The sequence below is a fragment of the Scyliorhinus canicula genome, chromosome 2 (assembly GCF_902713615.1).
Source record: "Scyliorhinus canicula chromosome 2, sScyCan1.1, whole genome shotgun sequence".
Taxonomy (NCBI): Eukaryota; Metazoa; Chordata; class Chondrichthyes; order Carcharhiniformes; family Scyliorhinidae; genus Scyliorhinus; species Scyliorhinus canicula.
Genome location: NC_052147.1, coordinates 275,039,134 through 275,183,312, shown reverse-complemented (window position 1 = coordinate 275,183,312; position 144,179 = coordinate 275,039,134). Strand labels below are relative to the sequence as shown.

General features: G+C 47.7%; 1 protein-coding gene across 1 annotated transcript; it reads right to left on the bottom strand.

Annotated features, from left to right (window-relative positions):
* Positions 1–26,691: 26,691 nt before the first annotated feature.
* On the bottom strand, positions 26,692–109,866 carry slc49a4 (solute carrier family 49 member 4). The gene is made up of 9 exons (XM_038790079.1): positions 109,456–109,866; positions 88,648–88,741; positions 82,437–82,705; positions 72,695–72,824; positions 70,303–70,411; positions 69,530–69,597; positions 56,316–56,443; positions 54,178–54,360; positions 26,692–29,031 (listed from the first exon to the last, which is right to left on the bottom strand). The coding sequence occupies exons 1-9, from the start codon at positions 109,727–109,729 to the stop codon at positions 28,916–28,918; spliced, it is 1,371 nt and encodes a 456-aa protein (XP_038646007.1). The 5' UTR covers positions 109,730–109,866; the 3' UTR covers positions 26,692–28,915.
* Between the last annotated feature and the right edge of the window lie 34,313 nt (positions 109,867–144,179).

Here is a 144,179-nt window from a genome sequence, read left to right as displayed (position 1 = left end):
GGAGCCAAGGGCGGAGCCCAGTACAAGCTCCTCACCTCCCCCTATGGGTAGGGCCGCGCAACTACACATGATCTGATACAAGGTACAGGCTCAACACATGTTGTACTATACAGTGTGGATTATTAGTGTTTATAATTCACCACAGGGACATTGTCTGTAAGGTATGATTCCGTGAGTACAACTTTGTCAGGCTAGTCTGTAAGACAGCTCTCTCAGTTGTAGCAGAAGCCCCCAGGTAATCATAAGGCCGGGTGTGGGTGGGGGGCGCTTTAGGGTTGACAGTGCTGGGTTCGCCTTTTGTCATTTCCGTTGCCTCGGTCCGGTTTCATCTCCTTTCGCTTTCTAGCGGACGGGAACAGGAGCAAAGCTTGCTACATTTAACTTTGCAAGGGTTGAGAGAATAGGGAGAAATTATGCAGTGGCCTTGAACAGCGTGTTTGTGAAGACAAAGTCGAAACTTAATAGGGAACGCAAAGTAAAGGGGGGGGGGTCCAAGTAAACTGTTCGCATTTGGCCAAGGAAATGAATTCATGAGGAAAATTGAAGATTCAAACAAAGGCGAATGGTTTTTCTCCCCACTTCTCCAAAGTCGAGCAGCTCAGAAACAAGCGAAAGGACGTGGTGAAGAGACAAGGAGGTGAAAATCAGAAGGTTGTATTAAGGTGGGATTACAAACAAATATTAAATTGGTCAGAAGTAGCAAACGCAACTGAAGATTACGTTTGGGCTCTGTGCCTCACTGAAATCACAAGTGGCAGGTCCCAGCTCGACTTAGTAATGATAAGTGACCTTGTCAACGTGCAGTAAATGGACCTCTGGATGTTACTGACCACAACCTGATTAAATTTGATGTGATTTGGGATTTGACACTCCAACATCCAGTTGCTCCAATTTAACAGAGTCAGCTATCAGGGCATGATGGAAGAGCTACATTTGATTGACTGGTGAAAATTGTTTCAAGCGCACAGTTGATGGATGATTAGAATGGGCGGCAAGGTAGCACAGTGGTTAGCACTGTTGCTTCACAGCGCCAGGATCCCGGGTTCGATTCCCGGCTTGGGTCACTGACTGTGCGGAGTCTGCACGTTCTCCCCGTGTCTGCTCCGGTTTCCTCCCACAAGTCCCGAAAGACATGTTTGTTAAGTGAATTGGACATTCTGAATTCTCCCTCCGTGTACCCGAACAGACGCTGGAATGTGGCAACTAGGGGATTTTCACAGTAACTTCATTGCAGTGTTAATGTAAGCCTACTTGTGACAATAATAAAGGTTATTATGAGAATATCTTCAAATGGTGTACTAAACAGCAGCAAGAGGACATACAATGAACGACATGGAACATACAGCAGGGAAACGTGCTTTTAGATTTTATCTTTATGGCTCCAACTCCTACAAAAATAAATTTGCAATTCAAGCTGGACATGGGCATGAAACTGGGGGAACTTGAATATTGCTGAGAGGAGAATCCTGCTGCCGAAACTTTCCCTCTTTGCACTGATCGGAACAAACACATGCGTTTGGGAAGAAAGGTACTGGTTTGTTCGGGGTCTGATGGTTGGGTGACCGTGAATGCAGCGAGGAACAATTAAATTATTCCTCCCGCTCCCCTCCGTGTTGTGTTTGGTATTCGATGTCCAGCAAGGAATCCACCTAACGACTTGAGACTTGTCCGTCCAAACCAGGATCTTTATTGAATCACTTGTGGCAAGATAACGATCTCTTACAGAGCAAGTTATCGTTGAGTTTCTTTGTACTCCTTTGAAACTACCTCTAGTGTGTCATCTTGAATGTCTTACAACTATCTGAGGATCACCGGATGTGTCCCCATTTATATCTGGGTGACTTGTCACATGACCGCTTGTCTCGAGAGCGCATGGCGGATCTGTACTGCCACCTGCTGGTTGGAGGTTGCACCATTATAATATTACTTACAGGTATCTCACACCCACCCAGGTTAGGGAAGAGCATTCGTTGCTAAATGAGGGAAAGAATGATGCAGCACAAATGGGAGGCCATTCGGCCCATCGTACCCGGAATGGCTCTTTTGGTAGAGCTGACCCATGGCCTGCGCACTTCCCTCATCGCCTTCGATTTTTTTTTTCCTCAAGCACCTACCCAATTCTCTTTTGAAATCTCCTCATTCCGGCAGATCAGAACAACTTGCCGCGTGTAAAAAAAAAAGAGAGCATTCCTCACATCACTGCTTTTGACAACCACCTTAAATCCGTCTCTTCTGGATTCCTGACCCTCATCTCACCTGTCATTAAAAAGTTGGATCCGTAAAGGCGGTACAAGTTAATCAAATGGGTATCTGGAAGTGGGCGGTGGTGTCCCACAGGGATTGGTTCTAAAGTCACTTTTGGTCACCACGCGGACGAATGGCTGGGATATCAGTCCAGGGGGAGCGGTGGCGACATTTGCAGGTTCCGAAATAAGAGGCACAGTTGATCTTGCTGGAAGATAAAAGCAAGCGGCAGAGAAATATTAATAAGATGGGGGAATTGGCTACAAAGCTGCTAATGAAATTCAATGTCAGCGAGCGCGAGGTGTTGCATTTTGCTAAAAGAAATAGCAGAATTAATCATGTTGCGAATTAAGTAGTCTTGGTGTGGATGCGAAAGAGCAAGATGGGATTCAGGGCTACGAGTTCACAGGACGCGGAAGGTAGCGCCCCAGGTTAGGCTGCGAGAAAAAAAGCTAATGGAATTTTAAATTTTATCTCAGGAAGGATAGAGTATCAAAGGCTAGCAGTAATGATGAAGCGATATGAAACTTAAATAAAACATCAGCTGGCAGACAGTGCGCTCCACAAGAAGGCACCAATTGAAGGTAATTGCCGACAGAACCAGCGGTGACGTGGGGTGGAAAGAGATTGAAAGGGAACTTTTAAAAGAGAAATGGACAGGGGAATTGGGAATGAAAACATAGAGGGCTAAGAAGGACGGGCAGGGGCAGTGGGGCAGCCCTGCAAGAGCCATGATGGGTCAAATGGCCTCCTTCGGTGTTGCAGATTTTTAAAAATTTGTTCATGGGACGTGGGCATCACAGGCTGGGCCAGCATTTACTGCCCATCCCTAATTGCCCTTTCAGGGGGCAGTTCAGAGTCAACCACATTGCTGTGGGTCTGGAGTCACATGAAAAATGAAAATCATTTATTGTCACGAGTTTGCTTCAATGAAGTTACTGTGAAAAGCCCCTAGTCGCCACATTCCGGCGCCTGTCCGGGGAGGCTGGTACGGGAATCGAACCGTGCTGCTGGCCTGCTTGGTCTGCTTTAAAAGCCAGCAATTTAGCTGAGTGAGCTAAACCAGCCCCTGTAGGCCAGACCAGGTAAGGACGGCAGATTTCCGTGACGGCCGTGAATCAGATGGGTTTTTACAACAATCGACAATGGTTTCATGGTCATCGTTAGACTTCTTAATTCTAAGATATTTTATTGAGTTTAAATTCCATCAACTGCCGTGGTGGGATTCGAACCCGTGTCCCGCAGATCATTACTGTTGCGCTAACAATTGCACACAGAAACACGAAACGGTACAAAAGAGGCTTTATTACCGTGAGATGTTATTCCCTCAAGTGGAGCTGTAAAATGGCAGCTCAGGAGACCTCATGGATATTTATACTGCTCCTGTGGGCGGAGCTAGCTGGCAGGGGCTTACCGACAAACTATGCAGGGGCTTACCGACAAACCTGTAATAGCCGGTACTATTGCACATCCCCTAGTAGGGGCACACACATATATATACAGTGGTATTACCACAATTACCCTGGATCTCTGGATTACTAGTCCAGCGTGAATACCACTACGCCACCACCTTTGAACAATAATAATTGCAGTTATATTGTCGGAAACGTGACCATCAATTTACCCATGGTGAGGCACAACCCCAAAGCACAACAATGTGATCAAGACCGGACCATCTGTTTTAAAGGCAATGAAAATGTTTCTTGGGAATCTGATTGTGCACATTGGCCCGGAGGGGGGGGGGGGGGGGGGGTGTCTCTGGGAGAACCCTCCTGTTTTTCATTTCAATAATGCCACGGGTTCAAGATGCTGGATTCACCGCCCTCTAACTGAACAGCGGGGGGCATTCTTCATCAAACCAGCAGTGATTCTAAACAACAAATTGTATTTCTCTGGTGCAGGCTTGTCCAACCATTTCAGATTTCCCCTTACACTTGGGTAGGGCTGGAGGGAGTTGGCGGGGGCCAGCATGCCGGGGGGGGGGGGACACATTTCTGAAAGATATGGTTCAACACAGTGTTAAGCATGAGTTTAAAACAAAACTGAGCTTTGAAAAAGTTGCAGAGCAGAAAAAGTCACCATAAATTGCAGCTAAAGGAAGGTAATAAAGACAAACATTATAGATTGGAGGGGCGAGAGTATTGAGGGGCAAGTCTGTGGAGGGGCCGGACTGTAGAGGGACGGGTCAGTGGAGGTGTGAGTCTGTGGATGGGAGAAGGGGCGGATGGGCCAGAGTGTGGAGGGGTGAGAGTGTGGAGGGGTCAGAGTGTGGAGGGGTCAGAATGTGGAGGGGTGAGAGTGTGGAGGGGTCAGAGTGTGGAGGGGTCAGAGTGTGGAGGGGTCAGAGTGTGGAGGGGTGAGAGTGTGGACGGGTCAGAGTGTGGAAGGTCAGAATGTGGAGGGTCAGAGTGTGGAGGGGTCGGAGTGTGGAGGGGTCAGAGCGTGGAGGGGTCAGAGTGTGGAGGGGTCAGAGTGTGGAGGGGTCAGAGTGTGGAGGGGTGAGAATCTGGAAGGGTCAGAGTGTGGAGGGGTCAGAGTGTGGAGGAGTCAGAGTGTGGAGGGGTCAGAGTGTGAAGGGGTCAGAGTGTAGAGGGGTCAGAGTGTGGAGGGGTCAGAGTGTGGAGGGCTGGAGTGTGGAGGGGCGAGAGTGTGGAGGGTCGAGAGTGTGGAGGGGTGGGAGTGTGGAGGGCTGGAGTGTGGAGGGGCGAGAGTGTGGAGGGTCGAGAGTGTGGAGGGGCCAGAGTGTGGAGGGGTCAGAGTGTGGAGGGGTGGGAGTGTGGAGGGGTCAGAGTGTGGAGGGGAGGAGTGTGGAGGGGCCAGAGTGTGGAGGGGTCAGAGTGTGGAGGGGTGGGAGTGTGGAGGGGCGAGAGTGTGGAGGGGTCAGAGTGTGGAGGGGTCAGAGTGTGGAGGGGCGAGAGTGTGGAGGGTCGAGAGTGTGGAGGGGTGGGAATGTGGAGGGGTCAGAGTGTGGAGCGGTCAGAGTGTGGAGGGTCGAGAGTGTGGAGGGGTCAGAGTGTGGAGGGGTCAGAGTGTGGAGGGGTCAGACTGTGGAGGGGTCAGAGTGTGGAGGGGTCAGAGTGTGGAGGGATCAGAGTGTGAAGGGCTGGAGTGTGGAGGGGCGAGAGTGTGGAGGGGCGGGAATGTGGAGGGGTCAGAGTGTGGAGGGGTCAGAGTGTGGAGGGTCGAGAGTGTGGAGGGGTCAGAGTGTGGAGGGGTCAGAGTGTGGAGGGGTGGGAGTGTGGAGGGGTCAGAGTGTGGAGGGGAGGAGTGTGGAGGGGCAAGAGTATGGAGGGGTCAGAGTGTGGAGGGGCGAGAGTGTGGAGGGGTCAGAGTGTGGAGGGGCGAGAGTGTGGAGGGGTCAGAGTGTGGAGGGGTCAGAGTGTGGAGGGGTGGGAGTGTGGAGGGGCGAGAGTGTGGAGGGGTCAGAGTGTGGAGGGGAGGAGTGTGGAGGGGCGAGAATATGGAGGGGTCAGAGTGTGGAGGGGCAGGTGTGTGGAGGGGTCAGAGTGTGGAGGGGTGGGAGTGTGGAGGGGTCAGAGTGTGGAGGGGTCAGAGTGTGGAGGGGTCAGAGTGTGGAGGGGTCAGAGTGGAGGGGTGAGAATGAGGAAGGGTCAGAGTGTGGAGGGGTCAGAGTGTCGAGGGGTCAGAGTGTGGAGGGCAGAGAGTGTGGAGGGGTCAGAGTGTGGAGGGGTCAGAGTGTGGAGGGGTCAGAGTGTGGAGGGGTCAGAGTGTGGAGGAGTCAGAGTGTGGAGGTGTCAGACTCTGGAGGGGTCAGAGTTTGGAGGGTCAGAGTGTGGAGGGGTCAGAGTGTGGAGGTCTGGAGTGTGGAGGGGCGAGAGTGTGGAGGGTCGAGAGTGTGGAGGGGTCAGAGTGTGGAGGGCGAGAGTGTGGAGGGGTGGGAGTGTGGAGGGGCGGGAGTGTGGAGGCGTCAAAGTGTGGAGGGGTCAGAGTGTGGAGGGGTCAGAGTGTGGAGTGGCGAGAGTGTGGAGGGCAAGAGTGTGGAGGGCGAGAGTGTGGGGTGGGAGTGTGGAGGGGTGGGAGTGTGGAGGGGTCAGAGTGTGGAGGTGTCAGAGTGTGGAGGGGCGAGAGTGTGGAGGGGCGAGAGTGTGGAGGGGTCAGAGTGTGGAGGGGTCAGAGTGTGGAGGGGTCAGAGTGTGGAGGGGTCAGACTGTGGAGGGGTCAGAGTGTGGAGGGGCCAGAGTGTGGAGGGGTCAGAATGTGGAGGGGTGGGAGTGTGGAGGGGTGGGAGTGTGGAGGGGTCAGAGTGTGGAGGGGTCAGAGTGTGGAGGGGTCAGAGTGGGGAGGGGTCAGAGTGTGGAGGGGTGGGAGTGTGGACGGGTCAGAGTGTGGAGGGGTGAGAGAGTGGAGGGGTGGGAGTGTGGAGGGCAGAGAGTGTGGAGGAGTCAGAGTGTGGAGGGGTCAGAGTGTGGAGGGGCGGGAATGTGGAGGTGTCAGAGTGTGGAGGGGTCAGAGTGTGGAGGGGCGAGTGTGTGCTGGGGTCGGAGTGTGGAGGGGTCAGAGTGTGGAGGGGTCGGAGTGTGGAGGGGTCAGAGTGTGGAGGGGTGGGAGTGTGGAGGGCAGAGAGTGTGGAGGGGTCAGAGTGTGGAGGGGTCAGAGTGTGGAGTGGTCAGAGTGTGGAGGGGTCAATGTGTGGAGGGCAAGAGTGTGGAGGGCGAGAGTGTGGAGGGGTGGGAGTGTGGAGGGGTGAGAGTGTGGAGGGGTCAGAGTGTGGAGGGGCCAGAGTGTGGAGGGGTCAGAGTGTGGAGGGGTCAGAGTGTGGAGGGCCGAGAGTGTGGAGGGGTCAGAGTGTGGAGGGGCCAGAGTGTGGAGGGGCCAGAGTGTGGAGGGGAGAAGTGTGGAGGGGCGGGAGTGTGGAGGGGTGGAGTGTGGAGGGGTGGAGTGTGGAGGTGTGGAGTGTGGAGGGCTGGAGTGTGGAGGGGTCAGAGTGTGGAGGGGTCTGAGTGTGGAGGGCTTGAGTGTGGAGGGGCGAGAGGATGAAGGGGTCAGAGTGTGGAGGGGTGAGCGGAGCCCAGAGCGAGTGTCTCCCTTCACCCCCCCAACCCAACCCAGAGCGATTGTCTCCCTTCACCCACCCAACCCAGCCCAGAGCGAGTGTCTCCCTTCACCCCCCCCAACCCAGCCCAGAGCGAGTGTCTCCCTTCACCCCCCAACCCCCCCAGCCCAGAGCGAGTGTCTCCCTTCACCCCCCAACCCAGCCCAGAGCGAGTGTCTCCCTTCACCCCCCCCAACCCAGCCCAGAGCGAGTGTCTCCCTTCGACCCCCCCCAACCCAGCCCAGAGTGAGTGTCTCCCTTCACCCCCCCCAACCCAGAGCGAGTGTCTCCCTTCGCCCCCCCAACCCAGCCCAGAGCGAGTGTCTCCCTTCACCCCCCCAACCCCCCCCAACCCAGCCCAGAGCGAGTGTCTCCCTTCACCCACCCCCCTCCCCCAACCCAGCCCAGAACGAGTTTGTCACTGCCCCACCTCGCCTGGCCCCTGAGTCCCTCCCACCCCCACACTCTTTTTCTTACTTCCCCTTGCACTTTCTCCCCAATAGCTCTCTGATTCCAGAGCCCTCTCACCAGCGTGGCAGCTCCTCCAATCACAGACTGCTTCTCTTCCACACTAGCTGCTGACAGCTTCCCTCGTGAGCCGGACATGGGCGGGCAACAGCCAATGTTGGGAGGAGCAGTTTCTTTACCACTGCACTTACTGAAGAGGTAGGTGTTTGTTGAACCCACCTCTTCACTCACCGCATGAAGGAGCTACGCTCCGAAAGCTAGTGATTCCAAACTGCACTTACTGGCATTTTGTAAAGGACCTCCGAGGGCCACACTGGGATATGGCCTATGGGCCGCAGGTTGGAGAAGCCTGCTCTCGTACCTATAATGTAATTTTTTTTTCTTTTTCTTTTAAAAAAAAATTAAATTTAGAGTACCCAATTCAGTTTTTCCAATTCAGGGGCAATTTAGCATGGCCAATCCACTTAGCTTGCACATCTTTGGGCTGTGGGGGCAAAACCCACGCAAACACGGGGAGAATGTGCGAACTCCACACGGACATTGACCCAGAGCCGGGATCGAACCTGGGACCTCGGCGCCACCGTACCCATAATGTAATAAAATGTGTTGAGGCGGTTCATAATAGCACTAAAGTTTATGTTTGACTCTAATCCACACAGGGCAAAATTAGGACTGATGACCAAAGCTTGGTAGGTTTTAAGGAGCCTCTTAGGGTAAGGGATTTTGAGGGACAGGCAGATTCAGAGGGGGAATTCGGGTTCAGGTAGCTGAAATCATGGTTGCCTTTGGTAAAGGAATGAAAGGATATTGAGGCCAGAATTCGAGGAGCAGATCAGCCACAGAGGATTGAGCGGCTGGCTCAGATTCCACACAGGGAGAGACCAGGCACGGATTTGAAAACAAGAATGAGAATTTTAAAAAGAGGAATTTTTCAACCTGGAGTTTGTATAGGTCAAGGAGGATGGGAGTGATAGGTGGAGGGGAATTGGTGCAAATCTGGACAGAGGCTGCATGGATAACCTCAAGTCAATGGAGGGTTGGTAAAAAGTAAAGTCACCATAGTCCCAGATGACCACAGACTGCGTTCCCCTGTGAGGGATTTAGCCTGAGGGTCACCACACCTCAGGCGAGGGGCAAGGTTGAGAAGGCGGAGCCTTCATGAATAACCTCAGCCGGGGAGTTGAACCCGCGCTGCTGGCCTCGCTCTGCATCACAAACCAGCTGCCTAGCCTAGAGAGCTAAACAGCCGCTGTCAGAACAGCATGTTGCAAGAGCAAAGTTCAAAGGTAACAAAGGCATGGAAAGTAGATGAACAGGGGCAGGAGCAAGGACGAGCAATGTTACAGTGTAAGATGGAATTCTTAATGCCTCATGGAAGTGTTAGATAGATAGATAGAGAAATACAGCACAGAACAGGCCCTTCGGCCCACGATGTTGTGCCGAACTTTTGTCCTAGGTTAATCATAGAATTTTGGACACTAAGGGCAATTTATCATGGCCAATCCACCCAACCTGCACATCTTTCGACTGTGGGAGGAAACCGGAGTACCCGGAGGAAACCCACGCACACACGGGGAGGATGTGCAGACTCCACACAGACAGTGACCCAAGTCAAAATCGAACTTGGGACCCTGGAGCAATTGTGTTATCGACAATGCTACCGTGCTGCCCTTAAGAACAAATTAATCTACACTCCATTATTCTACCCTAATCCATGTACCTATCCAATAGCCGCTTGAAGGTCCCTAACGTTTCCGACTCAACTACTTCCACAGGCAGTGCATTCCATGCCCCCACTACTCTCTGGGTAAAGAACCTACCTCTGACATCCCCCCTATATCTTCCACCATTTACCTTAAATTTATGTCCCCTTGTAATGGTTTGTTCCACCCGGGGAAAAAGTCTCTGACTGTCTACTCTATCTATTCCCCTGATCATCTTATAAACCTCTATCAAGTCACCCCTCATCCTTCTCCGTTCTAATGAGAAAAGGCCTAGCACCCTCAACCTTTCCTCGTAAGACCTACTCTCCATTCCAGGCAACATCCTGGTAAATCTCCTTTGCACCTTTTCCAAAGCTTCCACATCCTTCCTAAAATGAGGTGACCAGAACTGCACACAGTACTGCAAATGTGGCCTGACGAAGGTTTTGTACAGCTGCATCATCACCTCACGGCTCTTAAATTCAATCCCTCTGCTAATGAACGCTAGCACACCATAGGCCTTCTTCACAGCTCTATCCACTTGAGTGGCAACTTTCAAAGATCTATGAACATAGACCCCAAGATCTCTCTGCTCCTCCACATTGCCAAGAACCCTACCATTAACCCTGTATTCCGCATTCAGATTTGCCCTTCCAAAATGGACAACCTCACATTTGTCAGGGTTAAACTCCATCTGCCACTTCTCAGCCCAGCTCTGCATCCTATCTATGTCTCTTTGCAGCCGACAACAGCCCTCCTCACTATCCACAACTCCACCAATCTTCGTATCATCTGCAAATTTACTGACCCACCCTTCAACTCCCTCATCCAAGTCGTTAATGAAAATCACAAACAGCAGAGGACCCAGAACTGATCCCTGCGGTACGCCACTGGTAACTGGGCTCCAGGCTGAATATTTGCCATCCACCACAACTCTCTGTCTTCTATCGGTTAGCCAGTTTGTTATCCAACTGGCCAAATTTCCCACTATCCCATGCCTCCTTACTTTCTGCATAAGCCTACCATGGGGAACCTTATCAAATGCCTTACTAAAATCCATGTACACTACATCCACTGCTTTACCTTCATCCACATGCTTGGTCACCTCCTCAAAGAAGTCAATAAGACTTGTAAGGCAAGAATTACCCCTCACAAATCCGTGCTGACTATCCCTAATCAAGCAGTGTCTTTCCAGATGCTCAGAAATCCTATCCCTCAGTACCCTTTCCATTACTTTGCCTACCACCGAAGTAAGACCAACGGCTCTGCAATTTCATTTCTTGCCTCCCATAGAATCCTTGGATATATCCCGTCAGGCCCGGGGGACTTGTCTATCCTCAAGTTTTTCAAAACGGCCAACACATCTTCCTTCCTAACAAATATCTCCTCGAGCTTACCAGTCTGTTTCACACTGTCCTCTCCAACAATATGGCCCCTCTCGTTTGTAAATACTGAAGAAAAATACTTGTTCAAGACCTCTCCTATCTCTTCAGACTCAATACACAATCTCCCGCTACTGTCCTTGATCGGACCTACCCTCGCTCTATTCATTCTCATATTTCTCACATATGTGTAAAAGGCCTTGGGGTTTTCCTTGATCCTACCCACCAAAGATTTTTCATGCCCTCTCTTAGCTCTCCTAATCCCTTTCTTCAGTTCCCTCCTGGCTATCTTGTATCCCTCCAGTGCCCTGTCTGAACCTTGTTTCCTCAGCCTTACATAAGTCTCCTTCTTCCTGTTAACAAGACATTCAACCTCTCTTGTTAACCATGGTTCCCTCACTCGACAATCTCTTCCCTGCCTGACAGGGACATACATAACAAAAACACGCAGTACCTGTTCCTTGAACAAGTTCCACATTTCACTTGTGTCCTTCCCTGACGACCTATGTTCCCAACTTATGCACTTCAATTCTTGTCTGACAGCATTGTATTTACCCTTCCCCCAATTGTAAACCTTGCCCTGTTGCACGCACTTATCCCTCTCCATTACTAAAGTGAAAGTCACAGAATTATGGTCACTACCTCCAAAATGCTCCCCCACTAACAAATCTATCACCTGCCCTGGTTCATTACCAAGTACTAAATCCAATATGGCCTCCCCTCTGGTCGGACAATCTACATACGGTGTTAGAAAAGCTTCCTGGACACACTGCACAAACACTACCCCATCCAAACTATTTGATCTAAAGAGTTTCCACTCAATGTTTGGGAAGTTGAAGTCACCCATGACTACTACCCTGTGACTTCTGCACCTTTCCAAAATCTGTTTCCCAATCTGTTCCTCCACATCTCTGCTGCTATTGGGGGGCCTATAGAAAACTCCCAACAAGGTGACTGCTCCTTTCCTATTTCTGACTTCAACCCATATTACCTCAGTAGGCAGATCCTCCTCGAACTGCCTTTCTGCAGCTGTAATACTATCTCTAATTAACAATGCCACCCCCACCTCTTTTACCATCCTCCCTAATCTTGTTGAAACATCTATAACCAGGGACCTCCAACAACCATTTCTGCCCCTCTTCTATCCAAGTTTCCGTGATGGCCACCACATCATAGTCACAAGTACCGATCCATGCCTTAAGTTCACCCACCTTATTCCAGATGCTTCTTGCATTAAAGTATACACACTTCAACCCATCTCCTTGCCTGCAAGTACTCTCCTTTGTCAGTGTTACCTTCCCCACTGCATCACTACGTGCTTTGCCGTCCTGAATATCGGCTTCCTTAGTTGCTGGACTACAAATCCGGTTCCCATTCCCCTGCCAAATTAGTTTAACCCTCCCGAAGGCTACTAGAAAACCTCCCCCCCCAGGATATTGGTGCCCCTCTGGTTCAGATGCAACCCGTCCTGCTTGTACAGGTCCCACCTTCCCCAGAATGCGCTCCAATTATCCAAATACCTGAAGCCCTCCCTCCCTCCTACACCATTCCTGCAGCCACGTGTTCAACTGCACTCTCTCCCTATTCCTAGCCTCGCTATTACGTGGCACCAGCAACAAACCAGAGATGACAACTCTGTCTGTCCTGGCCAGGGCCGGCTCAAGGTACCGGCAACTCGGGCTGTCGCCCGGGGCGCCATGTGCTAGGGGGCGCTAGGAACCCTTTACAAATGTTCAGTCATTGCTGTGAATTGCTGGTACAGTGAGATTTCTTTAGTGACTTTTGATCAAGTCCTCAACGGGAAGGGAAGACGCATATTTGCTTTGATGTCCTCCGAGATAGTGAAGCAAGCATGGTTCTACATTTGGGTTCACATATGGAAGGGGGGGGGCATTGGTAAACACAACCAGCGGGCCTGCTGCTGGGGCCAGAGGGCTGCCCCGCCGCCTATAAATGTCAATAACGTCTTGTTAGAATCAAATACCTGCAGCACTCCACCACCTCTTAGATCAAAGCAAATTACTGAGGATGCCGGAGACGGAGACAATCCCCCCTCCCATCCCCCCACCCCACCCAGAACAGACAGAACAATCTCAGCAGGTCTGACAGCCTCTGTGGAGACAGAGATCTGCAGATGGGATTAGCTTTGTACTTGCAGTTCTGCTTCCCGTTCACTGGACGAAGAATGATCCAGACTCCAAACCTTAGCTCCGAGGTTCTCTCTCCACTTTGTGTGACCCCCCACCAAAAAAATTGGTTAAGAGTTCCAGTCGCCTGAATCAACAGCCTTGGCTCGGGGAAATACTAATTCTGTTGTAAGAAATCTGCAACAACAACAAACAGTCCCGCGCGCCCAGCCTAAAATGCCACGGCCATGTCCATTTCACACGAGCGGTGTTGCTGCACTTCGGGCATTTCAAGGTCCAGGGCAACGACTCCCACCAAGTGGTAACTGACCTTACCCCGGCCTTGCTGTTTGCCAATCAGCTCCCTAACTCGCAGGAGAAACCAGAGCTTCACCGGAGCGCCGGCGACGCTTCAGCTGTCTGTCCTTTGAAGTCTCAAAACTCTTGCGAAACTTTGCTCCAACTTTTTTTCCCCCCTTGACCACACGCCTGAGACCGTTTGACGGTGCAGAGGCCAACAATCACGAGTTCGCTTCAGACGTCCTTTTGCAGCCGCGAAAAGGGAAAAGTCTGACATCTGGTTAAAGTTACTGAATGTGCAGCACATGCATCTGAGGGAGAAAGTTTCGCGGATCGTCGCTCGGGTGATTCAGAAACATTTCGTTTGTTATCAATTGGACAGCGTTCGGGTCCTGTCCTAACCATCATGGTATGTTTTGAGGGGCAGACAGTTTTTGTTTTTTAAATGAGAGACAGGTTAGTTGTGTACACAGTGAATTGAAGATCGGTCCTGGACAGAATATAGAAACGAAACAATTTCTACCCATTAAAAGTTGTGAGGCTAAATGAGAACTATTTGCCAAATGGCTCTGGGGTGACTCGTGTGTCCAGCAGTGGGTCTGGGAAGCGGTTCGCGTTACTGTACAGAGTGGCTGAGCTGTGAACGCCGCCAAGTTATATTGTAACTGCTGAATTTTGAAATTCTTTATTCTACATTTTCAGTTTTTCTCCTTGTGAAAATTTTTTAAAATTATACTTGTAAGGGCACCGAAGTTCAGCTTGCCCGGGGCGCCAGCAACCCTAGGGCCGGCGCTGGTCCTGGCCTTTAACTTCCAGCCTAACTCCCTAAACTTATTTATTACTTCCACACCCCTTGTCCTACCTACGTCGTTGGTACCAATGTGCACCACGACTTCTGGCTGCTCACCCTCCCCCTTCAGGATCCTGAAGACACGATCAGAGACATCCCTGGCCCTGGCACCCGGGAGGCAACATACCTTTCGGGAGTCTCGCTCGCGACCACAGAATCTCCTATCTATTGCCCTAACCATTGAATCTCCTATTACTATTGCTTTTCTATGCTCCCCCCTTCCCTTCTGAGCCCCAGAGCCAGACTCAGTGCCAGAGACCTGGCCGCTAGGGCCTTCCCCCGGTAGGTCATCCCCCCCAACAGCATCCAAAACAGTATACTTGTTTTGAAGGGGAACGGCCACGAGGGATCCCTGCACTGTCTGCCTGTTAGTTTTCTTTCCCCTGACTGTAACCCAGCTACTCTTGTCCAGTACCTTGTGTGTGGCTACCTCCCTGTAACTCTTCTCGATAACCCCCTCTGCCTCCCGGATGATCCGAAGTTCATCCAGCTCCAGTTCCCTAACACGGTCTCTGAGGAGCTGGAGTTGGGTGCACTCCCCGCAGGTATAGTCAGCGGGGACACCATCGGTATCCCTCACCACCCACATCCTACAGGAGGAGCATGCAACTGCCCTAGCCTCCATCCCCTCTTACTTTACAGACTTGTTGTCGCAAGTTAATCTCCCAGTCAAATATGACACAGATTGCAAACAGCCCAGTTCGGCCAATTCGTCCATGCGGGTGTGGGCATCGCGGGCTGGGCCGGCATTTATTGCCCATCCCTGAGGGCATTTAAGGGCATCACGTAGTGATGCAGTGGGGAAGGTAACAGCACATTGCTGCGGATAAGGACGGCAGATTTTTCTCCCTAAAGGGCATTAGTGAACCAAATAGGTTTTTACGACAATCGAGAATGCTTACCTTTTAGACTTTTAATTGAATTAAAATTTCACCGTCTGCCGTGGTGGGATTCGAACCCGGGTCCCCAGAGCATGATTCTGGCTCGCTGCATTACTAGTCCAGTAATAATACCACTACGCCACTGCCTCCCCCTGGTTGCTAAGCTAAAACCTTGAACCTCATTGAAACATCTCAAAATGTTCCACACAATGACCTACTTCGGAAGCTCGGTAAAATTGCCAGCTGTCCCATGCCAGTAATATTGCACAAAGAGCTGCGAGAGATGAGGGGAAGTCAATCGTGTGCGTTCAGTTGAACTGGAGGAGTATAGGGCAAAAAAAAAAGGAACATCCTTTTAAAATTAAATATCTGGTTGAAGTAATGTTGTCTAAAGCTCTTAGTGACGTACCAGCGCTTTACGCTAACCACAGCAGGTCACCAGAAGCAGGTGGCTGCTGAGTATTGAATGTTCTTCAAACAATGGCTACTAGTTAACTAATCCAAGAAAAACATAAAATGCTTCCTCTGGAACGAGGCACAAAGTCAACATTTTTAAACGTATCGAATTCTGCTCCTTGGGCACATTACAGCCCGTGGAAGCACTTTGCCGGCTGAAATTCATAAAACCCCTGACTCTACGATCACAAATTAAAAAGACTTTGGCCTACAATGAAATGGAACGTCGCTTTTATTTTGCGGTTTGTCATATTCCGTTCCGATTTTGGCCAGGAACGGAACCAAAGTATTTCTGAAGCAGGCAGCAGACGGTTGATTTTGAAAATTGAACTCGAAGCAGTCAGACACTGGACAGAAGCAGATATTTTAAAACTCCTGCACACAGGGAACAGCACTCAGATCTATCATGAACTCTGATGTTGCCCATATCCGCTATTGGATACGTGAGCTACTTACGCACTGAATGATACCGGCCTGTATCCTCTGCACCTCGACCATATTGTTAAGTGGTCCAAGTGTCGCCTCTTGATAACTCTTGTCCTGTCTATCTTGGGGGACGATGGATGGGCCCAGGGTGCATTTCCCTTCTACATTGGGCATTGTCTGCTCAGGGTGTAGAAGCCAATTCATGACTGGAATCACCTCCACAGCTGACACAGATGAATAACGTTGGCCCGAGGTCGATTGATATTTTATCCTTCCGGCTTTCCCTCTTTCCCGCCATCTGGTCATTTATTTTGTCCTCTGCCATTTCCATGCCTTTCCTTCCACTTTGCCTCCAGGCACTCTGATCTGCAGCAAACACTTGCCATGCATTGACTACGATCGCGGTTAACCTCAGATGTTGCTTACAGATGTGTCACAGACGTGGGTAACCTGTTGGTCTCCTGCCTGGAGCAAGCTTGCCATTGGGTGTGTCCTTGGGGATGTGGCCATCATCCATTTGCATCACATGACCTAGCCAATGGAGTCACTGTTGACTCAAAGGGGGCAAACCTGCTGCGAACCCCTCCATGCTGGTGAACTTCCATATTCAACACTTTTCTCTGTCAGGAGATGCCCAATATTCATCTGAGCCGGCGGAGGTGGAGGCTCTTCTATTACTTTTCTTGGCCGGCATAAGTTACGTCGCGGCTGTAAAGGAGGGTGCTGAGAGCACAAGTCTGGTACACACGGAGCTTTGCATTTTCGGTTAACCTACTGTTGGTGCACACTCGAATTCTCAACGTTGACACAACAGCTGTGGTCTTGGCAATCCTGGCGCTGATTTCGGCACCAAGGGCCAGCTTGTTGGTTAATGTTGATCCGAGGTATGTGAAACTGTCAGTGACCCTAGAGTGCAGCTGTCAATGTCGATAGATGGCGGAGTCTCCGGGATGGCAGATCTCCTTCCCGAAAGGACATTAGTGAACAGATGGATTTTCACAATAATTAACGTTAGTTTCATGGCCACCATTACTGAGACGAGCACTCAATTCCAGATTTTGTTTCGTTTATTGATTTAAATTCCACCATCTGCTGTGGTGTGATTGGAACGCACATTCCCACAGCATTAGCCTGGGTCTCTGGGGTTGCCACTACACCACCATCCCCCATGCTCTTCGGTTTTTTCAGCCAGCCCACCACCCCCAGCCACAGCCACCCTTTCGGAAACACTTATCTATCTGTAAAAATGACTATCCTGCATGAAACACAATACGAAGGAGGCAAAATGTTGTTGTTGACCATATTGCAGCCAAGCAGTAGGACCCTACTCCCACTTCACTCTCCAGTCACTATATGAGCCTAAGATCAAGTGTCTGTGATATTAGCACATGATACACTGTTGTGATGTTCCTCAGTCTACTATTTGAGCAGATGCACAATTGCATTAATCCATTATGAGCCATCAGCCCTGCTAAAATGGCAGTGAGGAGCCACCATTAGTGTGTTATGCAAAGAGCACACGCAGCAACTTGGAGGATATATTCCCTGATGTTCTGCCAGCATATTAATAATAGCTATTCACAGCAATTTAGTACAAGTACTTAAAACATTTACAATGTACAACAGCATAACACGATGCTGGAAACCTAAAGTAAAAACGCAAAATGCTGGATAAACCCAGCAGGTCTGACAGCATCGGTGGGGAAAGAAACACAGCTAACATTCTGAGTCCTCATGACGGAGAGTCAGAGCTGGAGAGGTGGAAATGTGATGGGTTTTATGCTGTTAAAAGCGGGTGGGGCAGGGGGAGGAAATAGGTCAGGGATAGTTGGAGGTCAACAGAGATTCAATGATAAAGATGGTGGGTGTGTCCAGAACCAGGGATCACAGCCTGAGGATTCGGGGTAGACCATTTAGCAGCGATGAGGAGACATTACTTCACCCAAAGAGTGGTGAGCCTGTGGAATTCTGGTTTAGCACACTGGGCTAAATCGCTGGCTTTTAAAGCAGACCCAGGCAGGCCAGCAGCACGGTTCAATTCCCGTCCCAGCCTCCCCGAACAGGCGCCGGAATGCGGCGACTAGGGGCTTTTCACAGTAATTTCATTGAAGCCAACTCGTGACAATAAGCGTTTTCATTTCATTTCATTAACCCAGGAAGTAGTTGAGGCGAAGACATTGAATCCATTCAAGGGGCGGCTGGATATGGCACTTGGGGCGAATGGGATCAAAGGTTATGGGGAGAAAGCAGGATTAGGCTGTTGAGTTGGATGATCAGCCATGATCGTGATGAATGGCGGAGCAGGCTTGAAGGGCCAGTGTGCTACCGTGTCGCCCATCTGAGATTTGGTACCTCCACCAGTGCAGCACTGCTCCAATCTTTCTGTATTTCTATGAGAGCAAGATGGTCTATTGAAATGGCAAGCATCAGGAATGTCAGGGTCGTGCCACGGATTGAGTGAAGGTGTTCCGTTAAGCGGTCACACAGTCAGCCATTGTATCTGAAGACGGGCACGAAGGAAACAATCAACTGGGTCAACTCATTTGTCCTGCATTCGTGATGCCGATAGTATCATGTCAAACTGCACCCCCCCCCCCCCCCCTCACCCCCACCCCATCCCCTTGAATTCGCCAGCCACGTAATCTCCCGGCTGAGGCAGAAATGACCAATAAGGGAGAAGAAAACATCTTGAAACTTCTTCTCTGAAATATTCAGAACCAGTCCCGATTCCGTTCACGGTGTGTATGTTAACTGTTAATCCACTTACTTTAAATACGATGCCTTCTCTTCTGTGCCAGTCTGCATTTTAAACCATGATGACTAAAAGAGGTGATTATTTGTTTGCAATTTGCCTGCACTTAACTGAGCCTCATGTGTCATTCTTGATACTTGACTTCTTGAACTGGCAAACCTGACTGGAATTGTCAACAAACGTACACAGGAGCCTGCCAGCCATGAGCTGGTGAGGTGTGGCTTGATGGGTTGTGCCTCAATTGGCAGCTGTCGGTTCAGGCCCCGCTGGAGCACAAAAATCTAGACTGACCCTCAAGTGCAGGCTTGAGAGAGTGCTGCACTGGTGGAGGTACCAAATCTCAGATGGGCGGCACGGTAGCACACTGGTTAGCACTGTTGCTTCACAGCACTAGGGCCCCCGGTTCGATTCCCGCCTTGGGTCGCTGTCTGTGCGGAGTCTGCACGTTCTCCCCATGTCTGCGTGGGTTTCCTCCGGGTGCTCCGGTTTCCTCCCACAAGTCCTGAAAGACGTGCTGTTAAGTGATTTGGACATTCTGAATTCTCCCTTCGTGTAACCGAACAGGCGCCGGAATGTGGTGACTAGGGGCTTTTCACAGTAACTTCATTGCGGTGTTAATGTAAGCCTACTTGTGACGCTAATAAAGATTATTATAATGAGGCCTTAAAAGAAGGCTGTGTGTGTCCTCTCAGTTGGTTGTGAAAGATCCCTTGGCCAGTTCATGGAAAAAGTAGCAGGGCAGTTATCCTTCAATATCACAAAGGCAGTTACGTAACCTGGTCATTGTTACATTGCCCACTGTTGTGCAAAAATTAGCTGCTGCATTTCCTACAAGTGACCGCACTTCAAAAGTTTTCTATGGCCGCAGTTCATATTCTTCTTCATTCGCACCCCATGAAGGGCGGCATGCGGCGCAGTGGATAGCACCGGGACTGCGGTGCCGAGAACCAGGGTTCGAATCCCGGCCCTGGGTCACTGTCCGTGTGGAGTTTGCACATTCTCCCATATCTGCGTGGGTTTCACCCCACAACCAAAAGATATGTAGGTAAGGTGGATTGGCCATGCTAAATTGCCCCTTAATTGGGGGAAAAAAATAAAATAATTGGGTACTCTAAATTTAAAAAAAAAAGTTCACTGACAAAGCAAAACGTTCCTGTTGCCTGGAGAGCTGCCAGAATGCAGGACTATCTGCGACATGGAGCAATTGAGAGAAACAGCACAAATGTATTTAAAGGGAAATCTGACAAGGGAGAAAGGAATCGGAGGATATGTTGATGGAGAGGTGACAGGAACACCATGTGGAGCATAAACAGTGGCATTTTGGCTACAGTGGACCGTTCCTGTGCTGTAAAATCCTGTAATCCGTAGTAAAACTGAGCAGCTAGTTTAAAACAAAAGGAAATTTTAAAACACACATTCAGTTAACACCTTCAACAAGGAAAAAAAATGAACCTTTGAAAGACATCAATGCGCCACTTCAGAAAAAGCAGTAAAGCAACTTTCCCTGATTAATTAAAACTTGACCTGCTCATTTCATTAGTTGTACGCAAAAAACAAAGCGTTCACAATTGGCTCACAGCCAATTAAAAGGTCAGTACATTACAACAATTTGTATTAATGTAATAGAATGCTTCACAGAAGTTTTATCAGATACAATTTGACAACCGAGGCACGTAAGGATATAAATAGCCATTTGGTAGCACAGAAATTGAATTTTGCTGGAAAAAAGAGACATACTGTCGAAGATTTTCATCTTGCACTCATCAGACCCAATAGTTATGCGAACAACAATTTATACTGCATGGGAAGACAGTGCTGATTGGTTGTGCTATGGTCAGGAGTGGGATTAATTTAAGTAGCCCTGATTTCTCCTCATCACCAGTCTGTGACAATAATTTCTTGATTAATAAGGGGATCAGGGGTCATGAGGAGAAGGCAAGAGAATGGGGATGTGAAACATATCAGCCATGATTGAATGGCAGAGCAGACTCGATGGGCCAAGTGGCCTAATTCTGCTCCTATGTTTTATGGTCTTAACAGAAATTCCCCCTTTATAAGTGGTGGCATATCTTATCCAACCCTTACATTTGGAAGGATTCAATCTTCTATGCAGAACTTGCACAGCAAACCCGAGCAAAGATTACAAAAAAAAAGAGGGTTGGCTTATTTCAAACAGCCGTAAAATGCGGGTAAGGGTTTTCGTAACGTCTGCCCCGAGGGAGAGAAAGGGGTACAGGGCCAGACCATAATGAAAATATACAAATTACGGTTTTATGAAAGTCCAGAACCAAAGGCCTAATGGGGGTGGGGGGGTTCCTCAGAGGGTAGGTTGGTTGGTTAACTGTTGCAAGGAGGTACGCCTTTCCAGAAGTGAGACCTCCTTAAGGAAAGGAGGCAAAGCCTCGAAGGCACCGGTTCCAATGTTCCTGAAATTCACAATGCAGATGAGCGGCTGGTGGCTGTACCTGGACAGAGCCCCTTCTGCTGATATCCGTTCCATGGTAAGCAACAGGCTGTTTGCCTGAAGTTACCGTTCTCTTCAGAGGTCAAACAGAAAACTGTTTATCACTTACAGTTCAATTCTCAGTCATGTGGTAAGTGTGGTTTTGGGGCGACTAGCGAGGCCCCCTGGTCGAAACCCATTGTGTTTTGGAGCAGGTAATCATTAGGCCATTGACACCACATTGAATATTAAGGATCACAAACAGCTGCCTTTGGCCACAGCAGGCCAGGGCCCACATCTTGTCTGCTAAACCATTATGTTGACCTGGCTAGAATGCGTATGCAATGCAAGGAGTGTTGCATTCCAGGAGGTGTGAGGTGTTAGCCTTTGTTCACTTTCAAATTGCTCAGAAGCTCGCATCTGGTCAGCTGGAACCATTTTATCGGCCCAGCAATTGTCCATTAGCCAGGTTTGAGGAAGATATATATATTTTCCTTCCTGTCTCAACCAGGACAATTGACAAGCCGACTCGGATTGGCAGAGGTGTTGCAATGGAGAATACACCAGGGAACAGTTAACTGCCAAGCTTTGGTTCAAATTTCAACCAGGCAGATCCGAATTCATTTTCGTAATAAGTTCCTGGGTTTTATAGTCAGCTTTCTGTTTAACCCCTGAAGAGAACAGTAATTCCAAGCGGTTTTGAATCTAAACAAAAGCTTGGCAGTTAACTATTCCCTGCTGCATTTTCACTGGCAATATATATCTACCAGAGTCCATCTGCCAACCAATCAGCGTTCTTCTTACGTAGTATAAATTGTTCCCTTTACTATTGGTATTCTTTAAAACTCTCCTGGTGTTTGCAAAATGAAAAGCTTTAACAGCATGTCTCATATTTCAGCAATATGCAAGGATATATTAGGGCAGATGGCCAATAGCCTGGTCAGATGTTGGTTACAGAAGGGCCTCAAGAGGAGGCGAGAAGTAGAGTGGTGGAGAGATGAAGGGAGGGAGTTCCAGAGCTTAGGGCTCAGACACAGCGGTCATAGTGGAATGATTAAAACCAGGATTGCACGAAAGACCTGGGCCGGGATTCTCCTAGCCCGCGCCAGGTCAGAGACTCCCTCGGGGCGTGGGAATTCCCGCCACGCCACTCAGACGCTGGGCTGGCGATTCTCCGGCGACCAGAGAATCGGTGCCTATCGCGCCTGCAAGGTCGCCGCGGCGCCGGTCGGGGGCCGCTGAAATAGGCTGCCGTGGTGATTCTCCGTGGGCGACCGGACGAACTCCCGCCGGCATGGTTTACATCTGGTACCACCTGGCGGGAGCTCGGACCTGCGGCCGCAGACCTGGTGGGGGAAATCTGACTCCGGGGGGGGGGGGGGGGGGGGCCTTACAGTGGCCAGGCCTGCAATCGGGGGCCACCGATCGATGGGCCATCGCGATCTGGGGAGGACCTACCTTACTCCGTGATGTCGGCGGCGTCCGCGCCGAAGTGGACCACCACGCACTTGCGCGGACCCGCTTGCGGCCGCCTTGCGCATGTGCGGTCTGGACAGCAGGGCCCCGCCGGCAGCCAGAACTGTGGGACACACGCCAGGGCCCTGCTAGCCCTCTGGAAAAACGGAGAATCGCCCCGGACTTGAGTGGGCGTGGGGACTTAGTCCCCATAAGGGAGAACCACGGCCCTGATTTGGAGGTGCAGTTATGGAACTGGAGGAGGTCATAGACAGGGAGAGGCAAGGCTATTGAGGGATGTAAAAATAAGAATGTGAATTTTAATGTCAAGGCTTTGCTCAATCAGGAATCAATAAGTACAAACTGATGATTGAACTAAGCGTAACGTGGCTTAAGATACAACCAGAGCTTTGGATACCCTCAAGATTATGAAGGGTGAAAATGTAGAACTGGGCTTAGAATAGTTAAGACGAGTGATAACAATGGCTAAGGAGTTCAGCAACATGAGTGAAATGAACTGGACTCTGGCAATGTTGGAGGTGGAAACAGGTAATCTGCGTGATGTCTCAGATAGCCAAGTGGAATCTCATCCCAGGGGTCAAGTACAAGGCCATAAGTGCAACCAGTCTAGTTCAACCTCAAGAGAATTGGCAGGATGGATTTGGTGGTTCAGGAATAGATAACAGCTTTGGTTTTTCCAATATTCAGTTTGGAGAAGTTTCTGCTTGTGTAATATTGGAAGTTGAACAAGCAGCAAATTTTAAAATGTGTTTCGAGAGAGCGGGAATCATTCGCAAAGCCAACATTCGTTAACCATCCCTAATCGCCCTTGAACGGAGATCAGACTGCGAGGTCATTTCCGAGAACAGTTAAAAGTAAACCACATTGCTGCGGGTCTGGAGTCATACGCAGGCCAGGTAAGGATGGCAGATTTCCTTCCCTAAAAGACATTAGTGAACTGGATGGGGTTTCACAACAACCAATAATCATTTCATGGTCACCATATTTGAGGCTAGGCTTTCAAATTCAGATTTATTAGTTGAGTTTAACTTCCACCAGATGGAATGGTAGGACTTTTTCCAAAGCCTGGGTCTCTGGATTACTAGCACAGAGACATCACCATCGCCCACACAGGACAGGTTAGAGACAATGGGTGGAGATTTTCCGCACAACCTGCCACAAAATGGCTTGCCACTTGCTGACGGCGGGATCTCCCGCTCCTGCCATGGCCAACGGGGTTTCCCGTTGAATGCACCCCTCACTGCCAGGAAACCCATGGCGGGGATGCGTCGTCAGCAAGACCGAAAGATCCTGCCGGCGTGAATGGCTGGAGAATTCTGGCCCATAGCAGAGTTGAGCAACTTGGTGGTGAGGTAGAACTGCGTCACAGTTTACAGGTGGAATCTGATGTTGTATTTTCGAATTATGTTGCAAAGCTGTACCATGCAAATATGCAGGTGGGTCTGGGGGTCAAGGATAGATTCTTGGGGAACACCGAAGGTATGGGAGTGGAAGAACCCATTTCTAGATGAATCTATGACTGGATAGATAAATAACAGACCAGATGAGTGCAGTAGTCCTACTCAAGCGTAGTCATAGAATCCCTACAGTGTAAAAGCAGGCCATTTGACCCATTGAGTCTGCACCGACCCTTCAAATGAGCACTCTACCCATTGTTACGATTCCCTGGGCGAGTGCGTGGTCAATTCCAGCCCCACTCCCCAGAGTTACAACATAAGTGAATTTAAGGCGGCTTTTAACAAAGCCCCGTATTAAAGATTAGCATGCAAAATTAAACACATGGGATGGGGTTGGGTAGTGTATTGAGATGGACAAAAAACTGGTTGGCAGAGAGGAAACAAAGTCAGAATTAATGGGTCTTTTTCAAATTGTCAGGCAGTGAATAGTGAGGTACCACAGGGCTCGGTGCTGGGACCCCAGCTATTCACAATATATGTTAATGATTTAGATGAGGGAACCAAATGTCATATCTCTGAATTTGCAGATGACACCAAGTTGGGTGAGCTGCAAGGAGGATGCAGAGATCCTTTAGTGTGAATTGGACAAGTTGAGTGGGCAAATGAATTGTAGATGCAGTAAAATTTGGAGAAGTGCGAGATTATTCACTTTGATGGCAAAAACAAGGCAGCAGACTATTATCTGAATGGCCATAAATTAGGAGAGGGGAACGAGCAACGAGACCTGGGTGTCCTCGTATATCAGTCGCTGAAGGTAAACATACAGGTGCAGCAGGCGGTAAAGAAGGCAAATGGTATGCTGGCCTTCATGCAAGAGGATTAGAGTACATAAGCAGGGATGTCTTGCTGCAATTATACAGGGCCTTGGTGAGGCCACACCTGGAATATGGTGTGTAGTTTTGGTCTCCTTATCGCGGAAGGATGTTCTAGCTATAGAGGGAGTGCAGCAAAGATTTACCAGACTGATTCCTGGGATGGCAGGACTGATGTACAAGGAGGCACTGAATCTGTTACGATTGTATTTGCTGGAGTTCAGAAGAATGAAGGGGAATCTCACAGAAACCTATAAAATTCTAACAGGACTGGACAGGGTAGATGTCCAGTGGAATTCATTACCACAGGAAGTAGTTGAGTCCAAAACATTGTATGGGTTCAAGAAGCAGTTAGATGTAGCACCTCGGGCGAGGGGGATCAAAGGATATGGGGGAAAGCAGGATTAGGCTGTTGAGTTGGATGATCAGCCATGATAATAATGAATAGCGGAGTAGGCTTGAAAGGCCGAATAGCCTCCTCCTGCTTTCTATGTTCCTAACCAATCACTTGTGTAAAGTTCGTGGGATTGTTGTCCTACTACCTCTCCAATGATTTACAGGCACCAGATTCGTAAGTAAAACACAAAGTAAATTTATAACAAGAGTTATACATGTAATGGAGATAATAGAACAACGTTCTACACACACACAGGTAGGGAAGGATCAAAGCAATAGGGATTAAAAGGGCACGGGAGATGAGTGTCTTCACCGCTGAGGTTGCAGTCTTTGTGGTTGGTGATCTCCTCGGGACAGGAAGTATTGAACTCCACTGGTCTGATTGTAGCTTCTAGTTTGTGCCGTCAATTAGAACCCATAGGCTGAGAGTTTCCTCTGGGGAGTCACTTTCACTTTACTGACCATTATCGGATTGGCTCAGTGAGACTTGAGCCAATCTTGGAATTCTATCTTTTTTTAATTTGAGTACCCAATTCATTTTTTCCAACTATGAAATGAAATGAAAATCGCTTGTCACGAGTAGGCTTAAATGAAGCTACTGTGAAAAGCCCTTAGTTGCCACATTCCAGCGCCTGTTCGGGGAGGCTGGTACGGGAATTCAACCGTGCTGCTGGCCTGCTTTAAAAGCCAGCGATTTTGCCCAGTGAGCTAAACCAGCCCCTGTTTAGGGACAATTTAGCATGGCCGATTCACCTACCCTGCACATCTCTGGGTTGTGGGGGCGAAACCCACGCAAACACAGGGAGAATATGCAAACTCTACACGGACAGTGACCCAGAGCTGGGATCGAGCCTGGGATCTCGGCACCGTGGGGCAGCAGTGTTAACACCACCGGGCTGCCCGCAATCTTAGAATTCTCTCCCTGAGAATTTCAAAGAAAGTTTTCCATCCACTCACCTTGAACGCTTGTCTAGCCTTTGTGCAGGTTTACTGGCCGAAGGGTAGAGAGACAGGACAAGGCTTTTTCTTCCAGACCGTTAAAGGTTGCAGGAGAGCGCTACCAGCACTGTGGCTTCCTCAGTTTTTCAACCACAGTCTGGGCTTTCACAGATCTGGCTACAAGAGTCCGCTTGCAGTCTTTTCATCAGAAGTTAAACACCAGCTTAGCTGGTAGAGTCACCACATTCTCAGTGCCGTGATTAGTAAAACGGTAATATTGACGTCTACACCATCAGGTTTGGAACTGCAATTTGTACATGGGTTTCCGTGAATGAGTATCTGGGGGGGTTGAGCGAAGTACAACCACCGAAGAGGCTAATGATAAAACAAAGATATGGAGATTTTTCCCTCAACCACATGCCCTTGACAATGGGGTGCAAGGATGAAGTAGCTTAATCTGAAGCCCGGGTGACAAATCGCTAGCTTTGGATTTTATAATTAAAGCTTACACAATATCCACAAGTTTCTTCCTGTTTCCAAACATTTTATTTACATTTCTACATATATTTTGAAAACTTTTAACTATGATTTATCTACACAAACCATATACTGTAATTCGCCAAGTTCAATTAAATGTACATAACCTTGTGCAAGGGTTTAAAATTACTCATCTGTAAGTCATTTTACAAATATTACAACTTAGATGGTTCATATAAACCTGGTCAACAGTTGCTCTAAACAGCATTCCTTGGAATATTTAATGCAACTTCATTTTCACGACACAACCATAAAAACCTGCTAAAATTGTAATTTAGTAATAAATTACAAAATAGAAACATCCGCAAAGAGGAAGAACAGAAATACAAAGGTTACTTCCAGTCAAGTTTGCAAATTCGTGAACATTTGATTAGGAAAGGCTAGAATTTCGTACTTACAAATTTTTACACTTTACAATTCGGATAGTTCTCCAAAATAATGCTCTCCCCCCTCCCCCCCCGGCTGCTGTGGCACACATTTCACTCAGGGCAAAATAAAGAGTTGCGGTTACCACCATCAGATTTGATTTCTCCAGCTCACGCTAAACACCTGCATCATACTTAATACAAAGTGCTGTCTGTCGAGTTTCTTCACTCTCTAGGCTTTGTGGCCAATTTCTCAGTTTTGCAATGAGTAACCAACGTTCAGGAATACAACTCATTTTAGATCTGTCATCTTACTCTCAAGGTAGCAGCACTATTTGACATTATTTCTGAAGGATTTGCCACTAATTTGCAATACACATTCTAAACTCTAATCCGAACATCTAACTCTACATACAAAATCTTTCAACCTTCTGTCCAATATCAGTTTGGAGTTCCAGATGATGCCCTGTTGGGACTAACTTTGATAGGAAAGAGCTGCATTTTCTGGGTACACTTGAGCTTTAACTAAACAAAACATTTAAGTTAAATTTGCTTCTACCATATTGGAACAGATGGGAGTTATTTTTTAAATGGGGGGAGGGGGGTGGGTTTGGGTGATTAACAGAACACCATTATCAGGACAATACTACAAGAAACATCTACTGCAAAATGAAAACGGCAAGAGTAGAAAGGTATTTGCAGATTCCTAGACTTGGTATCAGTACTCCATTGGTGAGAATGAAGTAAGCAGCACAAGGGTGGTTATGGATCAGTTTGCTGAATGTTTTACAAACACCAAACCCTGACATGACGGTAAGCAGTCAATTCTTTTGCAAGTGAATGCAGAATCTCTATAGGTGATGCGAATGAACAAGAGTAGGCTGTCAGTCTGTGTATTAATGTGTCCCTTGGCATCAGTGCATCCAGGATGGCCTTGTGTTGAGGCAATTCTTTCCATCACAATAGTTTAAGGACATCAAACGCTTGTGATCATTCGTCAGTGACAACTACATCAGATTGTGCCAGGGAAAATTCTAATGGAAAGCACAGTTGACTGAGGAATTAAAGATCCACATTAGGTTCAGCGAGATGCACCAGCGAGGACTGGCTAGATACTTAAATACCTTGGGAGATAATCATCAGTGTAAGCAGCATACAATATCCTAACCCATTTCCATGAAAAAAAATCTTCATTTGTATTCAGCCCATGACTAACATCTGCTATTGGCAGCTTCAATGCAATCTGCAGTAACCACCTGTCTGTACTGCCTCTCTAATAAACAGGTCAAGACAATAAGCTCAGACTTGAACCTGCGTTGGCAAGTTCCCGTTGGTGATTCTGATACCCAAGCGGAAAGAGAGCAGGTGATTATCACCAATACATACTTCACTAGCCTTTCCTACTCAATCTTATCAAATCACAACTCTCACTATTAGCCTGTTCAGTTTGGACAGTGGTACTTATCACACCGAGATTGAGGGAATAAATGAGTCAGCTGTGGGTGCCACCTGGACTTTCTCAGCTTAGATTCTGTACCAAGCTTTCAAACCAAAAGCACAACCGTTCCAATGTCTTCATCGATTGCATACACAGTATCAAACAGGGGCACCTTCAAATTGCCTCTTCCATTCCGAGAATTCACAAGTCAGCTTACGCTGTTTCACAAGCATCTCCAATTTTACAATATTAATTAGCAATCCCAACTTTTGAATGTGGTAAGTTGAGAAAAAAAACACTCCCTTCTTCATTATATAAAAAATGTGCAATTCCAAGCAAGTGTGCATTGCTATTCCACAAGGGGTTCCCCAGTCTTCTCAAAATTCGCCTGTCCTCTCCGCCGATACAACATCAGACAGAGACCAACACATCGAGGTAGAGTCTATCATAAGATTCCTTGAATAGCAGAATAAGGAAAAGGCTGAACAGACACGATGCAGTCAGGCACCAATTCAACCAGGAAAGGTCTGAAAAGCAAAGAGAGAAAATGTCAGTGATAAATGTCAGGAAAAACCACCATCCGCTTCTTTGAAAAGTGCAGCTGGCTATGTAACTGAACTAAATTGTCCTGGGATGCCTGTTCTTTATTCACTTAGTGACCATTTCTATGCATCTTCCCTATTGTTGTTAGCACTACACTGTATGCTTCACCCAATATCTATGTATTTATATTGTGTATTTATCGTACATCCTAAGCTTTTTCGTGCATGGAACGATCTGCCTGGATGAAATGAAAATGAAATGAAAATTGCTTATTGTCACGAGTAGGCTTCAATGAAGTTACTGTGAAAAGCCCCTAGTCGCCACATTCCGGCGCCTGTCCGGGGAGGCTGGTACGGGAATCGAACCGTGCTGCTGGCCTGCCTTGGTCTGGTTTTCAAAGCCAGCGATTTAGCCGAGTGAGCTAAACACGCAGAACAATACTTCTCACTGTACCTCAGTACATGTGACAATAAATCTAAATCTAAAGGATCGTGAAAGCAGGGTTAGTTCCAAGGATGTATTTCTCAGCTGTGCAAACTTTGAGAATAGTCTTTTAGGTGAGATATCACAGACGTTCCAGCACAGAGAGTAGTCTTTTCGGTGAGATATCACAGACGTTCCAGCACAGAAAATCATCTTTTCGGTGAGATATCACAGACGTTCCAACACAGAAAATCATCTTTTCGGTGAGATATCACAGACGTTCCAGCACACTTGCAGCTGTACCAAAACAAAGTCACCAATTATATGAAAAAGTAAACGAGCAGAGAAAATAGAGGAAAGCTAACACTCTTATCGCCCATTGTATTATTGATGAAAGACAACCAGCTTTAAACATCAGCTCTTTTGCTCTTTCCCCAGAGACGTTGCCAGACCTGTTGAAGGACTAACGTGCCCCATCAAAAGCAGTGGTGGAAGTCGGACCCGTAACAGCTTTTTAAAAAGGAAAATGGATAAATATGTTAAAAAATAAACGCTAAGGGAAGGGGGAAAGTGACTAAATGGTAGACCTTGGGTTCAAACAGCTAGCACACAACACGAGTAGCCTCCAGTGCTTTACAATGTTAATAATGTGCATGGTTAATTTTTGATCTGGTAACAAAACAGCAGAAAAAGTGTAATAGTTGCAAACATTCAAGAATAAATTAGTGTTACAAACACAAAACCATCCAAATCCAACTCTGTCACGAACAATCGGGACAAAAGCTCAATTTACTTGAGAAATAGCCACAGTCGATATGTGACTTCCCTTTTAGCTTTTAAATGTTGCTCATTTTACATCCGATCCAAAGTACAGCACAGCAGAAACCATCTCAATTGCTCAACTGTATGATTATTATTGTTATGGAAAAGTTCAACTCTCCCCTAATTTACTCAGCAGTAAGGGTTTTGCAGAATCAAGTACTCAGCTGAGATTGTAAAAGGTGCAGGGGGAGGAAAGCTACCATGAATACCAAAATGGACTGAGACACAGATATTTAGACCAGACGTTTATATACTGGAGAATGCTTGGAAGGTTCGGAACTGCAGTGGACGATAACTGCATAAAGGATTAGGATCAAATCAAAACATTACCTCTAACCCTCTGATATCTGTCTGCTCTCCGATTAAAACCCTAATGAAGCTTACCCTGGAACACTTGCTTTCCAATTATAGTTGTTTCAGCTCAAGTCATGATAAATGCTTTTATTCAGAGAAACAGACACTCGAGGAATTGCTCAATTTACCACGACTGGTGATTTTCAAAAGGACCTATTCCTTGCAGCATTTAAACTAATAATTTTCTGCAAAGGTTTTGTTGAACCCATCATGTTCCAGCATATTATGAGCTTTCAGTTAATACTTTAGCATTTTGAATACAGACAGACCTTTAAAATGGCTGCAGCAAATCATGTGACCTCTGGCATTTTGAGCTGCAGACAGCCCCGTATTTCAAGCAAATACCTAATTAATTATGGACATACACAGCCATCCGGGGAATTCACGCATGTCTTTAAGGATGCATCATCAACAAAAGAACTATCGCATTCCAGCTAGCCCGTCTTTCTGTTTCACCATGGATATACTAAACATCAAAACTCTTGTCGTGTATGAAACAAATGTGAATGGATCCATTGTATTATGGGCAGCACAGTGGTTAGCACTGTGGCTTCACAGTACCAAGGCCCCAGGTTTGATTCCTAGCTTGGGTCACTATCTGTGCGGTCTCTGCACGTTCTCCCAGTGTCTGTGTAGGATTCCTCCGGGTGCTCCTGTTTCCTCCCACTAGTCCTGAAAGACGTGCGGTTAGGTGAGTTGGACATTCTAAATTCTCCCTCTTGTACCCAAACAGGCGCCGGAGTGTGACGACCAGGGGATTTTCATAGTAACTTCATTGCAATGTAAGCCTACTTGTGACCAGAAAGATTATTATTATATTATACTGGTCCCTCTTCCAAACTCAGCTGGGTGAATGTTAAGGTGTCAAACACTGGAGGTGTAATCAACACACCCCCCCTTTTCCGAAAAACTACTTTGAACTTGTACACATCACATGGGCGGCACGGTAGCACAGTGGTTAGCACAGTCGCTTCACAGCTCCAGGGACCCAGTTCAATTCCTGGCTTGGGTCAGTCTGTTTCGGAGCCTGCACCTTCTCCCAATATTTGTGTGGGTTTTCTCAGGGTGCTCGGGTTTCCTCCCACAGTCCAAAGATGTGCAGGTTAGGTGGATTAGCCACGCTAAACTGCCCTTAGTTTAGGTGGGGTTGCTGGGTTCGGGATAGGGTGGAGGTATGGGCTTAAGTAGGGTGCTCTTTCCAAGAGCCGGTGCAGACTTGATGGGGCGAATGGTCTCCTCCTGCACTGTAAATTCTATCATGGTGAGAAAGCCATTTTGTCGCCTGCTTTTAATCAAGAAGCTGGTCTGCAGACATCGTTCCGCCAAAAAGCCGTCAGACCAGCTGCATGTCACAGCACCCCCCCCCCCCCCAAACAACCTGCTTTAGATTCATGTTCACCCGAGAACTAACTTCCTGGAAGTTTGACGACAGGAAACCTTGCGGTTTACTGTGAAGCCTCTGTTCTATCAGGCCTTCACTTCAACTAAAACATCATTTCATTAAAAAACTACAGGCCTGCTACAAAAGAGACCGAAAAAATTATAAATTGTAACTGTATTGTTTTACCTTCGTCTGCATCTAATCTGTGAGCGAGGCAAGAGAGTGAGACAATCGCATTTCAATCTCTGCAGAAATCGTGAGATAAGTAGTAACTTTTTTTAAAAAAAGCAAACTCACAAAAAGCTGGTTGCTGGGATTATTTAAATTGGGAAAATCACTCTGAAGGTAAGAAACCCCCCACATTTTTTTTTCCATACAAACATTATGACCATGGGCAATAAAAAGTAACACAAATTCTGTCCATGTCAAACCTCAGGCAGAATTTGAGAAGCTGTTATTTTCATTCATGCTGTCCCCAACTGTAAAACCTCCCAGTCAGCCTTTATCAAGCACATGTCGGCTTCAGTTGTCCTGGCTGAATTTGCCTGGGTACAACAATGGAAATGGGGCCAGCCACTGCCACCACCACTACTGGTACTCCTGGTCAAGGCAAGATCAGAGGGCATGCTATTCCGATTTATTTGTGCACTTTAGGCACTATACAAACTGTGCATCTAACTACTCATATGTTACTGTTGTAGCTTGCAGATTGTTTGGCAGATGTGCACATTTAGGTTTTAAGATTTTATGCTCACAAAGTTGCTGGAAGCACAGGCTGGTAGCGTAGCGCTGAGTACAACAGAGGAGCCGGGACAATGACAAACAATGGGACAAATGGTAGAGATTGAAGGATTGTTAGATAAACCGATGAATTTAGAATGGGCGGCTCAACATCACTGGGACTGGTTTAGCACAGTGGGCTAAACAGCTGGCTTGTAATGCAGAACAATGCCAGCAGCACGGGTTCAATTCCTGTACTGGCCTCCCCAAACAGGTGCCGGAATGTGGCAACTAGGGGCTTTCCACAGTAACTTCATTGAAGCCTACTTGTGCGAATAAGCAATTATTATTACTATTAAACCCAGGACAGATATATATAGGGGGAGGAAGAAACAGATTAAGAGTGAAATAGAAAGTTTGGGGTGGGGAGAAAAAGAGACAAAGCAAGTACTTAAAATTTGCTACTGCTTTCTACCTACTCAAAAAATGTAAAACTTGCTCATGTGCAAGAGGAGATCTGCACGTGCTAACCTTTTTCTTATTTATTCTTTCATTTGATGTGGGGATCACTGGCAAGGCCAGCATTTATTGGCCATCCTAAATTGCCTTTGAGGGTAATTAAGAGTCAACTCATTGCTGTGGGTCTGGAGTCACATGTCAGACTAGGTAAGCTCAGCAAATTCCTGCAGCTAAAGGACATCAGAGAATCAGATGGGATTTTATGACAAATAATTATAGTTTCATGGTCACTGTTACTTAGACTAGGTTTTGTGACGCATGGAAGATTTTTGGAACATTAGGAGAATTTAAGGATTAAAAGCCTGGGGTTATAGTGCATTTGATAGTGCATCTCGTCCATTTGCAGTGGATGTGTTTTTTAAAAATATTTTGGTTTGTAATGGCCTGGGAGCATCTAGGAGCCAGAAGGTGCAATTAACCAAAGGATTTTTAAAAAAAATCTGGGCGAATGCACTGTGGTTTGACTGTGTAAAGTCCCTGGGGAGTTAATGTACTTTCAGTATGCGGAGGTCATTTCAGCTTGGGGAGATGAGTGGAGCCAAGGAATGCAGACGGGCTTATTTGGAGAAGGTTTTGGAGAGAGAAGAGGTGAATTCTGATTAGTCTGACACTGATTCCACAATTCTCTCTCAGTAGGTTAGTTATAAAGGAGCAATATTTTTTAAAGCAGAGCAGTCTTGTCTGGGGAAAAGGAAGCTGAAACACGCCAGGTGAAGCAGCTTTCTGAAGACATTCAGCCAGAGTCTGAAGGGGCTCGAACTGGAGCCAAATCTGTTTTATAAAGCAAGTGTTACTCTACACCATGCTGATTTTAAGATAGAGAGCTGTATGTTTCTTGTTTCGTTTTATGGGAAATTGAGTAGTAGCGTTTAAGGTGGCACAGTAGCACAGTGGTTAGCACTGTTGCTTCACAGCGCCAGGGTCCCAAGTTCGATTCCCGGCATGGGTCACTGTCTGTGTGGAGTCTGCATGTTTTCCCTGTGTCTGCGTGGGTTTTCTCCGGGTGCTCCGGTTTCTTCCCCCAAATCCTGAAAGACGTGCTGTTAGGTGAATGGGACATTCTGAATACTCCCTCGGTGCATCCAACCAGGTGCCGGAGTGTGGCAACTAGGGGCTTTTCACAGAATCTTCATTGCAGTGTTAATGTCAGCCTACTTGTGACAATAAAGATTATTATATGGGGTAATTGTAAGTGGCTCTTTTCAGGTGTTAAGTTAAAAAGTTTATTATAGTCATAATAAAGTTTTGTTTTAGGGCAGCATGGCGGCGCAGTGGTTAGCACTGCTGCTGCACGCCACCGAGTACCCAGGTTCGAACCCGGATCATTGTCAGTGTGGAGTTTGCACAATCTCCCCCTGTCTCCGAGGGTCTCACCCTCACAATCCAATAAGACGTGCAGGTCGGGTGGCTTGGCCAGGCTAAAATTACCCCTTAATTGGTAAAAAAAGAATTGGGTACTCTAAATATATATTAAAAAAATAAAGATTTGTTTTAAAAATACCAAATCCCTATTTCTTCATGCAATCACTCCTGGAGTGAATCATTCTTTCTGCCAAGTCTCACAAATAAGCTGAAATATTGGGGGGTTGGTCCAGTATCCTAGCAACTGGTGGGGTCTGGGAAATTCTCTTTGATTGTCGTTGAATTTATTAACTGAACTAAAATTCCACCAGCTACCATGGCAGGATTTGAACCCCTGCCCCAGACCACTGACCTTGGCGTCTGGATTACTAGTTCAGTGACACTACTTCACCTTCTGCCCAACGACAGTGTACAACCCTTCCACTAAGTCGTTTGGCTGCTGTTATTTTTTTCAGCAAAGTCTGGTCTGTGCACAAGTATTGAAAAATGCTTGTCCATTCTTTCCATTTAGCTACCATTAATAATTCAATCTATTAACACATTATTTTATTCTACATTTTGAAATCTGGACCGCTGTTTACTTTGATGCTTTATCTCTGCCATACATTTGAGTGAAAGAATCTCAATTTATTCAGACTTGGACATGACCTGAGCGAGCATTACTCTTGCATGCTAAATACCTTCCTTCATGCCTTAATGATCAGGCAGAAAAGTTTCAGTGTTGCCTTGAGGAATCCATAATTCATGAAACCGCAGTCAAAAGTTTCAGGCTGAAGGGTGGCGGGGGAGGGGGGAGGGAAAAGGTCACGACACAGGTAGACAACCTGCAAATTAGTCTTGTGGGTTTAACTCTTTCACACTACACAGTCAAACAAATTGAATTATCTCTAACTACTTAAATTAATTCTTTATAACTACATCAATGAATTGGGCAGCATGATGGCACAGTGGTTAACACTGCTGCTTCACGGCGCTGAGATCCCAGGTTTGATCCCGGCTCTGGGTCACTGTCCGTGTAGAGTTTGCACATTCTCCCCGCATTTGCGTTGGTTTTGCCCCCACAACCCAAAGATGTGCAGGCTAAGTGGATTGGCCATGCCGAAATTGCCCCTTAATTGGAAAAAACTAATTGGGTACTCTAAATTTTTTAAAAAAACTTCAATGAATTATCTATGTATAACTACAGCAATGCATTTTAAAGAGATTTCCAAAAGCAGCTTATGGCGACTGAAAAATTAATGGGAGTTTTAGAATTTCTAGGATCTCATGCATGCAATGAAGTATTGCCCAACAGAGTAATGTTCTGCACAGAGGAATAGGAGATATATGGAAAAGGACATGAGTTTAGATAACCTGCATGCCATAATGTGCCAGAACATTATATAGATGGCAGGTTAACAGGTGCACACCCTCATGTTATTCGGCAGGCTAATTCATCAGTATATCATTAATCTTCACGACAGCAAATCTGGGTCAAAGAGATTCAAATGCATGCCAACCCCATTAACATAGAAACAGCTATGAGTTATTTCAAGACTGCAATGCCTATCAGAATAAGCTATGCTGACAACACATTCACAAGTTGACCCCACCACTTTTCCAGGCTGTTTCCTGGTGAGGAGTACGAATGAGATTCAGTCCTGAGCAAACCGAGTTGGCCCTTTTGTGCAAAAGCCAATAGGCAACTACAGTCAAACAGGAAAAAGCATGAAAATGTATTCATTGCTTTTTATAATTGCACTGGTTCAAGATAGTAGGTGGAGAACCATAAGACAGCATTTTTCAGTTGAGAACTGGTTAATATACAACAAAGACTAGAGCAGAGGATCCCAACCCTTTTTTACATCATGGTACACTTTTATAAATATTTTTTTTAAATTGAGGCACACGCCCTCGGCTAGATTCTCCGCTCCCTGAAGCTGAAATCACGCTTGGCAACGGGGTGGAGAATCCGTTTTGGTGCCAAAATTGGGAACGGCGCCGGTTTTTTAATTCTCCACCCCCCTGCCGATTATCCACTGCCTCAGGCCATTGCCTGAGGCCCACCCCGCGATGCTCCGTCCCCGACAGGCCGAATTCTCAATGGCTTGGGTTACGTGTGCTCACACCATCCGGGAAGCTCGCGTGGCAGCTGCGGACTCAGTCCGGGGCCGCCAGAGTCGGGGGGAGGGCCGATCGGTGAGCAGGGTGGGGATTCATTCGAGGCTGGGGGCAATGTGGGCGGGCGGTCCGGGGCGCGTGAGCAGCTGATTGGGGGGGGGGGTGGCGCACTACTTTGGCGGTCCAGGTCACTGGCCGAGTCCGCCATGGAGCAAGGTGTGGCCACTGCACGTCGCCTCTGAAGCGGATGTGCTGGGGGCCGTATCTGCAGCTCCAGCTCTGAGCTCTACAATGGCTCCCTGCTAGCCCCCAGCAAAAAGGGCAAATGGTGGCCTTTTGACACCATTTTTCCTAGAGTAAAAGACACCGATTTCATGCCGGTGTGGGGACTTAGTCTCCAAAGCGGAGAATCCAGCGTCTTATTTTTTCCAACTGAACTGCCATCCAGCAAAGCTTTTTATCTCTAAACCACTTCAGGCCACCAATAAATATTATTTTAATTAGTTTAATTTTACAATGAAAGTCTTCTTACTAGTTGCATGTCAAATACAATACTTTTTATTGAAAATGTACATAATTGAAAATGTTTCTCATTAAAGACTTCAATTGTTTTCACTTTTTAAGTCTAAGTTTCTCAATGCGAAAATTCATAAATGAAGGAAATACTGTGAGCAACATTTTACCGAGGTTAGGGTGATACCTGGGCCTGCCTGTATGAGCAGAGTCTGGGTCTGGGAAGAGCTGATGACAGGGCAACTCGCCACCACTGATGGGCTTTTTGTTTTTTGACATAAGCCCGTGTTGAGAATGCCAACTCGCACAGGTAAGTTGTGGGAACCGGTAAGAGTTTGGCTGTCGTGTAATTTGAAATAGATGGATATCCTTGCCCACAATTAACCAAAATGTGTCCAGAGCCATCTCTGCCAACCTCAATTTCAGTGTACGTTCCATCCTGACCTCTGCAAATCCCTCTCGTTCCTTTAATGATAATTTCTTTGACGATTGAAGAGAAAGTGAACCGTTCACTAGAAAGCACAACAGCGCCTATACTTCCTCAGGAAACTAAGGAAATTCGGCATGTCCACATTAACTCTTACCAACTTTTACAGGTGCACCATAGAAAGCATCCTATCGGGCTGCATCACAGCCTGGTATGACAACTGCTTAGCCCAAGACCGCAACAAACTTCAGAGTCGTGAACACAGCCCAGTCCATCAAACGAACCTGCCTCCCATCCATTGACTTCATCTACATCTCCCGCTGCCTGGGGAAAGCGGGCAGCATAATCAAAGACCCCCTCCCACCCGGCTTACTCACTCTTCCAACTTCTTCCATCGGGCAGGAGATCCAAAAGCCTGAGAACATGCACAGACTCAAAAACAGCTTCTTCCCCACTGTTACCAGACTCCTAAATGACCCTCTTATGGACTGACCTCATTAATACTACACCCCTGTATGCTTCATCCGCCTATGCTTATGTAGTTACATTGCGTGCCTTGTATTGCCCCATTATGTATTTTCTTTTATTTCCTTTTCTTTTCATGTACTTAATGATCTGTTGAGGTGCTCGCAGAAAAACACTTTTCACTGTACCTTGGTACACGTGACAATAAACAAATCCATCCATCCATCACGTACCCAGTCAAAGTCTCACATACTCGCAGAGGGAAAATACAACTCGAACTTCTCTCTGTTTTAAGATGTGTTGAGATGAGGTTAAGTTGTGGTTCTGCCAGCAGGATTCACTGATGTCAGCTTGAATATGTCAATTGACACATTTTCCTGCCAAAGGGCCCGTTTTGAGTTGGAGCCTTGACATTATATGGCAGTCAAAGCTTTCGTTTATCCTCTACATTGCAACATTCAGCTCATTCAAATGGCTGAATATGTCTGACAGATATGGAAGCTTAGCACCCCCAACAATCATCACATCAAAACTTTGTGTGGCAATTAATGCAGAGCCAAAAACTGTTTGCGCGTTGTGGAGTCGAGGGGCTGGTTTAGCACAGTGGGCTAAACAGCTGGCTTGTAATGCAACGCGGGTTCAATTCCTGTATTGGCCTCCCCGAATAGATGCCAGAATGTGGTGACTAGGGGCTTTTCACAGGAACTTCATGTGACAGTAAGCAAAGATGTGCAGGTTAGGTGGATTGGCCCTTAGTGTCCAAAAATTGCCCTTAGTGTTGGGTGGGGTTACTGGGTTATGGGGATAGGGTGGAGGTGTTGACCTTGTGTAGGGTGCTCTTTCCAAGGACTGGTGCAGACTCGATGGGCAGAATGGCCTCCTTCTGCACTGTAAATTCTATGAACAGATGTTAAGCATTCTTGCAGTTTCTGTTTTGATTTTAATTTGATCAACGTTTGACTTTGTGAGAAACTAATCAGTCAGTTCCCTCCTCATCACTGCTGGTTGATTGATAATCAATAGTATTAAAATGATTTTTAGAGTGAGTGATACCAAGTGATAAAAAAAAAATCTGCCGTAGCTGACAAGTGCATTGGGACGCTGTAGAAAAAGCAAACAGCCTAATCTTTAGATGTGGCTATGTTGAAGTATAAATCTGCTTATCCTCAATTATTGATTTCGGATCTTGTTAAGTATTTTGGAGGAGAAAAGCTCACACCTCTACCCTATCCCCGTAACCCCACCAATCTTTTTGGACATGGGTAATTTAGCATGGCCAATCCACCTAACCTGCACATCTTTGGACTGTGGGAGGAAACCCACGCAGACACGGGGAGAACATGCAGACTCCGTACAGACAGTGACCCAGCGGGGAATCAAACCTGGGACCCGGGAGCTGAGAGGCAACTGTGCTAACCACTGTGCTGCCCCTGTTGCAGTGTTAATGTTTCATGTCTACGACCTGAAGTGCTTTTCTCTCTTCACAGATGCTGCCACACCTGTTAGGTACTTCCAGTATCCACAGTATTTTGCTTTTGTGCTGATCAACTCGAGGTAGACAGTAACTGATGCTATTTAAACAGCACTTAGTTATTTTTTAAAAATTTATTCATGTGCCCATCCCAATTGCTCGAGGGGGCAGTTAAAAGTCGATCACATTGCTGCGGGACTGGAGTCTGACCAGGCCAGACCAGGTAAGGATGACAGATTTCCTTCCCGAAAGGACATTAGTGAACCAGATGGGTTTTTATGACAATTGACAATGGTTTCATTTGACTTTTAATTCCAGATTTCTATCTGCAGTGATGAGATTTGAACCCGGGAACTTGATTTACTGGTTTACTTGTCGAGTGACAATACCACTACGCCACACCTCCCCACAGCGTGATGAATGATAACAATGTACGATCTCAAGTGGGAAGAAGTTTTCAGAAACACTGCCTAGGTGATAGAAGGCAAAAAGATCCACCCGTTATTTAAACTGGCCATGCCTCATTTTGCTTCTTTATACATTATTAGATTGCACACTGAATCTACCTCAGATTTGCCGCTGTGACGAGACACCTTCAAATCTGTTACCAGCAACATCCCCTCTAATCTTCTTTGTTGTGCATTTAAGTGCACAGGATGTTTAAATTGTTTTTATGCAGCTGTGCATGTCTGATAACTTCAAAGGGGCTTACTTGTGCTTGGCTTGCAGGGGAACATAGGTCATCAGCTATGACCAAACAGAAAATTAGTTCAAAATAATCACTGTACATCCCAAAATGTTCTTACCCTCTTTATCTACCCACACATAGCAATGCCACTAGTGATGAAAGGTCACACATCTCAAATGTTAACTCATTCTCTCACCACAGATGCCTGACCTGCTGAGAATTACCAGCATTTTTTAAAATTTCAGGTTTCCAGTACCGGCAGTTTCTTTGTTTTGGCATTAGATAACTTGCTCCTTAGTTTTGGTCAATGTTATCACAGAATTTACATTCGGACCCGCACTGGCCCTTGGAAAGAGCACCCTACTTAAGCCCACGCCTCCACCCTATCCCCGTAACCCAGTGACCCCACCTAACCGTCTTGGCTACTGAAGATAATTTAGCATGGCCAATCCGCCTAACCTGCACATCTTTGGACTGTGGGAGGAAACAGGAGCACCCGGAGGGAACCCACGGAGACACGGGGAGAACGTGCAGACTCCACGCAGACAGTGACCCAAGCCGGGAATCGAACCAGGACTGCTACCGTGCTGCCCATGGTACCGAGGATGCGGTTAATAACAGACAACCCAAAGGAAAGATGTCTGGTCTCTCACCACTACCCTGTGGCAATGCCTTGAAACACCAAAGCTATGTTGGCTTACCTCCCACCAATGCTAAATGTTACCAATCTTTTTCCAGGATAAACTTAGTAGCAGCACACAAGTTATCAAACATAATAGAATATAAATAGGAGCAGTAGGCTTTATGGTCCCTCGAGTATGGCTCGACTAATCAATAAGATATTAGTAATATATTATAGTGTAGTTACAATATTTTAGTGTATTACTGCCACAATCAATAGCAGAGGCAAACACCCATGATTCTCAATCAATCAGCTGGCTCAAAACCTCAACTTCCACAGAATGCGAGTCAGTTTCCAATTGTTGTGATGTACCAGCCAGTTTTCATAGCAGACCCATGGTACAGAAAAATGCTCAGATTCGGAGGCATGAGGCTATTAAGGCATCATTCAGTACATTCTGTAACAAATGTCTTGTTATGACCTCCAAGTCAATATACTGGAGTTTGAAAATCACTTGAGGGCTAGTGGTCATAACTTTACAAATAAATGACAAGATGCAAAGGAAACCTTATGGAATTGTAGAAGCTTCCCACTTTTGATGCAAACTTTGAAGCAATATATTATGCAATTCCAGATGTTGGAGCTGCAACAGAGTAACATAGCATTACTAGAAGCGAGGTTAGGTTCATTCCTGGATAAGTATTGGTATGTACAGTCAAGTCCAAGATTGATATTCTGATAAAGCAACGTTAAATGGGCTGAAGGACCTCCTCCAGCTGTTGCACAGAGGTAGGTTTATGTCTGTAAATGTCTAATCTGATGAATTGTTAATCTATCATTGATGAGGAGTGTTGAGCAGACACTTGGGGTATTACCATCAGAAAAGATTTTCACAACCAGTGAAGTATTTTTGATGTTGCAAGTTGCAACCACGATGGAGTAAGCTCCAGCAAATAACAGATCAGATAAATAATTGGTCAATTTGTTTTTTTGGTGCTGTTGAAGAGGGGAATGTTATTCAGCATGACTGGAGCACTCCCTGATTCTATTTTGCCATGGGATCTTTTACATGCCCCTTAACATACAGATTTGGTTTATTTATAAGCTTTATTAGTGTCACAAGTAGGCTTACATTAACACTGCAATGTAGTTACTGTGAAAATCCCCTAGTCACCACATTCCAGCGCCTGTTCGGTTACACGAAGGGAGAATTCAGAATGTCCAATTCACCCAACAGCACGTCTTTTCGGGACTTGTGGGAGGAAACCGGAGCACCCGGAGTAAACCCACGCAGACACGGGGAGAACGTGCAGAGTCCGCACCGACAGTGACCCAAGCCGGGAATCAAATCCGGGTCCCTGGCGGTGTGAAGCAATAGTGCCAACCACGGTGCTACCATGCTGCCGACTAAGAGTAAAGGATGTATAAGCACACATCTCTCAGCAGCTGGCAGAAACATTGCTCTCTGCGACTGCTGCACTGTATGAAAAGGATATAAAATAAAGCAAATCTTGCAGTGTTCCAGTAATCCAGCCATGTTTTTTTGGTAAATCTTTTAATTGGCTTTTCTCATATTTATAAACAGTTGTTACTTATATAATTACATTTTCCTTGCCCGCACTAATTTACTTTATTTTACCGAGAGGTTTGTTTTGTCCTTCATTTGACTAACTGTACGCACATTTTGCTGCCCTCTGGATCGGTCTATGATATTCCCCCTTCCTCCCCCCCCCCCCCCCCCCCCCCAATTGGTTTCAGCACTTGTGGTTCTCTTGTGGTTTCCCCATTTCTCTCCCCCCCCCCCCCCGGGGTTGCGCAGTCCTTTGGTTCTTCATCCTTTTTTCCCCTGGCTTACTCCTCGTTGCTGGCCTCGAACAGGTTTTGGAACAGGCCGACGAACTGCCCCCAAGTATCCAGGAAGCCTTCCTCTGACCCTCGGATGGCGTACTTAATCTTCTCCAAGTGGAGAAATTGCAAGAGGTCAGCGAGCCAGTCTGCAGCTTTGGGCGGTGCTGCTGATCGCCAGCCGAGCAAGATTCTCCGGCATGCGATTAGGGAAGCGAAAGCAAGGGCGAAGGCCCCCTTCCCCATGTGTAGCTCTGGCTGCTGCGATACCCCGAAGATTGCCACTGGCATGGCTTCACCCTCACCCCCACAACCTTGGACATTGCCTCGGAGAAGGCTGTCCAGAACCCAGCAAGCTTGGGACAAGCCCAAAACATGTGGGTATGGTTGGCTGGGCCCCGCTGGCACCGTTCATATTTGTCCTCCACCTCCGGGAAGAACCTGCTCATTCGGGTTCGGGTCAGGTGCACCACTTTGAGCTGCATTAGGCTTAGCCTTGCGCAGGAGGAAGTGGAGCTCACCCTGCTCAGTGCTTCGTTCCAGAGTCCCCATCCCACCTCTGTCCCCAGTTTATCCTCCCATTTTTGTCTGGTCCCGTCCAGTGGTGTTCGAGCTCTGCCAGTAGCTGTCTGTATATTTTCCCACATAGCCCCTCCTTCTCGCTGCTTCTGCCTATCAGGTCCTCTAGCAGTGTGCTTTCTGGGGCCCCGGGGTACCCTACTGTCTCCTTGCGGAGGAAGTGCTTAATTTGGAGGTGTCTCAATTCCCGTCCTCTTGATAGTTTCCACTTCCTCGTCAGTTCGTCCAGTGTTGCCAGTCTGCGCCCTACGTAGAAGTCCCCGACCATCAGTGAGCCCCCGTCCCACCTCCATCTTTTGAAGGTGGTATCTAGCATGGCTGGGGGGAATCTGTGATTGCCGCAGATGGGGGCCATAAGGGTCATTTTGGTTATCCCGAAGTGTTGTCTCAACTGGGTCCACGTTCTCAGTGTGGCCGCTACCACTGGGCGCGTTGTGTATCTTGTTGAGGAGGATGTGAGTGCTGCTGTGGCCAGGGCCCGGAGGGTTGTTCCTTTACAGGATGCCTCCTCCATTTGTACCCAATCCGTATCGGGTTCTTGTACCCATCTCCTCATTTTTTCTGCCGTTGCTGCCCAGTGGTAGTATTGTAGGTTCGACAGAGCCAGACCCCCTCTGACTTTCCCTCTTTGCAGCGTTGGTTTGGGAATTCTCGGGTTCTTTCCCCCCCACACAAATGCCACGATTAGCCTGTCTATGTTTTGGAAAAAGGCCTTGGGGATGAAAATCGGGATGCAAGAGGAACCTTGGTAGTACGTTCATCTTGATGGTCTGCACTCTTCCCGCCAGGAAGAGTGGGAGTGAGCCCCACCTTTGAAGGTCTTTTCTTACTTCCTCCACCAGGCTGGTCAGGTTCCACTTGTGGATCTGTGTCCAGTCTCTGGCTTTTTGGATCCCCAGGTAACGGAATCTGTTCTGGGCCGTTTTGAACGGGAGCCCCTTCAGCTCTGTCCCTCCCCCTTTTGGGTTCACTGGGAATGTCTTGCTTTTGCCTAGGTTAAGTTTGCACCCGAGAAGGTTCCAAACTCTTTCCGTATTTGCAGTATTGCCTTCAGCCCCTCCTGTGGCTTTGAGACATAGAGGAGCAGGTCACCTGCATAGAGTGAGAATCCACCCATAGAACATAGAACATAGAACAGTACAGCACAGAACAGGCCCTTCGGCCCTCGATGTTGTGCCGAGCAATGATCACCCCACTTAAACCCACGTAACCCGTATCCCAACAATCCCCCCATTAACCTTACACTACGGGCAATTTAGCATGGCCAATCCACCTAACCCGCACATCTTTGGACTGTGGGAGGAAACCGGAGCACCCGGAGGAAACCCACGCACACACGGGGAGGACGTGCAGACTCCACACAGACAGTGACCCAGCCGGGAATCGAACCTGGGACCCTGGAGCTGTGAAGCATTGATGCTAACCACCATGCTACCGTGAGGCCCCATGTTTTAATCAAGTTCAGAATTCTGGTGTTAATTACTCCCTTCCAACTACTAATCTCCCCTCTAAACACCCTCCCAGACTTGTACTTTCTTCCACTGCTACGGTTTTTGTAAATAACACTTTATGTTCTGTACCGTGTTAACCATCTATGATGCCACACGGTCCTCTTAGGGGTCGCCTTTCAAAGTTAATATGCCCTCCCATTCATTCCTCATATGCTCCCTTCTGTACTGTCTTTTTGGATTGATTGGACAGTCCCTTATGTTGTGGTAACAAATATTCAAGTGTTCTCTGACCAGAGCACTGCACATCTTTAGCACAATCTTCAACTGAATGATTGTGGCAGTACATCTCAGCTCGCTGTTTGTCTTATTCTCATCATATACGGAAATCAAAAGTGACATTAATTAACATGCTCAGATCTCTCAACCTCCTGTCTGACCAGTTGTGTCCCGCGTATTGACACCGCCTACTTTAATCTCCAAAATGCAGTATCTTTTACATTTGTTTATAGTTAATTTGACTTTATTTGCACTGACATATCCAGAAGCAAATTCCATTTAGTTCTCAAGATATTGACTGCTTTCCGAATCTGCAGCGAGTTGAAATGTTTTGTCACCCTGCTGTTTACTATTGCTCCATTTCCAATTCATGCAGATACTGAATGGGAGCTCTATCTGCAAGCAGGGACAGAGTGTAACATAGCAAAATTTGCAGACGATACAAAAATGGGTGGGAAAGCAGGCAGTGAAGAGGAGATTTCCCGGTTCGATTCCCGGCTGGGTCACTGTCTGTGTGGAGTCTGCACATCCTCCCTCTGTGTGCGTGGGTTTCCTCCGGGTGCTCCGGTTTCCTCCCACAGTCCAAAGATGTGCGGGTTAGGTGGATTGGCCATGCTAAATTGCCCGTAGTGTCCTAAAAAGGTAAGGTTAATGGGGGGGGTTGTTGGGTTACGGGTATAGGGTGGATACGTGGGTTTGAGTAGGGTGATCATGGCTCGGCACAGCATTGAGGGCCGAAGGGCCTGTTCTGTGCTGTACTGTTCTATGCTCTATGAGATAAAGATTTTACAGATGGATATAGATAGGTTAGGAGATTGGGCCAAAATTTGGCAGATGGAGCTTAATATGGATATGCCTTAAAAAAAAAATCGAAAGGCAAATTATCTAAATGGAAAGCAGATTGAAAATGCGTCTGGGCAGAGGGATCTGGGCGTCTTTGTTCATGAACTGCAGAAAACCGATATGTTAGCACAGCATGTCATTAAAAGGCAAGCAGAATGCTACTGTTTATTGCAAAAGGACTGGGATATAAAAATACAGAAGTGTTATTGCAACCTTATAGGGCGTTGGTGAGACCACACCTGGAATATTGTGTCCAGTTTTGATCTCCTTATTTGAGGAAGCATGTAGTGGTATTGGAGGCAGTTCAGAGGAGGTTCACCAGATTGATTCCGGGGATGAAAGGGTTGACAGGTGAGGAGGGATTAAACAGTTTGGGCTTATACTCGCTGGAGTTTAGAAGGATCAGAGGGGATCTGATCGAGATATATAAAATACCAAAAGGGATTGATAAAATAAACGTAGACCAAATGTTCCCCCTTGTGGGGAATCTAGAACGAGAGGTCACAAATATAGGTTGAAAGTTGGTAGATTTAAAACTGAGATGAGGAGGAACTACTTCTCGCAGAGGGTGGTGAATGTGTGGAAGCCGCTGCCTCACAGTGCGGTGGAGTCGGAGTCATTAGATGGTTTCAAGAAGGAGATAGATACATTTCTGATTTTAAAAAACAGGTTAAAGGGATATAGGGAATAGGTACAGAGGTGAATGAGACCAGGAAGAGATTAGCCATGATCTGATTGAATGGCGGAGCAGGCTCGAGGGGCTGAATTGCCTAGTTCTGCTCCTAATTCCTATGCACCACCTATGTTAATCACCCAGTTCAGAATGGGTTCAAATTACTTTTCAGTCAGATGTACAAATACATTTATTTACCCATGAAGAGAAAATGATTTAATGTTTGCTGATCATTTTGTAGGATGCACACATTTTCAATCAAGAATTGAAGCAAATTCATTAGGAACAGCAGCATAGAGGCTATGTTACTGAACTAGTAATTCATAGAGCTGGACTAACTCTACAGTGACATGAATTCAAATATCACCATGGCAGCTGGGGTGTTTAAGTTAAATATATCTGGAATAAAAAGCTAATATGAAACTACCAGATTATAATAAAACAAAATTTGCCATCCTGACCCAGTCTAACCTGCATATGACTTCAGACCCACAGCAACGTGGTTAATGCTTAATGGTTCCCTGAAATTGTGGCTGGTCACCACCACCTCCTTGAAGATAATTAGGGATGGGCAATAAAAGCTGGCCTTGCCAGTGATGTCCACATTCCCTAAAATGTTAGAGTACATGTCAACTTCCCCTTAAAAATAAAATCACGTGACAGCCTCAACACGATCTCTATGGGTTCAGTATGTATTCGGCTGGGGCATTTTTTTTTTACATTAAACATAAAAGACTGATCGCATTGCCACCCACTGAAACTACCCAAGGCCTCAATATTGCACAATTCTTCAACTTCCTCAGTATTCCCCACAATTTACTGATGTTAAAATCCAATATTAGCGTCAAATTACCAAGCAAAGGTCCTTTGCTTCAAACTTTCGGTACTATTTCAATCTTTATAGAGTCCTACATTATGACCCTTCTTTATTATATCAACAAGATGTGTACGTTAGATGAATTGGCCATGCTAAATTGCCCCTTAGTGTACAAAGGTTGGGTGGGGTTGCGGGGATGGGGCAGGGGATTGGGCCTAGGTACTCTATCTGAGCAGGGGCCAGTGCAGACTCAATAACCTCCATCTGCCCTGTAGGGATTCTATGAGTGTGGTGGTGGGACATTTTAATTTAGAAGAAAAATAGCAGCTTAAAATCCAATCAGAGCTGATTCATGTACACACAAAAAGAGATGCACAGCTTTCAATTGTTCCACATTTAGAGCGGCAAAAACGGAAGTACCGTTTGCTTTTTGTAACTGCTACAATCAACATCTTGGACTTGGAAATCTAAATAATTGAGTTAATCACACACAAAACATACAACACTGCAGTGTTCTAATCATTTCACACATTCAGCCCTGAAGGTGTTAACTCTTGCTGTGGTAACTGTTTCACTGGGGCTAGTTAATGCAAGTACCCTTTCTTTTTGAGGAAGTCTGTCCCACCTGTTCTCCCCAAGTTCAAGCAGCCTGGCCTTAATCTTGCTTCTATTTATCTACTGCTTTTGAACTGCAGTGAGTGGATGCTTGGGAAGGGCTATTCTTAATGTAGTTGGTGGATACATTCTAAGTCACAATACCAGAATCTTTTTGCACAAGGACCTTGAGATATGTGCAAACTGAGAACCAAGTGTTTATCTATATTAAGGCAGTCCACAAAGGCAAAAAGCTTGCAGAGCCCTGCCTGCAGAGTCTGCCAAAGTAGACAGACTTTGGGGATATCTAACAGTTTAATAAAATTTACTGGAATGTTAATATTTTCCAGTCAATCATTTCCACAAAATAAAAATCAGCTGAGCCACACTTTCAACACAGCTCCTTTAGTGTCTGAGAGAGCATTTACGTGACAGGCGCTGAATAAAAGCAGATTTTGATTCAGTGCCTTTACAAGATGTGAACAGCAGCATTGTGGTCATTGTTGCTAGACTAGTAACCCAGACACCTGGGCTTATGATCCAGAACACGAGTTTAATTGCCACAAAGGCAGCTGGAGCATTCAATTCAAATTAAATTAAGTTGTAAATAAAACATTAGCAGCAGTAACAGTGACCATGAGACGACGGAATTGTCATAAGAACCCATCTGGTGTACTTGTGTCCTCGAAGGGAAGGAAATCTGGCATCCTTACCTTGCCTGGCTCTAGACAATACAATATGTTTATATCTTAGCTGCCCTCTGAAATGGTTCACTACTGCCTTCTCAAGTGCAATAAATGTAGGCCTTGCCAGTGGCATCCATATTCTGTGAATGAATAATTAAATAAAACATTTAGGGGCTGGTTTAGCACAGTGGGCCAAATCGCTGGCTTGTAATGCAGAACAAGGCCAGCACCCGTGGGTTCAATTCCCGTACTGGCCTCCCCGAACAGGTGCCGGAATGTGGCGACTAAGGGCTTTTCACAGTAACTTCATTGAAGCCTGATTATTATTATTATAACGGTGGCAATGGTGCACCGGTTAACAGTGCAGACGTAACCGGACTCCAGAAGCAGGGTCCCTGCCTGACACTACAGAGTGAGAGTTTTGACTATCTGCAGCAGGGAATCATTCCTTCGCTTTGCACTGGAGACAGCTCTAACCTTTTATTAACTTTGCAAAAGCTTAGTGCCACGTTACATCACAGCAAAATTGAACCTGCAATGGAAATTTATATTAAGCAGTTTTCACCTATCCAGCTACTTCTGAAGCATGGTGAGCTGCTCACAATGTCAGTAGGATCCCTTAAGAATTGACACAAATCTTGCATCGGTTCAACTAAATTGGGGGTTTACATTTTTTTTTATTCCCAAAGATGCTTGATGCCTTCCTCGCAATATACTCTTTTCAGCCAGTTATTTGTCAAATAATGCAGCGGCTAAAGTTTGTCTGGAAAGGGTACTTCCACCCCAGCGTGGATGCTGAGATTTTTGTGGAGATAGCAGGCTAATAATCCATGATAATGCAGAGAAATCAGTTGGCTCCTCAATGTGTCTTTGGGATAGGTGGATGGCAGGGAATGTGGATCCTTCCCACAAGGAAGGAAAAGCCTGTTTCCACATCAAGTGAAAATCAGACAATGCAAGTGGTGCATTCATTAAGAAGTCCAAAAACTATATTTAAAATGGAAATAAAATCAAAAAGGGATAACATGGGCCGAGTGCAGAAATAAGAAAAATCATACATAGACGTCCTACTAAGCCTCTCTCTCACCCTGCTCACCCAACTCTGCACCAGACCTCCCATATCCAATCACACATATTTCGATAATGTAAAATGTTGGAAAACACTCAATTGGTCAGGCAATATCTGCTGAGCAAGAAACAGAGTTAATGTTTCAGGGCAATGACTTTTCATTAAACCTGCATAGACAGATATTTTATTTATTTCCTAAATAAACATTGGTTATAGTCTTTTGTAGAAGCTGAGCAACAGGCACGTGTAAATACAGATGGCTGTAATCAGCACAAAAGCTGGCCTCCAGTGGTTGTTCCAAGTATAAAAAGAGTTATAGGAATGAAATGGGATACTAATGGGTAATTAAATTTCTAATAACCTTGCACGCCAACAACTTTAGTTCAGCAAATAATGTCCAACCCTGCTCTCAAACAGCAGAGTTATCATCTGCTGAGTACCCCCAGGTGGCTTTGTGAAGTTTACTCATCATGAACCTTCCACCTGGGTTTCGTTTAATGCACAACAGAATTTAGCAACAGCTCTCATCTACTTACAACTACCAAGTTGTACAGCCTTCAGTTCAAAGTCTCTTTTGAGGACTGAAAGTTCAGCTCTCTATGTGGCATCAAAAGCTAGAAGGTATAATGCCAGTGCTTTTAAGTTTCACAGACATCTTTGATTACATTTCTGAATGGCATTCAAAACAACCTTATTCTAATCTAAACTTTAACTCCATTATTGCTGTATTTGCGACTACCAGGGCTGTAGAAGGCAAACTATCCTAGAAGGACCTTGGTCTTTACTTGTCCAGTAATTCCTGCTGCTAATAGCAGTTAGTAGAGTACACATTTCTGTTGGAATCAGGGAACTGCGTTATCATAAGTATATAAATTTAGGATTTGCATAAGGCTGGAAGGAATCAAAACTTTGGCCTTGGCTCAGTGTCAGCATCTCGTCTCCAAGTCTGGTGGATGTGGATTCAAGTCCAATTCCCCAGAACCAGGAGTGCATAAACTAGACAGTCAGAGTGCCCAACAGTGCCCTAACATCTTCAGTTGCTTTGTCAATGACATTCCCTCCACCTTAAGGACAGAAGTGGGGATGTTCGCTGATGTCCAGCACCATTCGTGACTCCTCAGATACAGAAGCAGTCTACGTCCACATGCAACAAGACCTGGACAACATTCAGGCTTGGGCTGATAAGCGGCAAGTAATGGCCGAGTCACACAAGTGTCAGGAAATAACCGTCTCCAAAAAGAGAATCCAACCATCTCCCCTCAACATTCAATAGCATTAACACTGAACTCCCCCACTATCAATAGCCTGGGCGTTTATCATTGGTCAGAAACAAGAAATGGATCAGCGTTGGGGTGGCGTAGTGGTATTGTCACTGGACTAGTAAACCAGAAACCCAGGGTAATGCTCTGGGGGCCCACGTTCGAATCCGGCCACTGCAGATGATAACATTTGAATTCAGTAAAAGTTAAATGTCTAATGATGACCATGAAACCGTTGTTGATTGTCGTAAAAACCCATCTGGTTCACTCATGCCCTTTAGGGAAGAAAATCTGCCATCCTTGCCTGGTCTGGCCTACATGTGACTCCAGGCCTACATGTGATTCCTTAAATGCCCCCATTCAAGGGCAATTAGGGGTGGAACAATAAATGCTGGCCCAGCCAGCAACACCCACATCCCATGATCACTCGCTTCACCACCTACGCAGGTGGCTAGGATACTGGACAGAAACACCAAAATTATATTTTAACTTAGTAAGACTGTGAGGAAAGGATGCCTCGCTCCAGGGGTGATTTCACGAAAAATAGGGATATGGTATATTAAAACAAACTTTATTACTAATTTAGTATTAAAATATCTAACATCACAGCAGAAAATTGCTGACATTACCCCTTAAACGATGCTGATCAATACAGAGAACACAGTAACCCGTAACTGCTATCTTTATTCCCACTCAAACACAAAAGAAATCTCAGCTCTCTATCGACTGTTAAACTACAATTAGCAGTCAGGAACACCTGCTTCATAGAAATGTCTGAATACTTTGAGAAAATAAATTTAGAGTGCCAATTATTTTTTTCCAATTAAGGGGCAATTTAGCATGGACAGTCCACCTAAACTGCACATCTTTGGGTCGTGGAAGCAAAATGTACAAGAGAATGTGCAAACTCCACACAGACAGTGACCCAGAGCCAGGATCGAACCTGGGACCTTGGTGCTGTGAGGCAGCAATGCTAACCACTGCGCCACCGTGCTGCCCGAGAAAGAGATCTTTTAACACTGCTTTAAAGAAAGACCTGGGGCAGGATTCTCTGAGTCTGGGGCTATGTTCCCAAGTCGGTGTGGGAACGGTGGCTGTTTACGGCAGAAAAACTGGCGCAGAACAGCTACCGATTCCCCGTTTTGCTGGGGGCTAACAGGACCGCAGCGCAGAGCACCCGGCTCCAGCTGCCAATACACCCTGGAGTATTGCCGGGTCCGTGGCCGCACATGTGCGCGGCGGCAGCCTGCAGCGGCTGCGCCGTGCTACATGGCGAATGCAGCCCGCAGGCCTGGCCCGCGTAATAATACCCATCCTTTGGCCAGCTCACACGCCCCGCACCACCACCCCATAGTGCCCTAATAATGTCCCCCCTGCCCACAGCGCTGGACTGAGCCTGCAGCTGCCACGCTGAGTTCCGGACGGATGAGACTATGAGAGACCCACACCGCCGTGAACTCGGCCGGTCGGGGGCAGACGGCCTCAGGCAATGTCCTGAGGCCGTCGATACGTGGCACGATGTACTCTGGACGGGAAGAAGCATTGGAAAACGCCGGTGCCCCCGATTTGGCCAGAAACGTGGATTCTCCAGGCATTCGCTGAATGCGATTTCGGCGACCGGAGAATCCAGCCCCTGGATTCTGTCAGAACCATGCAGAAACTCTGCAGTATTTCATTACAAGCTGCTTCAGCATGTTTCAGCTCACCTTCTAATTAAACTTCTTGGAAACAAACTGTTAATCGAGCTACAGAAAAACGCTTGGCATCTCCAACTAACAATGCTTTCCTACAAAATGCCTGATACAGTGGCTCCACCCAGTAATGACATTATCACACCACACTGAAATATAATTAATTCCACAGGGCATCCCTTAATCCAAAAAACATTCCAAACTGGTGCCGCTGACATGCCTTCAATCTTCCTTAATCGTGGTTTCCCATCTACTGTGGTTGACAGGACTCTCAACTGTGTCCGCCCTATCTCCCGCATACGCGCTCTCACCTCTTCCCCTCCCACCCAGAACCAGGAAAAGGTTTCCCTTGTTCCCACCCAAGTTATTCTCTCTTCCAACTTCTTCCATCAGGCAGGAGACACAAAAGTCTGAGAACACGCGCTAACAGATTCAAAAACAGCTTCTTCCCCGCTGTTATCAGATTCCTGAATGACCCTCTTATGGACCAAACTGATCTCTTCACACATCTTCTCGACTGAGTAGTCCATGTCAATGTATTTAAATTGTGTATATATCATATGAGCTATGTTTTTTCATATATGGACTGTACACAGAACAATACTTTTTACTGTACCGTGGTACACGTGACAATAAAGTCAAATCCAAACCCTCGACACGGGGAGAATGTGTGAACTCCACACAAGTCACCCAAGGACAGAATCAAACCTGGCTCCCTGGTGCTGTAAGCTAGCAGTGCTAACCAGTGTGCCACCGCGCTGCCCACCACCATGTTATCAAGGACAATTAGAATTGGGCAATAAATGGTGGGGCAACCAGCGATGCTTACATCTCATGAACGAATGTGAAAAAGATACCGACTCACTGAGATTGACCTGTTCAACCTAGATAACGTTTTGAGATTGTGTACATCTTTTATGGTACAGTTCCTGGAGTTTCAAATGGCAATAGAAAAGCGCTTAGTTTTAGCTGTATTGAGAATGCAATTGTGCACCCACATGATTAACAGCACAATTGCCTGTACACCGACTGGTCACGGACACAGGCGGTGACCTCACACTCTCACGGCAGTTTACTTTCCAATGCAACAAGGTTTATGGAACTAGTCTACCGTATTGCTGAACATTTGCAATGTCTTATGTGCACACATTGAGGTTTCAGTCGAAATTGCACTATGTCTCATGCTAAGAAGCTGGGTCGGCATGTACAGATTCTTCAATGCATACTGCTGTTTGATAGAAAAACCTGAAATGACACAGCATGCCACTTGTACAGATGCTTAATGCAGAATTCTGTGATACAAATAATTTATTCGCCAGGCAAGACTGAATTCCTTGCATCCATAGTGCTCACTAGGAGAATCTTGCATGACACAAAAAAAAGTCAATACTCATTTACTCGGATATTTAGAGCACATTTTAAAGTCTAGAAAGAATTAATACATGTAAAATAAATTATTCATAAAAAGTTTTAAAATTACCTGTATGATAAAATGCCAGGAACATTAATAATAATCCCATGAAGACATTACTCAAGAAGGTCACAAATCCACAGGTTATCCCCTCAGGCACCGGATACACAGTCTCCACAAGCAGTTCAAAGAAGAAGGGAATACTGCTGGTTATAAAGACTCCAACTAATATGCACGATGTATATAATGTTGCTGCAATGACAATAAAACCAGGTTTGTTAGAAAAATAATCCAACAGCTACACTTGCACTAGAGAGTGACATGAGCATGCTATCGGATGCAAGCACAAAGGCAAGTAGTAGGAATTCACTAATCATTTCTCTTCCTCCCCAACGAGGAGCTTGCGTTGCAGGTCAAGGAGGTTGGAAGGGGCAAAGAAAGGAAGAGCGCAAACAGGAGTGACAGAAAGAAGAGAGCACAAAAGAAGATGAAAAGGAGAGAAACACGAGAAAGAACGAGGGAGCTTTAACATTGGCTTGATCCATTTCTTCTCTCACTCGCTTATTCTGTTTAATAAATGTTGTTCATCTTATAACTTCCAATCCTGAGGATGGGTCTTTGGACACGGAAACTTAGATTCGCTGACTTTTATTCCCAGATATCAGATTGTTCTAAATTGAAGTTAGTAATGAGAGATTTTGCAAGGTGAGAAAGGTGCACCTAATTCTATTCAAAACAGGTGATAAATATTTATCTGATCTATCAAGGGAAGCATTTATTAACAAGCTGAAGGCATAATGAAGGCGCTCTTCACATTGAAAACAATTAGGATTTGGATACAATAAAACAGAAACCCCTTTATAACTTGAAATAGACAGAATTAAAATTTGGAAACAAATCGCAGTTTACACAAACTAGTATAAGGAAGCTTGTTCTCTAAAGCAGGGTTTTTCCAAAGTGCGGGTCGGGACCCACGGGTGGGTTGCAGACGGGTGTTGGAAGGTCGTGGAGCAATCGGTCCCACCGTTCCTGCGGTGGTCACAATTGTGCGAGAAGTGCCCCATGGCTGCTACCGGCTTTTAAATGAAAAGAAATTAGGCCATCCGGAGTCTTTCGGCCAGGAACGGTAGCAAGGTAGCACCCTCCACTTACACTTGATGTCAAACGTCCTCTATGTACTCTTTTTTTGATGCCAAATCACGGAGGAGAGCTTCTTCCATTTTCTAGCTGGTTTAGCACAATGGTCTAAACAGCTGGCTTGCAATACAGAACAATGCCAGCAGCGCGGGTTGAATTCCTGTAGCTGCCTCTCCGAACAGGCGCTGGAATGTGGCGACTCGGGGCTTTTCACAGTAACTTCATTGAAGCATACTCGTGACAATAAGCTATTATTATTACAGCTTCTAGCAAACAAGGCCAGAAGCTTGCTTTCAGCTTCTTGGATTGTGAAGATGAATTGTTTTCTTACAAGAGACGGCCATTGACACAAATAGGCAGTGTACCTACTGGACAGAATCTCATAACAGAATCTGTTGCAGAGAGCTGCTCAGGAGAGTCCAGGGCAGTGCTAATGTTGGCTCTGTACAGAGCTCTCGGCGCTCTGGTTAACAGCCTACAAAGAATAAACTTAACTCGGGAACAAAGCAGTGTAAAGATGATTAATTGAGTTATGGTTTTGTCAATTGTGTGATATGTGTTATATTCAGGGAAGTACTGGCAAATGAGAGAAGTTTCAGAATTTGAAAGAGAAGTGGTGGGGGAAAAATTCCTTTTGAAGACACCCTAGTCAGCTATTAACTTGACCTGTGATACCACATTAAAAAGATGCCAAAAGCCCATGAGGCTGTCAGCATCTCCCAGGAGTATCTTGTGCTGAGTAAAACAGGTATTTTGTTTCTATTGCCCTTCACAACCTACATGTGCGAGGTTGGATATTCCTTTTCATAAAGGTGGCACATAAGGAACTGGCTGAAGTCTGCACCTGATATGCGCATTGCCCTCTGCTCCTGCGAACTTGATTCAAGTGAGATCTTGAAGACCAAGCAGGCCCCCTTCGCATTAAAGGTAAGCGAACATGGAGTGTGTCGCAAAGACTGGCGTGGGTCGCGAAGGTCAGCCAGTTGGCAAAAGTGGGTCCTGGGGAAAAAAGTTTGAAAAACACTGCGCTAAAGAAACCAGAATTGTGATTTATTTGCATGCATTAATACCTGGAGTTACAGGCAGGTGAGTAACACCTTTGTAGCAGGTGAGGGCAACCCATGCCGATGACAGCGTAGCTCCAGAGAATAGCAGAAGTAGGATGAGTTTTAGCACTCCTCTGAAGAAATCTGCAAATCTGCAATAACAAAACATACAAGATGAATTCAACAGGGTGTTACGATCCCAGTTAATGTTATAACTGGACAGGAAGGTCCAAGAATGGAACCCTGGCTCAAAAGACCAGAACTTTATTTTTAAAAAAATAAAACTTGGAGAACAGAGTCACAGGACCATTATTAGTTATAACAAGAAAACTTTCATTAAACATGAAAAATTGGATTATAATACAATTCTCCTTTACTTACTTTAACAAATACACACAGATTTAAAGATTAACATGGATTATATATGAAGTATATCTTAAACTACAATGGTCTCATTAACACAAGTCCCTTTTAAGCACACATGATGACTGTGGTCAAACACATGGATGCCGCTCTGAATCCAAGTTAGTGTCTATGGATTTCTCCTCACAATCCCCCCAGATGATGATCACTTGAGTTTTCAAACTCCCAAAATACATGCTTTAAAATCGTCTCTCATAATAATGCTTTCCCATGGCAGCTGGCATTCCAAAATCCAGACCAGGTTTTGCAAATTACTGTAGAACTCGTCTCTGGGCCATTAACAAGGCAAAGGCGTGGACATCTGCCATCGTCCCCCATCTAAGCACCGGCGAGTCCGATACTCCAAAAATGGCCACCAAAGGGCACGGCTCCAGCTAAATACCCCAAATTCCCAACATACTGTCACAAAAGGAGACTTGGAAGCTTACAAACTTGGAGCATGACCAAAACACACATGTATGATTCGCTGGCCCCCTAGAGCACATATCCTTCACCCCGAAGAACCCACTCATCTGCATCATTGCCAGGTGCGCCCTGTGCACCTCTTCAAACTGGACCAAGCTTAACCTAGCACATGAGGAAGTGGAGTTGACCCTGGGAAAAGCCTCACCCAACACCTTCCCCTCAAAAATCAAACTCAATTCACCCTACCATTTCCCCTTTTCTTCTTCCAATGACACCTGCTCCGTCGACAACATCTGCCTGTAAATATCCGAAATCTTACCCTCCCCAAACTCGGCCAAGGACGGGGCCCTGTCCAAGAGTGAGGGCTATCGTGCCAGGTGAAATAAAGGATGCTCCTTACGTAGAAAGTCGCGAACCTGCAAGTACCTAAATACAGTCGCACTTGGGAGCTGGAACTTCTCTAAAAGCTCATCCAAACCAGCAAACCTACCTTCCAGAAACATGTCCCTCAATCTCTCCAAACCCTTCCTCTCCCATGCCCTGGACGATGAAAGCTACGGTTCCTGCAAATCGGAGCCAACAGCGACATGGAGCCCAGTTTATAATACTGCCTAAACTGATTCCAAATCCTCAAGCTGGCTGTGACCATCGGGCTTGAAGTGAATCTCGCAGGGAAAACGTGAGTGAGGCAGTAACCAGAGCCCTCAGACCTGACCCTGTGCACGAACCCTCCTCCATCTGACCCCATATAGAATCCGGATCCCTGAGCTACTCCCACACCTGATCAATATTTTCCACCCAAGAGTATCATAACTGATTAGATCGTGCCAACACCCCCTGACTGCCGACCTCTTTGAAGAAATGTCCTACTAACCCAAGATATCTTACCAGTCCAAACTAAAGTAGATATCAATTTATTGACCCTGAAAAAGAAAGCCTTGGGAAGAAAGACTGGGAGACACTGAACAAAAACAAAAACCTCGGGAGAATATGCATCTTCACTGTCTGTACCCTTCCTGCTCAGGTCAGAGGGAGGGCGTCCCACATTTTCAAGTCGGCCATCACCCCATTGCCCAGGTTAGAAAAGTTAGGTTCATGGAGCGAGGCCCAATCATGGGCCACCCGAATTTCCAGATAATGAAAGCTAGTCCTGGTGGAATGAAACCACAATCTTCCCAAATCAGCTCCCCGGGGGTTCACCAAAAAATAGTCACTTTTGTCTAGATTCAGCTTGTACGCAGGAGCAAAAACTCCTGAGCAGCTTCATTATCTCCTCGACATCGGGAGAGTGGGTCTTGATGCATAGTAGCAAATCATCCGCATATACAGGCACTCTATGCTCCCTCTCCCCATGTTCTATCCCCTTCCATCTGGTGGAGAACCTCAACACAATGGCCAGCGGCTCAATTGCTAACGCAAACAAAAGCGGGGGAAATGGACACCCCTGCCTTGTACCTCTATTCAGTTGGAGATAACCCAAGCTCAGGGCATTAGTGCACACACTCGCCTGTACAAAAGCCGAATCCAAGATATAAAGTTTGGCCCAAAGACACATCTTCCAAGTATTTAAAAGCAGCACCCCCACTCAAATGCTTTCTCCGCGTGCATCAAAATAATCACCACTGGCTTGGGCTCGAAATAAGGCGACAACACAACATCTGACAATCTCCTAATGTTGGCCAACAACTGCTACCCTTTACAAAACCAGTCTGCTCCTCCAAAATTACCCCAGGGCGGCAGGGCTCCAAATGCTTTGCCAGCACCATCGGCAACGAGTGCCAGCATTTTACAATGAAATTGGTCGATATGACCCACATTCCGTGGGTTCCTTGACTTTTTTCAGGATCTAGGAAATCTATCCCTGTGCCAACGTGGCTGGCAACACTCCCCAGCACACAGAATCATTAAACATATCCAGCAGAAGCGGGACCAACTCACCCGCAAACGGATTGTCAAATTCAATAGGGAATCCATCCGGACCTGGTGATTTGCCCATCTGCATTAACCTAATACAGTTCATGACCTCCTCTAGCTTTATCAACGCCTCGAACTGCTGCCTTCTCTCCTGCTCCACCTCCGGGAAGGTCAACCCATCCAAAAATCTGCTTCATTGATGATCTCTCTTCTGGGGGCTCTGACTTATTACAGAACTCGGTAGAAGGGCTCAAATGCCTCATTAATCGTCTCTGGGGCAGAAACCAACCCGCCTCCCGATGGGCCGAACGGCCTTTCCCGCACTGTATTTTTCTGTGATATGCAATTAAGGAATGCCGTGTCATCCCATTTCGAGCATACACATTGATCATTACCACCGACATGCCCGCCAATAACCCATTAACGTTTACCATCCTCCCCCCACCCACCCGGGGTCTACTAATATATTAACCGCCGAAAAGGACACCCTCTTATTGATCAACACAGTGATCACTCGAGCTCTACAATCAAAACCTGAATGATAAACCTGCTCCACTCAGCCCTTCCGCAACCTTGTTTGACCGCCGTTGATTCCCACATGGATCTCCTGCCGAAAAAAACACATCAGCCTTCAAACTTCTCAGGTGCGCAAGCACCCGGATCTTTTTATTGGGCCATTTAACTCCCTTACATTCCAAGTTATCAACAGGAATGAGGCCTCTTACCTCCCCACAACCCAGGATCACCCATATCCACTCTGAGGCAATCCAGCAGTGGCACAGTCTGCACAGCTCCAGGCCCACCCAAAATGGGCAGGTTAGGTGAATTGGCCTTAGTGTCCAAAATTGCCCTTAGCGTTGGGTGGGGTTACTGGGTTATGGGGATAGGGTGGAGGTGTGGTCTTGGGTAGGGTGCTCTTTCCAAGAGCCAGTGCAGACACGATGGGCCGAATGGCCTCCTTCTGCACTGGAAATTCTATGAAACATTCCGGTGCCTTTTCGGGGAGGCCGGAATGGGAATTGAACCCGTGCTGCTGGTCTTGTTCTGCATTACAAGCCAGTTATTTAGCCCAGTGTGCTAAAAAGCCCCCCATCCCACGTTCTCTATCTCCCATCCCGAACAAAACAGAAACAAAAAAAACTAAGCTCATTATTGTTACAAAGAAAACTCCCAATGTTAACAAGCTGCTGATATTTACCCCTTTTCCGTTTCTGTTAACTAGCATTACAGGTAGCATGGTGACCCCAGCGAAGGGCAAAATAAAAGACAACTAACTAGTATATCGGCAATCAACCCCCTCCCAGAAACAGTACCGCAGAATACTACAGTGCAGAAGAGGCCCTTCAGTGATAGGGGACTCGATCGTAAGGGGAACAGACAGGCGGTTCTGTGGGCGCAAGCGAGACTCCAGGATGGTATGTTGCCTCCCTGGTGCAAGGGTCAAGGATGTCTCGGAGCGGCTGCAGGACATTCTGTGGGGGGGGTGAACAGCCAGCTGTCGTGGTGCACATAGGCACCAACGATATAGGTAAAAAACGGGATGAGGTCCTACAAGCGGAATTCAGGGAGTTAGGAGTTAAACTAAAAAGTAGGACCTCAAAGGTAGTAATCTCAGGATTGCTACCAGTGCCACGGGCTAGTCAGAGTAGGAATGTCAGGATAGATAGGATGAATGTGTGGCTCGAGAGATGGTGCAAGAGGGAGGGATTCAAATTCCTGGGGCATTGGGACCGGTTCTGGGGGAGGTGGGACCAGTACAAACCGGACAGTCTGCACCTGGGCAGGACTGGAACCGATGTCCTATAAACCGATGTTTTCTAGAGCTGTTGGGGAGGGTTTAAACTAATGTGGCAGGGGGTTGGGAACCGATGCAGGAAGTTGGAAGGTAGTAAAACAGGGACAGAAGCAACAGGTCATTAAGAAGGCAAATGGAATTTTGTCCTTCATTGCTAGAGGGATGGAATTTAAGACTAGGGAGGTTATGTTGCAATTGTATAAGGTGTTAGTGCGGCCACACCTGGAGTATTGTGTTCAGTTTTGGTCTCCTTACTTGAGAAAGGACGTACTGGCGCTGGAGGGTGTGCAGAGGAGATTCACTAGGTTAATCCCAGAGCTGAAGGGGTTGGATTATGAGGAGAGGTTGAGTAGACTGGGACTGTACTCGTTGGAATTTAGAAGGATGAGGGGGGATCTTATAGAAACATTTAAAATTATGAAGGGAATAGATAGGATAGATGCGGGCAGGTTGTTTCCACTGGCAGGTGACAGCAGAACTAGGGGACATAGCCTCAAAATAAGGGGAAGTAGATTTAGGACTGAGTTTAGGAGGAACTTCTTCACCCAAAGGGTTGTGAATCTATGGAATTCCTTGCCCAGTGAAGCAGTTGAGGCTCCTTCATTACATGTTTTTAAGGTAAAGATAGATAGTTTTTTGAAGAATAAAGGGATTAAGGGTTATGGTGTTCGGGCCGGAAAGTGGAGCTGAGGCCACAAAAGATCAGCCATGATCTAATTGAATGGCGGAGCAGGCTCGAGGGGCCAGATGGCCTACTCCTGCTCCTAGTTCTTATGTTCTTAAAAGACTGGAATTATAAAATTCCATGACTTGGGCGCTTTATGGAAATTTCCCTGACTATTCCAGGGCTGGAAAAATTACATATGTATTGCTTGATGCTTGTAGATTTTTATGACCTACAGGAATTTGGATTCCCTCCGCTTCTTTCAGCATCGGTTTAATGTTTCATTCGAAAGCTGGTACCGTCAACAAAACAACATACTACACGGAGGTTAGATAATGCACTCAGGTTTGTCTTAGGGAGCCACAACCTCTCTGGCACATCAGCCACAGCTGTCAAGTGAACCCAACTGACAGACGTCCATTGATATTATTCACAAAACGAACATTACAGCACAGGAACAGGCCCTTCGCCCACCAAGCCTGCGCCGATCCAGATTCCTTATTTAGACCTACTACTTATCACCCAAATGATCTGTATCCCTCCATTCCCCGCTCGTTCATGTGTCTATCACAAAACATCTTTTAAAAAAATAAATTTAGATTACCCAATTGATTTTTTTCATCTTTGGGTTGCGGGGGCGGAACCCACACAAACACGGGGAGAATATGCAAACTCTACATGGACATGTGACTCAGAGCCCGGATTGAACCTGGGACCTCGGCGCTGAGGCAGCAGTGCTAACCATTGCACCACCGTGCTTCGATACATGTTAAATGTTGCTATCGTGCCTGCCTCCATCACCTCTGCTGGCAACGCGTTCCAGGCACCCACCACCCTCTGCGTGAAAGAATTTCCCTGCACATCTCTCCTAAACTTTCCCCCTTTCACCTTGAACCTGTGTCCCCTTGTAATTGAGTTTTCCACCCTGGGAAAAAGCATCTGACTCTTCAACTTGTCTATACATCTCAATTTTGTGGACCTCAATCAGGTCTTCCCTCAGCCTCCGTCTTTCCAACGAAAACAGAGTTTATTCAACCTCTCGTCATAGCAATATCCACTTTTCTCCTTTATTCATAGAAAAACTTCAAAATGCTTCAACTAAACAAAATAGAACTGGATTAGGAAGAAAATCTTTAGTGGAGCATGACTCGCATTGAAATTTTCTGTCACAGACCACTGTTCACGTACAGCCTATAAATTAAAATCATAGAATCATACAGCACAGAAAGGAGCCATTTGGCAAATTGTGCCTGTAAGGTCTCTTTAAAATAGCTATCAAAATTAGCACCCGTTCCCCTCTTTCCAATTAATTCCACAAATGCTTTCCCTGAAAGTATACAAGTCAACAACTTAGAGTTAACATTTGTGAATTGCACATGGGGATGAACAGAATAGACATTCAAGCACTTCCTCATCAGCTGATGATACAATCTCACACGTTGCCCACCCACCATCTCTAGCCGAGCAATGAACTCTTCAGGAAGCTATATATCTAATTTAAGTAAATTTTTCCAAGACAATCAAGCAAGCTCCAAGACACTGTTCTAGCCCATAACTCATTTCAAGTCCAAATGGCGCCACACTTCCAATGCCTGGAAACATCGCTTCATTTAGGAACCTATAATTATACAGCACAGGAAGAGGATATTCAGCCCATCATTCTGGTGCTGGCTCTTTGTCAGAGCTATCCAATTAGGCCCACTCCCCATGCTATTTCCCCAAATTCCTGCAAATCTGATTCTTTTCAAGTGTATATGCAACTTTGTCGACGTTACAACAAAGAAAGCACAACAGTGCCTACACCTCCTCAGGAAACTAAGGAAATTTGCATGTCCACATTGACTCTTACCAATTTTTTACAGATGCACCATAGAAAGCATCCTATTCTTGCTGCATCACAGCCTTGTATGGCAACTGCTCAGCCCAAGACCGTGAGAAACTACAGAGAGTCGCGAACACACCCCAGTCCATCACATGAACCCGCCTCCCATCCATTGACTCGGTCTACGCTTCTCACTGCCTTGGGAAAAGCGGGCAGCATAATCAAAGACCTCTTCCACCCGGGTTATTCACTCTTCCAACAAAAGCCTGAGAACACGCATTAACAGGTTCAAAAACAGCTTCTTCCCCGCTGTTATCAGACTCCTGAATGATCCGCTTATAGATTTAACAGATCGCTTCACACATGTTCTCTATTGAGTAGCACTACACTCCATATGCTGCACCCGATGCCTGTGCCTATGTATTTAAATTGTGTACTTATGCATGTCCTATGTTTTTTCATGTATGGAATGATCTATCTGGACTGTACGCAGAACAATACTTTTCACAATACCTCGGTACATGTGTCAAGAAATCAAATTCAATTCAATTCCCCACGACACTCGACTAGTGTTATTCAGCAAACTTAGCTCGAGATATTAGGGCAACCCAATATTATTTACTGAACAAAACAATTGTATTTGAAGAGGCTGCAGAGAAGAACAACAAGATTGATTAGAACAAGAAAGATTAAGAGAAACTTGCGCTTTACCGTCAGGAAAGAAAAATCAAAATATTAAATGTTCTCGATAAAAGACATATTAGTTCAAAGGCAGAAAACTAGAACGACGAGAACATAAATGGAAATTAATTTGTGTTGTCTGTTTATGGACAATAAAAATCTTGAGTGGTAATTTGCACATTAATATTTAAATAGAAACTATCAAGAATTACAGCCGTGCCATAGAACACATCAGTATGTTTCTCCCAAAAGTGCAATGGAATTTAAATATAGTTTAATGTAAGTACTGGAAAGTGCAATTAAAAATTATAACTTTACCAAAGAGAAAATTAATACAAAGACACCAACTGAAACCACATAAGGAGCCTCAGCTTCGTGTTTTTAACAAGTTCCTCCAACAATGGAGTTGTTTGCCTATTTAGGCTTCACCCTTCCGTGATGCAGTAGCACATATGAAGCCAGCATATGGGTGACCCATCAGGTTCCAGGTCTCTGCTGTTGCTAGTCTGAAGATTACTCAAGTATGTGTGTGAACATAGGCCAGTGCAACCACTTTGCTGGGTACACATGTTATGAGGATGTCTGCCTCCACCACACTTTCAGGCAGATAGTACTAGACTCTCACCACCCTCTGGGTGAAAAGGTTTTGCCTCACAGTCCTTCTAAGTCTCCTGCTCCTTAGCTCTCTGCCCCATGATCATTGATCCCTCCACCAAGGGGAAACGGTTCTTCCTGTCTACTCTATCTACACCCCTCATAATTTTATACATCTCAATCATACAGGTCCACAGGGGCAAGACAGGTGGAGAAGGTAGTCAAGAAGGCATACGGCATGCTTGCCTTCATTGGCCGGGGCACTGAGTATAAGAATTGGCAAGTCATGTTGCAGTTCTTTAGAACCTTAAGTTAGGCCACACTTGGAGTATAGTGTTCAATTCTGGTCGTCACACTCCCAGAAGGATATGGAGGCTTTAGAGAGGGTGCAGAAGAGATTTACCAGGATGTTGCCTGGTATGGAGAGCATTAGCTATGAGGAGCGGTTGAATAAACTCGGTTTGTTCTCACTGGAACGACGGACGTTGAGGGGCACCTGATAAGAGGTTTATCTGTTTATCATGTATTCCCTTGCCTCGTTTGTCCTGCCCAAGAACATCACCTCACACTTACCCACATTGAATTTCTTTTGCCACTGATCAACCCGTCTGTAGCCTCCTGTAATTGAAGGCTATCCTCCTCACTATTTACCACCCCACCAATTTTTGCATCATCCACAAATTTCCTGATCACCCTTCCTACATTCATTTCTAAATCATTTATGTAAACCACAAATAGAAAAGGTTCCAACACTGATCCCTGCAGTACCCCACTGGACACAGGCTTCCAGTCAAAAAAACCACCCCTCGACCATCACCCTCTGCTTCCTGCCACACAGCCAATCCTGGGTGCAATTTGCCAAATTTCCTTGGATCCCATGGGCTCTTACCTTTGCTGTCAGTCTCCTATGTGGGACTTTATCAAAAGCTTTGCTGAAGTCCAAGAAGGCTGCATCAAATGCATTTCCCTCATCTACACACCTGGTCACCTCTTCGAAACATTCAATCAAGTTGGTCAGACATGACCTCCCCTTAATGAAAAAAATGAAACTCGCTTTATTGTCACGAGTAGGCTTCGGTTGAAGCATACAGGGTGTAGTGTTAATGAGGTCAGTCCATAAGAGGGTCATTTAAGAGTCTGGTGACAGTGGGGAAGAAGCTGTTTTTGAGTCTGTTCGTCCGTGTTCTCAGACTTCTGAATCTCCTGCCCGATGGAAGAAGTTGGAAAAGTGAGTAATCCGGGTGGGAGGGATCCTTAATTATGCTGCCTGCTTTCCCCCGGCAGCGGGAGGTGTAGATGGAATCAATGGATGGGAGGCAGGTTCGTGTGATGGACTGGGCGGTATTCACGACTCTCTGAAGTTCCTTGCGGTCCTGGGCCGAGCAGTTGCCATACCAGGCTGTGATGCAGCCCGATAGGATGCTCTCTATAGTGCATCTGTAAAAGTTGGTAAGGGTTAATGTGGACATGCCGAATTTCCTTAGTTTCCTGAGGAAGTAAAGGCGCTGTTGTGCTTTCTTGGTGATAGCGTCGACATGAGTGGACCAGGATAGATTTTTGGTGATGTGCACCCCTAGGAATTTGAAACTGTTCACCATCTCTACCTCGGCTCCGTTGATGCTGACAGGGGTGTGTACAGTACTTTGCTTCCTGAAGTCGATGACCAGCTCTTTAGTTTTGCTGGCATTAAGGGAGAGATTGTTGTCGCTGCACCACTCCACTAGGTTCTCTATCTCCCTCCTGTATTCGGACTCGTCGTTATTCAAGATCTGGCCCACTATGGTCGTATCGTCAGCAAACTTGTAGATGGAGTTGGAACCAAGTTTTGCCATGCAGTCGTGTGTGTACAGGGAGTAGAGTAGGGGGCTAAGTACGCAGCCTTGCGGGGCACCGGGATTGAGGACTATTGTGGAGGAGGTGTTGGTGTTCATTCTTACTGACTGTGGTCTGTTGGTCAGAAAGTCAAGGATCCAGTTGCAGAGTGGAGAGCCAAGTCCTAGGTTTTGGAGCTTTGATATGAGTTTGGCTGGGATTATGGTGTTGAAGGCGGAGCTGTAGTCAATAAATAGGAGTCTGATGTAGGAGTCCTTGTTTTCGAGATGCTCTAGGGATGAGTGTAGGGCCAGGGAAATGGTGTCTGATGTGGACCGGTTGCGACGGTATGCGAATTGAAGTGGGTCAAGGCGTTCCGGGAGTATGGAGGTGATGCGCTTCATGATCAGCCTCTCGAAGCACTTCATTACAACTGACGTCAGGGCCACCGGGCGGTAGTCATTGAGGCACGTTGCCTGGTTCTTCTTTGGCACCGGTATGATGGTGGTCTTCTTGAAGTAGGTGGGGACCTCGGAGTGGAGTAGGGATAGGTTAAAGATGTCTGTGAAGACCTCTGCCAGCTGGTCCGCGCAGGCTCTGAGTGCATGACCAGGGATCCCGTCCGGGCCCATTGCCTTCCGTGGGTTCACTTTCAGGAAGGCCAATCTGACTTCGGAAACTGTGATGGTGGGTATGGGTGAATTATGGGTTGCTGGGGCACTCGATAGCGGATTGTTGGTTACCTGCTCAAACCGAGCATAGAATGCATTAAGTTCATCGGGGAGGGGTGCACTGCTGCCAGAGATACTGCTCGGCTTCGCTTTGTAGCCCGTTATGTTGCTTAGTCCTTGCCACAACCGCCGAGAGTCTGTCTGTGACTCTAGCTTAGTTTGATATTCTCTCTTGGCATCACGGATGGCTTTGCGGAGGTCGTACCTGGATTTCTTGTATAGGACAGGGTAGTCTGCCTTGAACGCCTCAGATCTGTCCTTCAGTAGGGAGTCAATCTCGCGGTTGAGCCATGGTTTCCAGTTGGGGAACGTACGTACTGCTTTCTTTGGCACGCAGTCGTCCACACATTTGAAGTCCCGAAAGCAGTGCTGTTAGGTAATTTGGACATGCTGAATTCCCCCTCCGTGTACCCGAACAAGCGCCAGAATGTGGCGATTAGGGGATTTCCACAGTAACTTCATTGCAGTGTTAATGTAAGCATACTTGTGACAATAAAGATTATTATTGGAACATGTTGGACCTGGACTTCCTTTATTTCCTTCTTGAATGCGTCCCACTGTATGTTCTATGTTCTGTCACAGATTTACCCAAAGTATCTGCTCCTGGTCCACTCTGGCCAAATCATATCTGATCTTATTAAAATCAGCCTTCCCCCCCAAGTTTAGAAATTTAGGCACATCCTTGTCCTTCTCCATAACAATCTTGAACCTAATGGAATTGTGACATTTGTCTGCAAAATGCTTCAACCACATGATCGGCTTAATTACCTAAAATTTCCAGGGCAGCCCCCTCTCTTTGTCAGATCTTCTATGTACTGGCTTACAAAGTTCTCCTGGACACATTTTAAGAATTTCACTCCCTCTAAACCTTTCACACTATGACCATCCCAGTTAATTTTGGGTAAGTTGAATTCCCCCACTCTTACCCTATTATTTGCACACATCTCTGAAATTAGCCTACATATTTGCTCTTTTATTTCTGTTGGACTGTTAGGGGGCCAATGGAACACTCCCAGCAGTACAATTGCTCCTCCTTGATTTTTGCGTTCTACCCACAAGGCTTCAATTAAAGAGCCTTCCAAGATGCTGTCCCTCTTTACTGCTGTAACTGATTCGTTCATCAAAACTGTGACCTCTCCTCTCTTACCTCCTTCCTTGTTTCACCTGAAGATCCTATATCCTGGAATATTGAGCTGCCAATCAATCCTGCCCCTCTCTCAACCATGTCTTAGTGACAGCAATAACATATGTCCTCATGTTTTAATTTGTGCCCTCAACTCATTTGCCTCGTTCGTCAGACTCCTTGCATTAAAATACCATCCAATCTTGTCAAACTCACGTGACTTAGAATCATAGAATCTCTTTCATGCAGAAGGAGTCCATTCGGCCCATTGGGTCTGCACCCAAAAGAGCACGCTACTTAAGCCCACGCCTCTACCCTATCCCCGTAACCCAGTAACTCCACCTAATATTTTGGACATTAAGGGGCAATTTAGCATGGTCTGTGGAGCTGTGACGCAGCAGTGCTAACCACTGTGCCACCGTGCAGGCCGACTTAACTGGTCTAAACCTCTATTCCTTCCTGACTTGCTTGTTGGGCATCCAGCACTTTGGGAAGATCCTGAGGTCATGAAAGACACTACGTCAAAACAAGAAAACACAGAAATTCTCGAATTACTCAGTGTCTGGCAACATTGGTGGAGAGAAAACAGACTAAATGTTTCAGATCTTTCACCTTTTGTTAGAACTGTCACCATCCAAACCCACAATCTCTAGAACATGGAACTCCTCTAACAGCACTGTGGGTGTACCTAAACCTCATGGACTGCAGCAATTTAAGGCAGCTCAACATCTTCCCGTGGCCAATTAGGGATTACTAATAAACGCTGGCCTCGACAGCAGAACCCACATCCCATGAACAAACTTTTTTAAATGATACAGTGACTCAAACGTTCTTGCATCTGGATCAGAATAAATATTATAGCCCAGCTAGCCGGATGGACTAATAGGATTGTTTTCCTCAGCAAAATTCATTCCTTTGCTGGTTTCAGAACCTGGAGGTGACTCTGGGTGAACCTCGAGAGAAACAGCCATTACTTATTACTGAATACTTTAACAGTGGTGTACAAAGATGGCTCCTCATTATGGACTGTCAAACATACGAACAATGTAATTAAACATTTTGTCCTTTCAAATATGGAGCATGTTTCAAGCCCAGCAGCACAATGGTCACATACTGGGATTATCACATAACAGGACTTAATATGAAATGACACCTTAGAAAACTCCATTCACGCCAACCTTCTGATTATATGTCTTAAAAACGAAACCTGAAAGAAAAATCCATGCTTGGATGTATTACTAAAATAAGTATGTCAAAAAATAAAGTTCACTGACCGTGCGATCAATATTCCGACAACACATCCGCCAATTGTTGACCAAAACCCAATCCAGCCAGCATCAACCTGGAAAGGTAAAAGATTAATGAACATAAATCACACGGTTGCTTTCTGCTACATCTTCCAAAACAAGTTGCTATTCAAACATCTAAACCTGTTGCTTAGGAAGTATAAAATTATGGAATGCTACTGCACAGAGGAAACGATTCAGCTAACAGTGCTCCTTAGTAGATCGATCAAACTTGCCCCATTCCCCTGCTGACATAGATACATAGAAGATAGGAGCAGGAGGCCTTTTGGCCCATCGAGCCTGCTCCGCCATTTATCACAATCGTGGCTGATCATCTAACTCAATAGCCTAATCCTGCTTTCTCCCCATAACTCTGGGCCGCAGACCACTTGCTCTCTGGTTTCTGGAAACGTAGTCCTCAATAAATTAACCCACAGTGATTACTAAATGTGACCTTGCTCCCCATGTTTTCTATAACTCACGTACGGCTGAAGTACACAGCACTAAAGATTTTCTTTCAAGAAACATTCATCCATTTGCTATTCTTCACACAACTAATTGTAAAAATCAAAACCGTTAAACTCTGAAGCCCACAAGAAACAAGAGAACAATGAAGTAACAACCGTGATGATTATAACTGGACCTGGGCACATCGCACTCTGAATCAGTACGCACACTCTGTAACAGTTGGTTATGTTTGAGCTGTCTTAGAGAATGAACTTTTGATCGAAGGACAAACAAGATCGATCCCAGTTTCTTACCTGGCTCACCTTGAGTGGTGTCAGAATTACGTCCAGTACGCCTGACCAGCCTGCTAATATTCCCAAAGGCATAGCAAAGGCCAGTGCAATCATCAGAAACCTGAAATTGCTGAGGTGGCAAAACAGAAGATTTAAACATTACTTTCAAGTCAGGCTTCTGGCACTAAATCATTGCAACAATTGGCTTCAACCCGTTTTAATGCAGGTTTGTAATAAAATACATTTAAAAAACCCACAATTGTCACATATTGCACAGGCATACTTGGGGTTTCTCTTCTTTATCACATTTTAGAAGCTTGAAGTATACAGTGCTCCAGATGTGGTTTCACCAATGCCCTGTACAACTGCAGCAAAACATCCTGACTTTTATATTCCATTTCCCTTGCAATAAATTACAACATTCCATTTGCCTTTCTAATTATTCAGTGGTACCTAAAAGCTAACTTTTTGTGATTTGTGGATCCTGCTGTACCACTGAGTTCTGCGATCTCTCTCCAGTTAAATATACTGCTTTTCTGGTCATCCTGCCAAAACGGACAAGTACACATTTCCCTACATTATACTCCAAAAACTTTGCCCATTCACTTATTGTTAGCCCTTTGTAGCCTCCTTATGTCCTCTTTACCACTTACTTGATCTTTGTGTCATCAGAAAATTTAGCAACCAAACATTTGGTTTCTTCATCCAACTCATTGATGTAAATTGTAAATATTTGAGGCCCCAGCACTGATCCCTGTGACACTCCACTCGTCTATCTTGCCAACCCCAAGATGACCCATTTATGCATTTGCTTCCTGCTGGTTAACCAATCCTCAGTCCATGTGAGCATATTACCCCCTACAGCATGAGCTCTTACTTTGCGTAGTAACCTTCGATGTGGCACCTTTCCAAGTGCCTTCTGTAAATCCAAGTACACCATATCTACAGGTTCCGCTTTATCCCCATTGCCTGTTACTTCCTCACAGAACTCCAATAAATTAGTAAAGTATGATCCCACTTTCACAAAACTACGTAGACTCTGTCTGATTGCATTGAGATTATCTTAGTGCCCCGTATCAGCCTCCCTGAACAGGCGCCGGAATGTGGCGACTAGGGGCTTTTCACAGTAACTTCATTTGAAGCCTACTTGTGACAACAAGCAATTTTCATTTCATTTTCACTATAACTGCCGCAATACTAGATGCCAATGTTTTCCCTTTGACTAAAGTTAACTAGCCTGTAGTTTCTTGATTTCTGCCTCCTTCCTTTGACTTTATCGCTACTACCAATTGACAGTTTGTATGCCCTCATCTGAAGGTCAGCAACATTCCCCAAGTGCTGTACTTAGAAATCAAATTAAATTATGTTAACAAGCGCAAGGGTGGTGAACCTACAATCATCTAACAGACAATAACTGGCAGTTAGAGGTTCTTGATCACTAGCAAGGAAATAAAAGGAGCAAAATCAGCAAGACCGTTATAATGTTTTTTTTAAATGCTACAATGAGCACCTTTTAATGTCATATTTAATACTTCAAGATTCAGGAGTTCATTTCACAAGTTGACTTCTTCTTGAAAAGTCGCTCAAAAGGAAAAGTAAACATTGGAAATACTTTTATGCAGTACGGTGCGGTACAAAATAAAATCAAAGTTGAAATCAATAGAGATTCAAGAATAAAAGTGCCCGATAAGGAGTTATAAAGAAACTCATATATCCAGCTTTAACTCAGTGATCCTTGATTCAATAACCGATGTGCAAGAATGAGTTTCAATTTAATTATTTAGTTACATGATCTTCAAGATGGGCAGCACGGTGGCACAGTGCCTCTGTTGCCTCACAGCTCCAGGGACCCGGGTTTAATTCCAGCCTCGGGTGACTGTCTGTATGGAGTTTGCACTTTCTCCCTCCGACCGCGTGGGTTTCCTCCGGGTGCTCCGGTTTCCTCCCACAGTCCGAGATGTGCAGGTTAGGTGGATTGGCCATGATAAATTGCCCCTTAGTGTCCAAAAGGTTAGGTGGGGTTACTGGGTTATGGGGATAGGGTCGGCGTATGGGCTTAAGTAGGGTGCTCTTTCCAAGGTCTGGTGCAGACCCGATGGGCCGAATGACCTCTTTCTGCACGGTAAATTCTATGATTAACACTGTAGTAACACTGGCAAATTCACGATATATCTTACCTGACAGAATCAAGGGATACGTCAGAAATTTTCATTGGCGCTTGAAGGAACAATTTTCCTCAGCCAGCCGTATTTCCTTGTGGATAAAGTTACTCTATGTTTCAACAATTGTCAATTCTAGATCACCTGGCATTATAAAAGCTCTGTTCGGCATCAAGATCTGGCAATGTCAATTCTCAGCACTCTGACTACTCTGCTGGAATATAAATTACCCACCTGATGCAGGGCAAACTTACCAAAGAAGTCTGCAGATGCTGTTTCTATAATTGAGCCTCTGGCTTGCAGCAGCTATACTGGGTGGAAGAGGAGGCTGCGATGGGAAGTAGACTGTCACCACAGCCAACAGAAAAGCAGTCGCACCAAATTCTGGAAGAGTAAAATCATCAGAGTGACAAGACATGCACTACTGACACTTATCATTCTCATGGAATGAATAACCGTGATCAAATTTAATGTAGACCAAGAATGGCAGCGTCTACATGTAGCATTACCATGCCTCACTTTCTTGCCCTTTTTTCTCATTAAAGAACCCATGGTACTTAAGCTGAAGTAGCAGCACAAGCACAAACTATATCAACTAGAATCACAAAATCGGTGACCAGAGCACTTGTACCAGGTCACTCTGCATTACATTGACAGCCAGGATACCCATGGGGATTTATTTTTTCAAAAATATCAACTAATCTCCACCCTCCACAAACCACTATCTTCGCTGCAACAATCCCTTCCTCAAGAATGAAGAGTTCTTTTAAAACGGGGGGGGGGGGGGGGGGGTCCCATCGCAAATGGTCGCAAATTAGGTTGATGATAAATTCAAGATCATTATGGATAATTACTAATTGGCGATACTAATTTACAGATAGAGCCAATAGCTCAAGCTGCCTTAAGTGTACGCCCTTCTTGTTGAGGGCAAGAATATAAGCAACCCTGGTATATCTTGACAACAAAGAGTCCTACGTCAGACTCATTCATTGGCTACAGCTCCGTCTGCAACACCATAATCCCAGCCAAGCTCATATAACTCCAAAACCTAGGGCTTGGCTCCTCCCTCTGCAACTGGATCCTCAACTTCCTGACCCACAGCCCACAATCAGTAAAGATCAACAACAATACCTCCTCCACGACAGTCTTCAATACCGGGGCCCCACAAGGCTGCGTACTTAGCCCCCTACTACACTCCCTATACATACACACGACTGTGACAACATTTGGCTCCAACTCAATCTACAAGTTTGCTGATGACACGACCATAGTGTGTTGGATCTCGAATAACGATGAATCAGAGTACAGGAGGGAGATAGAGAACCTAGTGGCATGGTGTAACGACAACAATCTCTCCCTCAACGTCAGTAAAACTAAGAAGCTGGTCACTGACTTGAGGAAGCAAAGTATCGTACACACCCCTGTCTGCATCAATGTTGCGGAGGTGAAGATAATAATAATAATCGCTCATTTTCACAAGTAGGCTTCAATGAAGTTACTGTGAAAAGCCCCTAGTCACCACATTCCGGCGCCTGTTCAGGGAGGCCGGTTGTCAGCTTCAAATTCCGAGGTATGCACATCACGAACAATCTGTCCTGATCCACCCACATTGACGATGCACAACAGCACCTATACTTCCTCAGGAAACTAAGGAAATTCGGCATGTCCACATTGACTCTTACCAATTTTTACAGATGCACCATAGAAAGCATCCTATCTGGCTGCATCACAGCCTGGCAACTGCTCGGCTCAAGACCGTAAGAAACTACAGAAAGCTGTGAACATAGCCCGGTAAATCACACGAAGCTTCCTCCCATCCATTCACTCTGTCTACACCTCCTCCTGCCTTGGGTAAGCAGGCAGCATAATCAAAGAACCCTCCCACCCAGGTTATTCTCTCTTCCAACCTCTCCCATCAGGCAGGAGATACAAAACCCTGAAAACACGCACTGACAGATTCAAAAACAACTTCTTCTCTGCTGTTACCAGACTCCCGAATGACCCTCTTACGGACTGAACTGGTCTCTTGACAAACCTATACTCCGTACGCTTCACCCGGTGCATGTGTCTATGTATTTACATTGTGCATTTATGCATGTCCAATGTTTTTTCATGTATGGAACAATCTGTCTGGACTGTACGCAGAACAATACTTTCACTGCACATTGTTCACGTGATAATAAATCCAATCCAATATAAGCTAGAATCGGTTGCAAACGATTCTCATCGTATCGCCCCACTAATTTAGGCACGCTGAGCTTAAGCTTCAAACATGAGCAGGAGGGCAGAGATGGTGGGGAACTTAATGAAATAGAAAGCAACCCAGGGTGCCCCAGCCAGCATTTCATTTCAGCAGCATTCATTACTTCAGCAACCCTGTGCAATTAGTCTTGGCAACAAGTGTTGCTTTAGCACTTTCCCTTGAAACAAGATAGATATTCGAAAAGAAGAACGGCATTCTTTACAAAGTGGTCCTAGCTGATTAGAAGGACTCAATTTAAATTAATGACATTTTAGCTGTGATTTTCTCGGTCTACAGAAGTGGACATTTAAGAACTGCACTTTAATCACTCTGCTTAATTTCCCCATTAGGATTTCAGTGGCAGCGCATCATTTTTGGCATTATGTGAAAGTACAGCAAAAGAACGGCTGGACTGTGTTCAGAAATGTGGGCGTTTTAGTAGAACTGTAACTTTGGAACAGACGACACAAAAGGCTATTTTAACATTTGAGAGCATGTTGCAATCCGTGCATGCTGCAATCAGTTCAAAAGCGAAAAAAAGATGTGGTTGTTAAGTTGAATACAGGATTCGTTCCAGAATGCGAGCAGATTCAAACACTAACTGCTTAAATTGTACAAAATAGTGTTGAATAACTGTTTTTAATGATCTTAGTAAAAATGGGCTTTAAAAAGAAAATGTTTGGTCACTGGGCATAGATTGGCAAAAATATAACTATGGGGAGTTTGAAATAAATAGTCGGAGTATATAATGGAGGAAGCAAATTTCCCCAAAAGGGCTTCTGTACTGTAGCCCTGGAGTCAGCTATTGGCAGCAGCGAGCTCCATTAATGGCATTAGTCTGGATCATGCAGCGCAAATGGATAATAGCATTCGCTTAAAACTGCCTCTGCTGTCAACAAGGGAGATGTAATTGAGGTGAATTTGTACAGAAAGGAAATATTTCTACTGGTGGGGGAGATCCAAAACAAGGGGGCACATTAAGAGCCAGGTCTTACAGGAGTGAAATCAGAAAGCACTTCTGCACACAAAAAGGCAATGGAAATGTGGATTTCACTCTCCCAAAAAGCAGTTGACACTGGGTCAATCGAAATTTTCAAAATGTAGAATAATAGATTTTCTTTTAATTAGGTAAAGCATTCAAAGGATCTGGATCAAAGGAGGATAAATGGAGCCAAGTCGCATAAAGACAAAAGACACAAGCTAACTGAATGGAAGGGCAGACTCAAGGCACTGAATGACCCTTCCTGTTCCTAAAAAGAGGCAATGGCTAAAAACACTGACATAATTCCATGGCACAGTAATCACAGACAAAGTTGGATGTCGCAAGATTTATGCGATGAATGGTGTCAACTAAATGTTCCAGCTCGTACTCCCAATTATTTGGAAGAGTACACAGCAACTCTGGACGTTATTTGTGGACAAATATATATTTACACCTCACAAGAGCCAAATTTCCATCCAGCGAACTGCATCTCGTGAGATCCGGAAATGTGTTCAGTCAGTTAAGTGCATAAATTTGTCAACAGGAAAACTGCACATAAAACAGTTGCATGGAACAATTAAGCAGGCCATTAATAAAAACAAAGTGCTGGAAAAACTCAGCAGGTCTGGCAGCATCTGCAGTGAGGGAATCGGAGTTAATGTTTCGAGTCCAATATGATTCTTCTTTGGAACTCCAGCTGCCGAGTATTTCCAGCATTTTATGTTTTCATTTCGGGTCTCCAGCATCTATAGTATTTTACTTTTATTATGGGCAGGCTATTAATTTGTTGCCAGAGCCCTGGTCTGTAACAAATTCCCTTGCATGGTGCCAAGACTTCAGTGTCTGGAGAGGCACACTTGCATAGGAGACCACACGAGGCAACAACTTTCAAAATAGCAAAACTTACAGAAAGAGGTGGAAGAAAAGCATTCACAAACTAAAGACATAAGAAATTAGAGCAGGCAGATACCATATATATCCTCAAACTGCTCTGAATTCCAAAGATTCATTAGCCCCAGTGAAGAAATTTCTCAACTCAATTCTAAATGACTGACCCCTCAACCTGGGACTATGACCACCCCGCCATGGTCTGCAGCCAAGGAAAACAACTTCTCAATGCCCATGGTGTTAAACCCTCTAAGAATATAGGCACTTCTACTCAATCTCTCCTCGTAGAACAATCTCATCCCAGGAATTTCACTTCCTCCGAAGGCAAGCACATCTTTTATTAGGTATGGTCTCATCAAAGCCCTGTAGAATTGTAGCAAGACTTTCTTACCATTATACTCCAAGCCCCTTGCTTAAACATTCAAACTGACCTCCTTTTATCGACTGCCACATACAAATTAACATTATTTTTCAATTTATTAATTTACTATGCTCGGTTTCTTTACATGATATTCTGGAGAAGGCTGTTTTATATCACAATTGGAAAGAAGGAGATATTCACTAGATCGGCCCTCTCTTCCGCATTCAGTCAAGGGGATATGTGAGGTATGCGACTTTTTGTAAGGACATGCAGGAAGGAAGGTGGTGGGGTATCTTTGTTCATATGAGATGGAATAAATACAATAGCAAGAAATGATCTTGAAGTGGAAGATGTAGAATCCATATGGATGAAGGTAAGAAATAATAAGGGGAAGATGACACTGGTGGAACAGTCTATAGGCCCCCCCTCTTGTGAGGTGAAGTTGATATAAATTTGTCCACAAATAACGTAGAGTTGCCGTGTACTCTTCCAAATAATTGGAGTATAGGCTAGAACATTTAGTTGACACCATTCATCATGTAAATCTTCTTTACTGTAGGACAGAGAATAAATCAGGAGAAAATAAAAGCACAGAAAAGCAGTACTTTAATCATGGTGACGTTAACCTTCATGTAGATGGGAAAAATCAAATTGCAGAGGTGGTCTTGAGGAAGAATTCATAAGACTGTATTCGGGACAGTTTCCAAGAACAATCTGTTGTGGATTGAACCAGGGATCCAGCTAATTTGGATTTGGTAAATGTGTAATGAGTCAGGTTTAATAAATAATCTCAGAGTAAAAGATCCCTTGGTAAACTGTGATTAGTAAATTCGCAGATGACACCAAGGTTGGTGGAGCGACAGATAGTGTTGAGGATTGTCAGACAATGCAGCAGGCCACAGATAGGTTGGTGACTTGGGCAGAGAAGTGGCAAATGGAGTTTAATCCGGACAAATGTGAGGTAATGCATTTTGGTAGATCTAACATAGAAGGGAAACATACAGTAAATGGCAAAACTCTTAGGAATATAGAAAGTCAGAAAGATCTGGGTGTACAGGTCCACAGACCTTTCAAGGTGGCAACACAAGTGGACAAGGTAGTCAAGAAAGCATACAGAATGCTTGCCTTCATTTGATGGGTCGTTGAGTATAAAAACTGGCGTCATGCTACAATTGTATAAAAACTTGGTATGGCCTCACTTGGAATATTGCGCACAATTCTGGTCGCCACACCAGCAGGAGGAAGTGGAGGCTTTGGAGAGGGTGCAGAGGAGGTTTACCAGGATGTTGCCTGGTCTGGAGGGTGTTGGCTCTGCGGAGAGGCTGAATAGAATCAGGCTGTTTTCATTAGGGCAGCACGGTAGCATTGTGGATAGCACAATGGCTTCACAGCTCCAGGGTCCCAGGTTCGATTCCGGCTTGGGTCACTGTCTGTGCGGAGTCTGCACATCCTCCCCGTGTGTGCGTGGGTTTCCTCCGGGTACTCCGGTTTCCTCCCACAGTCCAAAGATGTGCAGGTTAGGTGGATTGGCCATGCTAAATTGCCCTTAGTGTCCAAAATTGCCCTTAGTGTTGGGTGGGGTTACTGGGTTATGGGGATAGGGTGGAGGTGTTGACCTTGGGTAGGATGCTCTTTCCAAGAGCCGGCGCAGACTCGATGGGCCGAATGGCCTCCTTCTGCACTGTAAATTCTATGTAATTAGAACGCTGGAGATTGAGGGGCAACTCGATAGAGGTCTACAAGATTATGAGAGGCATGGATAGAGTGGATGGGCCGGCACGCTTTGCCAGAGTGGAGGAGTCAGTCACCAAGGGGCATAGGTTTAAGGTCCATGGGACAAGGTTTAGAGATGTGCAGGGCAGGTTTTTTTTTGGTTTTTTTACACAGAGGGTGGCAAGTGCCTGGAAGGCGCTGTCAGGGAAGCTTGTGGAAGCAGATACATTAACAGTATTCAAAAGGCATCGACAAATACATGGATAGGATGGGTATAGAGGGATACGGCACTATGAAGTGCTGGGGTTTTGGTCAAGGGTGGTATCATAACCGGTACAGGTTTGGAGAGCCGAAGGGCCTGTTCGGGTGCTGTATTGTCCTTTGTGATCATAACATGCTGGAATTTAGCATTCAATTTTAGTTTGAGAAACTTGTGTCACAAACAAATGCGTTACACTTAAATAAGGGTAATTATAAAGGAATGAGGGCAGAGTTGGCTGGAAAGGGATTCAGCAGGAAAGACAGTTGATAAGCAGTAATAGATCTGTCTGAAAACAGTTCATGACTCACAACAAAGATGTATTCCAGTGAGGAAGGAGGATTCTAGAAAGGAGATAAATTAACTATAGTTAACCAAGGAAGAAAAGACAATCTTAAACTGAATGAAAAAACATATAATGTGGCAAAGATTAGTGGCAAGCCAAGAGGATTGGGAAAGTTTTAAAAGCTAACAAAAGATGACCCAAAAGAAAAAAAGAGAGAGAGGGAAAGATAAACTACGAGGGTAAACTAGCCCCCTAGAGAATGAGACTGTAGAAATAATAATGTGGACCCAGGAAACGGAAGAAGAGTTAAACAAAGACTTTGCGTCAGTCTTCACAGTGGAAGACACGAATAACATTCCAAAAAGGTCAAATAACCAAGGGGCAGAAGTGGGGGGAGCGGGAGAAAGGGGAGCGGGAGAAAGGGGAGCGGGAGAAAGGGGAGCGGGAGAAAGGGGAGCGGGAGAAAGGGGAGCGGGAGAAAGGGGAGCGGGAGAAAGGGGGAGCGGGAGAAAGGGGAGCGGGAGAAAGGGGAGCGGGAGAAAGGGGAGCGGGAGAAAGGGGAGCGGGAGAAAGGGGAGCGGGAGAAAGGGGAGCGGGAGAAGGGGAGCGGGAGAAAGGGGAGCGGGAGAAAGGGGAGCGGGAGAAAGGGGAGCGGGAGAAAGGGGAGCGGGAGAAAGGGGAGCGGGAGAAAGGGGAGCGGGAGAAAGGGGAGCGGGAGAAAGGGGAGCGAGAGAAAGGGGAGCGAGAGAAAGGGGAGCGAGAGAAAGGGGAGCGAGAGAAAGGGGAGCGAGAGAAAGGGGAGCGAGAGAAAGGGGAGCGAGAGAAAGGGGAGCGAGAGAAAGGGGAGCGAGAGAAAGGGGAGCGAGAGAAAGGGGAGCGAGAGAAAGGGGAGCGAGAGAAAGGGGAGCGAGAGAAAGGGGAGCGAGAGAAAGGGGAGGAAATAAATACAAGAATAATAATAAATAACAATCACCAAGGAAAAAGTACCAGGGAAGTTAATGGGGCTAAAGGCCGATAAAGGTCCTTTTGGCCTGATGAATTGCATCCCAGAATATTAAAAGACTTAGCTACAGAGAAAGCGGATGCACTGGTAATAATCTTCCAAGAATTTTAAATTCTGGAAAGTCCCAGAGGATTGGAAAACTGCCAATTCAAAAGGGAGACAAAAAACAAGTAACAATAGGTCAGATGGCTTAACTTCTGTCATTGGGAACATAATAGAGCCCATTATAAAAGGATGCAATATCATAGATTTCATAGAATTTACAGTGCAGAAGGAGGCCATTCGGCCCATCGAGTCTGCACCGGCTCTTAGAAAGAGCACTCTTCCCAAGGTCAACACCTCCACCCTATCCCCATAACCCAGTAATCCCACCCAACACTAAGGGCAATTTATCATGGCCAATCCACCTAACCTGCACATCTTTGGACTGTGGGAGGGACCCGGAGGAAACCCACGCAGACACGGGGAGGATGTGCAGACTCCGCACAGACAGTGACCCAAGACGGAATCAAACCTGGGACCCTGGAGCTGTGAAGCAATTGTGCTATCCACAATGCTACTGTGCTACCCTAATATCAGAGAATTTAGAAATGCATAATATAATCAAGCAGAGTCAACGTGATTTCATGAAGAGAAAATCATGCCTGACAAATTTATTGAAATACTTTGTGGTAATATTGAAGATAGATGAACCAGTGGATGTAATATGATTAGATTTCCAAAAATCATTCGATAAGGAACCACACAAAAGGCTACTTAATAAGATAATAGCCCATGGTGTTGGGGGTATCATATTAACATGGATAGAGGATTGGCTAAGAGGGGCATTTTCAGGATGGCAACCTGTAACTAGTGGAGAGCCACAGGGATCTGTGCTGGGGCCACAATTATTTACAATATATATTAATGATTTGGGCAAGGGAAGTCTTGTTAAAAATACACAAGGCACTCATTCGACCACACTCACAAATCTGTGAACAGTTTTGGCCCCCTTATCTAAGGAAAGATATACTGGCATTGGGGGCAGTCCAGAGAAGGTTCACTGGGCTGATTGCACGAAGCGAGGGAGTTTCTTATGAGGCGAGGTTGAGTAGGTTGGGCCTGTACTCATTGGAGTTTAGAAGAATGAGGGGCAACCTCATTGAGGCATATAGGATACTCAGGGGGCTTGGCAGGTTAGATGTTGACAGGAAGTTTCGTCTCGTAGGAGAGTCTAGGATCACAGGGCATATTCTCAGACTAAGAGGTCACCCATTTAAGGCAGAGATGAGGAGGAATTTCTTCTCTCAAAGGGAATGGAATCTGTGGAATTCTTTACCGCAAGAGAGGTTATCCCTAAGTACTTCAAGGCTGAGATAGACAGATTTTTAATCAGTAAAGGAATCAAGGGTTATGGAGATAAGGCGGGAAAGTGGAGTTGAGGATTGTATCAGATCAGCCATGATCTCATTGAATGGTGGAGCAGACACAATGGGCCGAATGGCCTTCTTCTGCTCTTGCAGTCTTATAGGAAACATTAATTTAGGCCATACTTTCCCCAAAACAGCTGTCCTGTACGTGATTCTGAAATTTCTTTGCATATTCAGAATCATAATATGGTTACAACACATAAGGAAGCCATTTAGCCTGGAATGCCCATGCCAGCTCTTCACAAGAGCAACTCTGTGATTTCCACTCCCTGCCCTTTACCTGTAGCTTGTTTTCTCCCTTCAGCTGCCTCTTCAATTCCCCTTTTAAAGCCACAATTTAATCTTTTTCCATCACATTGTTGGGCATTGCACTTTAGGGCCCGACCACTCGCTGCTCAGAAAAGCTTTTCCTCATGTCACCATTTGTTCTTTCGGCATTGACCTTAAATCAGTGTCACTAGTTTTCAACCCTTCTACTAATGAGATCCAATTTCTATCTACTCCTCTCAACCTTCTGTTCTACAAGAAGAACAACCCCAGCTGGTCCATTCAAGGAAGTAGAAAAACTGCATAAACTACTTCTTGAACTACAAGCAGTCCAAATCTTTCTTTCATTCTAAGTAATGTTCAAGTTTAATTTAGACAGTTAATTCTCCAAGAGACCTCCGCAAAGTTCCGCTTGTAGGTGTCGCCTCTCAAGGCTCTACAATTTTTACATCATCTTCATCTGACCTGGAAAGCAGAGTAAAGGATCGGTCTTCTGATAAGAACACGAGGTGTATCACATACATTTCCAGGTACTAAGGCAAGCAAAGATGAACGAGAGAATAGTTCCTAAGTTAATATTATTCACCTGCATATAATAGAGTTTGAATACGATCCTTTATAAAGTCACTTTGATGGTTGGAGGCAGTAAGCAGAGGAATGGTGCCATTGGGTGCTGGAACAATCATAGGGCCTAGCAAAAATGCACACGCCGCACCAAAGTAGTTGAACAGCGTTGCAATGGCAGTGGCTGTGGCCCTCTGATCTGGAGGAAACCAGGTTGTTGAGAGAAATGGAGGAGCGTTTATAATGACAGGACCAGCGAATCCATTGAGCAGCTGTCCAGTGTGGATCAACCTAAAAGCACAGAATAAAAATTATTGCTGAAACCCTCATCCGTATCAGTGTCATCTCTAAATGTGACTATCCCACTGCACTCCTGGCTGGTTTTGCATATTCAATCCTCCATTATCTAGAGTTTATCCGACACTGCTGCTCAGCTCCTAACTTGCACTAAGTCCCGTTCACCCATTCCCCCTCTGCTTGCTGACCTCCATTGACCCCCAGTTAAACACACCATGATTTTGAAATTCCCACCCTCATTTTCAATCCCTCCTTGCCCTCACTCTTCTCCATTTGTGCAATCCCTTTTTTAATTTTCATAATCTCCTCTAGCCCCACAATAGATATACTCCGATTCTGGACTCTTGAGCATCCCCAATTTAAATGACCTCACCAGTGGGGGCCAGGCCTTCAGCAGTGCATGTCCAAAGCTCTTTCCTCCCCGCCTCTTTCTTCCTTTAACATTTCCCTTTAAAATCTAGCTCTTGGATCAAGTAGGTCAGCTGCCCACATCTATGGGGCTAGGTGTCAAAGTTTTGCTTCATAATATTGAGAAACACTTAGACGTTTGATTACATTGAATGTGCTACTTAAATGCAAGTTGTTGTTGCACTCTAACAAAGCTCAAGTTTGAAAACCTCTAATTAGATCCCCCTCTTAAAACTTTTGTTCCAAGGAGCATAATCCCAACTTCGCCAGTCTCGGTCACATTACGGAGTCCCTCATCCCTGCTGTCAGACGAGTAGATTACCAGCATTCCACAGCAAAGCCCCCTAGAGAAAGCAACGTTCACAACTCTGCTGAGGATTTACCAGAAATTTCAATGGAAAACTAATTCCATCAAGCACTATGTTTGTGGAATTTCTCAAGAAGAGAAGCAATTGCGCACATGGAAAAATTAAACGTGTCGCCAAAGCTGAAACTTGCCAGTACAATTTGCTGAATGGTGCTAATTTGAAATTTTAGTTCACATCGCAAGCTGCCAATAGGATTAGTGAAGTACCATGGGTTGAGATAGCAGTTGGCAATACAAATAGGCAAGTGTCTCATTTTTGCAAACTGCCATGTGAAGTTCCAGATTTACCAGGTGCAGTGTAACTGTTGACCATGTCCCTGTGGCAGTGAAAATGCTGGCATCCGAGTCACTTGTGCAATAAATGATCACTTGCCACTGCAGATCATTTCTCTAATAATAAAACAGGTGTTCATTAAAATAAGTACTTATATACTGTAATGCCGTAGGCACTTATTTGTTCAGCCAGTTGTCTGGCACACACAGAAACCCATTACGGTGCTCAAAAATCTTTGAGAAAATATCAGTAGGGTTTCTGTTTTTTTTCGGTGTACACACTTGTTGACACAAGTACACACTCCCAAACTTTAATGGCACTAAGCACGCAAGTAACTCACCAGTTAAAAGCACCCAAAACTAGTTACATTTACCTAGCACCTAATTAAATACCCAAAGACCTTCACAGGAGCATTATCAAACAAAGTTTGACACTGCCACATGAGACTACATTCGGACAGATGGTCTAAAGCTTGGTCAAGGACAGAAAAGAGGTCTAAGGAGGGAACTTTAAAACAGAGATAGATAGGTTTTTGATCAATAAGGGGATCAGGGGCTATGGGGAGAAGGCAGGAGAATGGGGATGAGAGAAATATCAGCCATGATTGAATGGCGGAGCAGACTCGATGGGCCGAGTGGCCTAATTCTGATCCTATGTCTTATGGTCTAACTTCAGAGCTCAGAGCTTAGGCAACTGAAGGTATGGTCACCAGCAATTAAAACCAGGGATGCTCAAGCAGCTAGAATTAGAACCGGGGAGGATTACAGCACATACAATGCTTTGAACGTATTCTGCAACACATCCAGTTAAGACTCTATCACAGGGTTTCGAGCAATGGAAGCAAGAAGAATCCCAGCCTACTGAAACAGGTCTTTCCTTGTCAGTCCTGTTGACGAAACAGTTTATCTGGTAAATCCCAACACTTGGTGTAATCCATGGCTCAGTCAGTAGCATTTTCACTCCTCGGCCAGGTTATGGACACAGGTTCTACTCCAGGAAAGACGTGCTGTTAGGTAATTTGGACATTCTGAATTCTCCCTCTGTGTACTCGAACAAGCGCCGGAATGTGGCGACTATGGGCTATTCACAATAACCTCATTACAATGTAAGCCTACTTGTGACAATAAAGGTTATTATTATTAAGGACGTGAGCATGGAAAACATGCTGGACAATCTAGGGCAACACTGGTCGGAGATGCTGTATTTTGGATGAAGTACTGAACTGAAGTCCCATCTGTCCTCTCAGGTGGATGAAAAAGATTCCATGGCACCATTCTGAAGAATGCCGGGAGTGTTTTTCCAGCATCCTGATCAATGTTTATCCCTCGATTAACAGCACGCTATACACAGAAGAATTCCATTTATTCCATCACTAGACACAAAGTTACATTTTTTTGAGAGTGTAACGGATACGCTTTGAACTATGCAAGAGGACCCATAATTCAGCATCTAGCCTCAGAATTGTAGGAAAGATGCAGCGAATTTCAGAGTAAAGGGAAAACATTGCGAGTGTACTTTCTAATTCAAAATTCTGTCCCATTCTATTGAAGAAAATAATAGCCAGAGAGGAATTTTGGTAGATCTCTGCTATATCCAATCTTTGCTGGGTCACTCCAGTCACTGGGAGGTTCCTTCCCAGAATTGTTCCATTTTCTTTACTATTTTAAATTTCCCCTAGAAGTCATGTTGTCTTGGATTCAAGAGGTGCCAATCCAGTCGCCTTTCCACGTTAGGGTTACTTAAGCACCAGCAGAATTCATTTAAGAGAATTGGAGGGCCTGGAACAAAAACAATCTTAAGTTTTCCCTTCCCTTCTGAATACACAGGGCAGATTTACCACAGTGGGATTGGATGGAAAAGGAGGCAGAGGGACTGCTACAGCATCTTGACCCCAGAAGCAGGAGCAGAAATTTCCCAATCCTCCTACTCAACCCTCAACTATCTGACCGCATTAAATTGAAAGCACGTAAACAAAAGGAAACATGCCAACTTGCTTGATTTTCTGACGAGGTACTGCTGACACCAGGCACCACCTGCAGAGGGATGGCAGCACTAAGACAACGGATGGTCCACAAATTGGGAGAGGGCATGGTCATGACCACCTCCCCCTCTCTTCTGTTCCTCTACCTGGTTCAACAGTGGGCACAGCTCCATCACAGCCTTTTGTTCAGCTTGTGATTCAAACCTTTTGGACTCTAACTGGTATTCCAGTGGGTCGTCTACTGTAGTCGTGGGTTACTTCTGTGTGGAGACTGCACCATGAGATCACGCTGTACTTGTAATTGAGTTTGGACCAGGAAACGGATCAGGTCTACAATAGCTGGGAGTTCTGTCCCAATCAGTTTCTCACCAGAGGGAAGCCCATGATCTGATATTTGAACTCTCTTGGAATACGCTATTCCCCTCAGCTCTCCATCCAGTCCAACTTAACTTCATTTTAAAATTTCAGGGTACTCGAGGGGACTGCCGTTACTGCTATCTCATTTAACCTCATTAAGATTTTTCTTAATGTTGTAATCCTCCATCAGCACTAGTCCTTAGATGTTTAACAGATCTTCCTACCACTGCTTTCACATGCACAGCAGTTAGCATTTTCCCAGTTCTCCCTAGTGGTCCTTAAAGGAGGGAATTCAAGGTAGTTAACGTCAATTGAGCTTTTTTTTTTAAAAAAACTCTTAAAACATAGTACCAGCCAGGTTCATTAGGCAAGTCATAAAATCAATCACGTCTGGTCTTAAGATTACAAGCCTTTAAATGGACAAAATGTAGTACTTAAGTCTAATGATTTTGGTCAGATGCAAGGGATGTCCAATAAACTGTAGTTTTGCTTTATACAATAGATTTGCCTTCTTTATATATTGAAATATCAATAATCCTATAGATTGAACACTGACAGCAACTTCCGACTACACTCAAAGGCATATTATGGATTTCCTTTAAAAATCAATTTATTTCAATACTTTTCAAAAGCAAACAGGTTTTGCTAATTAATATACAAGTTGTTGCTCAATTATAAGGAAGCATTAATAATAATCACTTATTGTCACAAGTGGGCTTCAAATGAAGTTACTGTGAAAAGCCCCCAGTCGCCACATTCCGGCGCCTGTTCGGGGAGGCTGGTACGGGAATTGAACCCGCGCTGCTGGCATTGTTCTGCATTACAAGCCAGCTGTTTAGTCCATTGTGCTAAACCAGCCCCTAAATACAATAATGTTTTGAAATCCATTCTCCTTAAAGTATGAACTCTCGGCACTCGGCCAAATGTTTGAAATTGCAACGTTATCAGCAGTGTTATGTGATAAAATCCCATTCTTATGACTCCTGGTACCGGCCATGGCGAGTGGTCGCACATAGGGCAGTTCCTGCTTGAAGGCGTAGAAAAGGGCTCTTTTTACCCCAAATGGAGTGCAACTTTGACGGAAAAGTGTAATTGAAGGTCGATGGAGAAGTTCCTCCCCGGGGGTGGCATGTCTGCTGGTTACCAAATCCAGCAGAAGGTGAAAGACCTGGCCAAGGAGTTGGAAGAGACCCTGTGGCGCAACAATATTGGAAAGATGGTGGAGGGAGAAGGGTCAGTGCGAGTTGGAAGGCCTCAGATGGAACAGTTGATGGCCTTCTGCAGGGAAGAGTTCCGCCAGCAGAGAAAGGAGATGGAGGAGGATCGCTTGAAGGCCATCAAAGAGGCTGTGGCACCACTGGAGGGCTCGATGGAGAGGGTGGAAAAATGTCTCAGGGCACAAGTCACAAATTCGAGAGATCGAGAGGGTGCTGTCGGAAAACAGCGATAGAGCAGTGGCATTGGAGGGAGAAGTGGAGCTCTTACACCTTTGTAAGACACTGAGAGCAAAGGTGGAGCAGGAAAACAGGTCGAGAAGGCAGAGTCTGCGAATAGACGGCCTGCTTGAAGGCATGGAAGGTGCGAGTGCCACGACATACGTTTTGAGGATGCTGGCGGATGGGGTGCTGGATAATGCCCCGGTGGACAGAGTGCACAGATCTCTCAGGCAGATGCCAAGAGCTGGGGAGCCGCCACGGGTGATGATTGGGAGACTCCGCAAGCTTGTGGAGAAGATCCTGCAGTGGACCAGGGAGAAGCGGAATTGTGAATGGGAGGGGAAAGAAAGAAAGAAAAGAAAGAAAGTCGCTTATTGTCACAAGTAGGCTTCAAATGAAGTTACTGTGAAAAGCCCCTAGTCGCCACATTCCGGCGCCTGTTCGGGGAGGCTGTTACAGGAATCGAACCGTGCTGCTGGCCTGCTTGGTCTGCTTTCAAAGCCAACGATTTAGCCCTGTGCTAAACAGCCCCTGGAACAAGGTCCGAATATACCAGGACATTGGAGCTGAACTGACAAAACCGCGTGCGGGGTTCAAGGCGGTGCTCCATCAACGGCAGATCAGATTTGGGGTGCTCTACCCAGCAAAACTGTGGGTGACTTATGAGGGCCGAGAATAATATTTTGAGACCCCAGATGCTGCCAATGACTTTATCAAGGAGCATAAACTGAGGGACAACTGAACAATTTTGGGAGACAGAGGTGCTGGAGTAATGGAGAATACGGGTTGGAGGGAGGGCGGGCTTTTTTTTTTCTTCAATGCAGAAGGTCACCCATATAAGACAGAGAAGTGGACCCTAACGACCCAGAAAAGCAGTGGAGGCTGCATTATTAAATTTATTTAAGGCTGAGTTGGAGAGATTTTTGACAGACAAGAAAGTGGTGTTAACACCACAACCAGATAAGCCATGGTCTTAGGTTAGGGAATGGCAGATCAATCAGGCTGGTCTACTTCTGCTGTTGTGAATAGACCATTCGGATTAATTGCCCCAATCACACAAGTAGCCAATCCTGTATCATTCAGTACCAATTTGTCGAACCCAGTGATACTTACCATTTCTTGACTGTTTGGTTATCTATGGGGATGCATCTCAATAAGGCGCCAGTCATCATCAATAAGGCAGTGAGAACCACGGATAATCGCAGGCCTGTGAAGAAAACAGTTCACAAAAAACGGAATTGTGTTGAAGAGAGAATTCCACATAATACAATCAATTATTCTCAATTCTTTCCCCACACCTCCTCCCTCCCTTTCCATGGTGGGTGCAAAGAGGAAACTGCACTAACGTTCTACCTTCAAGGCCTGGGAGAAAAACAGAACAAACCTTGTGGGGAAAGTCAACACCCATGTGTGCAGCTCATGAAGTACAGCTTGCAAATGATCTCCTCTAGTATATAGTGGCAGAGGACCAGTTTCGCACACATTTCATAGAGAAGCATTTCCATCTATTTGCGGATTCCCAAAGGCCAAGATACAAGTGAAGTTCTCCATAAAGGGAAAAGGGAAGGAAGTTCAGCATTTTCCATCTTTATTTTTGTTTAGAATTTAACTAAATCACTAGTTCTGGATTCACTGCAGCTAAGAATCATTCTGTACAGGAGGCGGTCAATACGGCCCATTGTGCAAGTACTAGATTTGTATCCAAACTACTTGCTTGAGTCCAATTTTCTAGCCCTCCCCCGTAGCCTTTAATATGCCTTTCGTCATCCGTTTAATTCCTTTCTAAATGCAGTGATTGTCTCAGCTTAAATCATACATGGCACATTTGCGCATCAGCTGTGGCTCAGTGGGTAGTGCTCTCACCTCAAACCAGAAAGTTGTGATTTATAAAAATAATGATAATAACAATAATAATCACTTATTGTCACAAGTAGGCTTCAATGAAGTTACTGTGAAAGCCCCTGGTCGCCACATTCCAGCTCCTGTTCGGGGAGGCTGGTACGGGAATTGAACCTGTGCTGCTGGCTGTGTTCTGCATCACAAGCCAGCAATTTAGCTTACTGTGCTAAACCGGCCTGAACTTAAATGTTAGACTGAAAGTACAGTGTAGTATTGAGAGAGTGCTGCACTGTCAATGATGCCACCTTTCAAATGAGACATTAAACCGAGGCTCTGTCTGCCTGCCGTCACAGGTTTGGACGAGAGATCTCAGGCCAGTATTTTGAAGCCATGAGGTGAGATGCCGGCGTTGGACTGGAGGTGGGCACAGTAAGCAATCTTACGGTTAAAGTCCAACAGGTTTGTTTGGAATCACTAGCTTTCAGAGTTCCACCATCAGGTGAGTGATTGAGGAGCTGCGCTTGGAAAGCTAGTGATTCCAAATAAACCTGTTGGACTTTAACCTGATGTTGTCAGTATTTTGAAGGCAGGAGTACTCCCGTTGTCCCGACCAATATTAATTTCTCAACAAAAGTTACTGAAACAGATTATCTGGTCATTTACCTCATTGCTGAATGGCACCATTTAAATGCAGGAACTTTATCAAGGCAACTCAGGAAGGTATTAATCCACTGTCTGAAAAAAACCTTTCATCCCTTACATTTACCTAAATTTATGTCCTTCATTACTGATTCATGGATCAGTATTTCACTAGCATGTTGAACACTTAAAATGCCTGTAAATACGGTGACAGATTTTCCAATTACATAGTGGTTTTATCTTCTCAATGCCATTATCCTAGTGGATTGGCATTGTTAGAATATTCACTAATAAATCACTAAAGCATCACAGTTAGGCAGGGTTGATTCAGAAAATACTTTTCCTCAACAAAAGTATCAAAAAATGAGGCCTTCCGAAGGCCAATGGGAATCAAAGAATATCGTCACCAAACACGTGAAGCTTGGAGAAATTGGCATGTTGCTCCTACTATCTTTTTCCCAGGGTAGAGGGGTCAATTACTAGGGGACATAGGTTTAAGGTGTGAGGAGCAAGGTTTAGAGATGTATGAGGCAAGTTTTTATTTTACACAGAGGGTAGTGGGTGCCTGGAACTCGCTGCCAGAGGAGGTGGTGGAAGCAGGGACGATAGTGACGTTTAAGGGGCATCTTGACAAATACATGAATAGGATGGGAATAGAGGGATATGGATCCCAGAAGTGTAGAAGATTTTAGTTTAGACGGGCAGCATGGTCGGCACAGGCTTGGAGGGCCAGAGGGCCTCTTCCTGTGCTATACTTTTCTTTGTTCTATCCTGCACGTGGTCAGTTTCCATTCATACTCTCATGTTTTTTTGCGTTACATTAAGTGTTGCAAAAGGCGGGCAGTTACATGGTTTCACAATTACAAGTGATCCTTTGGAAAAAGAGAGATGGGGGATGCACATTTGAAGGAAGTATGCCAATTTCAGTGTATGAGCAGAGATATTGTAAACAGAAGCTTCCAGTTTGCATCAATTTCAAGAAACAAAAAGTGGCATTTTATGTAGGTTTCCGTTATTTAAAATAAAATGTAAGAGAGTTATTTTTAAAAACATAATCCTGAATTGCCGAAGACTAAAAGCAAAAAACCAGTAAGAAACCTACCAGTCACTTCCTCCCTGATAAAATTTGCAATCTGAAAGTTCTAGTTTATTTTCTCAAGAGAAAGAACATAGAACATAGTACATAGAACATACAGTGCCGAAGGAGACCATTCGGCCCATCGAGTCTGCACCGACCCACTTAAGCCTTCACTTCCACCTTATCACCGTAACCCAATAACCCCTCCTAACCTTTTGGGCAATTTATCATGGCCAATCCATCTAACCTGTACGTCTTTAGACTGTGGGAGGAAACCGGAGCACTTGGAGAACACCCACGCAGACACGGGGAGAACTCTGCACAGACAGTGACCCAGCGGGGAATCGAACCTGGGACCCAGGCGCTGTGAAGCCACAGTGCTATCCACTTGCACTAAGTGATGGCCTAAGTTCCTTTTGTGAACACCACAAGGTGCAGCATAGCATACCCTCCATTACACGGTGACCAAAGGCTTGGATACCAATTGTGGAGTAGCTGCTTCTGTCAATTCTTGCCACGTACCGAACCCACGCTGAAACCCATCTTCCCCCAGCCAATAAGCTGCATTTTTCAAGGCACTTTATGCATTTAAAGTCTTAAACACTGGAAAATGTCAGCTTTGGATAGAACGGAATAATTGCAAATTTAAAAAAGCACCAACAGACTTTTTATATCACTAATCTTGAACAGCCAATTTAAGTGCCAGTAAACTCTATCCACTCTAGTCATTAGTTGCGTTCAGCTACCATGATGTAGGTCTTGCTCAGCTAGCAAGACCGAAATTCACCAGCCAGACTTTAAGGCCAGAGGCTGAGGCCTTAAAATCTAATGCCCAGCTAAAGAAAATGGATTGACAGCATAAATGCTGGAAGAAACCAAATTCAAAGAGTATAAAGTACTCAATAACAATATTAAAGAGGGAAGATAGGTTGAGCATGTTGGTCGCCAGTTTTGATAAAGGCTTACAGATGAAACGTTAATCTAACTTGCTCTTCATAATGTTTCTTGGCCTGCTGTGCACTGCCAGCATTTGTTTCATTTAAATCTGTAATATCAGAGCTATTTTTACCATCCAGGTTGGTTTACACCTTTCAACACATTTAATAATGCAACTCTGAAGCACTATATCACTGTCCCTAGCAGATGGATCACAATACCAGCAAATGATTTTTCTGCCACCAGTAAATTGAGAATGCAAAATGATATGTATTATAGGACACAAACCTTTTACCCCCTCAGGAAACACAAGATTACTAGTTGGAAAGGCAGGATGTACACGATTGCTTTAGAGGTCTATACAATCCCACAGCTGCTCTTGTGGCCATGTAACAAAATATCTACAACTGGAGTCAGAATCTACACTACTCACGCAGTCTCTGTTAAGAAGTAGAAATGAAGCCGATTAAACTCCAAAAGACCACTAATTTTACTGACTGACCCTGAATGTTGCTGGTAAAACAATGGCAATTCAAATGACAGTCGCATAATAATAATCTTTATTGTCACAAGAAGGCGTACATTAATACTGCAAAGAAGTTACTGTGAAAATCCCCTAGTCGCCACATTCCTCCGCCTGTTCGAGTACGCAGAGGGAGAATTCAGAATGTAAAAATTACCTAACGGCACGTCTTTCGGGACTGGTGGGAGGAAAACCACGCAGACACAAGGAGAATGTGCAGACTCCACACAGACAGTGACCCAAGCCGGGAATCAAACCTGGGACCACGGCGCTGTTAAGCCACAGTGCTAACCACTGTGCTACCGTGCTGCATCAGTGACAACAACCGAACTGATGTCAGGTTTACGCCACAGCTTCATGATAAACTCAACTATTCACCATATTTATTAACAACCGAGATGATGTGATAGAAAGTCAAAGACCCAAATTTGCTGATAATGTGCTACAAAGATCGAGTCAGACACTGCTGCCAGCTATGACAACATTCCGGAGTTCCTCAAAACACCTTGGCCCACATGCCAGCTGCTTGTTGGTTCAATTGCTCACAAGGGTCAACAGCGAAGGAAGATTGCCTAAACCCTGGCACACATCCAAAGTCATCGGCCTCCCAAACCAGGCAAAGACTGAAAGTAATCTTGAAGCTACTGACCGATATCTCCGCTCTGTGTGCTGCAAGGCTTTAGAGCATCTAATCTTACAGCATAGATAGAGCCAGAGGAGAGAATTTTGAAGGCTGAACAAGCTGGCTTTTGGCGAGGGCGAAGCACATGTGACCAGGTTCTTCCCTGACCACCTTCACTGAAAATAACTCAAAACAGTGTCGCAATCTCACTGCAACATACAATACAGTCTGGCAAGAATCCTCCCTTCTGAATTACTGACGGCACCAAACTACTACTCCAAAAAGAGACAGTTCACAGTAATGAGACAAGCACCTGGAGAAAAGAGACGAATGGGCTTCCCCAGGGATCTGTTCCAGCACCAACCCATTTCAATCTCTGAACGATCTGCCAACCCTGCCTTGGAGGTTCAACTATGCTGACGATATCTGCTGTGTCTTAGGCTCGGTCATTTTCTAAATTAGAGACAATACTAAACAGTGATGTTGCAAAGCTGGCCAAATGCTGAGAGACATGCTGCCTTCAGCCCAGCAACAACAAAACAGTCTCAATTATATTCTACCTCCACAAGGCCAGCGCCAAGAGGGAACTCCTTGAATGGCAAGAGACTGAATCACGAACAACATCGTGACATGACATACAGAAAACAGCTGAGCAAGACAGCAGCAAAGATCAAAACACAAAACAACCTTCTCAGCAAACTTTCCTGACTCTTCATGTGGGCAGATGCTCAAACCTGAAGGACCTCAGCTCTAAGAGAGGCACGGTGGGCCAGTGATTCACACTGCTGCCTCACGGTGCCAAGGACCTGGGTTCAATCCTGGCCCAGAGTTACTATTCATGTGGAGTTTGCACGTTCGCCTCGTGTCTGCGTGGGTTTCACCCCCACAACTCAAGGATGTGCAGGATAGGTGAAGTGGCTACACTTAATTGCTCCTTAATTGGAAAAAAAAGATTGTGTACTCAAATTTATATATTTTTTAAAAAGGACCTCAGCTCTTGCCATTGTCTACTCAACTGCAGAGTACTATAAACGTGTAGGGTTCAACTGTACCAGTTGAACAACAATGCGCATCATCTTGGGTACCCTCCAATCAATTCAACTCTCCTGGCTCCCAGTCCTGAACAACATCCCACTCCCTCACAGAAGGCAGGGAGACTGCAACAAGAAAGCTCTTGGGAGGGACTTCCGGTTGCGGTGTTGCGGAGCTAAGCCGTACATTCAGTAACTCCCGCTATTTTTGGTCTTTTGGGCTCTTTTAAGGACCCGTAGCGGTGCTGGTTGGACTTTTCCCCGTGTGGGAACACATCCACTGCGCTCATCTGCTGGTGGATGGACTGAACCAGGAGCAGAGCGGTCAAAAAAATCGGCTTTGGAGCAGAGAAAGGTGCGAGGCAGGAAAAACAAGATGGCAGCGGGCGGGGAACCGGCAGCGTGGCAGCAGTGGGCGCAGGAGCAGCTGCTTCAGGGAGCTGAAGGCTGAGATCCTGGAACCGTTTAAGGCCTCGCTGGACAAGCTCATGGCGACTCAGATGGCTCAGGGATCCAAGAGCTACGGCAAAAGGCCACGGAGAGCGAGGACGAACTCCTGGGCCTGGCAGTGAAGGTGGAGTCGCACGAGGTGCTCCACAAGAAGTGGCTAGTGAGGATGGAGGAGATGGAGACCCTCTCCCGTCGGAAGAACCTGTGGATTCTGGGCCTCCCGGAGGGGCTGGAAGGTTCGGATTTAGGGGCCTACGTGGCCGTGATGCTGAACCCGTTAATGGGTGCGGGGTCGTTCCATTGGAGCTGGAGGGTGCCCATCGAGTGCTGTTGAGGAAGCCCAGGCCGAACGAGCCGCCTAAGGCGGTGCTGGTCCGTTTTCACCGCTTCGTTGACCGTGAGTGTGCGCTGAGATGGGCGAAGGAGGAAAGGAGCAGCAAGTGGGAGAATGTAGAAATCAGGATCTATCAGGATTGGAGCGGAGAGGTGGCGAAGAGAAGGGCTGGTTTCAATCGGGCGAAGGGAGTGCTTCACAGGAAGGGGGTGAAGTTTGGCCTGCTACAGCCGGCTCGCCTCTGGGTCACTTACAAGGATCGCCAGCTCTACTTCGATTCCCCGGAGGAGGCCTGGGCCTTTGTCCAAGCAGAGAAGCTGGACTTGAACTGAGGACTGGGGGGCTGGGGAATGATGTACACAGTCCGGAGGCTTTGTCCTCCTTGGTATCCTTTTGTTTTTATTGGTTGTGTTTGATGATGCCTTTTTGCTTTTTGGGGCTGTTATTTATTTATTTGGGTGCTTTTTCGTTTTTTCACTGGTGGAGGGCTGGGGAGCTGTTCGCAGTCCCACTGGGTCATGTGCCCGTCTTTTTCCCGTTTGTTGGGTCGGGGTTTGGGATGGAAGCGTGGGTTTTCTTCCCGCGCTGGAGGAGCAGTGGGCAGGGCCGGCACTGGGAGGGGGGAAAGGTGGTTGTGTTGCATCGGGGGGGGGGTCGCTGCGATGGTGGGAGCAGCCGGGATCAGCAGGAGTCGGCTGACTTACGGAAGTACGATGGAAGGGGTTACGCAGCTTGGGGGGGCCCTAGCTTGGGGGGAGGGGGGGCGTGCCGGGTTGCTGCTGCAGGGGCCGAAGGGGAACTGCTGGTGATGGGGGAGGTTGGGAGGGGGGTCTGCCACCGTGGGGAACGGGCCTGGGGGATTCTGTGGGCACGTGGTGAGCCAAGGGAGAGCTATGGCTGACCGGCGCAGAAGGAGGGGTAAGACCCCCCATATTCGGCTGGTCACATGGAACGTGAGGGGACTGAATGGATCGGTGAAGCGGTCCCGGGTCTTGGCACATTTGAAGGGGCTAGGAGCGGACGTGGCTATGCTCCAGGAGACACACCTTAAGGTGGCGGATCAGGTGAGGCTGAGAAGAGGCTGGGTTGGGCAGGTGTTTCACTCAGGGCGAGATGCAAAGAATCGAGGGGTGGCGATTTTAGTTGGCAAGAGCTTGTCGTTTGTGGCGTTGAGTGTGGTGGCGGACAGTGGAAGTAGATACATAATGGTGAGTGGTAGGCTTCAAGGGGAGCGGGTGGTTCTGTTTAATGTGTACGCCCCCAACTGGGACGATGCGGGCTTCATGCGGCGAATGTTGAGCCGGATCCCGGACCTGGAGACGGGGGGCTTGATCTTGCGAGGGAATTTTAATACTGTGTTGAATCCAGCTCTGGATCATTCGAGGTCAAGGACGGGCAAGAGGCCGGCGGCGGCCTCAGTGCTGAGGGAGTTCATGGATCAGATGGGAGGAGTAGACCCTTGGAAGTTTTTGAGGCTGGGAGGTAGGGAGTTTTCCTTTTTCTCCATGTCCACAAGGCTTATTCCCGGATTGACTTTTTTGTCCTCAGCAGGGCGCTAATCCCGGGAGTGGTGGGGACGGAGTATTCGGCGATAGTTATTTCTGACCATGCTCCGCATTCGGTTAACCTGGAGCTGGGAGAGGGGAAGGATCAGCGCCCGCTGTGGAGGTTAGATGTGGGGCTTCTGGCAGAGGAGAAAGTATGTGGGCGGGTCCGTAGGGGTATAGAGGGGTATTTGGAAGCTAATGACAACGGGGAGGTGCAAGTTGGGGTGGTCTGGGAAGCGCTGAAGGCAGTGGTTAGAGGGGAGCTGATAGCTATTCGGGCACAGGGAGGGGGGGGGGAAGAGGGTTGAGAGGGAGAGGTTGGTGGAAGAAATGGTAAGGGTGGACAGGAGTTGTGCGGATGTCCTGGAAGAGGGGCTTTTGAGGAAGCGCCGCAGTCTCCAAGTGGAGTTCGATATACTGACCACCCGGAAGGCGGGGGCGCAGTGGAGGAGGGTATACGAGTACAGGGAGAAGGCAAGTCGGATACTGGCCCACCAGCTCCGGAAGCGGGAGGCAGCGAGAGAGATAGGGGGAGTCACAGATGCAGGAGGGAACCTGGTGCGGAGTGGTAAGGACATTAATGGGGTGTTCAGATCCTTTTACGAGGGGCTGTACCGGTCGGAGCCCCCTCGGGAGGTGGGCGGGATGGACCGCTTTCTCGATAAGCTGGAGTTCCCAAGAGTGGAGGATGAGTGGGTGGAGGGTCTGGGGGCCCCAATCGAGTTGGAGGAGCTGGGGAGCATGCAGACAGGGAAAGCACCGGGACCTGATGGGTTCCCGATGGAGTTTTATAAGAAGTTCTCAGATCTGCTGGACCCGCTGCTTGTGAGGACCCTGAATGAGGGAGGGAGGGAAGGAGGGAAGGGGGGGGGGGGGGGGCTTGCCCTCACCGATGTCTAGAGCAATAATCTCACGGATCCTGAAGCGGGATAAGGACCCCCTCCAGTGTGGGTCTTACAGGCCGATCTCGCTCCTCAATGTGGACACAAAGTTGTTGGCTAAGATACTGTCCAGGAGGGTGGAGGATGTGGTCCCGATGGTTATCCATGAGGACCAAACGGGGTTTGTGAAGGGGAGGCAGCTGAACATCAGTGTGTGGCGGCTTATTAATGTCATGATGATGGCGTCGGCGGATGGGGAGGCGGAAATAGTAGCATTGATGGATGCAGAAAGCTTTTGACAGGGTGGAGTGGAGCTGTGGGATGTGTTGTGGAGATTTGGGTTTGGTGAGGGTTTTATTAGGTGGGTGAGGCTGCTGTATAGTTCCCCGGTAGCGAGTGTGGTGACGAATGGGAGGAGGTCGGAGGACCTTCGGCTGTCCCGGGGGTCGAGGCAGGGGTGCCCCTTGTCTCCCCTGCTCTTCGCGTTAGCGATTGAGCCCTTGGCCATGGCGCTGAGAATTCAAAGAACTGGAGGGGGATTGCGCCGGGGGGGGACCGATTGTCACTCCACGCGGATGATTTCCTGTTGTACATCGCGGATCCGGGGGGGGGGGGGGGGGGGGGGGGGGGGGGGCAGAGGGGTTGAGGATACTTGGGGAGTTTGGGGATTTTTCGGGCTATAAGCTCAACGTGGGGAAGTGAGCTGTTTGTGCTGCACCTGGGGGACCAGGAGAGGGAGATAGGGGAGCTCCCGTTGAAGAGGGCGGAGAGGAGCTTTAGATATCTTGGGGTCCAGATAGCTAGGAGCTGGGGGGCTCTGCATAGGCTAAACTTTTCGAGGCTGGTGGAACAGATGGAGGAGGAGTTTAGGAGGTGGGATGCGCTGCCACTCTCTTTGGCGGGTAGGGTCCAGTCAGTTAAGATGACGGTGCTCCCGAGGTTTTAGTTTCTCTTCCAGTGCCTCCTCGTATTGATTCCCGCAGGCTTTTTTTAGGAGGGTTAATAAGAGTATTCTGGGGTTCGTGTGGCCGCGGAAGACCCCCGAGAGTGAGGAGGGTATTCCTGGAGCGAGGCTGGGAGGTAGGCAGTTTGGCGTTGCCCAACTTGTGTGGGTATTACTGGGCTGCGAATGTGGCAATGATTCGTAGGTGGGTGATGGAGGGGGAGGGTGCCACATGGAAGAGGTTGGAGGTGGTGTCCTGTGTGGGTACGAGTTTTTTTTTTTATAAATTTAGTGTACCCAATCATTTTTCCAATTAAGGGGCAATTTAGAGTGGCCAATCCACCTAGCTTGCACATTTTTGGGTTGTGGGGGCGTAACCCACGCAGACACGGGGAGAATGTGCAAACTCCACACAGACAGTGACCCAGAGCCGGGATCGAACCTGGGACCTCAGCGCCGTGAGGCCGCAGTGCTAACCCACTGCGCCACCATGCTGCCCGTGGGTACGAGTTTGAAGGCATTGGTGACGGCCCTGCTCCCACTCCCCCCGGCAAGGTACTCTACGAGTCCAGTAGTGGTGGCTTCCCTCAAAATTTGGGGGCAGTGGAGGCAGCATAGGGGGGAAGTGAAGGCCTCAGTGTGGGCTCTGATAAGGGGCAATCACCGGTTTGCACCAGGGAGAAATAGGTGGTGGGTTTTTGAGTTGGCATAGGACAGGCATCAGGCGGATGGGGGACCTTTTCCTCGATGGGAAGTTTGCCACTTTAGAGGAGTTGGAGGGGAAGTGGGGTCTCCCCCCGGGAATACTTTCAGGTATATGCAGATTAGGGAGTTTGTTAAGCGACAGGTGGCGGAGTTCCCGCTACTGCCGCCTAGGGGGGTCAGGAGCGGGTGCTCTCAGGGACGTGGGTCGGTGAGGGTAGGATCTCGGCAATTTATCAGGTGATGCAGGAGGAGGAGGCCGCCTCGGTGGAAGAGCTGAAAGCGAAGTGGGAGGAGGAGCTAGGGGAGGAGATCGACGAGGGGACATGGGCGGACACCCTGGGGGGGGTGAACTCGTCCTCTTCTTGCGCACGGCTCAGCTTAATTCAGCTGAAGGGCGCACATGACTGGGGCCAGGATGAGCCGGTTCTTTGGGAGAGAGAACAGGTGTGGGAGGTGTTCGGGAGGCCCGGCGAACCACACCCACATGTTCTGGGCGTGTGCGGCGTTGGAGGGATTTTGGAAGGGGGTGGCGGGGACTTTGTCCAAGGTGGTCGGTTCCAGGGTGGGGACTCGTGATCTTTGGGGTAGCATCGGAGCCGGAAGTGCAGGAGGCGAGAGAGGCCGGTATCCTGGCCTTTGCGTCTCTAGTAGCCCAGCGTAGGATTCTTTTACAGTGGAGGGACGCGAAGTCCCCGAGCCCGGAGGCCTGGATTAACGACATGGCCGGGTTCATCAGGCTGGAGAGGGTCAAGTTTGCCCTGAGGGGGTCGGTACAAGGGTTCTTCCGGCGGTGGCAGACCTCTCGGTTTTCTGGCGGAGGGTTAGATGGGTGGTCAATCTCACCAGCAACCCGGGGGGGGGGGTTAGGGGTCTGTTAAGGGGGTTTGTTTTTGCGACTGTATGTTTGCTACTTCTTTTTTTTGTATTGTTATTAATTTATTGCTTTGTATTGGGGGGGGGGGTGCTTCTTTCTGTTAATTTCTATACCTTGTTTATTTTATTGTTGGAAGAAAATTTGTTGTTGAAAAATTTGAATAAAAATTATTTTTTTTAAAAAGAAAGCTCTTGGAGAAGATTTACATCAATCCAAGCCTGCCACTACAAAAGGACCGTACCAAACCACCTGCTGCTCACCTCCCATCACACCAGCCTGTATGACTAAGACCATCGTGCCAAGGAATAACAGCAGAGGCCCTGTGGAATCAAGAATGGAACCAACACACCACCATTAAAAACCTCTTTCTCACCAGATCCCACAGCCCAACCACCCGGCTTTAACCTGCCATGCTAATATTGGGCGTTTCCGCACTAGCCAAGGTCTTTGTGCAGAAAATCGGCACAAGTGGGGCCTTTCAGGGAACCTGGATTGCAGCTGTGGTGCCCCCCCCCCCCCCCCCCCCCCCCCCCCCCCCCCCCGGATAAATGACTCACATCATTGACCACTGCCCCCTGATAAAATTCATTAGCGGACTCAAGAGTTCCATTTAGCCTCCGCAGAAGCTGCTGCCTGGCTTGAAAAAGAAATGTAGGAAAATGTGAGGTCATCCACTTGGGCCTAAAAAAAAGGACTACTTTCTAAATGGTGGTATGCTAGATACAGTGCAGGTCTGAAGAGACGTGGGTGCAAAAAGGCAGGTCATTAAAATATAATACTGGCCTTCATATCGGAGGGCTAGAATACAAGGGAATAGAAGTTATCGACATGGGGTAAACATGCTTCCTTATTCAACATGCTTCCTTATTCACAGTACAAAATATACACCAGATTAAGTAGATTCACATGCAAATTCGTGCATCCACTTTGTCAATCAGCACGTTTATGCTATTTGTGTCATGGTGGAGTTACACAGTCCATCATAATAGGAAAAGCTACCATTCAGTTCTCTCAAATCTCAGGCAGTGGGTAGCTCCTGATTATATGTGCTCAAAGGCAAAAATAAAGGGGTATAAGAATTTAATGTCTGTGCATCATTTGCTCAAATAAAAGGGCAGACATCCTCAGTCCACACAAGCACTGAACAAAAATCTCAAAGAGAAAGATCAGAGCCTCAAAATTAATCTGAGCAAGCTACTGCCAGAATGCTTAATATGATTTTTTTTTTTTAAATCAAATTACCCTCTTGTTACTTTAACAGTGATGGAAAACCGTTTAAAATAAACAGGGTAATTACTCCATCATAATAGTTGAGATAGAAATTTGATAAGAGCTTGAGAGATGTCACAACTCATTTCCAAGCTCCAGAATTTTCACTGTTAATTGTGTCACTTTAGTTTTGACACAAGGGGATATTGATGCCAAGCTTTTGCAAGTGCTGCTTTGCTGCACTACTGATTCAAGATCGGCAGCTGCAGAGAACTGGCTGTGTCAAAAGATAAAACAACACCTCCTGCCTTTCCCTCAACTGGCTTCAAGGTTCAGTTAGCCAGGCACCTACCCGAGAGTGAAAAGGTTGCACATTTCAAGATCCACTTCAGGAGGTGAGCGCATAATCCAGGCCGATACTCCAGTATAGTGCTGGGCAAAGGTTGCATGGTTGGTTGGAAGTGCAGTTCTTTCGATCAGGTGTTCAGTTCAACACTCTGTCCAGGTAGGTGCCAGAAATCTCATGGCACCATTCAACAACAACTTGCATTGACACAAGTCCATTTAAGGTAGTAAAATGTCAGAAGGTGCTTCGCAACAGCCTTGTCAGAAATAAATCAACATTGAGCCAACTAAGGAGTTAAAAGGACAGGTGACCAAAGAAGTAGGTTTTAAGGAGAATGACGGAGGTAGAGCAGCTGAGATATTCAGGATTTCCAGTGCTATGGGCATAGTCAGCTCAAGGCTTCGCCACCAGTGGTGGAGCAATGAAAATTGGGAATGTACACGAGACCAGAACTTGAAGAGCACAAAAATCTCGGGAGGATTGTAGGGTTGGAGAACATTAGAGACAGGGAGGCGAGAGCCCTCTTCTTCGGCGATCACTCACTAATGAGAATGATTGTCCACCTAAGAAACTCTAACTGGTTGTGGGTTCTTATGTGGGAGATGAGCCAGACGCTAGAGCCCAGCGTCTTCGACCGCACACTTGGCAGGTGCTTTCAGGTGGGATAGTCTTTGGACTTCAGATCTTTGGTATTGCTTTCTCATGCTCCTTTTCCTGGCCTCATCTTGCTGTCTGGTGTCCTCGAAGAATTGTGGCCCTCAATCAGGAGGTTCCTCCATGTAGGTCTCATCTTAGCAAGGTATCCCAGGCATCTATGTTGATATCTTGAGATAAGCCTTCAGGGCATCTGTGAAGCGCTGCCTTTGTCCTCCTCTAGTTCAGAAGTCTTTCCTGAACTGGGCAAAGATGATTTGCTCAGGCAGGCAGGACTCTGACATCCTAAGCACAAGGCCGGCCCAGTGGAATTGGTTTTGGATGATCATGGCCTCTTATGCTGATTATCTTGGCTCCTTCAATGGCACTTATGTTAGCACGTCTATCCATCCAGCTGATGCAGAGAATCCATCTCAGACAGAGTTGATGGTATCTCTCCAAGGTCTTGAAGTGGCGGCCGCACATAGTCCATGTCTCTGAACGGTATAGAAGAGTTTGGAGGACGACCGCCTTGTACACGAGGATCTTTAGCACAGATATTGTGGTCGTCAAAGACTCTCGTCCTTAAGGACGCTCGCGGATTGGATACGACATTGGATCTCAGCATCAATATCAGAGATAGAGGCTAAAGTCCTCAATGGCTTGCCGAATATTCCCTCTTCAAACTCCAAAAATACATTTATCATGTGACATTTATGCAACCTTATGTGGAACATGACTGCCAAATAACATGTGTTGCCATTATAACAAACTATTTGACGTGTTTGTGTGTGATGTTCAGGCACCATGCATTTATTCTTAAGCTTGAAAAGTTTTAACTCAACAATGGAGTCAAGCTGGCTCCATTTGACCTGCAAGCCGGTTTATTAACTTAAACAGACTAGTTTGTTTTTCTTTTAAAAATACGTCAAATTCACAAATGCTTCCGTCTCAACAAACTCAAAGTTTGTTGGCAAGAGGAGATCTGTGTATAACTTGGTGTCTAATTTTGTTTAATTCTTCCTGTGAAGCACATTTGGATCTTTTACTATTTTAATAGAATTGCAAGTTGTTATTCAGCGTGTGATGCTGAAAGCTCAATTCACAAGGAGCGCCCAACAGTAGAACAGGGCTCTTCCCAGCTTCAAACTGCTCTCTAGCTCAGACCAGTATAAGCACAGCCTCAGGAACCAGTCAACAGAAACCAAGCTTCCAAAAACGTCAACATGTGCACAAACAAGAGGCACTCGTGGGGGATCTCACCACATTCTTAGTCATACACAAACTGCTCCACAGCGTTCATATATGCATTATTTATATTCTAGTTCCTGTCCCCAACAAGACGTTTAATTTTAGCTTGCCACATATTTACATATTTCTGGTTAAGTAAACAGGCTGTTTAAACTGCTCAGAAATGAGGACCAGCCCAGCACTAAGATAACTAATATTACAGCTTTTTGTTGTGGATTGGGGGAGAGGTGGTGGTAATAATTGAGGGGGGGGGGGGGTTGGGTGGAGGAGAGAAGCTCATTGAAGATTTCTAGAAAGCTAGCATTCATCGCTATGTTCAATTTTAAATAGATTTGTTTAAACTTAGCCGTTTGAAAAATGATGATTGAGATGTAAAATTTGATACAGAAATCCCTGTATAAGAGTGCTTTTAGCAATCGGCCTTAATCACAGAAAAAAATAGAAATACGCAATGTTGTTGGAGAGGAGCAAAGATCATGCTTTGGGTCAATAATCTATCAAAACCGAGGGCAGCACAGTGAGCACTGTGACCTCATGGCGCCGAGGTCCCAGGTTCGATCCTGGCTCTGGGTCACTGTCCGTGCGGAGTTTGCACATTCTCATATTGTTTGCGTGGGTTTCGCCCCCATAACCCAAAAATATGTGGAAGCTAGATGGATTGGCCACACTAAATTTCCCCTTAATTGGGGAAAAAAATGAATTGGGTACTATAAATTTTTTTTTAAATAACCTATCAAAACCGGAAACGGTTGAGAAAAAACAAGTTTTAAACAGGGAGAAATATAGGGAAAGGGGAATGGAGAAAAGAACCAAAGATCTATGATAGGGTGGAAGGCAGGAGAGATCAAATGCCAAAAGAGGTAATGGTACAGGCCAAACAGAGATGCCAATGTGACAAAGAAACAAAAGATGGAGCGAGAAGAGGTGTAAAAGCAAAAAGCAGAATCATTGACAGCTGTCAATGGGCGGCACGTGGTAAGCACTGCTGCCTCAGCACCAGGGACCCAGGCTTGATTGCCACAGTCCAAAGATGTGCCGTTTAGGAGGGGTTTTGGGGTGTGGGACATAGGGTGCTCTTTCGGAAGATAGGTGCCGCCTCAATGGTCTCCTTCTCTGGCAGGATTCCATCAAAATCCCAACCCAGAGTTCCACAGTGTCCACACATTTCCCACTTCTGCCTCATCTCAGGACTATAACAGGGTTCTCCTTGCCCTCACCTGAATAATAATCGCTTATTGTCACAAGTAGACTTCAATGAAGTTACTGTGAAAAGCCCCTAGTAGCCACATTCCAGCGCCTGTTCGGGGAGGCTGGTACGGGAATTGAACCCGCGCTGCTGGTCTTGTTCTGCATTACAAGCCAGCTGTTTAGCCCACTGTGTTAAACCATCCTCACAAAATCCCAACTCAATGCAACACTCATACCCACCCCCCATCCAAACCAGTTACTTACTTTACTTAATCTATATTTAGCCAGGTGAGTGAATTGGGAAGCAATTCTCATTTGCAATAACAACCTGGTCAAGTGGCTAATGCTACTGCACCAAACGTGCAGAATACAATACATAAAAACAATAAAATACAAATTAACAGTGAGAGAATTAACAGTTTAGCATGTACAATATCAGTCAGTAGAGCCTTTACTCTTTTTTTGGTTCATTTGTGGGGTGGGGGGGGTTGTCGCTAACAATGTCAGCATTTATTGTCCATCAGAAGGTGGTGGCGAGCTGCCTTCTTGAACTGCTGGAGTCCCCGAGGTGTAGATACACCCACAGTGCTGTTAGGGGGACATTTACAGGATCTTGACCAAGTTACAGTGAAGGAACGGCGATATATTTCCAAGTCAAGATGGTGAGTGACTTGGAGGGGAACCTCCAGGTCGTGGTGTTCCCAGATATCTGCTGCTCTTGTCCTTCTAGATGGTAGTGGTCGTGGGTTTGGAATGTGCTGCCCAAGGAACCTTGGTGAGTTACTGCAGTGCATCTTGTAGATGGTACACACGGCTGCCACTGTTCAGCGGTGGTGGAGGGATTGAATGTTTATGGAAGGGATGCCAATCAAGTGGGCTGCTTTGTCCTGGATGGTGTTCAGCTTATTGAGTGCTGTTGAAGCTGCGCTCATCCAGGCAAGTGGGGAGTATTCCATCACACTCCCGACTTGTGCCTTGGACAGGCCTTGCGGAGTCAGGAGGGGAGTTACTCACTGCAAAATTCCTAGCCTTTAACTGCTTAGGTAGCCACAGCATTTATCTGGTTAGTCCAGTTCAGATTCTGGTCGATGGTAACCCCAAGATGTTGATAGTGGGGGATTCAGCGATGGTAATGCCATTGAATGTCATGGGGCGATGCTTAGATCCTCTCTTGTTGGAGATGGTCATTGCCTGGCACTTGTGGCACAAATGTTATTTTCCACTTGTCAGTCCAAGTGAAAGGGATCCATGGCAATAAAGTTAGTTGGCATCAGCTTCAGTTGTACCCAGTTCCGGTCATTGGCAGCCGCAAATTAATTACGACCAAAGGCGATGCTCTCTCGAAGTGACCAGTTTGATCAAATCATGGTGACCTCAGATTATAAGAGGCAGTAAAATGTAACCGACTTTTCAAACAGGCGAGTGTTTATCCCAGCAAGTTTCGATAAATTAACTGACGCCAGTGGAGATAGCACCTTGTGCTTAATGAGGGCCACTTAATCAGGTCACAGTGATGGGTGTGAAAAGGGGCACCAGTCACAAATCTAACTGAAGAGTGAAAGAGGGCATCTGGCTTACCAAGAGACTTGCGGCCATTTTATAAATGAGGTCACCATAATCAAAACTGGCAGGATAGACATCTGAGCTATGGTGTATCTGGTAGCGTGAGTAAAGCAGGACTTATTGCGATGCAGAAAACCCAAGTCCAGATCTAACCTTAGCTTGTAAAATGCCATGTGAAAATTAAAAGTCAAAGAGTGGTCCAGCTGTACTGCAAAGGGGAAGCAAAATCTCATCAATTAACAGCAAATCTCAGCGATTCCTGATTGTTCTGTTAGTACAGAATGCTCCATCAGCCACGTAGGAGGTCCAACGAACAGTAAGATAGAACTAATATCTATTTAAATCAGAAGCTTAACAGCAGTCTGAATCGCTCCATTCTATTGCATTCTAAAAGGAGCAACAATCTGCATTTACGGAGCGTATTTGACTCAGTAAAATATCCCAAGGTGCTTTACAGGACTATCCACAAAATTTAACACTGGGCAAGCAAGATCGTAGTAGGACAGATGACAAAGACATTGGTCAAAGATGTTGGTTTAATGGTGAATCCTTTAATGGAATCAAGGGGAGCAGACAGAAAAATGGAGTTGAGGGCACAACCAGAGCAGCCATGTTCATATCGAATGGTGGGGCTGACTCGAGCAGTCGCATGGTCTACTCCTGCTCCTAGTTCTTATGTTCTTGTAGAGGTTTAAGGACTAGATTTCGAGATTAAGACCAAAGGAGCTAATCACGGAGTAAAATTATGGAGGTGCAAGAGGCCAGAATTGAAGCAACACAGATGTAAATATGTAGAATTGGTGATGATTACAGAGATAGGTAACCACGCAGGTTTGTAAACATGGATAAGAATTATGAAGCGGGCGTGTTGCTGGACTAGGAGCTAACGTGAACCAGCGAGCATAGGGTGGTGGGTGAAGAGGCTGAGTTTTGGATGAGTTCATGTTTACGTTGGGTAGAAGATGTTTATCGTGAAAGTGTTTGCAAACTTGTTAAACTCGTTCTAAATAGATAACTCACACACAAACACATCAGCTGCATGACATCCCCAAGAAGTCTCACACTCTTCCCACTCAACACTATGCTTGAACAGCAGTGCCTGCGACTTGCTTCTCCAAGCTCTCACTCTTTTTCTGCATGGCAATTGCAGATTTTTTCTCCCTTAACATATCAAAACATGGCTATTAGAAATATATCAAACCTTCGAGTTAAATTACATAGCAGCAGAGGCAGCACGTCAAGGGAACTTCAATCCAGCATGTTCCACAGAAAAACATGATATAGAAAGGTTACTTTCAAGTATTATTAAAATAAAAACCTATTACTATAGAAAGTTTAGAATGGGGGGGGGGGGGGGGGGAGACTTTGCAATGGCTTACAGTTTTTCTGATTAATTTTCACAATCAAACTGTACACTGCAATCCCAGCAACTCTGCTTAAAAATCTTAAACTCATACGATATAGGAGCAGAATTAGGCCATTTGGGCCATCGAGTCTGCTCTGCTATTCGATCATGGCTGATTTCATCCTGGCCTTAACTCCACCATCCTGCCCGTTCGCCATAACCCTTCAAACCATTACCCATTAAAAATCCATCCAACTCCACCTTAAATTTACTCACTGTCACTGCATACACCGCATTCTCATGGGTTCACAACCCTTTGGGAGAAGCAGTATCTCCTCAAATTTTTTTAATTTGCTACCTCGTATCCTAAGACGATGACCTCTCATTCAAGAATGCCCCCACCAAAGTAAGCATCCACTGCACATCTACTTTATCATTATGACCCATGCTCTAAACTGTTCAATCTCTCCTCATACGACAAACCCCTCATCTCTGGAATTAACGTAGTAAACCCTCCTCTGAACTGCCTCATACGCCACTACATCTTTTCTCAAATAAGGGGATCAAAACTGTGCACAATACTCTAGGTGTGGTCTTACCAATACCGTGTATAGTTGCAACAACACTTCCTTACCTTTATATTCTATTCCTTTCGCTATAAATGGCAAAATTCCATTCGCTTTCTTTATTATCTGCTGTACCTTCATGCTGGTCTTCTGTGACTCAAGAACAAGGGCCCTCAGATCCCTCTACAATGAGCACCCTGAAGTTTCTCCCAGTTGCCTTCCTACTCTTCTGACCAAAATGCATGACCTCAAACCGAACCACGTTAAACTCCATCTGCCACATTTTGACCCAATTACATCTATATAGCATCTTCCACATCCTTAGGATGTCCAAGGTTACAACCGATACCGAAGCCTGCTGCAATATAGGAATCAGACCAACAACTTTACGCACAGCTAGCACCCACAAATCTGAGAAATTACAAATAATCATTGTTTATTGATAGTGCCCAAGGGATTGTTTTCATCAGGCCACTGGGGAGGACATTCCCATCCACCTCAAGAACAGCAGCTAGTACCCTACCTCTGCCAGCCCCTTAGCCTCCTCTCTCTTCAATTACACCTCACCATCACTTTACTTCAACCACAATTTTGCCCGTTCCCTCCACACCACCCGGGCTCCGGCCATAACCAATGGCCATCAGCCATGCCTTTCTACCACCTCCCAACTGGAGCCCTCTTCCATCCTCCCGCCACATCACTCTTTTCTCCACTGCTTTCTTCTCCCTCAAGATCACCCCCACCCCACTCTATTCCGTCCCTCTCCCCTGATTACACCTTCCAGCTTCTGTCCTCCACTCCTGCCCCACCACTCCCCTCTCCTGATTACACCCTCCAGCCTCTCTCCGCCACCCCACCCCCCCTCCACTCCCACCAAACCCCCCCTCCACTCCCACCAAACCCCCCCTCCACTCCCACCACCACACACCCCCTCCACTCCCACCACCACACACCCCCCCTCCACTCCCACCACCACACACCCCCCCCCGCCACTCCCACCACCACACACCCCCCCCGCCACTCCCACCACACCCCCCCGCCACTCCCACCACCCCCCCCCGCCACTCCCACCACACCCCCCCGCCACTCCCACCACACCCCCACCCTCCACCACCACCCTCCACACCCACCACCACACCCACCACACCCACCCCCACCCTCCACTCCCACCACCACACCCCCACCCTCCACTCCCACCACCACACCCCCCACCCTCCACTCCCACCACCACACCCCCACCCTCCACTCCCACCACCACACCCCCACCCTCCACCACACCCCCACCCTCCACTCCCACCACCACACCCCCACCCTCCACTCCCGCCACCACACCCCCACCCTCCACTCCCGCCACCACACCCCCACCCTGCACTCCCGCCACCACACCGCCACCCCACTCCCACCACCTCTGACCTCACCTTTTTTGTCCATCAGCCACATGAAGATGAAGCAGGGCAGGAAGCCGATGGGGCCCCACAGGACCAGCAGCGTGATGTCCAGGGTGCTGAAGCCCAGGGCCTGTTTGGCTGAGTTCTGGATGGGACCCCAGGAGTTCCACAGCAGGCCCTGCATGAAGCCGAGCATCGAGAAGACGGCCAGGATCAGCCAGCGGCGCCTGTACAGGCGGCTGGCCGCCCAGCTGGCGGGAGCCAGGCCTAGCAGCGGCTGCGCCTCCTCCTCGCTCGCCCACATGGCCCCGGTCCCGGCTCCGGCCGGACTGTTGCCCGGGTTACCAGCCGCTCGCTCTCCCACACGCCCCCACTCAAAACAGGCTCCTCGCCGGCTCCCCGCGCACGGGCGTCAGGCGCGGTCTCCGACGTATCTACGTCATCCATCAACGACGTAATTGCGTCACTGGCATCCCCACCGCGACGCAGCGTCAGCTACGCACCTACGTCACTCACCTAGAGCCCCACATGAGTGCTGCACACCCACCTTCAATACCCACACACCTGGAGCCCAGTGGATCCAGGCAGTCCTGGAGACCCAGGGCACCAGTTCAAATCCTACCACACAAGCTGGGGATTTTAAATTCAACTATTTAAATTAAAAATAAAAAAACAAGAAAGTGTTGGGAAAGAACAGCAGGATCTGAGTGGAGAGAAACTGAGTTAACCGTGCGAATCCAACAACCTCAGAACTGAGATTGAAGGAAATGCTCTAATTAAATCTTGCAGTGAAAAGTTGGCAGGGGTTGCTGTTGCTTGTCGTTACTGCTAGCAGGCGATCTGATGGGCTGAAGGGCTCTTGCTGTGCTGGAAAGCTCTCTTGACTTCCGCCATTCTCACACCTACACTAGCTTGTCTCCAACCGCTCAGTAACATCTGTCCATAGCCTAGGTCAACCCCTCTTTCTGCCAACCTCCACTTTGCTCTCCATTTGAGATCTCTGTAACCTTTCAGTCTTATGGTCTCAGAATCCACATCTCAGCATCCATATTTCAAAGGCCTGTCTTCCACAGATCTTTATTTATTGTCCAGGCACACAGCAAAGTGGATAGAGTGTAGCATCGCAAGAGTTTTTTTTCCTGATTGCAAGCTTGAGTTTTCTTGTTAACACACCCTTCATCTTCACAAAATTGCTTCTGACAATTTCTATCCTTTTGATGTCTTACAACACCAGGTTAAAGTCCAACAGGTTTGTTTCAAACACTAGCTTTCGGTTGAAACAAACCTGTTGGACTTTAACCTGGTGTTGTAAGACTTCTTACTGTGCTCACCCCAGTCCAATGCCAGCTCTCCACATCTTTTGATATCAGCATCGCATCGACTTTCCTGTTATCATTTGTCCAAAGTAGACAAATTTGTCCACTTGTATCAGTAGAGCACCAGTTTCTCATAGCTCATTTGGTTCACAAATGTCCTTGAGGGAAGGAAATCTGCCACCCTCGGTCTGCCTCCATTTGATTCCACACCCATTGTTCACTCTTACCTGCCCTCTGGAATGGCCGAGCAAGCCAGTCAGTTGTATTGAAGGAGATCAGTGCCTTCTCAAGGACAATTTAGGATGACCAGCAAATGCTCATTAGTGACACCCACATCCCATGAATGAATAAAAGAAAACAGCTGTCTGGGCTTGGAATTTTCCAGATCTGGGGAATGAGTTTCTCCCCATAACTCAGTAACCTCTGAATCAAACATTTCCCTTAAAATAATGAAATGATTTTTGCTGCATCCAGTCCCTGTGGCAAAGTGTTCCATGCTTGAACATCCCTCTCTAGAAAAGATACGTCTTAACATCTGACTTTCAGTTCGGATTTAGATTGATGTAACTTGTACGTATTGACCAAGAAGGGAAATAGTCTTTGTCTTTTTACTCTGTCAAAACCCTTTGCAATTATAAAAAGCTCTGCTTCAATTCTGGTATCAACAACCTCCCCTTATAACAGAAAGTTTCCAGGGCTGCCTCAACACAGGATTAGTCCCAGCTGACTGAAGGATTGCAAATGTGACTCCGTTGTTTTGGAAAGGGGCAAAGAATAACACAGGAAACTGCAGACCTTTTTAAAAATAAATTTAGAGTACCCAATTCATTTTTTCCAATTAAGGGACCAAGTTAGCGTGGCCAATCCACCTACCCTGCACATTTTTGGGTTGAGGGGATGAAACGCACGCAAACACAGGGAGAATGTGCAAACTCCACACAGACAGTGACCCAGGTCGAACCTGGGACCTTGGCCCCATGAGGCAGCAATGCTAACCACTGTGCCACCCTGCTGCCCCAGGAAACTACACTCCTGTTAGCTTGACATCAATAGTGGGAAAACTGATGGAGGCCATATTACAGGATACATATACATAGTGTTATGGGCTAGGGTTTAGAGAACCCCAAAGTGTATCATGGAGTTCACCTGACCCACAACTTTTAATAGATTGTGGTATGGGGAGCACACGACCCACTCTACCGGAGTGGTACAGCAGAAATGGAAAATTTAAAGCAAAACAATATATATTCTATGAACTCAAGTTAACCTTTTTAAAGCATACAGTGAACATCTTAGCAACCATTAATTCAAATACAACCCCCAAAGACGACAACACTAAGTAATCCTTTAAGCTTTCTTTTTAACATCTATAAGATTTAAAAATAAAACCTTTAAACAGAAGCACATCAGGTTAAAGTCACTACTGAGAGCAGTTATTAGTTTTAAATCACCAAAGGATTGATCTATAGTTTTTAGATTACAGAGAGAGAGAAACTCATACACCTTCTGGCTGTGACTGCAGCTATTTAGCTCTGAAAACGAAATTAAAACACACCCTGCAGCAAACAGCCTAAAATGAAAGTAAAAAGCTGATAGGCAGCCCAGCTCCATCCACACTCTGACATCACTGCTAAACACCCATTTCTTAAAGGTACTATCACATGACAATAGATACATAGAAGATAGGAGCAGGAGGAGGCCTTTTGGCCCTTCGAGCCTGCTCCGCCATTCATCACGATCATGGCTGATCTTCCAATTCAATAGCCTAATCCTGCTTTCTTCCCATAGCCCTTGATCCCATTCTCCCCAAGTGCTATATCTAACCGCCTCTTGAATATATTCAATGTTTTAGCATCAACTACTTCCTGTGGTAATTAATTACATAGACTCACCACTCTTTGGGTGAAGAAATGTCTCCTTATCTCTGTCCGAAATGGTTTACCCTGAGTCCTCAGACTGTAACCCCTGGTTCTGGACACCCATCATTGGTAACATCTTCCCTGCATCTACCCTGTCTAGTCCCGTTAGAATTTTATAAGTCTCTATGAGAACCCCCCTCATTCTTCTGAACTCCAGCAAGAACAATCCCAACAATCACAATCCCTGGAATCAGTCTGGTAAACCTTCGCTGCACTCCCTCGAGAGCAAGAACATCCTTCCTCAGAGAAGGAGACCAAAACTACACGCAATATTCCAGGTGTGGCCTCACCAAGGCCCTGTATAACTGCAGCAACACATCCCTGCTCCTGTACTCGAAACCTCTCGCAATGAAGGCCTTCTTGACCACCTGCTGCACCTGCATGCTTACCTTCAGCGACTGGTGCACAAGGACACCCAGGTCCCGCTGCACACTCCCCTCTCTCAATTTACAACCATTCAGGTAGTAATCTGCCTTCCTGCTTTTGCTTCCAAAGTGAATAACCTCACACTTATCCAAATTATACTGCATCTGACATTGATTTGCCCACTTGCCCAACCTGTCCAGATCTTGCTGTCGGATGAAATAAATATACACTTAGCGAAAAATAGAGAAATAAGTTAATACTAAACAGTGAACATAGGTTTGTCCATTCTCCCCAAGTCTGCGTGCGTCTCACCCCCACAACCCAAAGATGGGCAGGCCAGGTGGATTGGCCACTGCTCGAGCTTTCACTTTTAGTCCTTTTCACCCAGATATATGGGGAAACTTTTATGTGATTGATCTCGAGAAAGGTTGCGGCAACTAAAGGATGTTGAAAACCCATAAGAAGAATACGGGATGAAAAGATGCGAGCGATAGTCCGCCTGGGAACTCGGGTTCGGCGTGGAGCTCTGTGGGCGGAAAGATGGTGGGAGTAAGTCGCCGGGTGGGGCCTCACCCAGTACAGTGGACACACTGGCTGAGATGACCGTGTTGGAGCACCCATTACAGTGGACACACTGGCTGAGATGACCGTGGTGGAGCACCCATTACAGTGGACACACTGGCTGAGATGACCGCGGTGCACCCATTACAGTGGACACGCTGGCTGAGATGACCGCGGTGCACCCAGTACAGTGGACACGCTGGCTGAGATGACCGCAGTGGAGCACCCATTACAGTGGACACGCTGGCTGAGATGACCGCGGTGCACCCATTACAGTGGACACACTGGCTGAGATGATCGCGCTGGAGCACCCATTACAGTGGACACGCTGGCTGAGGTGACCACAGTGGAGCACCCATTACAGTGGACACGCTGGCTGAGGTGACCGCAGTGGAGCACCCATTACAGTGGACACGCTGGCTGAGGTGACCGCAGTGGGGCACCCATTACAGTGGACACGCTGGCTGAGATGACCGCGGTGCACCCATTACAGTGTACACGCTGGCTGAGATGACCGCGGTGCACCCATTACAGTGTACACGCTGGCTGAGATGACCGCGGTGGAGCACCCATTACAGTGGACACGCTGGCTGAGATGACCGTGGTGGAGCACCCATTACAGTGGACACGCTGGCTGAGATGACCGTGGTGGAGCACCCATTACAGTAGACATGCTGGCTGAGATGACCGCGGTGCACCCATTACAGTGGACACACTGACTGAGATGACCACGGTGGAGCACCCATTACAGTGGACACACTGGCTGAGATGACCGCGGTGCACCCATTACAGTGGACATGCTGGCTGAGATGACCGTGGTGGAGCACCCATTACAGTGGACATGCTGGCTGAGATGACCGCGGTGCACCCATTACAGTGGACACACTGGCTGAGATGACCGCGGTGCACCCAGTACAGTGGACACGCTGGCTGAGATGACCGCGGTGCACCCAGTACAGTGGACACACTGGCTGAGATGACCGCGGTGCACCCATTACAGTGGACACACTGGCTGAGATGACCGCGGTGCACCCAGTACAGTGGACACGCTGGCTGAGATGACCGCGGTGCACCCAGTACAGTGGACACACTGGCTGAGATGACCGCGGTGCACCCATTACAGTGGACACACTGGCTGAGATGACCGCGGTGCACCCAGTACAGTGGACACACTGGCTGAGATGACCGTGATGGAGCACCCATTACAGTGGACACACTGGCTGAGATGACCGTGATGGAGCACCCATTACAGTGGACACGCTGGCTGAGGTGACCGCGGTGCACCCAGTACAGTGGACACGCTGGCTGAGGTGACCACGGTGGAGCACCCATTACAGTGGACACGCTGGCTGAAATGACCGCGGTGCACCCATTACAGTGGACACGCTGGCTGAGATGACCGTGGTGGAGCACCCATTACAGTGGACACGCTGGCTGAGATGATCACGGTGGAGCACCCATTACAGTGGACACGCTGGCTGAGATGACCGCGGAGGAGCACCCATTACAGTGGACACGCTGGCTGAGGTGACCGCGGTGCACCCATTACAGTGGGCACGCTGGCTGAGATGACCGTGGTTGAGCACCCATTACAGTGGACACGCTGGCTGAGGTGACCGCGGTGCACCCAGTACAGTGGACACGCTGGCTGAGGTGACCACGGTGGAGCACCCATTACAGTGGACACGCTGGCTGAAATGACCGCGGTGCACCCATTACAGTGGACACGCTGGCTGAGATGACCGTGGTGGAGCACCCATTACAGTGGACACGCTGGCTGAGATGATCACGGTGGAGCACCCATTACAGTGGACACGCTGGCTGAGATGACCGTGGTGGAGCACCCATTACAGTGGACACGCTGGCTGAGATGACCGTGGTGGAGCACCCATTACAGTGGACACGCTGGCTGAGATGATCACGGTGGAGCACTCATTACAGTGGACACGCTGGCTGAGATGACCGCGGAGGAGCACCCATTACAGTGGACACGCTGGCTGAGGTGACCGCGGAGGAGCACCCATTACAGTGGACACGCTGGCTGATATGACAGTGGTGGAGCACCCATTACAGTGGACACACTGGCTGAGGTGACCGCGGTGCACCCATTACAGTGGACACGCTGGCTGATATGACAGTGGTGGAGCACCCATTACAGTGGACACGCTGGCTGACATGACCGCGGAGGAGCACCCATTACAGTGGACACGCTGGCTGAGATAACCGTGGTGGAGCACCCATTACAGTGGACACGCAGGCTGAGGTGACCACGGTGGAGCTTTACTGTCAGTTCGCCGAACATTTTAATAGGCATCAGAATGAGATGATGGCCTCGCTCAAGGATTTGGTGGATGATACGCCTGCCCCGGTAAAGGAGGCTCTGGGAAAGACATGGACGGTAGTGCGGGAGGAAGGAGAGGCATTGAAGCGGGTGGAGGAGGCATTGTCACGGCACAGCGACAGTTAGATGATGGCCACACCTCGATGGGTGAGGAGCTGTGTAGGGTGATGGAGTGTAGCAAAGAGCCAAAATTGAGGACCTGGACAACAGGTCACGAAGACAGGATCTGTGAATCGTGTTTCACACTCAGGGCTAAATCACTGGCTTTGAAAGCAGACCAAGCAGGCCAGCAGCACGGTTCAATTCCCGTAACAGCCTCCCCGAACAGGCGCCGGAATGTGGCGACTAGGGGCTTTTCACAGTAACTTCATTGAAGCCTACTCGTGACAATAAGCGATTTTCATTTCATTTCATTGTCTGAGGGGCTGGGGGGCTGGAAGCCGACGGAGTACTTTGTGGAGATGTTCGCCAAGTAGTTGGGGGAGGAAGAGGACCCATCCCTGTATGAGCTGGATCGGGCTCACCGGTGACTTCAGCTGAAGCCGAAGACTAATGGGCCGCTAAGAGCTGTGACAATACGCTTCACGGTTAGCAGGGGAAGGAGATGGTGTTGGGACGGGCAAAGCTGAATCAAGAGGCGAGGTGGGAAGGCGGTGGTATTCGGAAATACCAGGACCTCGTGGCGAAGCTCGCAAGACGCCGGGCGACTTTTGGTCGGGTGAAGGCAGCGTTGTGCAAGAGCAACGTGCAGAGTTTGGCATGGTCTATCCGGCAACGTTACCCACAACTCCAGGAACTATTACTTTGAGATAGCGGAGGAGGTGAAGGCGTTCCTGAAGTCTGGATTGGGACTGAACTGAGTTTGGATTTTGTTTTTCCTGATATTGTGTTTGGGAGGGGCTGGTTTGGGACATTCGGGACATATCTTGTTCCCTGTGTTTGGGAGACTATTATGTCGGGATCGCATGGACTGGATATGGGGCAGCTTTTATGTTGGTCTTTGGTGTTGGGCCTGTTGGGGGAGGGGCTCTGTTAGGGGCCACCTCATTAGCAAACGTAGGTTGGCTGGTGAACAGGAGCGAGGTGGAGGGAGCCTGTGTGGACAGGGCTCAATTGGCCTGGGAGGTGTGAAAGATGGCGGGATAGGGACTATACCGGGAGAGGAGATTTCAAGAGGAGGTGGCTGGGGGCTTCTGGGAAGGGGAGAGGGGAGGAGTGGGGCAGTTGGCTGGCGGTGATCAAGGGGAGGGTTGGGTCCCGCTCATTGGGCGGGGCAAGGAGCAGTGATTATGACTTATAGGAGGGGGGGTGAAGAGAGAACCCCCCCCCCCCCCCCGTCCAAATGGTAACTTGGAACATGCAAGAGGTGGGCAGGCCTGTGAAGTAAATATGAGAGTCTTCTGTCATTCAAAGAGCTTGAGAGCTGACATGTCGCTTCTGCAGGAGACTCATCTGAGGGTGATGGACCAGGTGAGGTTTCGGAAGGTCTGGATGAGACAGGTGTTCCACCCGGGCTTTGAAAGCCGGGCCCATGGGGGTGTGATACTGGTGGGTAAGAGAGTGGGGTTTCATATGGAGACGGTGGTGGCAGACTAGGGGTGGGGGTGGGGGGGGGGGGGGGGGGTGGCAGGTACGTTACAGTAACGGGTGCTTTGGAGGGCAGGCTAGGGTCAGAGAGGAAGAGACGGCAGGGCTGGAAGAGCCAGTGGAGATGGATGAGATTCGAGTGGTGAGTGGAAAGATGCAAACGGGCAAGGCACCAGGACCGGATGGGTTACCACTGGAGTTTTCTAAAACGTTTTTGAATAGGCTGGCGCCGCTGCTGGTGGGAATCTTTGTAAGATGCTGTGGTTAAGGAGGTACTCCCGGAGACGATGGGCTGGAAAGTGTGGGTAGGGCAGGTCTTTCACTCCGGGTTGGATGCAATTTTGGTGAGCAAGCGGGTGACTTTCAAGGCGGTGGGCTTTATGGCGGATAAAGAGGGCTGCAGGGGGCCCGGGTGGTGCTGGTGAATGTGTATGCCCCAAATTGGGACGATGCAGGGTTCATGAAGCGGATGCTAAGCTGGATCCCGGATCTGGAGGTGGGTAACCTAATTATGGGGGGAATTTCAACACGGTACTAGATCCGGCAATGGATCGGTCCAGGTCTAGGTCGGGGAAGAGGCCGGCTGCGGCCAAGGACCTGAGGGGGTTTATGGATCAGATGGGGGAGTGGATCCGTGGAGGTTTGCTAGGCCAAGGATGAGGGAGTTCTCCTTCTTTTCCCACGTGCACAAGGTTACTCACAGACAGACTTTTTCGTGGTGAGCAGGGCATTGATCCCGAGAGTAGAGGGGACGGAGTACTCGGCCATTGCGATTTCGGATCACGCCCCGCGCTGGGTGGAGCTGGAGTTGGGAGAAGAGAGGGGCCAGCGCCCGTTGTGGCGCTTGGACGTGGGATTATTGGCGGATGAGGAGGTCTGTGGGCGGATCCGGGGGTGTATACAGAGGTATACAGAGGCCAATGACAATGGGGAGGTCTCGGTGGTGTGGTCTGGGAGGCGCTGAAGGCGGTGGTTAGAGGGGAGCTGATCTCCATCAGGGCTCACAGAGAGAAGAGGGAGAGAGTAGGGAGAGGGATAGATTGGTAGGAGAGATACTGAGGGTGGATAGGAGATGTGCGGAATCCCCCGAGGAGGGGCTGCTGAAGGAGCACCGGAGCCTCCAAACGGAGTTTGACTTGGTGACGACGGGGAAAGCTGAGGCTCAGTGGAGGAAGGTACAAGGAGCAGCGTATGAATATGGGGAGAAGGCGAGTCGGATGCTGGCACATCAGCTGCGGAGGAAGGAGGCGGCTAGGGAGATTGGGGGCATCAGGGACAAGGGAGGGAATACGGTGCAGAGTCCAGCCAGAATAAATGAGGTTTTTAGGGACTTCTGTGAGAACTTGTACAAATCAGAGCCGCTGGAGGTGGGGGAGGGGATGCAACGATTCCTGGACCAATTGAGGTTTCCGAGGGTGGAGGAGGAGCAGGTAGAGGCCTTGGGGGCCCCGATTGGGATGGAGGAGCTGGTTAAGGGGTTGGGGAGTATGCAGGCGGTCAAGGCCTGGGGACCGGATGGGTTCCCGATTGAATTTTATAGGACGTTTTCGGAACTGTTGGCTCCGTTGCTGTTGAGAACTTTTAACGAGACAATAGAAAAAGGTAGTCTCCCCCCCGACAATGTCGCGAGCTCTGATCTCGCTTATTCTCAAGCGGGAAAAAGACATGCTGCAGTCTGGCTCGTATAGGCCGCTTTCACTCCTTAATGTGGATGCCAAGTTGTTGGCGAAGGTCCTGGTGATACACGAGGATCAGACGGGATTTGTGAAGGGCAGGCAGTTGAATGCAAATGTGCAGAGGCTCCTGAATGTGATTATGATGCCCTCGGATGGGGGGGGGGGGGGGGGGGGGTGGGGGGGGGGGGGGAGGCAGAGGTGGCGGCGGCTATGGACGCGGAGAAGGCCTTTGACCGGGTGGAGTGGGAGTATCTGTGGGTAGGTTTGGGTTTGGAGGGGGGGTTCATAGGGTGGCTTAAATTGATATACCAGGCCCCGGTGGTGAGTGCATTGATGAACCGGTTGAGGTCAGAGTACTTTAGACTATACCGTGGGACGAGGCAGGAGTGCCCTCTGTCCCCCCTGCTGTTTGCTTTGGCAATTGAGCCATTGGCCATGGCACTGAGGGAGTCCAGAAGCTGGAGGGGTTTGGTTCGGGGGGGGGGGGGGGAGGAGCACCGTGTCTCAACAATATGCGGATGATCTGCTTTTATATATTACAGATCTGGTGGAGGGGATGGGGGAGGTTATGCAGACCCTCAGGGAGTTTGGAGACTTCTCGGGATATAAGCAGATCCGGTGGAGGGGATGGGGGAGATTATGCAGACCCTCAGGGAGTTTGGAGACTTCTCGGGGTATAAGCTTAATGTTGGGAAGAGCGAGCTCTTTGTGGTGCATGCGAGGGGCCAGGAAAAGAGTTTGGAGGAGCTGCCGCTCAAGATGGTGGAGAGATCAGACAGTTTGGGAACGTCTTCGTGGATGGGAAGTTCGCGACTCTGGAGGAGCTGGTGGGGAAGTGGAACCTCCCCCCGGGAACGCTTTTAGGTATATGCAGGTCAGGGACTTTGTTAAGAGGCAGGAGTTTCCGCGGCTGCCACCAAGGGGGGTGCAGGACAGGGTGCTTTCGGGGACGTGGGTCGGGGAAGGGAAGATCTCGGCTATCTACCAGCTGATGCAGGAGGAGGAGGAGGCCTCAGTAGATGAGCTCAAAGTGAAATGGGAGGAAGAGCTAGGGGAAGAGATTGAGGATGGGACATGGTCGGATGCCCTGGAGAGGGTGAATTCTTCCTCTTGCGCACGGCTCAGCCTAATTCAGCTGAAGGTGCTGCACAGGGCTCACATAACGGGGGCTAGGATGAGCCGGTTTTTTCGGAGGGGAAGACAGGTGTGGGAGGTGTTCGGGTGGCCCGGCAAACCACACCCATATGTTTTGGGCATGTCCGGCTCTGGAGGGGTTTTGGAAGGGGGTGGCGGGGATTTTGTCGGAAGTGGTGGGTCGGGGGTCAGGCCGGGCTGGGGGCTCGCGATCTTTGGTTAGCTTCGGTGCCGGGAGTGCAGGAGGCGAGAGAGGCCGGCATTCTGGCCTTTGCGTCTCTAGTAGCCCGGCGCAGGATTCTGTTACAGTGGAGGGATACGCGGCCCCCGAGTTCGGAGACCTGGGTCAACGACATGGCTGGGTCCATCAAGTTGGAGAGGATGAAATTTGCCCTGAGGGGGTCGGTACAGGGGTTCTTTCTGCGGTGGCAGCCCTTTCTCGATTTCCTGGCGAAGGGGTAGAGAGTGGTCGGTCTCTGCAGCAACCGGGGGGGGGGGGGGGTTGGTGATGGTTGGGGGGGGTGGGGGGGGTGTTTTTGCGGTGGTGGGTTTGTTATGTTATTTTCTTCTTTCTTGTATTGCTATTTGTTATTATTTACTTGGGGGCGACAATTCTTTTCTTGTTTTGTTTTGGCGTGGAAACACGCCTCGTTTATTTTAAATTGCAGAGAGAAAATTTGTTATTGTTATTAAAAAACTTGAATAAAATTTTTTTTTAAAAAGATGGTGGAGAGAAGTTTTCGGTATTTGGGAATTCAGGTGGCCAAGCATAAGCTCAATCTGGCAGCAGCTCCTTAAAGTGAAGCAGCTCACCCGTACCATCGAGACCTGCGTCCTCCACGAGCACGCCAACAACCTATACTCCCATATCAAGGCGGCAGAGACGGTGCGGCAAGGCCCCCACGATGCGAAGCGGGTACAGGCCGTAAAACAGCTCCAGGGCCTGAGTCTGGATGAGGGCAGCCATTTTGCGCGCTATTCCCGGGCTCCTGCGCATGTGCGCAACGACCGAGGGGACGGCGAGGCCGAGGACCGAACTGCGCAGGTGCACACATCGTTCAACCGCACCGCGCATCCTGACGTCGGCGCCATGACATGCAACGACTGTGGCTCCTCCCACTTAAAGCAGCAATGTCCCGCAAAATCTCGACGCTGTCTCCAGTGTGGCACAATTGGCCACTACGCAGTCCTGTGCAGATCTGCTCAACTGCCCAACACACAGTGATCCCAGCAGCAGCGCAGGAACGTCCGGTCAGTGCAGCAACCCGTTGCAGACTCCGATTCTGACATGGTTCCAGATCCCGACACCGAGGATCTCACATCCCCATTCTAGGTGGGCATCATCACCAAGCATACGATGCTTTCCTCAAAAAATGCCAAGCCCCTCCCAGTGATGAGCATTGATCCGGACGACGAGTGGTGTCCCACCCTTACGGTCAACAAATCTCGCATACGCTTCAGGCTGGACACCGGCACTTCAGCTAACATCATTTCGCAGTCTGACCTGGATAACATCCACGTCAAGCCGAACATCCTTCCATCGGCCTGCCAGCTTCTCAACTACAATGGCAATGCCACTGCTGCCAGTGGCTCATGCCAGCTTGTGGTATCCCATCGTTCTTCAAGAGCCACCCTGTGCTTCGAAATTGTAGGGTCCAACAAAGCTTCCTTGCTCGGTGCTCAGGCCTGCAAAATCCTGAATCTTGTACAGCGGGTGCATTCCATGTCGCCCGTTGAGGCATCAGCCTTGCCAGATTCCAACTTCCAAATCCAATTAAATGACATAATTGCACGATACCACAGCGTCTTCGAGGGTATGGGCACACTCCCCTACACATACAAGATTCTTCTGAAACCGAATGCCACACCTGTGGTTCATGCACCACGTCGGGTGCCGGCTCCCCTTAAGGACCGTCTCAAGCAGCAGCTGCAAGACCTCCAGGACCAGGGCGTCATTGCTAAGGTCACAGAACCCACGGGCTGGGTTAGCTCCATGGTTTGTGTCAAAAAACCGTCAGGGGAACTGCACGTTTGTATCGACCCCAAAGATTTGAACCGTAACATCATGAGGGAACACTACCCTATCCCTCAGCACGAAGAGCTCACCAGCAAAATGGCTCGCGCCAAATGTTTCACAAAGTTGGATGCCTCCAATGGGTTTTGGCAGATATAACTTGACGCATCCAGTTGAAAGCCCGTTTGGCCGGTATTGTTACAACCGGATGCGCTTTGGTATCATCTCCACCTCGGAGGTGTTCCACCGAATAATGGAGCAAATGATGGAGGGCATCGAGGGGGTGCGGGTGTACGTCGATGACATCATTGTCTGGTCCACGACTCCACGGGAACACATCGATCACCTCAAGCGAGTGTTCCAAAGGATCCACGGGCATGGCCTCCGACTCAACAGAGCCAAATGCTCGTTCGGTCAACCAGAATTTGTCGCCCGCCACAGAGACTGAATTTATAGACTGAGTGTTGCATTGCCTTGTGCTTCGTTTACACGTCTGTACATATTATTCTTTCTAATTTGTTGTATGCACTCTCTCTGCACTAGACACCTTCCCATGTAAATACGTTCATGTATTTTGTATATAGTCAGGCTCCTACTCATGTAAATACGCTCACATACTTTGTACATAGTCAGGCTCATACACACACACACTATTTATTGACATATATACATTTTTTAAAAGGGGGGAGATGTCATAATATACACACAAGTATATGATAGTGCACAGACAGACATTGATTGACACACAGGATGACCAATGAACACACAGAACACAGCAGCCAATCACCAGACAGGACACGACCACTATAAAGCCAGAGGGCACTAGTTTTCCCGCTCTCTCGGGATGCAGCCTCTGAGACAGTCAGAGCTCGTGAGCAACAACTAGAACATCCACCATGTGGTAGTCAGATTGTCTGGTCAGGTTAGCCTCAGGTCTCCAGTCAACTCAGCATAGTGTCAACCCACCGTTAAAGTATGTTTAATGGTTAAGAGTTTAATAAAATAGAGTTGCATTTCTCCAAGTGTTGGAAGCCTGTCTCTCTCACTGCTATGGTAAACGCAGTCCTCGCAGACCCAGCGTACCAACACATCAGGGGTTGTGGGCTCTGGCAATGGCCCGCTCCCGTCCACCCCAGGGAAGTATTCAGGGAGTTTGGTGGTGGTGGCCCCACTGAAGATATGGACACAATTTCAGCAGCACTTTAAGTTAGGGACAGAGTTGATGCTGATGCCGATCCGAAGGAATCATGGGCGGGATTCTCTGAACCCCCCGCAGGGTCGGAGAATCGCCGGGGGGGGGGGGGGGGGGGGGCGGCGTGAATCCCGCCCCCGCTGGCTGCCGGATTCTCCAGCACCGGGAATCGCGCCGCCACCCACGGCAATTCACTTCCCCTCGACGGGCCGAGTGGCCACCCGGTTTTTTTTGCTGGTCCCGCCGGCGTAAATTAGAGTCGGTCCTTACTGGCGGGACCTGGCAGCGCAGGCGGCCTCCGGGTTCTCTGGGGGGCGCGGGGGGATCTGGCCCCGGCAGGTTCTCCCTCGGTGGCCTGGCCCGCGATCGGGGCCCAGCGATCAGCGGGCGGGCCTGTTCCTTGGGCGAACTCTATTCTTCCCCACTGGCGGCTGTACCGGTCCACCATTGCTGGTGCGGAGATGAAGCCCTCTGCGCATGCGCTGGGAAGACGCCAGCATACGCTGCCGCTCCCACGCATGCGCCAACCTGCGCCAGCCGGCGGAGGCCCTTCGGCGCCAGTTCCTTTGGGGCGGCCCGATGCCGGAGTGGTTCACGCCACTCCTTCCCGCCGGAGTTGCCCGCCCCGCCGATTACGGCAGAATCCCGCTCCATGTGTTTGAGCCGGCGGGCCTGGATGCTAGGTTTCAGGATTGGGAGGAGCGGGGGAGGTGGTGACAGAGATGAAGGACGTATTTCTAGAAGGGCAGTTGGTGAGTTTGGAGGAGTTGATGGAGACGGTTGGGTTCCGCGGGGTGGAGGCCTTTAGGTATGTGCAGGTGCGCGACTTTGCAAAGAAGGTTTCCCCGACTTTTCCAGTGGCGCCACCTTCCTCGTTGCTGGAGGGGGTGTTGACAGTGATGGAGCTGGGGGGGGTGGTCATCTCTGAGATTTATGGGAGGTTGTTGGAGGAGGATAGGGTGTGGTTGGAGGGGGAGGAGGAGCTGGGGTTGTGGTGTGAGGTGCTGCAGAGGGTGAACGCCTCAACCTTGTGCATGAGGCTGGGTCTGATACAACTGAAGGCGAAGCCTGACAAAGTCGAGAACGAGCCAGTTGTTTGAGGGGGTTTAGGATGTTTGTGAGTGGTGTGGGAGGGGTCCGGCCAACCATGTACATATGCTCTGGTCCTGCCCGAAGTGGGAGAGATTTTGGAGGTTGTTTTTTTAGCACAATGCCGACAATCCTGCATGTGGACTTAGAGTCCAGTCCCCTGGGGGCCATATTCGGACTTGCCGTGGTTGCAGACGGGAGTGGGGGCGGATGTTTAAGCCTTCGCCTCACTGATCGCTCGCAGGTGGGTCCTGTTAGGGTGGAGGTCAGCTTCTCCGCCCTGTGCCCCGGTGCGGCTGGGTGGCCGGGGGGGGGGGGGGGGGGGGGGGGTGCTTGATGTATTCCTGTATCTGAAAAAGGTCAAGTTTATTTTGAGGGGTGTGAGTGAGGGGTTTGTTTATATTACATTTTAAAGAGTTGATTCCTAGATGTGTGTGGGGGGGGGGGGGGGGGGGGGGACTTTTGTTGGGGGGTTATTGGAGTATTGGGGGGGGGGGGGTCAGGGGTTTTGTTGTTGGGTTTGCTTTGTTGGGTTGCATGTTTAAAATGGAAAAAATCAAACAACAATACATGTATATTTAAATTATTCCTCAACGAATTCCATCAATTTGTTCAAAGTTTCAGCAGGAAATGATGAGTCGCTTGTTGTGAACAGCTCAAATTTCCCAGGAATCAAAAAGCACCAGTCATCACTTCTCTCTCTCCAACCACATCTCCCACAAAACAGTCAACCCCACATTTCATAGAATAGAATTATGCAGCATAAAGGGAGGCGATTTGGTCCATTGTGCCGGATCTAAGGTAGAGCTATTCAGCCAGTCCCACCAGCACCGCCTCCCCTGCCACCATCAACACAGACACAAACACACACTCTCCCCATAATCTGCTTTCCCCTCCCCCCCCTCTTCAAGTATTTACCCAACTGTTTTTTTTTTAATATTTACTATCGAGTCTGCTTTCGCCAGGCAGTGCAGTCCAGGTCTCCACAACTCACTTTGTGAAAGTATGCGTTGTTTTGTGGATTCTGTTTTCTTTCGTGGATCACCTGTAATCTCTAATTGCGGGCCTGCCAGAGGAAAGACTTTCCATTCTATTAAAAAGCGTTCATAGTTGAGGACGCCCTCCGTCAAATCGCCCCACAACATGTGAGTCATGATTCAGGTGACTTCGGCTGACGGTGGTTTGCTTTTCTTTTCGACACGGACTTAGCTGCGTTGTGTCATCTTTGGCTCAGGAGACAACATTCTCGCCCCTGAGTCAGAAGTGACAACACTTCTCCAAGACTCCAACACTTGAGTATTAAAATCCAGGCAGTGTGGCACTGAGGGTAGACTGCAGTGTCAGCGATGTGGGGTGGGATTCTCCCTCTCAGAGACAACGGGCGCGATTCTCTGGCTGCTTCGCGCTGGAGCGAGAGAGCACAACGCGGCTCCTGGGTGAAGACTCCCGGCAGCCTCCCCGCCTCGCGGGACACACCCAAGTCTCGCGGGGCGTCGGAATCGAAAACTCCGCTAAAAGGGGCGGGAGCAAACAACGCTTGCGGAAGTAGGTCGTAAATCTACTTAAGGGCTACTTACCCGGGATACACCGGCATCCCCTCGATCCACCGGCCTCCCCAGGGAGGCTGCAGCCAGGCGCCAATCAGCACTAGTCTACACAAACATGGGCCAGGCGGAACGGCATCCGGGGGTCACCCTTGTCATCGGGAACTGTGGGGTGGTCAGGGTCAGTGCAGGTTAGCTCCTTGGCCCTCCCCCTGGAACATAGGCTCCTCCTTAGCACGGTAGCATATTGGACGGCATGGGAGCACAGTGGGTAGCACTGTGGCTTCACAGCACCAGGGTCCCAGGTTTGATTCCCGGCTTGGGTCACCGTCTGTGCTGAGTCTGCACGTTCTCCCTGTGTCTGCGTGGATTTCCTCCGGGTGCTCCGGTTTCCTCCCACAAGTCTTGAAAGACGCGCTTGTTAGGTGAATTGAACATTCTGAATTCTCCCTCTGTGTACCCGAGCAGGCGCCGGAGTGTGGCGACTGGGGGATTTTTACAGTAGCTTTGTTGCAGTGTTAACCCGGATGGGCCAGCGCCGCCAGCTGGAGGACCTGTGGAATAATGGACATGTGGCCAGTGGGAGGCATGGGTCAGTCAGTAAGGCAGTAACAACTCACGTTTGACAGATCCTCCAGGTGGAGCCCGGTTGTTCCTCACCTCTGCGGCGTCCACCAGCCTCCACGTTGATGGCCGCTCTGTCCTCAGCCACACCAGTCACTTCCAGGGCACGCTCCGCGAAGGAGGTGCGGATTCCTAAGTCCGGTACCCCTCCGCCAATCTGGGACAGGAGAGCTTTTCCTGAAGAGACACGGAGGCCATCGTTGGCCGCACGCGTGGTTCACAGTGGTGGGAGGGGGTTGGAAAGGGAGGGTTGTGGGGGGGGGGGGGGGGGGGTTGAAGGGGGAGGGGCTGGAGGGAGGTTTTGGGGTTGAATGGGAGGTGGTGGTATTGGTCTCACTCGTGCTGTCCGGTGTCGGCCATTGACCTTTTTCTGACACTGGAGCCCAGTCCTCCTGTCACACTCCCGGCGCTCACAGCCGCCGTGACCTCATCCCCAGGCAGCACCGGCTGGCTTGTGGCTCACCCTGCGGGACCCTCGGGGGAACAGGGACGTCCCTCCTGGCCTCCACGGCATGTAGCAGCACCCCCCAGATCTACATCTCCGAATCTTGGGACTGGTCTACTCAGCGCCGTTGTTGCGAACTGGCTGGGGTTGGCTGAGCAAGTGCAGCTTAATTGCTGCTCGACCTTTTTTAGCGGGAACGGCACTCAGGAGGCGGACAATCTGCAGCCGCATATTAGCACTCGACCCCCCCCCAAATGCACTCATCCCAGCAAGCACGGTGGCAGTGGTTGCGCTGAGGCACGCCCATCTCCTTGATGTGTCGGCTGAGGCCGGAGGATACCTAGGGGGATGGGGTCTGGGTGGACACGCATATGGCCCGTGGCACTAAATTCGAAGTGGGCAGTTCGCAGCTTGCGTAGCTGCATGGCTGCCTTGTAGGCCACAACAATGGTTTCCCGTGTCCATTCACTCCGACCCCACAACCCACCTCTTGGCTGAACCCGCTACTCCCCCCGGCCCTGGCAGAAGCGTCATGGCCAACAGCACAACAATTGCACACTATGGCGATGTTGGACACTTTGCATAACCCCCCTCTCTCCCTCATCAGCCACGGTGCCCGCTTCCCGATTTCTGAAACCACAAGTGAAACTCGCCGTCGCTAATTTCCCTCGGCTGAGGTGGAGAATCGCTGTGGCCCCGGAGAATACTCGGTCAGGCTCGCTAATGATAGGCCAACGGCGTTAACTGTACATGCGGAGTAGAACGCATAGACGCCACTGTCGGCCATCAAGCATCGATCTATTCTGATCCCATTTTCCAACACTTGGTCCATAGCCTTGTATGGCAATGGTGTTTGAAGTGTTCATCTAAATGCTTCTTGAAACTTGTAAGGGTTCCCACCTCTACCATCCTTTCACACACCGAGTTCCAGATTCCACTATCCTCTGGGTAAAAGTTTTTTCCTCAACTACCCATTAAATAGGGCAGCACGGTGGCCTAGTGGTTAGCACAGCTGCCTCACGGTGTTGAGGTCCCAGGTTCGACCCCGGCTCTGGGTCACTGTCCGTGTGGAGTTTGCACGTTCTCCCTGTGCCTGCGTGGGTCTCACCCCCACAACCCAAAGATGTGCAGGTTAGGTGGATTGGCCACGCTGAATTGCCCCTTAATTGGAAAAAGATAATTGGATAAGCTAAATTAATTTTTAAAAAAGAGAGGCAAAGGCCATGACATCGGCCTTCCTCCTCTCCATGAACTCCGGCTTCTCTGAAACCCCAAATATCGCCCTCAAAGGTTCCGGGTCCACCTTCTCCTCCACTATCCTGGCTAAGACAGCAAACACTCCACCCAGAATACTTCCCAATTTTTCACAAGCCCCAAACTTGTGCACGTGATTCGCTGGCCCCCCCCAAATTTGGAGAACATGTGCACAGGTCTGATCTGTTTGGTTCCGAAGAGAAAACTGAGACCGAGTCTGAATCACAGGATACAATCTGTAATTTTTATTCTATTAATGTATACAGAAAGCATTAGCACACCAATCCATAGAACAGTCGATCAATGGTTGGGCAGTACAAAAACTCAAAGGCCTGATAGGTACATTCTCTTGTTCAAATGTTTCCAAAAAAACTCTACTGCTTATTTAGGGCCATTGGCTCAGCGGGCTAGATAGTCCAGATTAGTGCCAACAGCCTGTTTTGGCTGAGGTACACTTGGCCTCTGCCCCTGAGAGTGGAAGGCAATAGTCAAACAACGTCTGACAACGACCAATAAACTAGCTCAGGATGAAACATCAGCAGACAATGAGCAAAGGGCCTGTCTTCGGGTGGAGCACACACACTGCACCGCAGTCCATTCACATCTAATTCTTAAACTGCACATTTTAACCTATAAAAAAATCACACCTGATTAAGTGTGACAGGATTTGTTATGGTAATCACCTTTGAATTGAATTGAATAGAATAGGATGAAAGAACTGACAATTATGTAGTGCCTTTCTTCTCTTCAGAATCTGCCAAAGTGCTTTGGTCCATTAATTAGAATCATAGGACGCTATTCTCTGGAAAGATTTCTAAGTGCGGTAGCGAGTGGGAACTGCTGCAAGGTTCCTGAGGCGAGGCGGCAATGCTATTCAACGTTAATTTGTCTGCTTAACGAGGCCCCACGGGCATCTCGCCACAAATTACGTCTTGCCAGGCGATTTGCTGGCACCGCGCCCACCAGCTTATAAGAAGGTAGAGCAGCACTGAAGCAGCACTTGCTCAGCCAACCCCAGCCAGCTCGCAATAATGGCGCCGAAGAGACCGACCCTAAGATTTAGGGATGCAGACCTGGGGAGGCCCCAAGACGCAGTGCAGGCCTGAAGACATGTCCCGTTCCCTTAAGGGTTCCAGAAGGTCAGTCATAAGGCAGCCAGTGCTGCCTGAGACGAGGTGGTGCCGATTGTGAGAGCCTGGAGTGTGACCAAGAGGGACCTCCAGCGCCAAAAAAAGGTCAATGACTTACACCGGGCAGCATGAATGAGTAGACACCAATGCTCCACGTGAGCATCCACCCCCCCCCTCCTCCTCTCCATGCGACTCCCAACCCCCCCTTTACTCCCCTCTCCCTTTGACCCCCCCAACCCTTCCTTCACACCCATCCCGCCATCACTGTGAACCATGCATGTGCCTAATGATGCCCTCTCTGTTTATCCGTAGGAAAAGCTCTCCCACAACAGTCGAGAGAGGGCCCAGACTGGCGGCAGGGTATAAACTGAACAATCCTCACCTCCTTCGAGGAGTGGTCCCTGGAGGTGACTGGGGGGGGGGGGGGGGGGGGGGGGGGGGGGGGGGGGGATAGGGCGGTCACCCAGGCGGAGGTTGGCGGATGCCGCAGAGAGAAGGAACCACCGGGCTCCACCCGGACGACCTGCCAAACCTAAGTAGTGATGCACTGACTGACCCATTCCACTGGTCACCTGTCCACTCTTCTGCAGGTCCTCCAGCCGACGGCACTGGCCCATCCCAGGTGACCTCCTCTCCAGCCTCCAGGAGACCACCTCGGAGGGGAGCTCCGAAGAAGACATGATTGAGGCGTCACAGCTGTCATCCCCACCCTCCACCATGTTAAGTAATGGGTTAAGAGACATTGCAATTAGTTGTCTCATTTATGTTAAGTGTTCAATGATTGTCTCATTTATGTTAAGTGTTCAATGATTGGCACTGATATGTAAAGGGGCTTCAGGTGGCCTCTGGATCAGGTGATGTGATGATAGAGTTTAGTGCAGAGTCTGTTAAAGTGTAATAAAGCTGTTTGTGAAAAGGAGTTGGACATTTGTCTTTTCATACCACAGCATCGATCACATCTAACACACCAGAGCAGATACACGCACCTCGATGGGAAATGTTAATGGTCAGGCTTTTGGGGCACAATCTGGTGAGCACCACGCAGCTGATGATGTACATCAGGTGAAGGCAGGAACCCCCAGGCGAGACAGCAGGTCTGCTGGATCCCAGGACCCAGCTGGGTCCCAGCCTGTGGAAGAGGTAATCCCTTAGCTGATGGAGACTTTAGGGAGTGGTCAGGACATTCAGAGGGAGTTGCCAGCGACACTCCATGGCTGACTGGAGGAGCCCCAGAGGCTACGGGCACAGGAGATGTCACTGGCAACGCCTGGCACTGAGGGCCAACACTGCTAGAGTGGCGAGCACAGTACAGAGCCTGGTGCACAATGCCGGTACCATTAGTGAAGGTGTCCAAGGGCATCGCGCAGTCAGTGACGGCCACGGCTGTGGGTCACGGCAGAATGTCTGACTCGCTGTGGGATGTTACCCAGTACCAGGCTGACCTTGATGAGGTTCTGCGGCACATGTCCGGCCCTCAGATGGGAACAGCCGAGGTGCTGCGGAGCTTGTCCCAGTCACAGGTGGGCATTGCCATGCCGCTGGAAAGCATGGCCTAATCATTGAGGAGCATCGCCGAGGGCGTTGACACACTGGTGCAGGCATTGGGAAGCCACCTGGGCTGGCAGAACCCTGGGGCTCTATGTGCACCGACCGGGCGGAGGGGGTGCCTGGTGGCAACCCGGTCCCACCCCATGGATTGGGGATGGTGGTCACCAGCTCTGCAGAGTTCCAACCCTCTGATGAGGCCGCATCCCGAAGCCAGCACATGGGCCGGGGCGGCACGGCTGTGCATGTGCCACCAAAAAGTGCGCTGGGCCTGCTGGCTCAGAGCCCCAAGAGGATGCCCGCCAGGGGCATCGAAAGCCACGGGATGAGGAAAGCAGCTGGCTGCCTTCACCTCAAATCTGCATCCTGGGGACACACCTTGACATAGTGGTAAAGCTCGGAAGGCAAAGCACATCGATGTTCACTGAGAGCACGGGGGAGGGGGGAGAGGATGTGGGGGATGAGTAGGGGGTGACGGGGGGGGGGGGGGGGAGAAGGGGGTGGCACCATCAGGATTGTGGGGAACTGTAAAACTGTCTCGGATCGTGTCTTCAGGATCCTGAAGGGGGAGGGTGGGCAGCCAGAAGTCGTGGTGCACATTGGTACCAACGACGTCGGTAGGAAAAAGGGTGTGGAGGTAATAAACAAGTTTAGGGAGTTAGGCTGGAAGTTAAAGGCCAGGACAGACAGAGTTGTCATCTCTGGTTTGTTGCCGGTGCCACGTGATAGCGAGGCTAGAAATAGGGAGAGAGTGCAGTTGAACACGTGGCTGCAGGAATGGTGTAGGAGGGAGGGCTTCAGGTATTTGGATAATTGGAGCGCATTCTGGGGAAGGTGGGACCTGTACAAGCAGGACGGGTTGCATCTGAACCAGAGGGGCACCAATATCCTGGGGGGGAGGTTTTCTAGTACTCTTCGGGAGGGTTTAAACTAATTTGGCTGGGGAATGGGAACCGGATCTGTAGTCCAGCAACTAAGGAAGCCGATATTCAGGATGCCAAAGCACGTAGGATTGCAGTGGGGAAGGTAACACTGACACAGGAGAGTACTTGCAGGCAAGGAGATGGGTTGAAGTGTGTATACTTTAATGCAAGAAGCATCAGGAATAAGGTGGGTGAACTTAAGGCATGGATCGGTACTTGGGACTATGATGTGGTGGCCATCACGGAAACTTGGATAGAAGAGGGGCAGAAATGGTTGTTGGAGGTCCCTGGTTATAGATGTTTCAACAAGATTAGGGAGGATGGTAAAAGAGGTGGGGGGGGGGGGGGGGTGGCAATGTTAATTAGAGATAGTATAACAGCTGCAGAAAGGCAGTTCGAGGGGGATCTGCCTACTGAGGTAATATGGGTTGAAGTCAGAAATAGGAAAGGAGCAGTCACCTTGTTGGGACTTTTCTATAGGCCCCCCCAATAGCAGCAGAGATGTGGAGGAACAGATTGGGAAAGGTGCAGAAGTCACAGGGTAGTAGTCATGGGTGACTTCAACTTCCCAAACATTGAGTGGAAACTCTTTAGATCAAATAGTTTGGATGGGGTAGTGTTTGTGCAGTGTGTCCAGGAAGCTTTTCTAACACAGTATGTAGATTGTCCGACCAGAGGGGAGGCCATATTGGATTTAGTACTTGGTAATGAACCAGGGCAGGTGATAGATTTGTTAGTGGGGGAGCATTTTGGAGGTAGTGACCACAATTCTGTGACTTTCACTTTAGTTATGGAGAGGGATAGGTGCGTGCAACAGGGCAAGGTTTACAATTGGGGGAAGGGTAAATACAATGCTGTCAGACAAGAATTGAAGTGCAGAAGTTGGGAACATTGGCTGTCAGGGAAGGACACAAGTGAAATGTGGAACTTGTTCAAGGAACAGGTACTGCGTGTCTTTGATATGTATGTCCCTGTCAGGCAGGGAAGAGATGGTCGAGTGATGGAACCATGGTTGACGAGAGAGGTTGAATGTCTTGTTAAGAGGAAGAAGGAGACTTATGTAAGGCTGAAGAAACAAGGTTCAGACAAGGCGCTGGAGGGATACAAGATAGCCAGGAGGGAACTGAAGAAAGGGATTAGGAGAACTAAGAGAGGGCATGAAAAATCTTTGGCAGGTAGGATCAAGGAAAACCCCAAGGCCTTTTACACATATGTGAGAAATATGAGAATGACTAGAGCGAGGGTAGGTCCGATCAAGGACAGTAGCGGGAGATTGTGTATTGAGTCTGAAGAGATGAGGGGTCTTGAACAAGTATTTTTCTTCAGTATTTACAAACAAGAGGGGCCATATTGTTGGAGAGGGCAGTGTGAAACAGACTGATAAGCTCGAGGAGATACTTGTCAGGAAGGAAGATGTGTTGTGCGTTTTGAAAAACTTGAGGATAGACAAGTCCCCCGGGCCTGACGGGATATATCCAAGGATTCTATGGGAAGCAAGAAATGAAATTGCAGAGCCGTTGGCAATGATCTTTTCGTCCTCGCTGTCAACAGGGTTGGTACCAGAGGATTGGAGAGTGGCGAATGTCGTGCCCCTGTTCAAAAAAGGGAATAGGGATAACCCTGGGAATTACAGGCCAGTTAGTCTTACTTCGGTGGTAGGCAAAGTAATGGAAAGGGTACTGAGGGATAGGATTTCTGAGCATCTGGAAAGGCACTGCTTGATTAGGGATAGTCAGCACGGATTTGTGAGGGGTAATTCTTGCCTTACAAGTCTTATTGACTTCTTTGAGGAGGTGACCAAGCATGTGGATGAAGGTAAAGCAGTGGATGTAGTGTACATGGATTTTAGTAAGGCATTTGATAAGGTTCCCCATTGTAGGCTTGTGCAGAAAGTAAGGAGGCATGGGATAGTGAGAAATTTGGCCAGTTGGATAACAAACTGGCTAACCGATAGAAGACAGAGAGTGGTGGTGGATGGCAAATATTCAGCCTGGAGCCCAGTTATCAGTGGCGTACCGCAGGGATCAGTTCTGGGTCCTCTGCTGTTTGTGATTTTCATTAATGTTTTTGTTTTTTTTTTTAAATTTAGATTACCCAATTATTTTTTTCCAATTAAGGGGCAATTTAGCGTGGCCAATCCACCTACTCTGCACATTTTTTTTTGGGTTGTGGGGGCGAAACCCACGCAGACACGGGGAGAATGTGCAAACTCCACACGGACAGTGACCCAGAGCCGGGATCGAACCTGGGACCTCAGCGCCGTGAGGCGGTTGTGCTAACCACTAGGCCACCGTGCAGTCCTGTGATTTTCATTAATGACTTGGATGAGGGAGTTGAAGGGTGGGTCAGTAAATTTTCAGAATACACGAAGATTGGTGGAGTTGTGGATAGTGAGGAGGGCTGTTGTCGGCTTCAAAGAGACATAGATAGAATGCAGAGCTGGGCTGAGAATTGGCAGATGGAGTTTAACCCTGACAAGGGGCAGCAGGGTAGTGGGGCAGCAGGGTAGCATGGTGGTTAGCACAAATGCTTCACAGCTCCAGGGTCCCAGGTTCGATTCCTGGCTGGGGCATTGTCTGTGTGGAGTCTGCACGTCCTCCCCCTGTGTGCGTGGGTTTCCTCCGGGTGCTCCGGTTTCCTCCCACAGTCCAAAGATGTGCGGGTTAGGTGGATTGGCCATGCTAAATTGCCCGTAGTGTCCTAATAAAAGTAAGGTTAAGGGGGGGGGGTTGTTGGGTTACGGGTATAGGGTGGATACGTGGGTTTGAGTAGGGTGATCATGGCTCGGCACAACACTGAGGGCCGAAGGGCCTGTTCTGTGCTGTACTGTTCTATGTTCTATGTTAAGTGTGAGGTTGTCCATTTTGGAAGGACAAATACGAATGTGGAATACAGGGTTAACGGTCGGGTTCTTGGCAATGTGGAGGAGCAGAGAGATCTTGGGGTCTATGTTCATAGATCTTTGAAAGTTGCCACTCAAGTGGATAGAGCTGTGAAGAAGGCCTATGGTGTGCTAGCGTTCATTAGCAGAGGGATTGAATTTAAGAGCCGTGAGGTGATGATGCAGCTGTACAAAACCTTGGTCAGGCCACATTTGGAGTACTGTGTGCAGTTCTGGTCGCCTCATTTTAGGAAGGATCTGGAAGCTTTGGAAAAGGTGCAAAGTAGATTTACCAGGATGTTGCCTGGAATGGAGAGTAGGTCATACGAGGAAAGGTTGAGGGTGATAGGCCTTTTCTCATTAGAACGGAGAAGGATGAGGGGCGACTTGATAGAGGTTTATAAGATGATTAGGGGAATAGATAGAGTAGACAGTCAGAGACTTTTTCCCCGGGTGGAACACACCATTACAAGGGGACATAAATTTAAGATAAATGGTGGAAGATATAGAGGGGATGTCAGAGGTAGGTTATTTACCCAGAGAGTAGTGGGGGCATGGAATGCACTGCCTGTGGAAGTAGTTGAGTCGGAAACGTTAGGGACCTTCAAGCGGCTATTGGATAGGTACATGGATTAGGGTAGAATAAGGGAGTGTAGGTTAACTTCTTAAGGGCAGCACGGTAGCATTGTGGATAGCACAATTGCTTCACAGCTCCAGGGTCCCAAGTTCGATTTCGACTTGGGTCACTGTCTGTGTGGAGTCTGCACATCCTCCACGTGTGTGCGTGGGTTTCCTCCGGGTACTCCGGTTTCCTCCCAGTCCAAAGATGTGCAGGTTGGGTGGATTGGCCATGAAAAATTGTCCAAAATTCTATGATTAACCTAGGACAAAAGTTTGGTGCAACATCGTGGGCCGAAGGGCCTGTTCTGTGCTGTATTTCTCTATCTAACACACTAAACACTGTTCACCACAACCAGTATGACGCCTCTGACACTTTCTTCCGCAATGCGGCCCATCCTCCGAACGCTTAGCCCATCTCTCCGGCACCTCCCTCTCCCCGTGGCACTCACCCACCCTCCGGCCATGGACATGTCTCCGGAGCTGTGTCCCATCCCCTGTCTGTTCGGATGTTGGCTGCTGTGTGTGTGATCTTCACTCCCACACAGTATCCATGCATCCAAGGTTTGATTGGGATGCTAGGCTCCCATATGCTACGCCCACCCATGGGAATCCACTTGGCGTGTGTGAAGTGCTTACTTAACCGCAGTTGCCAATTCCGCATCTGCAATAGCTTCAGCCGCGCGGCCAGAGATCTCGGTAGTCGGTGGGGGTTATGGGGGATGGGCAGGGGCTAGGGTTGATCCAGGGGTTGGCATGGTGGTGCTGTGAGCAGTTGTTGTCCCCCACCCCCTGGCACCTTCCCCCCTCCCACTCCGCCCTTCCCATAGCAGCCCACCCTCTAGAGGGTGCCCGCCCACCCAGCCGACGGTCCCCAACACCCCGCCGAGCACTGGGGCGGTATGCCAGCTCCCCGGGCTCTTTCCCTTGAGCAAAGATGGCTACTCACCTCCTCGTCTCCCCGCAGAAGCCCTTCCGCCAGGTTCAACGTTTTCCAAAAGGAGTTCTAATCGGCGCCGGTGTGACCACTTGCTGGGGAGGCGGCTTGGTGACAGGAGGCTGCTGGATTTGGGATGGCTCCCACTAATTGTCTGGAAATGGGGCCAAGGGGGTGATAATTGCTTTCTTGCCGCGCTGTGGCAAGGTCCTGATTTCGCTGGAGGGAACAGGTCGGTTGCATCGCAAACTGTTTGGCGCCTGGAGCGGTTCTTGTTTTCTCTCCCGCTATATTCACCAGCCTCATTCGGTCGAGTGAGAGCGCAACGAGGCCGGAAAATCGCGCCCATAAAATCTAAAGCAGAGATGGTGGCCATTCAGTCCCTCGCGCTACTGGCAGCCCCACTCCTCAGCGCTCATCCATCACACTGCAAGTCTTACCTTCAAATAACTTTGGCAATGTGAGTGACTAATTAGCCCACAATAAGCTTCCACCGACAGCAGGAAGATGCATGGCCATTTTGTGGTAGCAATGGTTGAGTAATGAATGTTTGCTCGGATGCTGGGAGTGCTCTCTCTGCTTTTATGTCCATCTGCATAAACTAACGTCGATTGTTTATATATTTTGCCCCTGACCCGACTCTATCGAAATGCATTGGGACTTAATTTTTCAATAGCCGAGCTGTTACAGTGTCATTCTTTTATACAGTTGATGGATTAATTACAATTACAGTGGGTACTTATTCATCTATTCATTTAATTAAATGCACAGCGATGTGACAAACATTCATTTGCACCTCTTCTCCCTGACCCTCCTGGGCATGTTGTTGTTTTCCAATTTAAAATATGACACTCAGAATCTCAGCGCTGGGCCGTGTCAGATGAATTGGCCAAGACTGAAGGAGGTTTTAAAATATTAAAAAGCCAGTCGTGAGTCAGCCCTAGAATCTTGTGACGTTTCAGTGACAAATTGGGATGTTTACCACGAGAAAACAGAAGGGGAAGCCGGTGTGTGTTTGTTGTTTTGGAGGCTTCTGAATTTAAAAGCGTTTTGGATCTCAGCTCCTGACTGCCATGAAAGACTTGCATTTCTATATTTTTTAACTAATCGGGAGTGTGGCCAGCCCAGCATTTATTGCCCATCTCTAATTTCTTTTTTTTTAAATTTTAGATTACCCAATTATTTTTTCCAATTAAGGGGCAATTTAGTGTGGCCAATACACCTACTCTGCACATTTTTGGGTTGTGGGGGCGAAACCCATGCAGACACGGGGAGAATGTGCAAAATCCACACGGACAGTGACCCAGAGCCGGGATCGAATCTGGGACCTCAGCGCCGTGAGGCGGTTGTGCTAACCACTAGGCCACCGTGCTGCCCCTATTGCCCATCTCTAATTGGCCTTTGTTGCATATTGCAGCCAATGAGTACTGTACACACCCCTGTCAGCATTAACGGGGCCGAGGTGGAGATGGTTAGCAGTTTCAAATTCCTACGGGTGCACATAACCAAAAATCTGTCCTGGTCCACCCACATCGACGCTACCACCAAGAAAGCACAACAGCGCCTATACTTCCTCAGAAAACTAAGGAAATTCGGCATGTCCACATTAACCCTTACCAACTTTTACAGATGCACCACAGAAAGCATCCTATTGGGCTGCATCACAGCCTGGTATGGCAACTGCTCGGCGCAGGACCGCAAGAAACTTCAGAGAGTTGTGAACACTGCCCAGAAGTCTGAGAACACGCACGAACAGACTCAAAAACAGCTTCTTCCCCACTGTCACCAGACTCCTAAATGATCCTCTTATCGACTGACCTCATTAACACTACACCCTGTATGCTTCATCCGATGCCAATGCTTATGTAGTTACATTGTAGATCCTGTGTTGCCCTATTATGTATCTTCTTGTATTTTCTTGAATTCTGTTTAATTCCCTTTTCTTCCCATGTACTGAATGATCTGTTGAGCTGCTCGCAGAAAAATACTTTTCACTGTACTTCGGTACACGTGACAATAAACAAATCCAATCCAATCCAATCTCTGTATAATACGTCACAACACTGGGGCCCCGCAAGGATGTGTGCTCAGTCCTCTACTATACTCCCTAAACACACACGACTGTGTGGCAAGATTCAACTCCAATTCAATCTATAAGTTTGTGGATGATCCGACTGTGGTGGGCTGTATCTCAAACAACAACGAATCAGACTACAGGAGGGAGATAAATCACTTGGTTGCATGGTGTACCGAAAACAACCTCTCTCTAAAGAGGTTTTAGAGTGAGAGCGCAAGGGAAGACCAAGGAACTGATCATCGACTTCAGGAAGTGCAGCACGACACACACTCCTGTCTACATAAATGGCTCCGAAGTGGAGATGGTTGATAGCTTTAAGTTCCTGGGGGTCACCATTACGAACAGTCTGTCCTATTCCACTCACATTGATGCAACAGTCAAGAAAGCCCAATAATGTCTCTATTTTCTAAGGAAGCTAAAGAAATTCGGCATGTCTGCATCGACTCTCACAAACTTCTACAGATGTGCAATAGAGAGAAGCCTATCTTGCTGTATCACAGCTTGGTATGGCAACTGCTCGGCACAAGATCGCAAGAAACTGCAGTGTGGTGAACTCAGCCCAACGCATCACACAAGCTTGTCATCCTCACATTGATTCTGTCTACACCTCCCTCTGCCTCAGGAAGGCAGACAGCATTATCAGAGACCCCTCACACTGAGGCTTTGCCCTCTTCCAGACCCTTCCATCAGGCAGAAGGTACAGAAATCTGAAAACCTGCACATCCAGACATAGGAACAGCTTCTTCCCCACAGCTATTACTCTCATCAACGACTCCCCCTTGGACTGATCTGTTCCCTGTAAGAACACTATTCACGACGCCCTATGCTGCTCTTGTTTGGCCCTCGTTTCGCACTGTAACCAATCACTATTTGTTGATGTACCATTGTCAATATACTCTGTTGATTATTCTTTTGTGCACGTTCCCTTGGCTGCAGAAAAATACTTTTCACTGGACTTCGGTACGTGTGAAATGAAATGAAATGAAAATCGCTTATTGTCGCGAGTAGGCTTCAATGAAGTTACCGTGAAAAGCCCCTAGTCGCCACATTATGGCACCTGTTTGGGGAGGCTGGTACGGGAATCGTACCTTGCTGCTGGCCTGCCTTGGTCTGCTTTAAAAGCCAGCGATTTAGCCCAGTGAGCTAAACAATAAATATAAATCATCATCACATGATTGCGTGGGGACATCATTGGGGAACTTGGGAGATTTTCCCCCTTTTTTCCTCTTCGACTGGCAGCGATCAACAGATGCTGACAGCTGGTTGAGTAACCAACGGTGCGGCAATCCGGTTATCCTTTGTTTATTCTGTGAGTAAAGGTAAAATCCCTGAAAACACAACAGTATTAAAAGCAAAGCAGGCGACAAGGATGTTTTTCTGGTGAAATAGTCAGAGAAAACAACAGCCAGACCTGGACCTCCAGGTGAAGATCGAATTTCAGGAGACCTCACCTCACTCATCATCCATACATGTCTGGTAAAAAGCACCATCGGGATTTTAGCTTTGCAAAGAGCGCATGTTAATTTTAAAAGTGATTGAAAGCACTTAGGCACATTCTTACATTTTTTCTATGTGGCCTGGGGTGCTCGGAGAGCCGGATAGGGGAGAAGAATAACTTTTTTCAGCAAGAGCGTCGACTGTTGTGCCAGTCGATTTGCACAATCAGTGAGCTCAAAAATAAAACGAAAGCCCCCGAGAAAAGAGAGCCAGGGAATAAGGGGTTTGGCGGTTAAAAAAACGAGTTATTTATCGAGTTGCCGAGTATTTCCAGTTGCGCGTCTTTGCAGGCGGTGGGCTGCAGCATTGAATCCTTCGACCACGGAGAGGCAGAGAGTAGTAGTCGCTGTCCAAAAAAGGGAAAAATAGAGCGATAGTTACCAACTGAATTACAGTTGAAATCCCTCATGCCGTGCCAACCACTGCGCTACCTTCTCTTGGCCTCGTGGATGCACATTCCAAATGGTCCAGAATAATGGCAAAGAAGTCGATGATTACGGAAAACACAATCGAACGTTTGGCAAACCGGAACAAGCGGTTGGCGATAATGGGACTCAGTTCACGCCAGAGGAATTTATGAACTACCTTTGAAACAATGGCAGACAACATATAAAAACTGCGTCTTATCATCTTTCCAGAATCAGATTGGCGGAGAGACCCGTGCGGTCATTGAAGAATACCACCAAAGCATCAAAGGACAGGGGACTGTAAGCAAAGAGACGGAAAACGTTTCCCACATCCTATAGAAACACTGGCCATCCAACAACCCGAAACCCGCCGGGAATATAGTTTTTAAAATGGTAGTTGAGAACCAAGTTTGATTTGCTCTTACCGACCGGTACTACAAGAGTAATGGGCGGGTGTGGGGGGGGGGGTTATTATGTATTGAAACTAATGCCTCTCTGTGTAGTATCTCACAAAGTCCCGAAAGACGTGCCTGTTAGGTGAATTAGACATTCTGAATTCTCCCTCTGTGTACCCAAACAGGCGCCGGAATGTGGAGACTAGGGGATTTCCACAGTAACTTCATTGCAGCGTTAATGTAAGCCCTCTTGTGACACTAATAAAGATTATTATTATGATTACGTGGGGACTCCGTGTGGAGTTTGCACGTTCTCCCCGTGTTTGCGTGGGTTTCGCCCCCACAACACAAAAATGTGCAAGCTAGGTGGATTGGCCACTCTAAATTGCCCCTTAATTGGAAAAAAATGAATTGGGTACTCTAAAATTTATTTAAGATTTTTTTAAAAATGATTACGTGGGGACATCAGTGGGGCACTTGAAATATTCTCTCTCTTCTTCTCTCTTAGACTGGGAGCAAACAACATTCCTGCAATAAACTAGTTCAGTAACCTACAGCATGGCAACCTGTGTTTATACTGAGTAACACTAACTCCCCGAAAACATAACATCCTTCAACTGAATGGCTTGCTAGGCCATTTCAGAGATTATTTTAAGACACAACCACATTGCTATGGGATCTGGAGTCACATATAGGCCGGACCGGGTAAGGACGGCAGATTTCCTTCCCGAAAGGACATAAGTGAACCAGATGGGTTTTTACAACAATCAACAAAAGTTTCATGGTCATCATTAGACTTTTAATTCCAGATTTTTATTGAATTTAAATTTCACCATCTGCTGAGGTGGGATTCGAACCCGTGTTCCCCTGAGCATAACCCTGGGTCTCTAGATTAAAGTCACCATAGTCCCAGATGACTTTCCACTTTGAGGGGTAGAACTGATTTAATCTGAGGATCAACACACCTCAGGGCAAGGCTGAGAAGGCGGGGTCTTCACGAATAACCCCAGCCGGTGCCCATGTAGTTGGCCTCGCTCTGCATCAGAAACCAGGGGCGGGATTCTCGGATCCTGAGGCTAAGTGTTGACCTCGTCGTAAACGACGCCGCGTTTCCTGACGGCGTCAACATGGCCTCAGGAGCATCGATTCTAACCCCTACAGGGGGCCAGCCCGGCACTGGAGTGACCCACGGCACTCCAGCTGCCGATCCTGGCATCAGATGGGCGCCGCGGGACTGCGCATGCGCAGTGGGACCGGCGCGATTGCTGCGCATGCGCGGTGGCTCCCTTCTCTGTGCCGGCCCCGAATCAAGATGGGGCAGGGCTACAGGGGCCGGCGTGGAACAAAGGAGGCCCCCAGCTCGAGAGGCCAGCCCGCCGACAGGTAGGCCCCGATCGCGGGCCAGGCCACAGCGGAGGGCCCCCTGGGATCGGACCCCCCCCCCGGATCCATTCACGCCGAGGTCCCGCTAGGTCAGACCAGGTTAGAACGGCCACTCGGCCCATCAAAGGCCGAGAATCGCGGGGGGGGGGGCGTCCGCCGCGGCGCCAATGGAGCCGATTTTCCGCTCTCCGGAGAATCGCCTCCCGGCGCCGGAGCGGCGTGGCGATATTCATGCGGCCCCCTGGGGATTCTCCGACCCGGCGCGGGCTCGGAGAATCCCGCCCATGATGTCCAACTAACTGAACTAACCTGGCCCCATTCTCTGGATTACTAGTTCAGTGACAATGCCACCACCTCCCCACATGGCACCGTTCATAACCTCAAGATGTCCCGAAGCCCTTTACAGCCAGTGAAGTTCTGCAGAAGTGGATTCACTGCTTTATTTTAGGAAATATGGCAGTCGATTTGTGCGCAGCAAACTCTGACAAACAATGATGGTAATCAGATAATCTGTTCCATTAATATTGGCTAACGGACATTGTGGGAATCTCCCTTGATCTTCTTCACAATAGCACTGTGGGATTTTTGATGTGCAGCGGGAGAGGGCAGATGGGGCCTCAGTTTAATGTTTATTCAAAAGGGGGCCTAACTTATGAAGAAAGGTGAAACAGGTTCGGCCTATGCCCACTGATGTTTGGAGAATGAGATGGGATCTCATTGAAACAGATAAGATCCTGAAGGTAATCGATAGGATGGATATTGGGAGGATGGTTCCTGTCGTTTGGGGGGACGGGACGGGACGGGGGGGGGGGGGGGGGGGGGGGGTGCTAGAACTAGGGGGAAATTGTTTAAGAATAAGATGACGAGGAAGACAATTTGGGGTTGAAGATCATTATTATTTTGAATTGTCTTCCCCAGAAAGCAATGGAGGCTGGATCATTGAATAGATTCAAGGTTCCATTAGACAGGTTTTTGAGAGGCGTGTGAGTCAAGGGTTATCAGGGTGCCGACAGAAAAGTGAAGTGGATCAGCCATGATCTTATCGAGTGGTAGAACAGGCTCAATGGGCTGAGTGGCCTACTCCTCCTATCTTCCTATTTTGTAATATGAGAACGTGGGAATTGTGAGCAGGAGCAGGCCATTCAGCCCCTCGAGCCTCTTCCACCACTCGATAAGATCATGGCTGATCCGATTGTGCTCTCAACTTCGCTTTCTGATCTGACCCCCCCCCCCTAACCCATGGGCGGGATTTACCGACGAACCCGGCGCATATTTTTGGTGGGAAACCCGTGCGCCTTGGGCAGGACCGGAATATTCCGTCGGTGTGAACAGCTTTGACTCCCCTATTGATCAGAAATCTAACTCAGCCTTGGTATGTTCAATGAGTATTGGGGGAGGGGTCGACGTGGGAGCGGTTAGAGGTGGCGTCATGCAAAGGCACCAGCTTTGGGGCACTTGTAACGGCACCTCTGCCGTTCTTGCCGGCGCGCTTCTCCTCATGTCCGGTGGTGGCGGCGGCATTAAAGATCTGGGGTCAGTGGAGAAGGCACAGGGGGGTGGAAGGAGCCTCAGTTTGGACCCCGATACGCAACAATCACAGATTTGTTCCGGGCAAGATAGACGGAGGGTTTCAAAGCTGGCATAGGGCAGGTATTAAAAGGATGAGGGACCTGTTCATCAACGGGACTTTTCCCAGCATGAAGGCGCTGGAGGAGAAATTTAATCTGCTCCCTGGAAATGCCTTCAGATACCTTCAGGTACGCGCCTTTCTAAAAAAAACAGGTGGTGGCATTTCCATTGCGACCCCCTTCGTAGGATACAGGATAGGGTGGCCTCTGGCACCTGGGTAGGGGAGGGGAAGGTGTCAGACATCTACCAAGAATCAGCGCCGGCCCTAGG

Bases quoted from the DNA above. Each gene is read 5' to 3' on its own strand.
- slc49a4 (XM_038790079.1), bottom strand. From the start codon at position 109,729: ATGTGGGCGAGCGAGGAGGAGGCGCAGCCGCTGCTAGGCCTGGCTCCC. The intron at 70,412-72,694 runs GTAAGTTTGCCC...TTGCCACCTCAG, and splicing joins AGCATCTGCAGACTTCTTTG to CAATTTCAGGTTTCTGATGA. The intron at 56,444-69,529 runs GTCAGTGAACTT...TTGTTATTGCAG, and splicing joins GTCGGAATATTGATCGCACG to ATTTGCAGATTTCTTCAGAG.